We start from the raw sequence: 126,671 nt of genomic DNA, 5'->3' as shown, positions 1-126,671 counted from the left end.
AAAGAATCCACTGATTGTGTCATTTGTTCCCATATGAAGGGCAGCTAGATTCTCGCTGGAACGTATCAAGGGGGACTGTGCCAGGCTAGGGACGACGCTTAAAGAAATGGAGGCTCAGGTGACTTTGACTCGGATTCTACCTGTCCTTAGAGGAGGAGGAGAAAAGCGAGACAAGATTGTGATTCTCAAGAGAGGGCTCAGGCAGTGGTGCTATAAGAGGGCTTGGGCTGTTTGACCGCTGGTCAGAGGACAGTTCTCATGGGATGGACTCCACCGGAGTAGGGGGGGAAATAGACTTCTGCGATGGAGGTTGAGACAACTCATTAAAAGAGCTTTAAACTAGGAACTCAGGAGACAGTTGGGCGATGCTCATATTATCTCCACACCCGATCTTAACATTGGGAGGCAGGAAAATCAAGTAAGAACGGACACAGCACTGGAGAAAGGAACAGCAGTGGGTAGGAGAATGGACGGTAAGAGGAAGGACCGTGCTGATACCAGTCAGGTGACGCCGGCAGTAGCATGACCGTACCCAACCGGGCGAGGAATGTCAGTGGAGCCAAGCAGCAACGGTTAAGATGTTTGTTCGCCAATGCAAGGAGCCTGGGTAATAAAATGGAGGAACCGGAGCTACTGGTGCAGGAAGTGAAACCGGATGTTCTAAGGATAACAGGAAGCTGGTGGAATTGTCGTCCTGCCTGGAGTACAGGGATTGAGGGGTATGTGCTCTTCAGGAAAGACACAGGTTAGGTGGTGGCTTAGTACTGTATCTTAATGATGAGCAAGGCTATGTTTTAGTCACGGCTATTTTTAGTAGAAGTCAGGGACAGGTCATGGGCAGTAAACACATTCACCGCCTGTGACCTGTCCATGAGTTTTACTATATACCCCTGACTAAAATGGGGGGGGGGGGGGTTGTTTGCTGTGGGTGCTCATGGGGGGGCATGGCTGGGGGGGGGCAGTGCTGCAGGTGCTTGGGGGCAATTGGGGGGGGGCTGGGGCAGGCTCCCTACCTGGCTCCTGGGAAGCAGCAACCCCAGCAACAGGTGCTGCTCCGCCCCAAGCCCTGGTTCTGCAGCTCCCATTGGCTGGGAACCACGGCCAATGGGAGCTGTGGGGGCGGTGCTGCGGGCACAGGCAGCATGAGCAGCTAGGAGCTGAAAGAAGGGAGTTGCTGTCACCCTTTCGGGGAGCCCCCTCTTCAGGTAAGCACTGCACCCCAGTCCTGAGCCCCCCACACCCAAACTCCTGCTGCTGGGGGGGGCGGAGGGGGCCAAGACTGCCCCAGCAGTGGTGGGTGTGCCTGGCCGGGGGGCCACCTGAGCCACTCAGGTAGCCCCCGGGCCAGGTGCACCGACCGTTGCAGAAGTCACTGAGATCACGGAATCTGTGACTTTTGTGACCTCGGTGACAAACAGAGCCTTAACGCTGAGGTAGACTGTAAAGAAATTAGAAGTGATGGAATAGAGGAGAGAGTTTGTTTGGGCCAAAATCACATTAGGGAAGAAAATTACTGGAGGGTCCCCTAATACAGTGTTGGGGTGTTCCTGACCACCAGGATCTGATTTAAATATGGATCGAGACCTCTGTTTTTAATGAAATAAATACTCCTGGGAATTGTGATTATGGGAGACTAACTTCCCAGCTATAGCTTGCAGGACAAGTGCTACTGATGATAGGAGGGCCCAGGTTTTCTGGGATGTGATGGCTGACAGATTTCTTCACCAAATAGTTGCTGAACCAACAAGATGTGATGCCATTTTAGATTTGGTATGGGTGAGGAGCGAGGACCTCATCGAAGAACTGGTCGTAGGGGACAACCTTGGTTCGGGTGACCATGAGCTAATTCAATTTAGACTAAATGGAAGGATAAACAAAAACAAGTCTGCAACAAAGGTCCTGGATTTCAAAAGAGGTAACTTAAAAAAATTAAGGAACTGAGTCAGGGAAGTGGACTGGACTGAAAAACTGATCTGAAAGTGTAGGAGGCTTGGAATTACTTTGTCAAAGTTTCAGAAGCTCTCTGAAGCAAGGGGGAAAAAATCGTAGATAAGGCTGCATGTCAGTCACAGAGTCCATGACTTCTACAGGGGCTAGTGTGGCTGGCTCAGCAGCAGCAGTTTGGGTTTGTGGGAGGGGGCTCAGGGCTAGGGCAAGGAGTTGAGGGGCAGGGTGGCGCTTACCTGGGGCGTCCCTGGCTCCCACAGGCATGCCCCTGCAGCTCCTAGGCAGAGGAGCCAGGAGGCTCCGTGCACTGCCTGTGACTGCAGGCGCCGCCCCTGCAGCTCCCATTGGCTGTGATGGGAGCTGTGGAACAGGCACTTGTGGCAGGAGCAGCGCGTGGAGTCCCCTGGCCACCCCTCCCCTTAGGAGCTGCAGGGACATGCCAGTTGGAGCCAGGTAGGGAGCCTGCCACCCCCACCCCCTGCTGTGCTCCTGGCCCAAGTTTTAATCGGGTATATAGTAAAAATCATGGACAGGTCAGGGGCGGTGAATTTTTGTGTACAGCCTGTGACCTGTCCATGACTTTTATTAAAAATGCCAGTGACCAGAACGTAGCCTTACTCCTAGGGAATGTTTGCAGACCAAGCTGGATGAGCAAACACATCAAACAGGTGATTGAGAGAAAGCCGAAAGCCTACAAGGAATAGAAGCTGGGATGGATCAGCAAGGAAAGCTACTTCTTGGAGGTTGGAAAGTGTAGGGATAAAGGGCACAGCCAAAAGCCAAGCAGAGCTGGACCTTGCAAAGGGCATTAAAGCCAATAATAAAAGATTCTGGAGCCCTCTCAAGAAGAAGGAAAGAAGTGGGGGGACTGATCGGCACTGAGGATGGGATAGAGATTAAAGATTACCTAGGCATGGCCCGACACCTAAACAAATACTTTGCCTCAGGTTTTAATGAGGCTAGTGGAGAGTTCAGGGGTAGTGGCACAGTGCCTAATGGAAACGAGGATACGGAGGCAGAAATTACCACAGCCGCGGTGGCAGTCAAACTCAAACAGCTTAACGGTACTGCGGAGGGCAGATAATCGCTAAGAATATTAAAGGAACTGGCCCATGAAATTACAAGTCTAAGAGCAAGGATTTTTAATGAATCTGTAATTTCAGGGGTTGTACCCTATGACTGGAGAATCACTAAAATAGTTCCTATTTTTAAGAAAGGGGGAAAATCTGGGAAGAAAAGCTGGGAAACTACAGGCCTGTTAATTTGACCTTAATTGTATGGAAGGTCTTGGAACAAATTGTGAAAGAGAAAGTAGTTAAGGACATAGAGGTGAACAGTGAGCGGGATAAAATACGTGGTTTTACAAAAGATAGAGTGTGAGAAGAGAACTGATTTTGTAGACGAGGGAAACGCAGATCTAATCTACCTGTATTTCAGTAAGACGTCTGAGACAGTTTTCACTTGGAGTTAAATTGGAGAAGATGGGGATTAATATGAGAACTGAAAGATGGATAAGGAACTGGTTAAAGGGGAGACTACAATGGGCCATACTGAAAGGTGAACTGTCAGGCTGGAGGGAGGTTTCTAGTGGAATTCCTCAGGGACTAGTTTTGGGACCAACCTTTCACATTTTTATTACTGCCCTTGGCACAAAGTGAGAATGTGCTAATAAAATTTGTGATGGGACAAAGCTGGGAGGTCATACAGGAGGATTTGGATGACCTTGTAAACTGGAGTAATAAGAAATGGGATGATATTTAATAATGCAAGGTCAGGCATTTAGGGACTAACAAAAGGATTTTTGCTATAAGCTGGGGATGTATCAGTTGGAAGTGACAGAGGAGGAGAAAGAGCTGGGTGTATTAGTTGATCACAGAATGACTATGAGCTGCTGATGTGATATGGCTGTAAAAAAGTCTTAGGTGAGGTATTTCCAGTAGAGACAAGGCAGTGTTGAGACCTCACCTGGCATACTGGGTGCAGATCTGGTCTCCATGTGTAAGAAAGATGAATTCAAACTGGAACAGGTGCAGAGAAGGGCTGGATGATCTGAGGAAAAAACCTACCTTGAGAGCTTGCAGGCTGAGGGGAGAGATGATTGCTCTCTATGAATACACCAGAGGGATAAATACCAGGGGAGGGAGAGGAGTTATTTAAGTTAGCACCAATGTGGTCCCCAGAACAAATGGATATAAACAGGTATCTACAAGTTCTGGCTTGAAATTAGGTGAAGGTTTTTAAGGAGTGAAACTGCCTTCCAAGGGGAGCAGTGGGGGGCAAAAAATGTAACTGGCTTCAAGACTGAGCTGGATAAGTTGATGGAGCGTATGGTGTGATGGGACTGCCTACAATGGCATGTGGCTCACTGGTGACTGCCAGTAGCAAAAATCCATCAATGGCCAGAGACAGGACACGCGATGGAGGGGGCTCTGAGTTCCTCCAGAGAATTCTCTCTCAAGTGTCTGCCTGGTGGGTCTTGCACACCTCCTCAGGGTCTAACTGATTGCAATGTTTGGGGTCTGGAAGGAATTTCCCCCTGGGTCAGATTGGCAGAAACCCTGGGTGGGGGGTTTGCCTCCTCTGCAGCATGGGGCACGGAGCACTTGCAGGTTTAAACCAGTGTCAATGGTGGATTCTCTAAGTTGAAGTCTTTAAATCAAGATTTGAGGACTTCAGTAGCTCAGCCAGAGGTTATGGGTCTATTTCAGGAATGGGCAGGTGAAGTTCTCTGGCCCCTTCTGACCTTAAAGTCTATGAGTAATGTGTGGCTTTTAGAGCACCTGAATAGTTGCGCTTTAAACAGAAAGTGACACTCAACCTGAAGTAAAGCAGAGCAGTGACTCTGCTACATGGGAAATTGAGGCATAACTAGTAAGAGAACTTAAAGTATTTAAGTCTCACCTACTGGACCATGCTGCACTTCCCAGAAAGGGCCTGCTAGGAAAAGGCCCTCATCCATGTCTAGAAAGAGGCGTACATCCCTATCATAGCACAAAGCCAGCTTGCGCTCTTCCTTGCTGATTATAACTAGAGTAGTTCTCTATTCTTGTCCTACCATCTTTCCTTCACTCTTATTCCCACCATTTTAGCCAATTTTTTCATCTGGTCTTGAATTTCATTTCTTGGGAGGTCACAACTGTGCTACAGTAGCAGAAGACTGTTGTGGGAAATAGGGAAGATACTGACCCAGGGCCCATGGACACCAGTCAAGAGTAACCAAATACAGGAAGCGCCTGATACAGTTCAGCAGGAAGGAATGCTTTTTGAAGCAGCCAAGTTGTGGTCAACCCCTACCTAACAGTAGGCTTCTCCATCTTTCACTGGAGCAGGATTTAGATTCTCAGGTCAGAAGAGACCATTGTGATCATCTAGTCTCACCGTCAGTACAACACAGGCCACAGAACATCCCCAAAATAACTCCTACAGCAGAGCTTTGAGAAAACCATCCGGTCTTGATTTTCAAATGGTCAGTGGTAAATTGTTCCAGTGGTTAATTACTCATTCTTAAAAAATTACCCCTTATTTCCAATCTGACTTTGTCTAGTTTGAATTTCCAGCCACTGGATTGTTATACCTTTCTCTGCCAGATTGAAGAACTCATTATATAGTATTTTCCCCTGTAGGTTCTTATAGACTACAGTATGGGCTGGATGAATGGATTATAAGGTGGATAGAAAGCTGGCTAGATTGTCAGGCTCAACGGGTAGTGATCAGTAGCTCCATGTCTGGTTGGCAGCCGGTATCAATTAGAGTGCCCCAAGGGTTGGTCCTCGGGCCGGTTTTGTTCAATATCTTCATTTAATGATCTGGAGGATGGTGTGGATTGCACCCTCAGCATGTTTGCAGATGACACTAAACTGGGAGGAGAGGTAGATACGCTAGAGGGTAGGGATAGGATACAGAGGGCCCTAGACAAATTAGAGGATTGGGCCAAAAGAAATGTGATGAGATTCACCAAGGACAAGTGCAGAGTCCTGCACTTAGGACGGAAGAATCCCATGCACTGCTCAGACTAGGGACCGAATGGCTCAGCAGCAGTTCTGCAGAAAAGGACCTAGGGGATACAGTGGACAAGAAGCTGGATATGAGTCAACAGTGTGCCCTTGTTGCCAAGAAGGCCAATGGCATTTTGGGATGTATATGTAAGGGCATTGACAGCAGATCAAGGGATGTGATCATTCCCCTCTATTCGACATTGGTGAGGCCTCATCTGGAGTACTGCGTCCAGTTTTGGGCCCCACACTACAAGAAGAATGTGGAAAAAGTCCAGGGGAGGGCAACAAAAATGATTAGGGGACTGGAACACATGACTTATGAGGAGAGGCTGAGGGAACTGGGATTGTTTAGTCTGTGGAAGAGAAGAATGAGGGGGGATTTGATAGCTACTTTCAACTACCTGAAAGGGGGTTCCAAAGAGGATGGATTTAGATTGTTCTCAGTGGTAGCGGTTTAGGTTGGATATTAGGAAAAACTTTTTCACTAGGAGGGTGGTGAAACACTAGAATGCGTTACCTAGGGAGGTGGTGGAATCTCCTTCCATAGATATTTTTAATAAAGTGATAAAGCTCTGGCTGGGATGATTTAGTTGGGGATTGGTCCTGCTTTGAGCAGGGGGTTGGACTAGATGACCTCCTGAGGTCCCCTTCCAACCCTGATATTCTAGGACTCTGATCAAAGCAACCATCAACCTTTCCTTGGTTAGTCTCAAAGAGCTTACTCTATTTAGCTTATCACCGTAAGGCAGGTTTTCTAATCCTTTAATCATTCTTGTGGGTCTTCTCTGACCCCTCTCCAGTTTATCATTCTTCTTGAATTGTAGACACTAGACCTGTGTACACAATTCCAGCAGTGGTTACACTGGTGCCAAATACAGAGGTTAAATAACTCTCTACTCCTACTCAAAGTTCCCATTTATGCATCTGAGGATCACATCAGCTCTTTGTTCACAGCATCTCACTGGGAGCTCGTGTTCAGCTGATTATCCATCCCCAAATCAGAATCACTGCTTCCCAAGAGAGAATCCCCCAGCCTGTAACATTTAGCCATATTAAAATGCATATTGTTTGCTTCCACTCAGCTTACCAAACAATCCAGATCACACTGTGTAAAGTGACCTGTCCTGTTATTTACCGCCTCCTGCCCGTTTTTGTGTCGTTTGCAAACTTTGTGATAATTTTGTTTTCTTTAATAAAAATATGACCTAGCATGAGGCCAAAAACTGATCACTGCAGGAACCCAAGAGAAACACACCTATTTGATTTACAATTCCATTTTGAGACCTATCAGCCAGCTTTTAGCCTACTGAATGCATGCTGTATCATGTTACGTGGTACCAAATCAAATACCTTACAATACTGTGAGTGTATTAAAACACTATTAGCTGCCAAGGCGTCTAGCCCAGGGGTTCTCTCAACAAATGTTCTGGTGGCCTAAGTGTGGCCACCAACTCTTGCTGGTGGCTGCTCTGACAATTTTTCCTAAAATATTTAAAACTTTAGGAAAAACTAACAAATATGCCCATAGACGTGTCCAATCCATTGTAATCTATTTAAGCAGGGTGTTTTTGCAGACTCAAAAATAATGTGCAGTTGTCCCTATTCTTTACTGGACCTAAATAGAAGCACAAATAAGGTGCTTGACATGGTTTGCTGTTTTGGGTTGATGATTTTTTATTTTGGAGACTTGCTAGCTAGTAAATCTGCTATTGTGAAAAGTGGTATTTGTTAATATCACATTTCACAGCCGATTTACTCAGCCCTGGCAAGCTGGGGGACAAATTAAGCCCTAGATGGGGAGGTGGATAAGGAGGCAGAGAGCCAGCTGCAATGGAGGGCAGGGGTGTGTGGCTGGAAATGGAGCTCTCTGTTCGAAGCACTGTGGCTGGGAATGGAGCCCTCCATCACATGGCCAGAGCCTGCCGCCCACCACTGAAGCCCAAGCCTCACTGCCCCGGGAAGGTGGGAAACTCACACTGGTTGCCTGCTGCTACAGTGTTTGTGGTTCCAGAAGGGGCCCGGGATTTGCCCTGCTGGTGACCCTGGCGGAGGGAGGGGTGGCTGCTTTGCCCCCCACCAAGGCAGCTGTGGCCACTAGAAAAGCTCCTGGTGGCCACATGCAAGAACCGCTGGTCTAGCCCATCTCCAGATTATGCCTGTGCCTATACAAAGCTTTAGGACAGAGCCATGCCTTGTCCACTTCAGTGCTGAAATGGCTCAAAGCCCTGGTGCTTCCACCACTTCCCTTGGGACGTATGTATTTATAAAGGCTAAAACAGCAACTAAGTGATCACAACCCCACGTGTCCATACACAAAACACCTACCACCGTGAGCATCCCTCACCTGGCTTTACTGCAGTCTAGGTGTCTTATTTCTATTGTAGATAAGTTCTTCAGGGGTATTTAAGCATCTAACTCTCTCTGAAATCAATGGGAGTTAAGTGCCTTTGAGGAGATGAACCAGCTCTCACTGAAATCAATGGGAGTTAGATGCTTTTAAATACCTTTGAGGATCTAGGCCCTTGTCTCATTTCATCTCTCTACAGTACCATACATGCTCCTGGTTTTCTGTCCTTTGGCAACACCATCGCTGTCTGCCAAAGAACAAGGTAGGCTGCTAATGCTGTGGGGCAGTCCATTTCCAGGTGCTGAGCAGCATAAGACACTTCGGGAAGAGACAATGGATAAGTAACCTGGACGCCAACATTGCCCTACGTAGGATGCACGTGGGAGGCTGTTTTTTTTTCTGGTACCACTGCATGTAACTCAGCACTTTACAAATAAAGGCGCTATATGAAACCAAATTTGTATTTCATACCTAGGAACTGTGAACACTTTAATGAGCTTATAGGATAGTCAGTTTTTCCACTTTTGTCCTCTTGACCACAAGAATCATGGTTTTCTTTTATTTTTTATTTTGAAAGCAAGTTGGGAAACAGTTTACAAAAACTGACCAAGAAAAAAAATTATGAAAATATTTAACTAGATTCATCTTTGGTTACTTCTTATTGCAGTTCCAATAAAACATACACCATTTCCATAGTTCAAAAAACATCAAAAGTCAGAAGATCAATCAACATAAAAACAAGATTTGCTTTCTTTACATATTCATAAATATCCCCAATATTAGAAAAAACTTGTTTTGCAAAGATTTTTTTCTGGCAGTGTTAACTTACTATTGTACACAGGCTACAAACTTCTTCCTAAGCCTTTAATTACAAGTTTAGCTATTTACAGACTGCAAAATATTAAGACATAAAACTCCTTCATAAATATGAAAATAGATCATTTTGCAAAGATCTTTAAACTTATTTAATCAAATATCCACCTGCCCAAAAAGGTTATTCGTTTTTGCATAGAAATGTAGTGACATGCGGTATAACAATAGCATTAAGTGCAAACAGGAATTATTCAAGTGTCTTTAGTTGTACTGGCAAGAAACGTTCTGTACAGCAACACCTTTCAACAAAGCAGAATAAACCTATTGTAGCCCTTTGCCCTGCATCTGCTTCTTGTCAGGGGCAGCAATTTACCACGTGCTCTCTTTCTTGTATGTCACCAATCAACAACAACAAAATAGCTTATAACAGACATTTAAATGAATCCAACATAGAAACAGCTAAAGTGAATTTAAGTTAGATTTCTTAAGGAGACGTAGCAGTGTCTAGAAATAGTTTAAAAAGCCAGAATTGCATCTATTAGAAAAGTCAAAAACATGATAAAATTCAATCGGAACAAAACAACTTTTAATCGCATTACTGTAAAAAGAGGGGTTTGCCTGAATTCATTTTTAGCAGTTTGTATTCATGGTCATCAGGAGCTGGGAGAAGCTGCCTCACAGTATGGGCTACTAGTTATTCCATGTAGGACAACAGCATCTGTGGAGGGACGAGCGACCAAGCTCCATCTAACCAATCTAGTCTGGCTCTGCCTGGCCAGATGGACAGTTAACGATTAGCGTTAACCAAATCGGACCGCAGAAAGACTTGGTTTTCTGAGAGACTTACCAATTGAAAAACCAGATTTACATTCACGTGCCACTCCCACACATAACCTGGTACTTGGGAAAGACGGCATGCTAACAGTCCAGCACCATTCCTTGGCATTTCCATCTCTGTGACCTATCTCCAACTCGGCACTGCGGGCTGGAAGCGACAGGGCCGTGCCCTACACAACGCAGCTGGCTTTCTGTTTAAAAAGTGGAATACTTTTCCCCCCAACTAAAATTATTTTAACCATGGTGTTTATACAACAGCTGGAGAATACAGATTTTAAAAGATACTGAAGCAAGGAAGCAATTCACCCAGGGCAGGAGAAGTCAGTCTGACTGGAGCCATGGATGTATCCCATGCCTGTCAACACAAGAGCTTCACAGTCAAGTTTAACAGAAGAGCTGAAAGCAGAGCTTCCGGTGCAACAGGCATCCCCAGCGAGATGCTGTTGCAACAGCATCATTGTTTTAAGATCTAACAAACACAAAAGCAAACGAGGCGTGATTTCTGTACTCAGTCTCTCCAGTGGGACTGAAGGCAGAAGTAGGATGCTGGTTAGATTCCCTGCAATCAAGTGAAGCTTCCAAATATAAACACTTCTTGTTATTGCTCATTTGCCTGAAGTCACAAACCTAACCCTGCCTTGTGACAATAGCAGCTGGTGAGGATGGTTTCCTTTGCGAATGGCTACAATTGTGAAACAAGCATCAGCTGGATGATTGTTATTTTGATTAGCTAGATAGTTTCTCAGCCTTGAACAGAAACTGCATGTATGTGGGTAGCACCTGCCAGCCAAGAAGCTCCATACTCTGTCGCCTCCCAAACCCCCCCACCCCCCCGAGAGGATGCACAAGGACAGAAAACCTGCCGAAGAAGAAGGGAAAAGGACTGCTCTAGAAATCAGCACCTTTTTGATGGAGGGGGAGTACAGGAGCAAAGAAGGGTTAAAAGACCTTATTAGGGATACACATTTTTTCTTTCATGCTACCAAGACCTGTCCCACTGGCAAGGGCTGTGCTAAGGAATTCAAGGAGGCCCAGGGATTCCTATTTAATTCTTCACAGCCAATGGGAAGGGGCAATGCTGCTGGCCACTTTCACACAAGCACTGAGAGAGAGGAAATCTTAAGTAATTCATGGGCCAGGAGACAATTTACCACCCCACAAACCCAGGATTCATCCCTCATTCTCAAACAACTTTCCTAGCTGGTCTCTAAAACCCCTTCTTCCTCATCCTCTATTTCTTTGGGGTGAGACAAGCAGAGGAATAACCTAATTTCCATCAAGGGTCACTGTGCTTTATATTTCCTCTCCCACCATCAGTGCTGAGTTCTCCCAAGGCTGCTGCATGGAAACAAGAGTTTCCACGTTAGTACTTGGGGTGAAATTCCCAAGTACCAGAGGCCATCAAGTGATACAGAGGGGCTGTTGTAAATCTCAGTCTTACAGATAAGCTGATATGTGGCCCTGTGAGAGCCAGGAATGATAATGCAGGCAAAACCCCACACGTTCTAATCTCAGGAAGTGCAGGTGAAAGGACCATACAGGAAGCTGTGTAAATAGAACCACAGGACAAGCTTCCTATGTATATCTACCACAGGGCTAGCACCTGACTCTCAGACACACACAAGTGTGCCCACAGTGGCTGGCTTTAAACACACTATTGTTTCTTTCAAATTTACATTCTGGTGGAAAAATAAAACTGCACTCAGACGGTTGCTGAAGGCAGAAGCAAATGGAGATACACTTGCCTGTTACTTTCTCTTTGCCAAAGCAATACAGAACATTGAATTTATGGGGAGAAACTGATTTTCTTCAGTGTCTCTAACAAGCCGAAAGCCTTTATCGTGAGTCTGTCCTAATCCCCTTCTCAGTGAAAAGCTTCTTTAGATTTGCATGAACATCGCTGAAAGCTTTGCTGTCGACATCCACCGCACTACAGGGTTTTATTCTTTGACAAATTTACTAATCGAGCTGCTTGGTGTGAATAGGGACAGATGGTTATCGCAGTGGCACCAGCACCACACGGGGAGGAATGGGATGGCTGACAGGACCGGAAAAGGGTAACAGGACCCTTTTGTCTCTGGGTCACTGATTCAAGCCTGGCCAAGTCAGTAGTGAGTGCCGAGTTGTTCCCAGAGTGCTGTTTGGGGGGTGTATGTGGAAAGAGTTGATGGTGTCAATTCAGTTCCTCATGGACAAGTGTCCACAACACAAAGCTTTTATTTGCAGTTTCATGAGAGGCCAGTGGATGAATGTGCCTGGTGTCTGAGCTCCCCTTTCAACCCTACAGTAATCTCCCTCTGTGGCAGGTTAAGATACACAGACAGCTGCGTGTATGGGGAGAACCTAAAGTGTTGTGGCCTGTGCTGTATCTGTTCTAGGGATGCACACGGGTCTGCAGTCTCCAAGGCTGTTGAGCCAGCGTGTTTCACTGGGACTAACAGATCACTGTATCAGAAACTGAACCCCAGGGCACAAGAAGCATACAAGAGAATAGTTTCCTCCTGTTAATCAGCAGGTACTTGGCGTGCTGCTAAGTTTTCAGACTGCTACCAGAAGAAGATTTGTGTTTTCCTTGCTTTTGAGATCAGTTTGTTCAAGAGTGTGCTGTGAGCCTGCAGATCCTGTTAGAGCTCTGAAGGCATTTATATCTGCCTAGCACTGTCCAAGAGAGAGCCTTTCTTCCAATATTAGACAAGGCTCCCAACTGAATTCACACGCACCAGCTAGACAGAGTGCTAAAGTGAAAGATGCAGGGCTGGTGTTCAAATCACTTACACACTACCAAGCTCCTGCTGCATACAGCCCTGCAATGATTATGGGACCTTGTGGGCATCCTGCCCGATGCTGGTTGCAGCAGTTGCCTCTTGTAGTGAACTAAGGGATGATGGACACATTTAAAAAAAAAAAAAAAACTGTTTCTTCAGATGCGCTTTGCAGCCTCCTGTTTGATGGCCGGTTTCTATGATCCACTGAAATATCCAAGACTTAGCACTACAGGAAAAAGTTAAAAAGTGAATGGGGACAGTGTGTCCCCACAAGAATGTATCTGGGTTTTAAGCCCTCTCCTTAAATGTCACATTTTGACTGTGTGCCGCCAGATGCTGACATATTAGGAGGTGCCAGTGAAAGTGGGGCAGAGCTGTCCATATCCAGCACTTCAAATGACAACGTCTCTCTGCCCAGCTCCACAGAGGGGTTAACACTGAATGGAGATTTGGAAGCCTCTGGCAGTAAGTTCTTCCGGATCTCATCTTCCACCTCCATGTCTTCAGAGCTCACAAACACTCTCAAGGAGCTGCCTTCCTCAGAGTTGACTGAATTCTGGGCTGAGTGCCCCTTGTATCTTAGGGACTCGGACTGAGCCTGCACTAGCGGTTGGTTATATCCTGGATCCTCACTTGTGTTTTTAACAGGACAGAATCCATTTTCCTCCTGGGACTCTGGCCAGTCGGAGTAGTCCATGTCCTCCTCTTGCTCTGGCACCGAAGGAGAATCCTGCCTGTGAGATCTGGCCTGAAAGGGAGGGATTTCTGATACTCCATACTTACTGCTGCTCAGGAGTTTTTGCCGCATCTCAGCCCCTAGCTGGGTCGAGTCACACCTACTGACAGTTGAACACAGACCTCCAAAAGGGACATAATCTTTATGCAGAAGTTCGGGAGAGACTGGGAGAGATCTGCACCGCCTCCCAGGGGGGAAAGAGAATTCCTGCCAGTCCGTGCTATAAACCTGCCTGGACAGGGACTGGCTAGTCTTCAGGCAGTCCTCTGCCTCTGGGGAGTGCAAGTCAAACACAAGGGAGATCACAGACTTGCTTGGCATGTCAAAAAATTTGATCTTCCCCCCCTTCAGGTCTTCCCTGGCATTGAAGGGGTTGACTTTCCGCGCTGCCCCCTTGCTTGGTGTGTAGTAGGGGTCCTGTACATTGATCTTCCGGGAGGGCTTGCGGGAGAAGATATCTGACTGACTGCGTGACAGCAAGATGTTGCGGCGTGGGCGGGGTGACTTGGGCGGGATCTTGTCATCCAGTGAACTCAATCGCTTTATTCCTTGTCCTTTTTCACTCAGCCCTGAATAGGAGAAGAGAAACACCTTTAGCTTTGTGGCCAGACATGCTGCTGGCCTGGCTCACTCTGTCTGAATCACAACGTTACAAGGAAGGGGGAAGGCTCCTGACTTATAAGTGATGCTCTCTTACAGGGAGCATCCTCCACAAACACACGCTCTTGGGTTACCTGCACGTTCCTGTATGGAATCCCTGCGAACAAGGAAGGTTGGGAAATTTTGTTCCCCTCATTCCCAAGTGCAGGCGTATGCTCTGAACACGGAGTGATACACATCTAGCATCCTAAAATGGAGCCATATCCTTTTGCGACTTTTTTTTTTAATTTAAAAAGGACAATTGAAATAATCATTTAAAAGTATTGCTTCCTTGTGCTACTAACCTCTTAAATTATTTAAACTGAAATAATTCTGAAGGTTGAATTTGCTTTTCACCATTGGTGCTGTTTTACTTTCTGCACTTAACTCAGATTGGTTGGTTTAACTATTATTTATGGTCAAATCTGTCCACGCTAGAGGTAATGCTGAGGCAATACAGCAGGGAAGTGAAAACCCAAAGGAGATGGTGGTTCTACAAACTTTGATATGAATGAAAATTTGTTCATCTGTTTTAAAATTTTTATACAAACCCTCCATTTTGAGTGGCCCTTCAAGTCCTATGTCAGTAAACTGACAGGCCAATGAACAGGTCTTTTGAAGGGGGGAGTTAGTAGGTGTTCTCTTTTTCTAGCCTCTTTTGTGTTCCCTATACTAGCAGAACTAACTCAAGTGCAGGATCTGTTGAGGAAACTTACCATTAAAAAAAGTTAGAGCACAAAATACTAACACAAAAACGCTATGAGTGAGGTTTTCACAAAAGTTTAAGACACCCCCGTGCTGTGAAAGGTGAAGGCAAAAAAAAATTCAGTACTTCCCTCTGGAAGTGGAGAGATTAAATTCCATATGAGCCTTCACACAGTACATTATCCATTTCAGACACTAGAGAGAGTAGTTTGACTTCGTAACAAGAGATTATAAACACTGTTTAAATATGTGTAATAAAAGCTGCATCATTAAAACAGGGTGGAAAGAGATATTCACAATTATTCAGGAGGAAATTTTTAAAAAGGCTCTCCTGAGAGTTAGCACCTAACTGCTATTGACTTTCAATTGGAGTTGGGAGCCTCTCTGCTTGGGGCCTCTGAAAGTCCCCCTCAGCTACCACAGGGCCATGCTGACTGATAAGGTGGGAAGTGGAATATTTTCTTCTTGGGATTTTTGTTTGCGGGATAGACACATATAGATACCTCCTTTTCCTTCAGACCCTGCTACAGTTTAGATTGTGCTCTGAAGGACATCACTGGTCCAGAGTGAAAGAGGTCAGTTAAAGAATACTGACAGGTTTCAGAGTAGCAGCTGTGTTAGTCTGTATTCGCAAAAAGAAAGGGAGGACTTGTGGCACCTCAGAGACTAACGAATTTATTTGAGCATAAGCTTTCGTGAGCTACAGCTCACTTCATCGGATGCATGCAGTAGAAAATACAGTGGGGAAATTTATATACATAGAGAACATGAAGCAATGGGTGTTACCATACACACTGTAATGAGAGTGATCACTTAAGGTGAGCTATTACCAGCAGGAGAGCGGGGGTGGTGGTGGGGAACCTTTTGTAGTGATAATCAAGGTGGGCCGTTTCCAGCAGTTGACAAGAACGCCTGAGAAACAGTGGGGGGTAGAGGGGGGGAATAAACATGGGGAAATAGTTTTACTTTGTGTAATGACCCATCCACTCCCAGTCTCTATTCAAGCCTAAGTAAATTGTATCCAGTTTGCAAATTAATTCCAATTCAGCAGGCTCTCGTTGGAGTCTGTTTTTGAAGATTTTTTTGTTGAAGAATTGCCACTTTTAGGTCTGTAATCGAGTGACGAAAGAGACTGAAGTGTTCTCCGACTGGTTTTTGAATGTTATAATTCTTGACATCTGATTTGTGTCCATTTATTCTTTTACGCAGAGACTGTCCAGTTTGACCAATGTACATGCCATCATGTGCCAGCAATGCCCCCCTGCCATGTACATTGGTCAAACTGGACAGTCTCTACATAAAAGAATAAATGGACACAAATCAGATGTCAAGAATTATAACATTCAAAAACCAGTCGGAGAACACTTCAATCTCTTTCGTCACTTGATTACAGACCTAAAAGTGGCAATTCTTCAGCAAAAAAATCTTCAAAAACAGACTCCAACGAGAGCCTGCTGAATTGGAATTAATTTGCAAACTGGATACAATTAACTTAGGCTTGAATAGAGACTGGGAGTGGATGGGTCATTACACAAAGTAAAACTATTTCCCCTTGTTTATTCCCCCCCACCCCACCCCCAGACGTTCTTGTCAACTGCTGGAAATGGCCCACCTTGATCATCACTACAAAAGGTCCCCCCCCACCACTCTCCTGCTGGTAATAGCTCACCTTAAGTGATCACTCTCGTTACAGTGTATATGGTAACACCCATTGTTTCATGTTCTCTATGTATATAAATCTCCCCACTGTATTTTCCACTGAATGCATTCGATGAAGTGAGCTGTAGCTCACGAAAGCTTATGCTCAAATAAATTGGTTAGTCTCTAAGGTGCCACAAGTCCTCCTTTTCTTTTTTTTTTTTTTTTTTTTTTTTAAAGAACACTGTGTAACATCTCCCCATCACTATGGGAACCTGAGAGCTGCTGGGGAAAGAGGGAGGAAGAAAGAGTCAGCGTAAGAAGGGGAGCTTCCCATGGCACAGGCTTTTCCCCTCGCCAGCACCCCACTGGTGTACACCCTCTTGTTTCTCACTGTTTGCAGTGTAGAACTTCTTGCTTTTTAGAAGTGGACTGCTGGGTTTCGACCCCAAAAGCCAACTCTTTATAAAAGCAGCAAACTAGTCAGACTTCTCATTATCCTGCAGCAAGCGGTCCTATCCCTCCACACACACTAGGTGGCACTATGACACTGCACAGGAAGGCACTCCAGGCCACCAAACATTCCCCACTGGGTTTCAGTTACAGTCTTTTCTCCAGAGCTCACAGCATTTCTGGGCAAGGGATACAAATCTTGTATCTACTGTGCCCTTTATCCTGAAGGATCCTAAAGCACTGCACAAATGCTACGTGTACATACACCAGAGTACTCTGTTTACACCAGGGTGTGGTGGGGATAAGCCATGTGTCACACTGACAAGACATGAAAAATTGCATTTATCACGCACCGCTGTCTACCTCCAAATTCAATTCTGCCAGGATTAATTCTGCCATCCGACACCCTTCAGCAACTTGAGAGTCCCTGGAACCCCGTCACTGCTTTACCAGGGGAGGCAACAATTATTTGTAGCTCTGGCTACTTGCAAGATTTGAGAGCTTAAAACTGCAATAGCAGGAGTTACAGCTTTTTGATTGGTTATAGAGGTATCTAAAAAATGCCCTTTCCCTCAGAGGCCTGTGCACAGTTTGATCCGTGGTACTAAGGCATCCGGCTTTACAGAAGGAAGGAAATGTACAAGAAGGGCCAATAACTTTTGTCTGAAGTCGTTCTCTATGGAACATGGTCTGTAAGGAATGTGTGGTACTGTGGCAGGAGATATAGAGGTCACTGTGATTAAGAATGCCTGTCAGGGGTAGCATCTTCCTCTATATGGGCCATACCAGCACTTTCTTGTCAGGTGCTTGAAATACCTGAGCGACAGACAGACATTGTTGGATAGACTATCAGTCCGTCTCAGAGCAGGAGCTTCTATATTCCCTTTATGATCAGATACAGCAGCAAGTGTTTTCCAGCACACTGCTCAAGATGGAGCTCATTAAAGGAACTGGGAGAAAATAAAAAAAAGTCTTAAATCTTACTTCTCTGTTTTTACATTTTTTGCAGGAAGTGGGTAGAAGGAACTGTCCCTTGTGACATGAAGCACTTTATCTTCACTACAGTCATCTCTAACAGCCTTTGCAGAAATGTACCCCCCTCGCTCACACCTTTGGAAATAGAGATAGGTTTTCTCTCTGGGCCGTCCAGATTCAGCAACTTCCTTTCTCTTTCAGACTCCTCATTTCTCAGGCGGTTTAAAATCTCCTCCAGCGTTTTGACGATGTCGGCAAATGAAGGACGTAATTTTGGGTCCATCTGTGAATGTATGCAAAAGCCAAATAAATCAAGTAGTCTCCTCCAAGCCATCCTATCTACAGAGCTGTGTAGATGAAGAGACAGTTTTCAGGAATTTAGTAAATTCAGATTATTGGGGGGTGGGGGGGGTTAGAAAATGGAACATAATTCCATGCCCAGTGCAAACTTTGTGACCGTAAGTGGGGGGGAAAACAGCAAGTCCGTATCACAGCCTATGTCCATTAGTAAATCTTAGCCGAGCTGATTTACAATTACAAAGAAGACTTCACAATTAACTGTCAAGCCGCAGGCTTCCGATGTAGTGGACATGATCTGGAGCCTAATTAAACTCCCTAAGGGGGAGTGCAACGTTCCTATTTGTATTGGGGAGTTCATAGTGCAAGGATCTCATTTCTGGATCGCAGTAACTTCTGAAGGATTACATAGCCATCCAGTTTCAAAGGATGCCTGGATCAGTGCAAATTATACTCAGAGCTGTTTGTTCCTACATAGGCATGTCACTATTTAAAAAGTTTTTAAAATTTTCCTTGAACTACTAGTGGCTGTTATGAAAAGCTGCCCAGACAGCCTAGCTCATTAGACAAGAATCTGACACCTTTAAATATTATTGCTTTCCACTTTGCCCTTGTTCTTTCCACATAATGCCCAGTGTGTTGGTCCTGGATCTCTACTACAGAATTCCTGCAGCAGACAAGAAGCGAGACTGTATATAGGTAGATAAAGCCAATACGCTGTGAACAGCATCTTACAGGACCACCACTGAGCCAGCGAAAATCTGTTACCAAGTAGAAATAGGTCTCTAGGTAAAGGTTAAAACGAACTGTATGGGAAACCATGGTGACCCTTTCAATGGCTACTCAAGACAGGGGTTGCCTACTAGATACAGGGCCTTAGCACAGGTTGTACGTTAAGCTGCTCTATGTAAAAAGGTTTAATTCCGCAGATAAAAATTAACTTAAATACAAAGCTAGAAACACAAGGAAGACCATCAGCTAGAAGCAAACAGAGAAGAAATTCCTGACTCCGAAATCAGAGTCCTTGCAGTACAGATAGCCTCAGACAGATCCCACCCACAACGCAATGCTCAGGAGGTAGCAATGCTTTGTAAAAGGCTTTCAGAGGCTTCCCTGAAGCTGCCCTGCAGTTCCTAGGAGATGGAACCGACTGAGGAAAACTAAAATCACTGGCCAGGGATACAACATTATGGCTGAGAATTCAGACAGACAACAATAAAGAATATATGACCAAATCCTCAGCCCCATTCTGGTTGCTTTAAATGGCACAAAAGGGCAGATGGGTATTTCTGACATAGGAGAATATCTGGGTGGCGTGAAGCCAGCATAGCCAGCTCTGTGCTCTCCCCATGCCACAGAGAGTGGGAAGGGGTGGCGCCAGAGCATACTGCTTTGGCAATCCTTATCCAGGTAATGGACCCTGGGGCCCACCGCAAGCTGTAAGAAATCAGAACAGCTCTTAGGCCAGGATCTGTGAGGTGTAGAGGCAGCAGAAAGGTAACTTAGAGCCACCTTTGCCTCTTCCCTCCTCAGCTGCTCTAAATCTGCTCTGGTGCAGCTGAGGATTCAGCCCTCAAGCCTGTAGATCCCACACCTTATACCCATGGAACTTTTTGAATGAACACACATGGTTTCATTTGTAAGTCTGCATGCAGTGTGACTTATAGCTGCAGTGGGGACTTTGATTTTGGATTTCCTGGCTTGGCCATGTTTAAATTCAACCATAATAGTGAATTACAGAAGTTTTTTTATACACTAAAGTTGTATTTCTGTGTTTACTGCTCTCCCTAGAGCCTTAAATGTTGTCACTTGCTGCAGGAAACACCATGTCTCTGCATATTTATGGTGCAGCTAATTACGCTGAGCCATACAGTTTCCATTACTGTTTGCTGACTTTTGAAATAATAAGAACATGACATATGATTGCTTCCACCCTCAGTGCAGACCTTGAGATACAGCTCACATACTAGCAAGATCGCTTACTAGCAAAGCACAAAGAGTGTGTAAAGATACAAGGAAACCTTATCGGGGTTCCTTTTCACCAAGTATATTTGTTGAATGTATTACAACATGCCCTACAGTGAAAGGAATTTTGTTAATGTTTAAATCCATGGGCCAATTGTTTCAATGTATTTCCTGGTGCTGCTTTTGGGCCCACAGTCACACTCAGGGAAGGAATGTTTAATTGGGGAGCGCATTTGGTGGTAGCTGATAAGTAACAATTCTCCCTCCGTAAATAAAGCTAATTCTTATATGAGAATATAAAAGTAATTTCCCCTCTCAGAGAAAAGCTTCACCCACTAAGAATTCCATCTAGTGCTGGGAAGCTGATTTTAATCATGCCCCATGGTCTAACTGACTAAGCCTGGCCCTGGGAACTCTCACATTTTAACCCTAGCTCTAATAAAGCTATTTAGCACTCACTATATAGAATACTTCAAATGTTCAAAGCACTTAAACATTAATCGATCCTCACAACACCCCATGAAGTGTTCTCTTCACTGAATTAATGGAGAAACCAAGGCAAAGAGGTGTAGTGCCTTGCCCGTGGTCATAGGGCAAAGTCACTAGCGGCATCAAGAACAGAACCTGGGTGTTCCCGACTCCCTTCCCCCATGCCAATTCCTCTAGACCAGGGTGCTTTTGGCTCTGGCACTAACTTGCTCTTTGTCCTAAAATAGCTTGCTGAAGACCAACATTTCCAGAAGCGGCCTCTAAGTTTGGGTGTGCAGCTTGACGCTGTTGGATCTGATTATCAAAGCAGCAGAGGGCCCACATCCAACTGAGCTCATTGGGAGCACCCACATTTCCAACTGAATTTATTCAGGTGCTCAGGTACCTCAAAATCGTGCCTAAAAGATATTGTAAGCTGGCCACCTAGTAAGAGAGACAGCCACAAGGGCAGGTTACTTACCTTGTACAGTAACTGGAGTTCAAGATGTGTCCCCCTAGGCGTGCTCCATGTCAGAACGTAGGCACGCCTGGGCACTCTCAATCAGAGATATTCATCAGCAGTCTGTGGGTCTGCACCTGCTTCCTAGACACCTTGTGTAGCCTTATGTATGTAGGGAAGGGCCAGACCTGCTGCCACTCTAGATCCTTCTCAGTGAAAATCCAATGAAAGACTCCAAGGCAGAGGGTGGGTAGTGCAGCACCCATAAGGATGCACATCTCAAAGCACTCCAGTTACTGTACAAGATAAGTAACTTCTTCTTCGAGTAGTGTCCCTATGCATGCTCCGCATCAGGAGATTCCTGAGCAGTACCTCAGTGACAAAGGAGGGTGCCAAGGAGATGGATTCAGTAGGGACTGTGTAGCAGCGTCCCCAAAAGCTGTGTCAGCTCTGGAAGAAGGCACAAGAGCATAGAGGTGGGAACACATGTGCACCAAATACCAGGTAGCTGCCCTGCAGATGTGTGAGACAGATATGTTTTTCAGTAGGGCTACAGATGTAGATTGAGTCCTGGTAGAACAAGTATGGGGCTGGGGACACAAACCCACCCCACCCCCCGGCTTCATAACTAAGATGCATCCTGCAGCCCATTTGGACAGTCTTTGGGTGAAAATCGCCTGTCCTTTCATTCCTTCTAGGACTGAGATGGAAGCCTAGGTGAATCTCTAAAGGGCCTAGTTCTGTCTAGATAAAAGCCAAGAGCTCTGTTTTCGTCCAGTGTATGGAGACACATTTCTTAAAAAGGCCAGTATGTGAATCTCCTGATTAACGTGGAATTCGGAAGAACTTTTAGGTAAGAAGTGAAGGTGTGGGTGAAGGGTCACCTTACCACAAGAGACCACTAGTGGGTCACCCATTAAGGCTCCAAGCTCCCCTCTCTCCTGGCTAAAGGGATAGAATCATAGAATATCAGGGTTGGAAGGGACCTCAGGAGGTCATCTAGTCCAACCCTCTGCTCAAAGCAGGACCAATCCCCAATTTTTGCTCCAGATCCCTAAATGGCCCCCTCAAGGATTGAACTCTCAACCCTGGGTTTAGCAGGCCAAAGCTCATACCACTGAGCTATCCCTCCCCTGTGAAGAACGAGGTTTTAAGGGACAAATGAAGGAGGGAACAGTTCCCGCACAGGTTCAAATGGGGGTTTCATCAGTGCATGGAGGACTAAGTTGACAGGACAGAAGAGGTTGAACAGGCCTTTGATAAACCTTGCAGCGATCAGCTGCGTGAAGACTGAAAACCCCTTGATGGGGGAAGTGGTGAAAAGTTGTGATGGCAGCTAGGTGAACCTTAATGGAGCTCAGCAATAAGCCTTGGTTTTTAAATTCAGCAGGTAATCCAGAATGAGTTTCAGGACTTGAGCAGAGATATAAACTGCTGGCTGCACCAAGTCTGGAAGCGTTTCCACTTCTGGAGGTAAGTTTGTCTTGTCAAAGGTTTTCTATCATTAAGCAACACTGTCTGTGGCTCTGGGGAGAAGACTTGTTCTATAGCACAGAGTCATCTAGTAGCCACGGCTTGAGGTGAAGTGCTGAGAGGTGGGGGTGGGTCCCGACTCCTGGACGAGGAGATTTGCTGTCGGGGAAGGTGGAGAAGGGATTACAGACAGACATATACGAATCAGCTCTGGGAACCACACCATCCTCTTAGCACTGTCATAGTGGAGACAGGTTACTCATTTTTCTGGTTTAATTTGTTTAGGGCCTTGAGCAGGAAAGGCATCATGGGATAAGCATATAGCAATATGCCAGGCCAAGGGATGACTAGAGTCAAGTTGTGGAAACACTCCCCTTGTTTGCACTTTGCACTGGATGGCGACACGAAAAGAGATTCTCTCTGGATGACCCTAGGTAAGACATCTCTGAGAATACCTTGTTGTTCAGCTCCCACTCATGGTCAATAAGGAAACCCCCCATTGTGTTCTTTGCTCCTGGTATATAAACTGTTGAGATCCATATGTGGTGTGCTAGGCACCAGTTCCATAGTTTTATTGATTTAGTGCATAAAGACTGGAACCATGATTCTCCTTGTCAATTGATATAATACATTGCTGCTCTATTGTCCAGCAATATTCTGATCAGGTGGCCCCAGATGTGGGTTAGGAAGTGCTGGCAAGTGTAACAAACAGCTCTGAGCTCTAATATGTCGATATGAAGTATCGCCACCTGAGGGGTCCATTTGCTCTGAGCTGTGAAGTTTTGCGAGTGTGCACCCCAGTCTATCAAGGAGGAGTCTGTAGTGATGATCCTTGTGGGCAGAAGCTGAAAAAATGGGAACTCCCACAAACACCTTTTTTGGGTCTTTCCACCAATTTAGAGAATCAAGGCCCCTCTGAAGTACAGGCACCCACTTGGCTAGACTGTGCTTGTTGGGGCAGTGATGCTTCTCAGCCAGGCTTGAAGACATCGAGAGCGTAGTCTTGTTAAGGGTATCCCAAACATACAGGCTGCTATGTGGCCCAGGACTTGCAGGCTAGTCCTTGCTGTAGTTTGCAGGCTCTGTGGTATTGTTGAAACAAGGTTGGACGTTGTGGCAAATCTTGTCTTTGGGCAAGTATGCTCTGGTAGTGGTGGAAGATCAGAGTGGCCCTGATGAAGTCTATTTGATGAGTGGGTGTAAGGGTAGACTCTTCTGTGTCGAGAAGGAAGCCCAGTAAGTGGAACAGAAACAGGGCCATACTGCTGTTGGCTGTACCTTGAGAAATGAGCAACCTTTCCGGAGCCAGTCATCCAGGTAGGGAAAGATTATTATTCTCATGTGGAGAAGATGGGCTGCAGCAGCCAAGAACAAAGATCCCTGGGGCAGTGGAAAGGCCAAAGAGCAGGATACTGTACTGGTAGTGGTCCCTACCAACCATGAAAAGTCACACACGTCTGGGCGAGAAGTGTGTGACAATATGACAATAAGTATTCTGAAGATCAAAGGAGACAAACCAATCTCCTAGGTCCAGAGAGGGAATTATCACTGCTGGGGTTACCAATCTGAATCACTGAGAGCAGACAAGGGGGTTCCAAGTCCTGGGGTCCAGAATTGGTTTCCACCCTCCATTTTACCTTGGGACCAGGAAGTACAGAGATTAGAACTCTCTTCTGATGAAGCCTAGTGGAAAAGTTTTGATTGCCCTTAGCATTGGGAGGGATTGTACCTCCTGCCTCAAGAGACCCTTGTGAGAAGGGTCCCTGAAGAGGTCCTGGGGGGTGAGGAGGGAGGTCAGAAAGAAGCTGAACTGGATGAAGTAACCAGTAGAACTCACCTCCAGGATCCATCTGTCTAAGGTGATGCGCTTCCAGAAAGAGAGAAAATGGGAAAGACGATCCCCGTAAAGGTGGAGGGGGGATAGGTGCAGCACAGGATCTGCAGTGGGAGAGTTTGTGACCCTTGACCAATGGTCAAAGCAGTTGTTTTCAGGGTGTTGCTGACTGTGAGGTCGCTCCAAAAGACAGCCCTTTCTTAGTGAACCTGGGTTTCTTCCAGGGGGGTTCAGCTGGTCCTATGGGCCGGTACTGGATTTGGTGAGACCATTGAGTTGTCTGCAATCCATGGTATTTTCTGCTTGTCACAGGTGTTCAGGTGCCCAAAAAAGAACAAAGGGACCAGTCTGTGATGTCACTAAACAACCTGAGGCCCTTGAATGGAAGAGACCTGTAGCAGGTCTGGCAGGGTTTGAAGCTTCGGGTCTTAGCATCACCTGTACTCAAGCCCACAGATCAAGGCCCGAGAGGGGCGGGAAAAAAAACCAGGCCCAGATTAGGCAAGTGAAGAGGGGAAGGGGAACACACCCCTGTCATAAAAGCACAAACTGTTAAATAACTATAAACAAAGAAAATACCAAAGGAAAGACAAAGTTCACTGAGAGCAGTAGCATGCTGCATAGCTAGCTAAGAACACCGCAAGGCTCTGTCTCAAGATGCAGGTGATTGAAAAGGAACTGGAGTGGTGGCAGGTCCACTCCCTTCCTATACACCCTCAGATCAGATCACAAAGGTCTCTGGAGTGCAGGCATGGACCTGCAGACATTGCTGACAAAATCTCCAATTAAGAGCGCATGGGCGTGCACATCCTGACACAGAACACTCATAGGGACATTAAAGAAGTATTAAACGGTCACTTTTGAAAATTTGGCCCTTCATCTCTCTGTGCTTTAGTTTTGCTAGCTGTAAAAACGAGAGTGGAACCTAAGCATCAGTCAGTGTCTCTTCGGTGCTTTGAAAATGTAAAGTGCTACCTCACAGCTAAGTGTCGTTACAGTTTTACGCCAATGGCTGCTGAAAGCTTATTGCACATTGCTCCACTCCACACAGTCCTCCTAAATTCATTCATTCAGAGAATTGCTCTAATCAGGATTTTGTCATCTACTCTCTTCCCACAAGAGGCTACAAAGAAATATTAGGAGATTTCAGTGATTCTTCAAGCTTCTTTCCTGCCTTCTTTATAGAAAGACAACAGAGAATTATTTCTAATAAATCAGTGTGTCTACGCACTATGGGGGCTGGATTCTAAGGGGTCCACTACCCTAGTAATGCTAGTAAAACAATTGGTTTTGACCAGAGCACACAGGGGCAGTCTGCTAGAGGTTGCTCTCCATGCCAGTCCCACTGGCTCAGGAAGCTGGGTAAGCACTAGTTTGTTTGTTTGTTTGTTTAAAACAAACTGTAGTTCTGCATTTTGGAGGGCACTGGTTTTGGCTCTTCCCCTTTGAGCAGAGTACTCACATTACAGCAGTTGAAGGTCATCTGGAGGAAGTCAGGTGGACAATCTCCCACCATGTGCTGAAAGGCATCATAATCTAATCCGAAATTCTGCACAAACAGAACAAAGAGTGGTCCTGATGTATATTTCCCCTCTATTTCCCCAACCATCTTCATTTCAAAGATTGCTACATACAGTTATCAGGAATAACCATTAACACCACCTCTGCAAGCAGCCACAGGGAAATGAGTATGTGTGAGAAAACTTCGTGCACTGCAATGGGCAGACTGAATTTCCCATGGGAATTATCTGCTAGAAGAGGCTTTCAGGAGAATGATTTGACTTCAAAGCGATCACTCTTCCTGAACCAGGTCATAATTCATTACCTTCTAGTTCCAGATTTCTGCACAATTCCAATGTGTATCTATTATTTTAGTTTACAGCTATTCAAAGCAGGACGCAATTATGAAGGGACCCATGTGTGACAGACTGTGCATGTATGATCACCACTTTTACAAGACTACAATAAATTTTGTACAAAGTATGCTTTGTGAGGTATCATTTGAAAACTCATAACCTACTGAACATTATTGTTATTGTAAAATTAGTATAGCAGCATTGTATGTAAAGTTATAAGATTTTACTGTATATCATTGTTGTGATATGTTCCAAGGTTTGAAAAGCAGCTCAAAGCAGTTCCTTGGAGACAAAAGGCTAGTCAGCACCTCAGCCAGGTGTCAGAATAATCAAATAGTCTATTACCTGGGAAAATGGCCATTCTTTGGCAGGAAGAAGGGTATGAATGAGAAATTTACATTTTGGCAATGAAACAGCTGGGGGCTCCTGTGTGACAGACTGGCTGTCGCCTGTACTCCAGCTGGAGGTATTCCTCAAAGAGGAGAGAAAGATATAAGAATAGAGGACACACAACACCTCTCTTCTCCATTCCTCTCTCTCTGCTCATGGAAGCAACAACGACCGAAGAAACAGAACCGGGGGAGGGGTCCTGGCTGGGAAGCTTTCAGTCAGTGAAGACTGCAAAAAGCATGAGGTGAGAAAAGCCTTTGCTTTGAATACAGTTAGATAGCTAAATTACAGGTTTCAGAGTAACAGCCGTGTTAGTCTGTATTTGCAAAAAGAAAAGGAGTACTTGTGGCACCTTAGAGACTAACCAATTTATTTCAGCATAAGCTTTCGTGAGCTACAGCTCACTTCATCCGATGAAGTGAGCTGTAGCTCACGAAAGCTTATGCTGAAATAAATTGGTTAGTCTCTAAGGTGCCACAAGTACTCCTTTTCTTATAGCTAAATTAGTTATTAGTTTGCATATTATCTTTTATTTTCTTTGTAACCAATACTAACTTTTATGCCTCATTACTTGTAATGACTTAAAATCTCTCTTTCTGTAGTTAGTAAACTTCTTTTATCTAAACCAATGTTTGGATTGAAGTGTTTGGGAACCTCCATTTGGGATAACAAGATTTTGCATATCTTCTATTATTGAAATGGACTTTCTATGAGCTTGTACTGCACAGAAGAAAAGAGCTAGCCAGTACAACACGCACATTTCTGGGGACAAGTCTGGGACTGGGAATTTACTGGTGTCACCCTGTAATGTAATTCATGAGTGGTTAGCTTGAACACTCATACAATTCAGCTGGGAGTGATTTTGCATGCTAGATGCTGTGTGAGAGCAGGACCAGAAGTGGTTGTTCTCACAGTAAAGCCATGTAAAAGACACCCCAGACTGGAGATTAGAGGGGACACAGCTGTCCAGATTGTACCCTCGGGAATATCACACCATGTTTCGTTTGTTTCATTTGGGACTGGTTGAATGGTTTCAATCAATATTAAAATGAGACTTAACGGATCCTTCAACATCCAGTGAAAACTCTAGGGATCCAGAAGACTGCCCTTTGACAGTGATCTGAACACATGCCACTGACTAATCAGCGTCTGTTACTGGCAAGAAAAATAAGACAGGAAGAAAGGGGGAGCGGGAGAATGAAAGTTGTGGGCAGAGGATGGAGAGATAAAAGGAAATAAACTGAAAGGTAAGAAGGGATATAGAAGGAGAAAAAAAACAGCAGCTGCAAGAGCAATAAAGACAATAGGACATGGAAACCAGATATGAGACCAAAAAGGGACGAAAATGAACAGTAAAACTTAACAGGCCACGAATCAAAGTGCAGAAAAGGAAGAACAGGAAGCCTCTAGAGACAGGGAAAGTCTGGAGGGGGAACACCTTGCAGGTAGAGTGAATGAGAGATAGAAACAACTGCCAAAACCTGAAAGCTGATCAGGGAAGGGAATTCACCATGTTTAAAATGTTTTGAATCATGTCTATGGGTTTAAAAAGTTAAGGTTATTGGCTTGGTCCAGCTCCAGTGAGGCAATATATAAAATTAAAAGCACTACTTTTCAGATTTGGTCCTACCTTTGAGAGCTTTGTAGTACATTTTATTATTCAAGGTGATTTTATGGCACATGCTGCTATGCCACTGATCACATCAGTGGAGAGAACATTACACAGTTTGTAGACTAATTAATACAAAGGAGATTTTCACATACAACGTTGTTCATGTGGTTCTGGGAGCTCTATCCTGTATTATTACGTTTGCCCATCATTAGTTCAAACTGTGTAAATGAACTGCATAGTTAGTCTGTGACGAAACCGGAAACTTTACATTTTCATCACAGCCAACTGATGAAATGGTCAACTTTGCAATATTTTGCATTGGGACTAGTTGCAAAATCATCAGGTCCCTCAAGGTGTTCCCTTCTGAAGGGAGATGGAAGAAAGGAAAACACCTGCTTCACAACAGCTTAAATCCTGAGCAGTTGTAAATTTTTTGAACTGGAGAAGGGGGAGGGGATTTCACATCAGCCCAAAGAAGACCAAAACCTACTCAACAGATGGGGCCTGACCTAGAATCATAACTATTAAGGTCAGAAGGGACCATTATGATCATTTAGTCTGACCTCCTGCACAAGGCAGGCCACAGAATCTCACCCACCCACTCCTGCGAAAAACCTCTCACCTATGTCTGAGCTATTGAAGTCCTCAAATCGTGGTTTAAAGACTTCAAGGAGCAGAGAATCCTCCAGCAAGTGACCCGTGCCCCATGCTACAGAGGAAGGCGAAAAACCTCCAGGGCCTTTTCCAATCTGCCCTGGAGGAACTGAAGTCAATGGGAGCATTTGCACTGACTTCAAAAGATTCTGGATCAGGTTCATGGTGCTTAATACAGTATAAACTAAAATAGGGCTGGGTCAAAATGTGTCCCATGGCCACTTACTTGTTTAATAAAGAGGAGTGGCCCACAGAGAATGCTGGTCCCAGCATGCAGCATTCCATCTTGATCCATAATGGAGCGCTGCTTGCTGAAACTAGCAGCCTCTTCAAGCTGCCCCTCTTTATGAAACAGGAAGGTGGCTGCAATCTGTTCCATGTTATGCCAATTAGGTGCAGCTCTTGGCCTCCTGGCAAGTTTCCAATGTAATCTTCAGTTGGAGGAAGGTTGAGTAACCCTGTGCTAAAAATGTGGTCTCAGTGTCATTCTCTGCAAGAAGCTCTGCCAAAGGACAGATGCTTTGTTAGAGGCCCCCTTAACGGTAACAGCCATTCGTCATATCTTTGGCAGCCGTGCTGCAATTATTAATGACCAAGCATCACTCATGAGCACTCCCCACCTCCCACAGCCCTTATACATGCTCACCACTTACCTCTGTGCGAGGGAGATAGTCAGGATCTGCCTGTATCCTGGCTATAATCTCACAGAGAATTATACCGTAGGAGAACACATCCGCCTGAGAGAGGAAAAAATAACCACATAGCTTATTTATGAACACTCAGCCTTCTTATCTGCCACTGGGTTTCTCCTGACCACAGGGTGATTTTCAAAGGCTGTCCAGAGCAGCCATCCACCCCCAGAGCCCCATGACGAACACCTGACAGTAACATTTCCCACATTTTCATTGAGTGGAAACATGCTCACAGTGCGGTTAGAATAAAATTCCTGCAATGGAGTGTTAAATTTTACTTCAGACACTGCTGCGCTGGCAGCGTAAAGACAAATGAAATCCTGCTCCTCTTTCCCGACGCAGTGTTCAGTCACAAGACAGACTCATTTATCACTTGCTCTCAAGGAGTCAGGAGTTTCACAGATTCTTGCCATCTGGCATTTGCCCAAGTTATTAAACTTGAGCAAACATGGAAGCCAGGTCTACAGAGCAGTAGCAGGGTGTCCCCCTCAGGGATCAAGGCATACTTACGTGACACTTAGCCCTGCCCTGGTCTACACTACAAATGTATGTCGGTATAACTACATCGCTCAGGGGTGTGGCAATCCACATCCCTGAGTGACGTAACTATGCCAACCTAACCCCCGGTGTAGACTGTGCTATGTCAACAGGAGGGCTTCTGCTCTCGACACAGCTACCACCTCTCAGGGAGGTGGAGTACCTCTGCCAATGGAGCAGGTCTCCTGTTTGTGTAGGTAGCCTCTTCTCCAAGGGCTTCAGAAGCGCAGCTGCATTGGTGGGAAAGGTAACTTACAGTTGCTTCTCCTTTAGACCTTTATGCCCCAAGGAGATTGGGTAAAGTGGCATTCTCGGGCTATGTTGACACTACCGCTTATGTCAGCAAAACTCATGTCACTCAGCGGTGTGAATATTCCACCCCCGAGTGACGCAAGTTACAGTGACAAACGCGCTCATGTGCACAGGTTCTATGTCAGTGGGAGAACCTCTCCCACCAACACATAGCTTCAGCTGCTCACTGAGGTGGTTTTTTAGGACGACGGGAGAGCTCTTTCCTGTTGGCATAGAGCATCTTCACCAGACGTGCTGCAGCTCTATCAGTACAGCTGCACCGCTGTATGTATAGACATGACCTAAATTAGAAATAAAACACCCAAACACAAGTTAAATAGATGGAACTTTGATAATGCTTTGATGTGCTAATGTCTGTGCAGCTGCTTCAGTTCTGCAAACTAAAGGTGGAGGACACAAGGCACACTGGCGTTGAATGCTAGCAGAGTGTGGACTTTACCCCAGAGAGTGGCGCTCACAGGAGGGAAATCAGCTAACAGCTAGCAAGCTTCTCTGGGATGCCAAGTGGACAAAGCTGTGTTAAGCAGAGCTTGACTGAAAATATTGTTTTCTAGGTCCCAGTCACCTCCCTCTTCTCCACTGCTCTCCTTTGACAGAGCTATTTCCCAATGCCTCAGAAGAAAGGAACTTACAAGCATTTTCCCTAGCAGCTTTTATCTGGGCATGTCAAATGTAGAATTTCTACCCTAAAATGTGGATCTTTTATTTTTCAATTCAAAAATAATTGTATAAGTCCACAAGGACCACTTAATTCTATCTAGGTTTCTACTGAGCTGTAGTCAGAATTGGTACCCTCGCTTCAAGTGTAGAAAACATTCTTTTTTCAGAATCCTTTACGACAAACTCTTCTAAGGAAACACTAAGTCACAGTGGCAAGACAACTTTAAAGCTCTTGATATTCCCAAACCTCCAAGGCTGCACTGAAAAGAAATATCCGATAACCACGCTCCATTTAAAAACATACCCACCTTTTCATTATAAGGCTCATCTCTGAGAACTTCAGGTGCCATCCAGAAGGGCGAGCCTACCACTGGAAGCTTCTCACTTTCCACATTCAAGGAGGATGGGGGAGAGAGAGAAAAAGGTTAAAACATTTCATGAGCAGCTTTTCAGCATAGAAAAGACAGTATGAGTGGTTTCCATATAATTCATGTTGGATTCTACTCTTTTGTACATAGAAAGGTCCTGAGAGTCCCGGGACAGTATAAGGAGCAGGCTGTTACAATTTGCTGAAACAACATTTATTTCATTTCATTTTCTGTAAGCCCCCTCAATAGCTCTAGACTCTATAGCCATCAGTCTTTGGACCCTCAGCATCCAAGCTGTTAGCAGAGTAGGTCCCCTGATCTGTGCAGGGGCTGACAGAGATCTTTATTTTCAAGTACATTTTCAAGGAGGGAAAGACTTTTTTCTTGTGTTATGTGACTGGAGGGCTCTCTGTGAGCAGTTCTGAAAGTTATTCCACCCAGGAAGTCTTATCCCTGACAATGTGATGACAGGCTGTAAAGATTTAGAAAGATTCTGCTCACCATTTTGAAAGAAGTCAGTCTGGTCTGAGGCCCACACAATAAATAGAAACAAAAACCTTGAAAAGTGACTTGCAAATTTTATTTAAAATTTTCAAAAATTCACTAAGTAGGGTTATCTGGTGAATTCCACTGAGCAAAACCTAAGAGAAGCAGTCAATCAGAGGTGATTTTAATTTGTATTAATCTGATCTACAATATCTCCATACATTCAGAAACTGCAGTCTTGTTCATGAACACATACAGCAGCAGTGCAAGCTTGCTGCAACACTGATTTTGAAGGACCACCTCTAAAAACTCAGTCTCTGAGGTTAGTGGTATCTACATTCTGTGGCACACTCCCTTAAGCCCTAGGGCACAGCGGTCAGCAAATGGGACATTACATGGCTGCACTGTTCAAATTTGAAAACTAAAAGTTTTAATTAAAAATGAATAATGCAATCAGTACAGTAGCTCTTGTGTTTTTTGTTTTGATACTAAGTTACACTTAGTTTAGGCTATTCCTACATTCTTGGTTTCCAATGTATCTTAAAAAACGTGTGCTGAAAATGCATCACTGCACCACCAACTTTGTAAGAGAAAGGGAAGCTGGAAGTTTTGGTGACTTGGTAATAGACTGCTCAGGCTTCTGGCATCTGAAGGAATCAGAGGTAGTGAAGGATTGAGAAATAAATTCAGGATTTATTGCTGAATTTATCAATAGTAGAAAAAGTTAACAGTGTTGACATTTAAAACTGTTTGAGTCAGCATCCCATTGAGATGAATGGGGAGTTTCACAACTCCCTGAACTATTGTTTTAGACTGTTTGCAGTCTCAGTAAGACAATACTATATTGTTCATGTTCCTGATGTTTTCCTTACAGCCATATAGGCTAGAAGCTATTTTAATTAGAGCTTAAATTCTGAGGCATAATTTTTTGACAAATTCCATGGTCCCAGAATCCTGAACACACAGGACTATATACAGATGGGGCGATAGCTTAATCAAATCCTTGGCCTCTATACTGGATGGTTAAAAAAAAAAAAAAAAGGCCAGCTGCCAATTGTGATCGTGTTTTGTGACATTCAGTCACCTGTTCATTCCTCAAATGGACGGAGATCATCATCTCATTCCACAATGGGTCAAACAGCCATCAGATAGTTACAACCCTGAATTTCAACTACTAGACCAGAGGTGAAAGAGGCCTCTACTTTAATGTTTTTGGACACTGGCTGTGAAACCAAGAAGCAGTGAAGTGAGCATTCAGTATAAATCACCCAGAGTTCTTTACAAAAAAATAAAAGTAAATCTATCTTGCTTTGGAGACCTATTGAAATGCCTGGGCGAGCTCTCTGATCATTGGAACATTGAAAGAAAAAGTGCCACTATCCAAGTCTCCATCTAGCTTGTAGCTTCAGACTCAAATCAGTGGTTGTTTTCTGTGAGTTCTAGCAAAACGTAACAACCCTCAGGCATTCAGTTCCATAGATCACAGAACTGCAGCACACTGACTCTTCATTTGGATTAGTACTGAAGAATCCACATACCTGCAATCAGGGATTTTCTCAGCTAAACCAAAGTCTCCCACCACTGCCGAGTAACCATTCTCATCATGCTTTATTAAACAGTTCTGAATTTAAAGAGAAAGGAGGAAAGTTTAAAATATTGTCTGGGTTTGAAATTCCACACTGTTTTCAAATTTGGAGCAAGATTTTTAAACCTTGTTTTAAAGATACTCATTTATGGAAGACTTTTGTTTGTACCCAACTACACACAAATTCTGCACCGAAGTCAGGCATGTGCCCATCAGAGATTCAGATGATGCAACCAGTTTTATATTTTGTTAATAATCCACTCAAATTTGCTGAGGCAACAGACAACCAGAGGCAGCAAGTATCTGGGCTTCAGCAAGAGCTAAAATGGTTTAGTCCCTGTACTGGTAAAATCTGAAACAAACACTGCTTAACAAGACTCTTTGGGATTCTCTATAGGATATGCCAGGCAGGACTAGAACACAATACACCAATTAGTATGGTTTACAGTATGTGAGGAAAAACATGACTTAAATATTTTCATATTGTAATTTTGCTAAATTAACCATTTACAAACTTGTATTTTAAAGGCACTTGTTGATTTACACCAACAGTTTCCGGTAGAAAATAAGCTACAGGAAATTGAATGTGCTGCTAAGTCTCAAATCAAGTCAAATACATAGTCCCACTGCAAATTGAAAGGATGTAGTTGGCAGGAAATAGCTAATCAGAGACTTAGCATCTTTTCCTTTCAAAGGCCTCCATTCAGCAAAACATTTAAGCACATGCTTCGCTGACTCAGGACCCGTAGCATCGGAGCGCAGGCACTGTTTTGGGGGAGAAAATGAATGAAAGGATCACTGCAAGATATCTTCCTCCTCACTGAAAGAGCTGGCAGCTGATTTCTGTTTTTCCTGAGTTTCTTTGAACTCCTCATTTTGCCCTGCTCCCTGCAGAAGAATTCATTCCACTTCTGCATTCCTTGCTCCATGCGCCCACAGAAAGATACACTGGGCAGTGATAGCTAGCAATGCCTCTGCAGACTTCTCCAGGGTGACACTCTGCAGTATCAGCCAGCGTCAGGAAACTCAGTTTGCTAGCTTTATAGTGCTTGGATGCACAAAAACTCCTCACCAATCCCCACCATGTTAGCTTGTCTGAGTGAAGCAACTGCTGAGGATAGTGATTCTCTTGTCTGAAAGATCAAGTCCAGGTCACCATTGATTACCTATCCAGAGCTGACACTACTCCAGTCCATAAAGTAAATACATTTCTCCTCCTTCTCATTAAAAGGTTAAGTATGCTGCTCTCATGAACATGCAGCGAAAACGCTGAATGGTGCTTTAGATTCCTAGTTCCAAAGTCCTATTTGTTTAATGTGACTGAACTATAATAAATAAAGTTCACTTTGGGATTCACAAATTTTTACAAGGGTAAGTGAACCACACTGACCCAAAGTGCACTTTAGTGTCTCAGTTATGGCCTTTGTTATCTCTTATCAAAGAACACATTCATTCACTCTGCCAATGTTTAAGCATTTGTTCATTGTAAAATTCATTTAAATCCTAGAGGGATAAAACATTTCTCAACTCTTACTGTAAAGGTTCAAACTGAGGTGGAATTTCATTGTATTCTGTACAGAAATAAGCATGAGCCGACACTAGAAAATTCACCAGTACAATTCTTTCCCATGGTAGATGCAGTGAAATGGCATGTTTGGATTTTAATAAATATTCAAAGATCAAATTTCAAAAAGAATATGTCAGGTTTAAAAAAAAAATCATTCTATAAATTCCAACAAGTCTTCTAACCTCTTCAATTATTCATATTAAAGGAATTTTTAAAATCTAGTTTTTACTTCTTGCCATTAATACGTTGGTTTTTTTTCCCTTTTTGTATTTCACTCAATTTGGTCAGCGAGAATGGATTAATTTGTTTCACCTGGTTTTCATGCACTAGCACAAAGCTCCAAAGTTTGGTTTAGAAACATTGCAGGGGAACAACTAATCCAAATAAAAAATGTTTTCATTGGAATTAGAGATCTATGGAAACATTTCTACAGGGTTTAGGTTTTGCAAAACCTCTGCCAACAGGACAGAGTGCCCTGGTCACAACTTGTCCCTATACCAGCAATATGTACCAACTCTCAGTCTAAAGAAATTCCTTAATGAAGACAGGTTTCAGAGTAACAGCCGTGTTAGTCTGTATTCGCAAAAAGAAAAGGAGTCCTTGTGGCACCTTAGAGACTAACCAATGTATTTGAGCATAAGCTTTCGTGAGCTACAGCATCCGATGAAGTGAGCTGTAGCTCACGAAAGCTTATGCTCAAATAAATTGGTTAGTCTCTAAGGTGCCACAAGTACTCCTTTTCTTAATGAAGATGTACGGCATTTTTATCAACCTCAACTCCCAAGTGCAACATTAAACTATTACCAATTATCAGAGGGGTGGCCGTATTAGTCTGGATCTGTAAAAGTGGCAAAGAGTCCTGTGGCACCTTATAGACTAACAGACGTATTGGAGCATAAGCTTTCATGGGTGAATACCCACTTCGTCGGATGCATGTAGTGGAAATTTCCAGAGGCAGGGATATTAATGCCTGCCTCTGGAAATTTCCACTACATGCATCCGACGAAGTGGGTATTCACTAGTCTGTTAGTCTATATTACCAGTTAATAACCCACCCGTGTAATACATAATTTGATTCACGTAACACAGCACTGCTCCCAGCTGATGTTTTCCTATCGCTGTAAACTCACTGATATGTAGGAGAATCTGCGAAACTTGCAAACTGGGTTCTCTGAGGCAAAGGGTGGCTTGAGAGGTGGCATTTTAAGAAGGGAAGCCAAGCAGGCACTGCGCCACGCTAGCAGCGCCTCTCAGCTCTAGGTTTGACAGTTTTGCCAGTGAGCTCTTCCATAATTCCAGGAGGCAGTGGGAGCAGCCTGAGGCCTCAGATTTTACCTACAAAGAATTTATCAACTGTGCTGCCACACTGTGCTGCTCAGAGTTAAATCCAGGAAGACATCTGGACTCCTAAATTTCCTTGCTTTTGTCGGTAGACGTCTGAGACCTTGTCTATCTGGGAAAGCTGCCCTGGTAGAACATGAGGTGTGAATTTAAACAGAGAGAGGGTATAACTACACTGCACAAAGGTGTGTTCTTACCTTGGATTAAAATACCAGTGAAGGGGAGAGAACTCAACTTTTAACTTGGGTTAGCAGCCCAACTTCAAGCATATAGGACTGCCAGGGTTGTACTCAAACTGCTTACCCAAGTTAAAAGCTGAGTTGCTGTATCTTCAACTGTTATTTTAACCCAAGTTTTCTCAGCTCGGGTTAGTCCACACCTTTTTTTTGCAGTGTAGACATACTATAGTTAAGCCCATAGGGAGACACGTATTTCTGTACAAAAGTGGCTTTTTTAGTTTTGCTTAAGTCAATTGGGAACAGGTGAAATACGACACTCAGCCCAAAATAAGGGTGTCCATTCAGAGGTTTACATTAGTTTAATTAAAGTGATTAATTAAATCTGTGCAAGTTTGTATGTATGCAAGCAAGCCCTGAGAGTCTTCAAACCCCACCTATGGTGAAATCCTAGACCCAATGGGAATTTTGCAATTGATTTCAATGGGACCAGGATTTCATCCTTAGAGTTTCCTGGATTCATGTCAAACAATAGAACAATTTTCTGGAAAAAAAAAAAAAAAAACAGCATTCCACACTGATGTGCTTCACTCTATGATGTGATACTTGGGTCCAGACCTCAAATAAGGTTTTAGGAATATTCTCAGCACCACTGAATTAATTTTCATCCTCCAAGCTTCACTGCAGTCCACAAGTTAATGGACCTTTGATGCAATTATTGAAAAGTCTCCTGCCGGTCCCACAATAAGAAATAAGGATGATAGGAGCTGCATTCAGAGTGCATATCGCTATGCATGCACTCTAAACTTCCAAATTAATTTAAGATAAACACAAAATATAGGTATCGAAAGGGAAAAGTCTGTATTACGGGCTAAAACGTGGAAAAGCGACTTTAAATTAAAAGAGAGAAACTATTTAGTAAAGAGTGCAACACACAGAGAACGGTTACTCTAACACCTGACCAAGGTGATATTGTTCAGGTTCTGGAGAAGGCAAAGAAAAGCAATTACATCAGTGAGAAGAACTTTTATGCCAAGTTCCACTAATAACATAGAATTCAAACCTCTGTCTGATGGAAAGGCTGACAGCAGGAATGGCCGATGAAATAAAATGCCAGGCTGCTTTACAATATGGCCTTTAAGAAAGCTCTTCCAACCTACCACTAGACTATTTGTGTAAGATGCAATGCAATAAAACATGAATTCTCTATGCTTTCTTGTGGGACTCCTCCATAAAGAGACTCATTGTTTCTTTTGGAGGTTTACACAACCCAACACCACCAGATTTGATTTTGATTTTTTTTTTTTTTTAAATGGAGAGACTTCTGTCCTTGCTGAGACAGTCACTTCAATAAAAGAAAGGAACTCTGTACAACAGCCCTAAAGGGTTAACATAGCTGTTTATGCAGAGACAGATGTGAGAGAACACAAAGGCCCTTTTGTATGTTATGGGAGCTTAATATCTGCTTTGCACAGCATAATCCTACTAGGGAAAATGCAACCTTCTATTTTGCATAAACACTGATGAAAATAAATAGATTCACAAACTTCAGTGTTAAAAATAAGTTGTTCAGACCAAGCATCTCCGCCATTTTATTTTTCACTATGATACAGAGCGAGTCTATGACATACAGAAAAATTCAGGAATGTTACTCATTTACAATCCTATGACAACTGCTACTTAGTTAAAATACTTAAAAGTCAACTGGGATGTGTCAGCTGGTTTTAAAGAGCCACCCTATCAGTATCAAAAGCAATGCTGACAATGAAATGTAAACAGCAACTTCATAGTCCCAGTAGGCAAAGTTTAAAATTACATCATGTTTTCCAAAGGACAATTTCATTTAAGACAAAAATTATGTTTTGCATTTAAATAAGACTGTACTCCAAAGCTGCATTAGAATTATTCACACTGAAAGACAACTCTGTGCATGTGAACATTCCCCTGCAGCGCTGGGATCCAAATACCATCATTTTGCTAGTACAAGAGAGCCAGACAGTAGTGAGGGCAAAAAATGACTATAAAACAAAATTTGAAACTGAACTGCCTAGTTTCTTTTTAAAAAAGAAACAAGCAATACAGGGTGAAAAGTATGATTCCTCCCCCCACAGCTTATTATAGGTGAGGCTGGAAGTGCTACCTGTTAAGACTGCCTGACACTTCCCATTCTAAGACCCTGTTTTCAGTTGTTTGTAACTCTGTCAAAATAACTGTTTGGGCTGAAATTTTCCACACCAGGTATCTGCTTCAGGCTGAATTTTTTTGAAAAATTTCAGATAAAACTGTTCAGCTGTTTCCAAGAAAGAGACATAGGGAAAATATGTTGTTTTGCCTGTGTTAAATACTGGTAACTTTTTCGTCGAGAAACTCTGGCATCCCCATGCTTTGGAGCAGGGAGTTGAAGCTTGGCAGGCAGTGACCTGCATGTCAGGGATGTCTCTTTTGCTTTCCCCATGATAATCCAACCAAATCTGACAAAGTTGTAAGCCTTTGAAAAATTGCAGTTTGCACATGCTCACTTGAGACTTCCTAGAGCTTTGCAGCTAAATTCCCTGAAAACTCTGTCTGCTCTGAGCATGCTCCAGCCTCAGTCCAAACAGGACTTTCCCTGTGACTGAAGTCAAGCCCAGGTACTGAAATTGAGGGCAGAGTGCCTCTCTTTCCCTTGTGCTATCAATGACCCCTGCCAGTGTGCAAAGAACAGTAACTGGTTAAAAGAAAGGAAACCAAGGGTAGAAATAGTCAGTTTTCACAATGGAGAGAGGTAAATAGCGGGGTCCCCCAAGGATCTGTACTGGGACCGATGCTGTTCAACATATTCATAAATGATCTGGAAAAGGAAGTGAACTGCAGGGTCGCAAATTTTGCAGACGATAAAAATATTACTCAAGACAGTTAAGTCCAAAGCTGCCTGTGAAGAGTTACAAAGGGAATCTCACAAAACTGGGTGTCTGGGTGACAAAATGGCAGATGAAATTCAATGTTGATAAGTGCAAAATAATGCACATTGGAAAAAATAATCCCAACTACACATATAAAATGATGGGGTCTAAATTAGCTGTTACCACTCAAGAAAGATCTTGGAGTCATTTGATAATCCTCTGAAAACATCTGCTCAATGTGTTGCAGCTGTCAAAAAAGCTAAAAGAATGTTAGGGACCATTAGGAAAGGGACAGGAAATAAAACAAAATATCCTAATGCCATGATATAAATCCATGATATGCCCACACCTTGAATACTGTGTGCAGTTCTGGTCATCCCATCTCAAAAAATACATTAGAACTGGAAAAGGTACAGAAAAGGGCAACAAAAATTATTAGAATTATGGAACAGCTTTCATATGAGGAGAGATTAAAAAGACGGGGACTGTTTGGCTTGGAAAAGAGACAACTAAGGAGGGACATGACAGAGGAATATAAAATAATGACTGGTGTGGAGAAAGTGAATAAGGAAATGCTATTTACCCCTTCACATAACACAAGAACCAGGGCTCACCCAATGAAATTAATAGGCAGCAGGTTTAAAACAAACAAAAGGAAAGACTTCTTCACCCAACGCACAGTCCACCTGTAGAACTCGTTGCCAGATGTTGTGAAGGCCAAAAGTATAACAGGGTTAAAAAAAAAGAATGAGAAGTTCATGGAGGATTGGTCCATCAATGGCTATTAGCCTCAGTGGTCAGGGATGCAACCTCATGCTCCAGCTTTCCCTAACCCTTCAACTGCCAGAAGCTGGGACTGGATGACAGGGGATGAATCACTCAAAATTCCCCTGTTCTCTTCATTCCTTCTGAAGCACCTGGCACTGGCCACTGTCAGAGACTGGACACTGAGCAAAATGGATCACTGGTCTGACCGAGCATGGCTGTTCTTATGGAGGAGGAAGCTTCTTTATTTGATTGCTAAGGAGACAAGAGCCAGACTGGAGGGGGTTGGGGGAAGTAGTCTGGGACAAGGAGCTTGTGGAGGAGAGGGGAAACTGGAACAAGGAGCCTGGGACTGGAGGCTGGCTGAGGGAAACTGGGACCCAGGAGCGCAGACATTGGGACTGGCTAGGCACTGAGACCAGAAGTGAGTAGCACTCTAGGACAATGAGTCTGGGGTGGCGAGATGGAGACTGAGAAACAGGGGAGGGGCAGGGACTAGGACTGGCTGGGCGAGAAGCCTGAGGAGTGAGAGTGGCCACAGTTCAGACGCATAATCTGACCTACTTCAGAAATGTTAGAATCTATTGGAGAAAAGCCTCATGAATTAGGGGGCCTCATCTTAAAATGTGTCCAAAGGGAGAACAAATTCACGGGTGCTGAGAGGTACAGCCTGCGGTGGTGTAGATTTGGGCGAGGGAGTGGCTTGCAATAGCCATGCATGGGGATTAGCCCTGTAGTCTTTCCATGCGTCTATACCCTGCCTTAGCCTCTCTCATGTCCCCTCCTCTGATTTACAGCATTGACTAGGGTGACCATACGTCCCATTTTGGCCAGGACAGTCCCTTTTTTTTTTTTTTTAAGACCTGGCCGTCTAGACTTTTCTGGCAAAAGTGGGCATTTGTCCCGTTTGTTCTTGTCAACTTGATCAGTTGGCAAGAGGAAACTGGACAAATGCCCACCTTTGTCAAGGAAGTGGAGTGAGGAGGAACATGCGGTGGGGGAGCAGCGATGCCATGTGGGAGAGAGGGAGGGTTCAGGAGGCACACAGGGAGGGCTTGAGCAAGCAGCGACACCAGCCCCAGCCTCGCATGGGGGGTAGACAGATCTTGGGTGAGCAGCTTGGGCCGGCTCCGCACATGGGGCTTGGGGAGCGGCTCAGGCAAGTGGCTCGGGCCAGCTCCACACTGGGGGTGGGCTCTCAGCCGAGTGGCTTGGGCCAGCCCCACACGGCATCCAGTTTTCCCTTTGGGAAATATGGTCACCCTAGCATTGACTCTTGTTCACACACACCAGTCATGGTCTAAAAATAACTTGGGAGGGAGGAAGGGACCTCAACTTCTGATGGAGTTCAAGTTAGGCTTTTGCCCTAAATCTGCCCCCTAATTGTACCTCCTCAACCATGCAGAGCTGAGCTTCCCACTCTGACCCTCCCTCCATGGGATTTGTGCGTTCTGTGGCTCTTCACACTGTGTGAATGAAAGGGAGCATATAATCCTACATTTTAAAATTTAATTTTAAAAAAATTCCACAGTTTCACTTCAGGATTTTTTTCTTGTAAAAAGTCTTCATTTTTGTGGGTCTTAACACCATTAATATACTGCCACGCACCACACTATTGCCAGAATAGTGCACATTCCTGCAACCATGCTCAATGGAGTAAACTGTATGTAGCTACGGTGATTTCTGCACTATGAAAGGAATAAGGAATCAAATAAGGTTTGCCAAAAGGGAAAAAAAGCAAAAAATCTGTAGGGGGATTCCATTCATGCCAAATTCCTATAGTAAAACAACCCCCTTATTAAAAGTAATTCTTGTAGTGGGATATTCTTGCCCCAGTTGAGCATAATAGGTAAAGAAAGACGAAACTGCTTCATTGTACAGTAACTGACTTTTAATCTCATTAATAGCAGACTCCAGCAGATTTCTGGAAACTACATTCCCTTATCCTCACTGCTTGCTTGGGTGTTTGCAAATATTCTGAATCCCTTGTTTTTGTCCTCATTTGATTTATAGGGATCATCATGCGCCGAAGAAAGAGGAGCAGTTGTTAAAACAGCATTCAATGGTGGTTCTGCTCACCCCATACCTGCACAATCCAAGCCATGCCACAGTCTTTCCATTCTAAGACTAAAACATGTCAAATCTTCCCTGAATTTGCAGTAAGTGTCCTGGCATCGATCCAAAGCCACTTGAATACCACAGGATGTTAGCCATGTCTTCAAAGCAGTAGCCAAAAGGCACTTGGCCTACATAGTTGACGTGTGTCTCCTGCAGTTACTGATTTATTTATGTTTTTCAATCTGACACCGGAACACCTTCCTCCTCCAAAGCAAAATTCACTCTTCCAGCAGGGTGCACATTCAAAACCAATAATTTTCACAGCATTTAGTTTCAATTTCAAGTATGTTTCACACAGTAATACAACATGAAAAACAAAAGTCACTGTCTTGAAATTCACAAATATCTGTCCATTTGAGAGCAGGAATTTTGTACATTTCTCATCCAAAGAACAGAGAAGGCAAGGACCCTATCTAGGTATTTGTGTGACCACCTACCCCCTTCACCACATAATTGGAAGAAAATGAGAGACCATACTGCTCGCCTGCTCACAATACAGCTGTTGGCTCAAGCTTTTAGCCTGCCAACCTCCACTGTGACCTATTAATGAACTTTACCTTTTGTGCTTTTTAAAAATAAAACCTACTGGTTTTGTGGATCAATTCTGATGGTTTACAGTAGCCCCTTCCATATCCCATCATCACAGACTGTTTTACTGCTGCACTACCACCAGGCACTCCTTAGAGTGGTGTATTTTCCAAACGAGGATTAGGGTGTGTCATCAGGCCTGAACAGGTGTGCTGCAGGATTTTTTGAAAAAAACTACATGCGAGAACAAAAAAACCCCTTCTCTCGTATTTTAATTAGTGTTGGAGCTGGATCATTCTGTACTTTTGCTTTCAGGGATGAGGCCCCTTTCAAATATTATGCATGCATCACATTCCATTCCCCAAAGCGACATTAAGATAGCAAATTTTAGTCTGCAGCACAGACAAGTGGGAGGGGAAAGGAAGGGGGGAAGCCACCTTCTGATTGGCCATCTGCAGAGAAACCAATCAGAGCTCAATCTCCCTCTCCTTCCCCCACCCATCCTGTGAGCAACAGGTCAGCTCCTCTGCCCCTCCCTACTTTTATAGGCCGGAGCCAGGGAAAAGAGCCCCTGGAGCCCCTCCCCAGCCTGAAAGGAGAGTGGGGACCCTGCTGCAGCCCCCCGTGTTAGGAGGAGGGAAGAACCCCAGAAGAAGCAGACGTGAGGTGGGGGGACTGAACTGAGGGCTCGGGGCTGGGTGTGAGGGGGGGCAGAACTGACGGGGACTGGACTGGTGGAGGGTGAGGACAGAACTGATGGGGGCTGGGAGCAGAACTGATTTGAAAACTAGGGGCACAAGATTGATTTGGAGGTTGGGGGGGGAACACAATTTATTGCTGGGCAGCGGACAGGAAGATGTGGGGGTGAGAACTCCTGCAGCAAGGGCCAAAATCCTCATAGCCAATACATTTGAGAGCATGCAGCATTAACATATTCTCTTGCTCTGGGGAGGGACAGGGGCAGTTCACCAATCATTAGACGGAAAAAAATAATATAATCTCTTTGTAAATAACCACATGTTTGGGAGGGCCAATCTCCTGATTTGTTGGGGTCTGTCTCATTCATTTTTTGATCTCTTGAAGTTGGCAGTACTCTGAGTTTTTTGTTGAAGTGATATGTCTAAAAAAGATCTAGCTCCAAGTTTTATTTTCACCTGGGAATTTATTTTATTTATTTTTTAAATCAGAGAGTTGTTCAGTGACAGGAGTCCCAACAGACCTGCAAGCCATACCATATAGACACTATTCCTTCCCAGGGCCTGCTGACTCCACATGTGACTTCCTCCCACTATTTCCCCATAGTTAAGCCCTTCTTCCCCATAGGACTATTTAGCTCATTCCAGAGCATGTGACGTTTTAGGTAGACTGGTCTGCTCTTGCTGAAGTTAGGTGGAGAGAAGGAAAAGTTTGAAAATGAGACGTAAAGAAGATAACTAAGGTTAAAGCTATGGAGAGACCAATACTGTTCTACACTTCCCTTTTTTAAAGCCCTGTCCTGGCCAGACCAACTCCCCCTCCCCACCCCCCAAAGGAGGCATTTGTCCCATTTGCTCTTGTTGAATTGATCAGTTGGCAAGAGCAAACATGACAAATGCCACTTTTGTCAAAAAGTGGGGTGTGGTACAGAGGAGGCGAGTGGAGATGCCAGCCCCCTGCAGGCGGGAGGTAGGGCTGGTGGGAGGGGAAAGCAGGGTTCCAGCAACCAGGCAACAATCTCGTGCGGAGAGGGGAGCCTTCGGGCAAGCAGCTGGGGGTGTGCCATTTTCTCTTTGGGAAATATGGTCACCCTACCTCAACTCCTTATAGGATTTTAATCCAATTCCAATTGTTAGATTTTTATGCTTAAATGCCCAGGGTTTTAAATAAATTACTGAACGTAATTAGGAATTAAAAACTTAGCTCTGCAGCCACGTTCTCAGAAACCCTAATCCAAACTCATTTACAAGTGACCTCACTTCTAAGGCTTCTGGACAAACTGTTCTCAACATCATTTGTTCTGTACAATAATTTTAATCCTATAAACTGTTTCAACTTTCTCTCACAATCCCTTAAATGACATTTTATGTAACAGAGCTTCATTGTTGGAAGGGGATGAAGAACTGAGTATATTAGCCAGCAAAGTGGTGCTTTTAGAGCACAATATATCCCTTAAATTAGTTCCATTCGTTATATACTTGGTACCTTTGATGTAAGATCCCGGTGGAAAATGCCTTTATAGTGAAGATAACTGAGTCCCAGAGCAATGTCATATGCCAATTTCACCCTCACCATCCAGGGCAGATGCTGGTTACTGTCTAACAGCTGTTCCAGATTACCACAGTTGATATACTGAAGAAACAAAACAAGAGTTGCCATTAATTTTTTTTTTAAACAGATAACCTAAATGTTAACAGTTCAGTTTAGAGTTTTATGGTGCTTGTTTTTTTAAGAGACAACACATCTACCTGTCCTTGGAGCCAAAAGATGGACTCACAATGGCATATGGCAGTTGAAATTCTACTGCTAGGCTGGGATGCGAACCCCCACAGAAACAGTGTCAATTAATTTCACTGCACTTGCTGAGCCCTGAGAGTCAGAAGTCCACCTGCACCTGGCATGAGTACACACACGCAATAGTCTCTCCCTAGCATTTGCTTTCTCCTTGTAATATGCTCTGGCCAAAGGTTCATATTTTCATGCCAATGCATCATCATGTATTGACCTTGCAATTAATTCGGTTTTACTCTTATGCAACAATCAGGATGAAGCATGAACACAGAGGTTATTTTCTAGCTTTCCAATCTAGTTAAAAGATCTGAAAAGAATTAAAGAAAAAAAAAAGTTCTTTGGCTTGGTGCTCAACATCTTGGGCCCCCACACTGATTTCCCATCTTCTCATGTCAGGACGGGCCGTCTCATGAAAGCGGACCAGTTTGCCATTTATGGGATTGGTCTAGGACACAGATTTTTGCCAGTTTAGGTCATCTCATCACCTGAGAAAGGTGATATTATTTACCTTGTATTATAATATCCAATGCTGCCAACAGAGAATGACTGCTAATGTACACAGGAAAGGAACAAAAAGGGACTTAAAAGTTGTGGGTAGGGACAGAAATATAAAGGCAAGGGAGAATGCTTTGCAGGAACGTTGGCCTTTTCCAGACCAAACAGACAAAGAGTACCTGTGCTTTAATATCCGGACATCATCAAAAAGGAAAGAAAGTGTTGAGAAGGGAGAAGTGTCACTAAAATTGTATTTAAAAATTCACTATCTGGTTGCTCATTTGTATAAACCCGTTTGGTGGAAGAATGCATCCTACATTGCTGGAAGTGTAACAACTGAAATTCTCAGCACCTTTGCCCTTGTGTTAATCAGGACTTAAAAACCCATCCACATAGTTTACTGGCATGTTTACCAGTTTGCAGAACAAAATGTCTATCCCATTTCAAGCTCAAGTCAGACAGGTCTTAACATGCTGATAAAAAAATAAATCAGAAGGGGAAAATGCTTGGTCCAATGGCTAGAGGAGCAAACTGAGTAAGGGCTGCTGGGTTCTATTCACAGTCCAGACATTAGTTTTCTGTATAACCTTAGAACATTGGAATTGCCAGGCTGGATCAGACCCACAGTCCAACTAGTTCAGTTTCGTATCTCCAACACTGGCCAGCACCAGATGCTTCAACGGAAGGGTTAAGAACCCTTCAGGAAGCAGACATGAGGTTATTTGCCCCCCACATCTTTGTGATCTCTGAGTTAGAGATTGACTTAAGACCTGAAGCATGAGATTTTATATCCCTTCCACAAAATCATTAATTATAGCAACTCTGAACAGTCTTTATGCCCATATAAATATCTAGTCCCTTTTTGAATCTTGTTAAGTTCCTGGCTTCAACTTTTCCCTGTGGCAGGGAGTTCCACAGTTCAATTATATGTGAGAAAAAGTATTTCCTTTTAATCGGTGTTGAGTTCCCCTCCGTTAACAACACTGAATGTCCTTTTGTTCTATTGTTATGAGACAGGGAGAAAAGAAGTTCCCAATCTACCTTCTCTAGACCACACATTTTATATAGTTTTATCATGTTCTTTCTTATTAGTCTCCTTTCTAAGGTCAGGAATACAAATTTTTCCACTCTCTTCATAGGACAGTTTTTCCAGGCCCTTGATCATTCTCACTCTTCTTTGAATCCCATCTAGTTCTGCAATTTTATTTTGAGATATTCCAGATAAGGCTAAATCACTGATTTATATGAAGACATTAGAATATTCTCTTTATTATTCACCATCCCATTCCTTATGCAGCCTAATATCTTATTAGGCTTTTTTTTTTTTTTAAATATCACAGCAGCACATTGAGCAGAGGTCTTCACTTAGTTGTTTACAGTGTCACCCAGGTTCCTTTCTGGAATTGATATAGTTGATTTAGAACCCAGTGAGGTGTATGAGTAGTTTAAATTTTCCCTTCCAATGTGCATTATTTTGCATTTATTGATAGTGAATTGTTTGCCATCCTGTTACTCATTCTCTCAAGTTCCTCACAGTTCCCTCTGGTTCTGAGAAACCTAAATCACTGTCTGCAAATTTCGCTATCTCACTAATCACCCCCCTTTTTAGATCACTAAAATACATTAAACACTGGACTTAAGAGTTCATGGTGCCTTGTGGCAAAGATGAAAACTGATCATTTAATCCTACTCTGCGGTGTGTCCTAGCCACTTCAGCCTCTGTGCCTCAGTTTCCCTACATGGAAACTGGAGTAATGCTCCTTACCTACCTCACAAGGGGGATGTGAGGCAGAGTTCACCAGTGTCTTTGAGGCACTTTGAGATCCTGGGGTGGAAGGTGCTAAAGGAGGACAAAGTTTAATTATCTTGATTGTCTAATGCAGTGACTCTCAACCTTTCCAGACTACTGAACCCCTTTCAGGAGTCTGATTTGTCCTGTGTACCCTGCCTCCCCCAAGTTTCACCTCAATTAAAAACTACTCGTTTACAAAATCAGACACAAAAGCATCACAGCACACGCTTACTGAAAAATTGCTGCCATCCTCATTTTTACCATATAATTATAAATATAAACATTGTACTTACATTTCAGTGTATAGTCTATAGAGCAGTATAAACAAGTCAGTGTATGTATTTTAGTTTGTACTGACTTCACTAGTGCTTTTTATGTAGCCTGCTGTAAAACTAGGCAAATCTCTAGATGAGTTCACGTACCCCCAGAAGACCTTTGTGTATCCCCAGGGGTACACAGACCAGTGGTTCTCAACCAGAGTACAATGTGTAAATCGGCACTGATCAAATAGAGCACAGCCTATCACACCCTCCTGACTGGACAAAAGTATCTCCATCATACCCCAAACATATCTGGGTAAAGTGGTGAGGTGGGGACTAGGAGGGGCCAAAATTAATTAGAGGGAGGAAGACAGAGCTGCTGTCCTCTTGGTTAGGGTTGACCAGGCTGGAAATGCAGCAGGGCCAGCTTGACGGCCTAGTTTCCAAAGCCTTCCAACAATTCTAGAGGCAACATGAAGGAGTGTGAGGGGGGCACATGACCGTGCCTCCCCCAAGATTTCTGCCTTCCAATTAGCACAAAGGTTTTCAAACTGTGGGGTGCACCTGTTGCCTTCTGCCAGGAGCAGGCAAATCAGAAGCTGGTGGGAGCCACCCAGCCCGCTCTGGCCCTTGGCTCTCCACGCTGTGGGAGCCATAGCGATGGCTGGCTGGCTGCCTAGCAGCCTTCCCTGCCCTGCTCCCTGAGCTGGGCCGCCTCTGCATGGCTGGTGCTCCGCAGGCAGGGCGGGCGGGCAGCACAGCTCCGAGCTGCGCCCCGACACACTCTTGTCTCTTCCCCAAAGGAGCCCGGTGCCAGCCAGCGACTCCCCCTGCATGTGGAGCACAGTTGCCATGAGATGCTCCCTGAGGCACTTGTTTGCCACTGCCTTGGCGTTCTTGGCTCTGCTGTTGCTCCTCAGCCCAGAGGCGGTGTGGGGGTCACATGCTCCCCCCCCCTCCCCCGCCCCCAATCAAGAGTTACCGGTCATTTCTGAACAATGCTGTTTAGCCTTTAGTGTTTATCTCCTGGTCTGTTGTATACACAAAGAATTACAAACATTACATCCGATTTGCTAGTGCGACCAAAGAAAAGGAAGCTTTGTCCCAGAGACTTGCTGTTTACCCTGTGTGGCAGAGCTTGGTCCTTGTCCCCGTGGGTCCCACACTTCTAGGAAGTTTATGCTAGCCTCAGAGGCTCACTGTGACCCTCCACGTAGCCCTTCTCTCTCTAGGGCCAGGATTACAGTCTACTGAGCCTTTATCATAAGCCAGCAATGGAGGTTGATGAGAGAACTCCCACAGTCTCTGTTGTCCCTATGGACTTATTCCCAAACAGTTTAGCCTCCTGTCCTGACAGGGGCCTGTCTTCCCCTCCCAGGAGGTGTTTCTGCAGTGGCAGGTTGGGGGAACCCGGGCCCGCCCTCTACCCCGGGTTCCAGCCCAGGGGCCCTAATGGTAGCAGCTGTTGGCAGCAGACCTTTCACTGCCAGAGTTGCTACATTTCCCTGGGCCACTTCCCCACAGCTCTCCCGCTCCTCTCTTCTTCACCCTTACCTTAGGGCTCCCTTACCAATGGCTTGAGGGTGTCTCCATTAACCAGCCCTTCAGCCGCACTTCCTCTCCTCTGGCTCTCCTCTGCCTGACTGGAGTGAGCCCTTTTATAGTATCAGAGGGCCTTAATTAGAGTCAGGTGGTCACATTAGCTTAATGGCCTCACCTGACTCTTTGCAGGTTAATTGGAGTCAGGTGTTCTCATTAGCCTGGAGCAGCCCCTGCTCTGGTCAGTCAGGGAACAGAAAACTGTTAAGCCAGTGGCCGGTATATCTGCCTTCTGCTACTCTGCTGTACCCCCGGTGGGCCAGCCTATACTCCACCTTAGTCCCGAGGCCCGCCGGGGATATCAGTTGGCGGCTTCTTCACGGGGCCGTGAGCACGGGCGTGTTCTTGGCGCAGTTCACCCCAATCCTGGACACCTGCCCCTTTTGCGGCATGAGGGAAACCCTGGTGCACGTCTACCTGGAGTGTGCCAGGTTGCAGCCCCTATTCCGGCTCCTCACGAATATTTTGTTAAGATTTTGGTTGCACTTCTCCCCTCACCTCCTTATCTATGCACTCCCTATCCATGGCCCCACTAAGTCGCGGGACCTCCTGGTCAACCTCCTACTGGCCCTGGCTAAAGTGGACATCTATAAAACCAGGGTGAGGAGGTTGGCCGATGGAGTCTCCTGCGACTGTGGGGCCTATTTCCGATCCTCTGTCCGTTCACGCCTCCGGGCAGAGTTCCTCTGGGCGGCATCCACTGACTCCCTTGACACCTTTGAGGAGCGGTGGGCGCTGTCCGGGGTTCTCTGCTCGGTGTCCCTGTCAGGTTCCCTTCGTTTAACCCTTTGACCGCACTCCTGTCCCTGTTGTTCATTATTTGTCCCCCGTAATTAATTGGTTTTCCAGGTCCTGTGGAGCCCCCGCCCTTAGGCTGGGGGGGGGGATCCTTTAGCAGTGGGCGGGCTTCGCCTGCCCACTTCCTGGATCCCAATAAGGCTACTCTGCTGTACCCAACTGGCCTGGGTCTATCACACCTGCTGCAACCACAAACAAGCTCTGTGTGATAAGAATATGCTGAAGGAGGAAAAGTCCTTCTTACTTGAGGAACATTGGACTTCATTATGTCCCCGAAACATTTTGGTGCCAGTACTTCCCAACACAAAATGAGTGTGGCTGCAGCACAGCGGTTGTCTCAAAGCAACACTGCAGGGGAACAACCGCAGTACATATGGGTATGTATGTCTATGCTGCAATTAGACTGACTCGGGCTGCAGGATTGTTTAATTGCATAGGCTTCCAGCTCAGGATGCAGCCCAAGCCCTGGGACCCTCCCACCTCACAGGGTCCTAGAGCCAGGGCTCCAGCCAGAGCCCAGATGTCTACACTACAATTAAATAGCCTTGCAGCCTAAGCCCAAGTCAGCTGGCCTGGGCCAGTCACAGGAGTCTAATTGTAGTGTAGATATATCCTATGTGTGTACATGCAAGCGGGGGATAGATCACGTCAGGCTGTAAGAGAGCATGAAAGGAAAGGATGTTGCTGGGAGAAGTTTTTATAAAGAGACCTCACAGCAAAACTAAGAAATATCATGACAGATATACAAATTCTGTATCATTAACCTGCAGCGCAACAGATACTGATCATAATTAGATTACAAAACTAACAGTAACAAGAGAGCAGGGTTCTGTTAAATTCATTTGCTAGATATCCAAAGAAGTTATTTAGTTTCATATGTTTTCCCTTCATTATGACTCAATGCAACAAGATTAGCATTGGCATGAAACAGACCCTAGTATTGCAGTTAAGGTAAAAATATCCTGTTCCCACACATTTATTCACAGTGAAATCTAGCCATGGTCTTGTTGCCAAAGTGACAGCTAAGCATGATGGTTCAACAGAACCAAGTTTATATTACACCTCTTTTTAGTGTTCTTCCCTCATCCCAGTCCCAAGAGGGTAGGCTCCTCGAAATATCAATTGCGCAGGAGCATGATCAAGCCTGTACCCGCTGTGGCTCAAACTCAGATTCCTGGTCAGACTTGCAATAGCAAAGGTTCATGTTACACGACAGAGCAAGCAAAATAATCCTTTACTGCACTGCAGCAAGGGATAATGTGAACACAATTTAAGTCGTTCTGCTTCCCTACAGGTTATCTATAGCTGTACTGTCAACCCTAAGCATTCAAAAGTCATGAGTCGGGCCCTAAAATACCATGAGATTTTGAAAAATAGTAAGTGCTGGCAAATAAACAGAACCTTTCTGGTTGTTAGCCTTTAGGATTCATGTTTTCAAGGTTTTCCCCTGTGAACAACAAATTAAAAAAAAATGTAATTGAGAACAGAGCACCTGGCAATCACATGACCCCTGCTGGGCCTTTATTAAAGACACCAATATTGCTAGATTTGGATAAAATCATAAAGAGTTGGCAACACTTGACAGAACAGCATGAGTGTCTGATTCAGACACAATCAGGGTGCACACAGGAAAGCAAAAATGAACATACCGGATCATCCCACTAAAATACACTTAAAGTGCAGGTCTAGCAGCTATAACAGCAGCACAGTCAGTTTCAACACTGTTCTCTGCTGCACTGTTGATTCCCTCCACAGTCATACAAATGTGGTCCAAGTCTGAATTCAGGGTCTCTGTCCACAGTTAAGTCACCTTCAGCAAGGCCATCCCAGACACACTTATCTGTTACACTACTCACCTATGCTATGATCTTATGTTACTCCTCAGGGCGGGTCTACACTACCGCAGGGATGCACTGAGATCGATCCACCGGCGGTTGATTTAGCGGGTCTAGTAAAGACCCACCAAATCAACTGCAGATCGCTGTCCAGTCGACCCCTGTACTCTACCCCCGACAAGAAGACTAAAGTGACTCAACGTGAGTTCTCTTCCGGGTGACTCCAGCTACGTTATTCACATAGCCCTGGTCTACACTAGGAGTTTAGGTCGAATTTAGCAGCGTTAAATCGATGTAAACCTGCACCCGTCCACACGATGAAGCCCTTTTTACGACTTAAAGGGCTCTTAAAATCGATTTCCTTAATCCACCTCTGACAAGTGGATTAGTGCTTAAATCGGCCTTGCCGGGTCGAATTTGGGGTACTGTGGATGCAATTAGACAGTATTGGCCTCCGGGAGCTATCCCAGAGAGCTCTATTGTGACCGCTCTGGACAGCACTCTCAACTCAGATGCACTGGCCAGGTAGACAGGAAAAGGCCCGCGAACTTTTGAATTTCAATTCCCTGTTTGCATGGTCACCTGCAGCTTGCCATGCTGGCCAGAGCTCATCAGCAGAGGTGACCATGATGGAGTCCCAGAATCGCAAAAGAGCTCCAGCATGGACCGAATGGGAGGTACGGGATCTGATCACTGTATGGGGAGAGGAATCCTTGCTATCAGAACTCGGTTCCAGTTTTCGAAATGCCAAAACATTTGTCAAAATCTCCCAGGGCATGAAGGACAGAGGCCATAACGGGGACCCGAAGCAATGCCGCGTGAAACTTAAGGAGCTGAGGCAAGCCTACCAGAAAACCAGAGAGGCGAACGGCCGCTCTGGGTCAGAGCCCCAAACATGCCGCTTCTATGATGAGCTGCATGCCATTTTAGGGGGTTCAGCCACCACGACCCCAGCTGTGTTATTTGACTCCTTCAATGGAGATGGAGGCAACACAGAAGCAGGTTTTGGGGATGAGGAAGATGATGATGATGAAGTTGTAGATAGCTCACAGCAAGCAAGCGGAGAAACCGGTTTTTTCCGACAGCCAGGAACTATTTCTCACCCTGGAGCTGGAGGCAGTCCCCCCCACACCCACCCAAGGCTGCCTCCCGGACCCGCCAGGCAGAGAAGGGACCTCTGGTGAGTGTACCTTTTAAAATACTATACATGGTTTAAAAGCAAGCATGTTTAATGATTAATTTGCCCTGGCATTTGCAGCTCTCCTGGATGTACTCCCAAAGCCTTTGCAAAAGGTTTCTGGGGAGGGCAGCCTTATTCCACCCACCATAGTAGGACACTTTACCACACCAGGCCAGTAGCACATACTCGGGAATCATTGTAGAACAAAGCATTGCAGTGTATGTTTGCTGGCATTCAAACAACATCCATTCTTTATCTCTCTGTGTTATCCTCAGGAGAGCGATATCATTCATGGTCACCTGGTTGAAATAGGGTGCTTTTCTTAAGGAGACATTCACAGGTGCCCGTTCCTGCTGGGCTATTTGCCTGTGGCTGAACAGAAATGTTCCCCGCTGTTAGCCATGGGGGGAAGAGGGGGGAGGGGCTAGCCACATGGTGGGGGGGGAGGCAAAATGCGACCTTGGAACGAAAGCATATGTGCTGTGTATGTAATGTTAACAGCAAGGTTTACCATGAAAGAGTGTAGCCATTGTTCTAGAAAATGTGTCTTTTTAAATACCACTGCCTCTTTTTTTTTTTTTCCTTAACCAGCTGCATGTGTTTCAACGATCACAGGATCTTCTTCTTCCCAGAGGCTAGTGAAGATTAGAAGGTGAAAAAAACACACTCGTGATTAAATGTTCTCTGAGCTCATGCTGTCCTCCCACACTGACATAGCACAGACGAATGCGTGGAGGCAGACAATGTCAGAGTGCAGGAAAGCACAAAATGACCGTGAGGAGAGGTGGTGGGCTGAAGAGAGGGCTGAAGCTGAAAGGTGGCGGCAGCGTGATGAGAGGAGGCAGGATTCAATGCTGAGGCTGCTGGAGGATCAAACCAATATGCTCCAGCGTATGGTTGAACTACAGGAAAGGCAGCAGGAGCACAGACCGCCGCTACAGCCCCTGTGTAACCAACTGCCCTCCTCCCCAAGTTCCATAGCCTCCTCACCCAGTCGCCCAAGAACGTGGGGGGGGGGCCTCCGGCCACCCGGCCACTCCACCCCAGAGGACTGCCCAAGCAACAGAAGGCTGGCATTCAATAAGTTTTAACGTTTTAAACTTTTAAAGTGCTGTGTGGCCTTGTCCTTCCCTCCTCCACCACCCCTCCTGGTGCTTCTCTCCACCACCACCCCTCCTGGGCTACCTTGGTAGTTATCCCCCAATTTGTGTGATGAATGAATAAAGAATGCATGAATGTGAAGCAACAATGACTTTATTGCCTCTGCAAGCGGTGATCGAAGGGAGGAGGGGAGGGTGTTTAGCTTACAGGGAAGTAGAGTGAACCAAGGGGCGGGGGGTTTCATCAAGGAGAAACAAATAGAACTTTCACACCGTAGCCTATCCAGTCATGAAACTGGTTTTCAAAGCTTCTCTGATGCACGCCGCACCCTCCTGTGCTCTAACCGCCCTGGTGTCTGGCTGTGCGAAACCAGCAGCCAGGCGATTTGCCTCAACCTCCCACCCTGCCATAAACGTCTCCCTCTTACTCTCACAGATATTGTGGAGAGCACAGCAAGCAGTAACAACAGTGGGAATATTGGTTTCGCTGAGGTCTAACCGAGTCAGTAAACTGCGCCAGCGTGCTTTTAAACATCCAAATGCACATTCTACCACCATTCTGCACTTGCTCAGCCTGTAGTTGAACAGCTCCTGACTACTGTCCAGGCTGCCTGTCTATGGCTTCACGAGCCATGGCATTAAGGGGTAGGCTGGGTCCCCAAGGATAACTATAGGCATTTCAACATCCCCAGCGGTTATTTTCTGGTCTGGGAATAAAGTCCCTTCCTGCAGCTTTTGAAACAGACCAGAGTTCCTGAAGATGCGAGCATCATGTACCTTTCCCGGCCATCCCATGTTGATGTTGGTGAAACGCCCCTTGTGATCCACCAGTGCTTGCAGCACTATTGAAAAGTACCCTTGCGGTTTATGTACTTGCCGGCTTGGTGCTCCGGTGCCAAGATAGGGATATGGGTTCCGTCTGTGGCCCCACCACAGTTAGGGAATCCCATTGCAGCAAAGTCATCCACTATGACCTGCACATTTCCCAGGGTCACTACCCTTGATATCAGCAGATCTTTGATTGCGTTGGCTACTTGCATCACAGCAGCCCCTACAGTAGATTTGCCCACTCCAAATTGATTCCCGACTGACCGGTAGCTGTCTGGCGTTGCAAGCTTCCACAGGGCTATCGCCATTCGCTTCTCAACTGTGAGGGCTGCTCTCATCTTGGTATTCTTGCGCCTCAGGGCAGGGGAAAGCAAGTCACAAAGTTCCATGAAAGTGCCCTTACGCATGCGAAAGTTTCGCAGCCACTGGGAATCGTCCCAGACCTGCAACACTATGCGGTCCCACCAGTCTGTGCTTGTTTCCCGAGCCCAGAATCGGGGTTCCACCGCATGAACCTGCCCCATTAACACCATGATGCCCACATTGCCAGGGCCCGTGCTTTGAGAGAAGTCTGTGTCCATGTCCTCATCACTCACGTCACTGCGCTGACGTCGCTTACTCGCCCAGTATCGCTTTGCCAGGTTCTGGTGCTGCATATACTGCTGGATAATGCGCGTGGTGCTTAATGTGCTCCTAATTGCCAAAGTGATCTGAGCGGGCTCCATGCTTGCCGTGGTATGGTGTCTGCACAGAAGAGAGGCGCGGAACAATTGTCTGCCGTTGCCCTAACGGAGGAAGGGGCGACCGACGACATGGCTTACAGGGAATTAAAATCAATACAGGGGGTGGCTTTGCGAGAAACTGAATGGCCCCTCAAGGATAGAACTCAAACTGGGTTTAGCAGGATGTTGATTTCACAGAGGGAAGGAGGGAGGGAGGAGAAAATGAATACAAAACAAATCTGGTCTATTTCTTGTTTTGAGCCACTTCATCTATCTTTATAATCTTGCTGGCAGCAGACTGTGCAGTACGACCGCTAGCCATCATCTCCTCCTGGGTGCTCGGCAGAAGACGGTGCAGTATGATGACTAGCCATCATCTTCTGCTGGCTGGAGGTTAAAAGACAGCACACTGCCAGTAGGACTGAATCGCCACGAGACGAAACAATGGAAATGACCTGGCTGAATTACTGCCATGTTTGCCCAGGCGCCCGGTTAAAAGAGCATCCAGGACTAGGTCGATGACGGCTACCAGTCATACTGCACTGTCTGCTGCCAAAAGGCAATTAACTGCTGCTGTGTAGCAATGCAGTACCACGTCTGTCAGCACCCAGGAGACATACGGTGATGGTTAGCTGAGCGGGCTCCATGCTTGCCGTGGTATGGCGTCTGCACAGGTAACTCAAGAAAAAAGGTGCAAAACGATTGTCTGCCCTTGCTTTCACGGAGGGAGGGAGGGAATGGGGGCCTGACGATATGTACCCAGAACCACCCGCGACAATGTTTTAGCCCCATCAGGCACTGGGATTTCTACCCAGAATTCAAATGGGTGCCGGAGACTGCGGGAACTATGGGATAGCCACCCACAGTACAACGCTCCGGAAGTCGACGGTTGCCTCGGTACTGTGGACTCACTCTGCCGACTACATGCACTTAGAGCATTTGTGTGGGGGGACACACAATCAACTGTACAAAACCGCTTTCTACAAAACCGACTTCTATAAATTCGACCTGATTTCGTAGTGTAGACACACCTTGTGTCTAATGTAACTTAGGGTAAGTGAAGTAATATCTTTTACTGGACCATCTGGTGGAAGGGACAAGCATTCGAGCTACACAGAGCTCTTCCTCAGGTATGGGGAAGTTAACCAAAGTGTCTGAACTAAATACACAGTGAGACTGATTGTTAAACATAAGGGGTTCACACTCACTGGGCAGTTAAGGGATAGCAGGCAGTAGGGTGCGTTACAAATTGTTGTAATGAGCCATAAAACCAGTGTCTCTGAGAAGTCCACATTTTTAGTTTCCAGCAGAGTTATGAATTTAAATTCTCAGGCTCATCTTTTGAAGGTATTATGCAGGTTTCATTTGAACATGAGAACTGGGAGATCAGATATGGAGTGATTGCCTTGTGAAAAGCGTTTGCTCACCGGTGATATGGTGTTTGTGTCTTATTTTTCTGTGCAAGTTCATTCAAGAGCATAGCGATTGTCTGGTTTCACCCATATAGCTGTTACTGAGGCACCTGATGCACAGAAGTTGGTCCAATAAAAGGTATTACCTCACCCACCGTTGTCTCGCTCAGATCCTGGGAACAGCATGGCTACACAACACTGCCAACAAACCTTATTTATATAACACCTTAAATACGAAATTATTGGGTGAGGATTACCGTGGAAACAGAGCAGCAAGTCAAGCAATGGTACAAACACAGTATTTCCCATTTGGTAGCAAAAATGTCAATGCAGTACAGCACTAGCATTAAGGAGGTGGGGAAAAGGACAATACGTTTTGAAAGGACATTTAAAATGATGAACTGGGTGAGAAGTGAAGAATGAGAACTGAAGGAAAAAAAAACATTTAGCAATAGCAATGAGCAATGTGACCTAGTGGTTGAGCATAGGACCAAAATACAGAACATCCAGAGGTATATCTGTAGCTCTGCCAGCAATTCACCTGTGGCCTTGGTCAGGTCACAAATTCTGTCTTTTGCCCATCTCTAAAAGAGGCAGTTGTGTGTGCACACGTGTGGAGGGTATCTACTTTACAAGGGGGTCACACAAATCAGTTTGCACTGCTCTGTGAAGGGTTACATAATGGCAACATTAGTCAGCACCCAGATTTAAAAAGTGTGTGGGAAGGTGGGGAATGGAAAGGAAAAAGAAAAGTGTCTTCCTACACCTTGCTCAATAGCTCCAATATCTTCTCTGGTCAAGATTTGTCCAATTACATCCTTTCCCCTTTTTCCATGATGTTCCAGCTAACTAAAATGTGTTTATTCATTTACTGGCCTGATAGCCAGAAACAATTTACTATAGACTAGGTTTCAGCTGCTGGTGTATGGTAATAACAATGTGCTACTGCAATGTACGTTTTTGAAGAAAGGCTTGAGGAAGCTCACTACATATTCAGATCCATGCTTAAAATATTCCAGGAAATGAGATTATTTTGCTGGAGCCGGAAAACACTCCCAGTGTATTTATGCAACTGACCTTGATAACCATTTTTCCTGTCATTATAGTAATAGAAAAACAGAAAGAAAAAACAGTCTAACCAACAGAAACAAACTTTATAAACTGCATGCACCATCCATCTGCACCAACAACCCAGATTTAGGCACAATGAAAATAAGAACTTTAGATACTGCAAACTAATACTGGAATGGAGTGATTGCATATGCATGGAGGAAACAAAGCACCTTATTGCTGTCACAGCCAATAGCAAGAGCAACTCTAAAGTGAGACTTCAATCAATTCAGCAGAAGCAGAGTCCAACGTCTACACCCAGAGCGTATTAACTCCCACTAGGCAGTATCAATTCTTGAGCAGTAATTGTGCCCTGCACTATACAAATAGAGGAAGATTTAATTTCTGCCCCAGAATCTTATTGGTAATTTCTACCAGGGTGGCTAAAAATTGGACTTTTTAAAATTTTTGTTACTTAAAAGTAACCAAGGAGACGGTCTCATTTTCAAGAAACTTCAGCAAGTAGGAACTTAAAATCCAGTCACCTTCACTTAGGCATATTTGACCATTTTCTAAGGCTGACCTGAAATAATCAGTTTAATTGTCCTAAACATGGACTTGGGAGCCTAAAGTTAGGCTCCTATTTTTGAAAACCGTGGCTTCTGTCTTCAAGTCAGTGTTATTTTAGTGTGTCCAATTATAATGCTTTCATTCCATGCTGTTTTCGATTTAAAGCAGTTTTTCTTCTTTACTATAATCTACTTCCTTCTCCCCACTCCCAGCCAGGTCTTGCAAGTTTGTCTGAGCCTTGCTAATTCCTTGTTTCTTCCACTCCAGCATTATACTCAGCCTGCTTGATAGTTTGCATCCTTTTGGTGCAAGGAGATTGGATACAACAACTCTTCTCAGTCCATTTATGCCACCCAAACAGCTGGTCACTACTGACTGACAGTATGAATTCCTCTTTCCCCACTAGCTTTCTGAATTGACAGTGCTCCCATTCCCTATGGGGCTCAGGGAGCAGATGGCAACTAGACATCAAATTGGAGTCCCTTGTAGGCCAACGCAGAGCATTCCACCTTTAGGAGAATGGGACAATGCAAAGTTTGTGTTTTGGGGTTTGTTAAATTTGCAGGCTATTAGTTCATAGTGTCCCGCTTTCTGAGGAAGAATGAATTAGTAATGAAGTCATGTCAAGTGAGAGAAGGAGAAACTGAAGGGATAGAAAATACAGATGGAATTTACAACTTTCTTCCCCTAAACACAGCTTTGGTGCTTTACTCGAAAGAAACCTCAAACCATTTGTATTTAAGAGAACCATGATTTGGACCTAATCCTGCAAAACACTTATACACGTGTTTAATTTTAAGCATCCGCATCCATAGAAGTTAATGTGACTACCTGCAAGCTTAAATAGGACCAGGCCTTAAACTGTCAAAACAGATATACACACAACGAACCAATGGCTTCATAAGAATAGTCTCAATTAATTCTGCAATGTGCATTGTAATCAATCTTGTGCACTTCTGTATAATTTTGTTTAAATCAGCATCACTACAAGGAAACACTAACATATGTGGGATGTGAAAAACACCACTGAGAATCTGACTGATGTTAAATAGAAGGAAACTCAGAATTCTGACTAAGCCCTGGTCTATACTACAAACCTATGTCGCTATAACTACATCACTCAGGGGTGTGGCACCCTGAGCGACACATTTATGTTGACCAAACTCCCACTGTAGGCAGCGCTATGTCAACATAGCTACTGCCTCTCGGGGAGGTGGAGTGCCTATGCCAACAGGAGAACTTCTCCCACCAGTGCCAGTAGCATCTTCACTAACACTGCAGCGACGCAGCTCCACACTGCACCACTAAGTATAGACAAGCCCTAAAACGCCTTTCTAGCCTCAAAATCACGGTATTGAGACCAGGCACAGCAGCTCTCCTATAACTACATCAGGGGAGCTTTGAGCAACAAGTGATTCTGCATACCAGGGGTCCAATCCAGTGTGACCAACTCATGCAATATTTGGTGTTTTTCTTCAAGTCCCAGCTCCTCAAGGCCTGGAATTGAGATTCTTAACTTTCATTTTTAGGAAAAATTATGTTTAAGCCTCACAGTTGTGGAAAAAACTGGAAAAATGTGATTCAAATGTAAAGGGCTCAAACCCAGAAGTCAAATAAAACAACCTGTTTTTGTTTTTAAATCATGAATTTTTTTTAAAAAAACCAACCACATGCTTTTTTGTGGGGAGGAGGGTCTGACTTGTCATGCTTAAACACTTGGTGATAGTAATGCTGCAGAGACTTTACTTAGTCAAAACTCCCAGACACCTTTGTCAATTTTGCTTGCGTGAGAACTGCAGGGTCAGGGATTACGCGCATGCTGCAACATCAGGGTGCAAGGGGATGAACTGAAGACAGAGTTTCAGCCAGAACTCTGAATTTCCTGCCTTTTGTTAGTGAAAGCCTGGACACTTCACATACCAAAAACATCAATTTAAAACCACATGAAGCGTATCAAGCTGTGTTTGGGGACTGAAGTCTTTTTTCCCCCTTCTTTTAAATAGTTCACAAAATATTTGGTTTCCAAGGAAAATAATATAAACGAAGTAGAGAATAAGTACTTTGTCTTAACTACTGTGAAAAAACACTTCATTGTATTAGACACGCTGTGGTTGTTCTGTGTTGCAAAACGAGTCAAAGATTTAAAGATTTTCCACTGAATGCATCTGATGAAGTGAGCTATAGCTCACGAAAGCTTATGCTCAAATAAATTTGTTAGTTTCTAAGGTGCCACAAGTCCTCCTTTTCTTTTTGCGAATACAAACTAACACGGCTGCTACTCTGAAAGATTTAAAGGTATACTGTTCAGTTTTAAAAAGTCATGTTTTATAAATAAGCGTTCTTACCTGTGGACTACCAATACCCCTTCTTGGCGGGTGGGACAATGCACTCTAGCTACCTGTGGGGGAATTCTACAAACACCAGGGAACTGCTCCTATCCTGGTGTGTCCCCCACCCCAGATCCTCTCAGTGGTGGAGTCCAGGCACATTCTTCCCCCATCCCTGGCAGGGTGGGACAACACATTCCAGTTATGTGAGGGGCAGCTCCCATAAGCATGACCTTAAGTTTATTTATTTATTTTATAACCTTGTCCATCTGACCTCTGACCCACAGCTCACCACATTCCTCTTTTGCACGGCAGTGTCTGTCCACCTCCTTCCTCTTGCTATTTGCTCCACTTCCCCATCCTAGTCATCCTCATCCTGCTAAATTTCCCACCAGCTCTACCTGCATCTTCTCTCTCCATCCCAATTTCCCCCTTCCTCCCAACACAAATCCAGGTCTCTCATCCACACCATCCTCTGCCTCCTCAGGTCTGGTGACATTTGCCCAAAATGCAGTCCTCCTTCCGTCCCCGTTCTCTTCATATCTCTCTCACCAGTCCCGACCACCACTTCTGCCCCTCTCACTTCAGCCCCTTTTTGCTATCTTTGAGTCACTCTTAAAACCCTTCCCCCCTTCTACTACTACCACCTCTCTCCACACAGAAATTTTTTACAGATTTCCTCCAAGAGAAAACTGACAAAATACAACATGGCCATCCCATTCCTCCTTCTCTCTCCTCCTGTGTCTAACAGGAAAGGAAGTTTCTTGCCTGCTCTCTTCTAACCTCTCCACTTGCCCTAGTGACCCCATCTCATCTCCTGATGTCCCTCGTGCCAACTCTCATCCCCTCCCTCTTAACCTTCTTCTCCTTAACTTCTCATTCTCTTCTGGCTCTTTCCCTTCACTATACAGACATGCTATAATCCCTCCTATCTTAAAAAAGCTTGCTCAACCTCACTTGCTTTGCCATCTACCACCCCATCTCCCTTTCATGTCTAAGCTCATTGAACACACTGATTACAATCACTGTCTGGCATTCCTCTCCTCCAACTCCATCCTAGACCCTCTCCAATCTGGCTTCCACCCCCTTGTATTCCACTGAAACTGCTCTTTCCGAAGTTCTCTAATGAACTCTTCCTAGCCAAATATCAGAACCAGTACTCCATCCTCATCAACCTGTCAGCTGGCTTTGACAGTTGAACATATTCTTCTTGAAATCTTGTCCACCCTTGGCTTCCGTGACTGTCCTCTCCTGGTTCTCCTCTCTCTCTAGCTTTGGCGTATCCTTTAGACAACCCGCTTTGTCCCTATTGCAGTTTTCTGTGGGAATTGCCCAGGGCTCTGTCCTTGGTCCGAGTCTCTTCTCCCTCTACACCTTCTCTCTGGGTAATCTCATCTGTAAACCCAAATTTAACTATCAGCTTATCCTGACAACTCACAGATCTACCAATCTACTCCAGAATTGTCTCCTTCTGTCCAAACTACAATCCTAGCCACGACATCCTCTTGTGAATGTCTAGCCGTCAACATGGCTAAAACAGAGCTCCTAACGTTCCTTAAATCCTCCCCACCAACTACTTCCTTTCTCAACCACTGTGACGAACACCACCATCCTGCCGGTCACTTAGGCCTGTAACCTGGGCACCATCTTCAACTCTGACCTCTCTTTAGGTCCTCACATCCAGGATGTGCCTAAATTTTGCATAACAGATTCTTTCTGCATAACATCTCTAAGATACAGCCCTTCCCATCCATCCACACAACTCTCACTGTGACAAAAGCAATCTTGCCTTGTTTATATCCATTCAGAATGCCACTGCAAAGATCATTTTTCTATCTAACCCATCACTTTGACTGTGTCACCCCTCTTTGCATCTCTCCACTGGCTTCCCCTTCTCCATCACATCAAACATACGCTACTTGTGTGCACTTTCAAGATCCTTCACAGCCTACCCTGACCCTACCCATCATTCTCACTCAGTATCAAGATGTCAGCTCCCACATGCGATCAGCTCATGGGGCCAGATTTTCAAACAATCACCTGTGTGTTTTTCCCCTATGTTGTCGCACAAGTTTGGGAGTCTCTCCCCAAAAACCATCAGCGACACTACTTCATTGTTCTCCTTCAAATCTCTCCTTTGCCATGATGCCTTCACACACACAAAAACTTGACACCAGTTAGGCCATGGGTGCCCTGAGACCACTGCCTACCATGCTGACCAATATTTTCCTCACTGTTTCTTTGTACTTTCTGGTAGGTCTGTCTATATCCGTTTTCCTCTTGTTTTATTCTTAGATTGACAGCTCCTTCAGGCAGAGCTTTTTGTCCAATTTGTACAGTGCCCAGTACAATGGGGTCCTGGATCCATGACTAGGGCTCCTAGGTGGTAGAATACAAATTCATCATCAATAATTTAATGGAGTAGATGTTTTCAAATCTAATTTACATATATCACGTTTAGATTTAATGTTTGCATTTCTCAGTGAACACAGATTAGTCACCTTCACTTTTGTCTTTTGTCAATTTCACTCAAGTTCTCATGTACTAGTACAATGCTTCAATACTTATCTAAAAAACAGGGGAATACATATTGTTAATTATCACATTTTTAGTAAGAACCTCCACTTCCCCCTTGCCCTCCCTAAAAAAATCCAGCATGGCTTAGATCCCCGAATAGCTACACTAACTTCACTTGGGGCCACTCAAACACTGCTCAGTTAATGGTGAGAGGAAATGAGGGACAAGGATACTGTCCATCCCTCTGAAGAAAAAACGTGGCAAGTAGTTAAGTCAGCCAAAGTGTTCTTTTTCAGGCTTTTTTGTAACAAACTTCCCCAAACACTGTCTCATGCCAGTACCTCTTGTGAGATAAATAATGAAGCGATGGTAACTCACCTCCTTGATATTTACAAGTGCTGTTAAGGGGAACAAGAGTAATTATATAATTCACACCCTGCACTGATTTTCCAAATGGACAAAAACATGCAGATTACACATGCTTTCTCAAAACAAAAATTTAATAGGGTGTTCTTGTTTTAAAAGAAGCTTTTGGTATCTGAAAATAACTTCAGAGTCCATAGGTCTAGTACCTTTTTTTGAGTACATAATGAGTATCCCAGTGCAGGTGGCTGGCAAGCAGCATCCCCTCTGAATGACGGGAATGAGGAATTTCAGCTGTATTCACCGAATCACTATTTGACTGTCTGGATACGGCCAAAAGAGGTGGGGAAAACAGCCTTAAAGGCTTACCCCTGCTAAGGTAATAAAGCAGAGCTCTTGAAACATTCAAGGTACATAGCTCCTTTTCTCCCACTGTCGAGTGCAGTTTCAGGAAGATGACTGGCAAGTTAATTAATTATGAGACTATCTAAGGTATGAACTTGGGGTGTAGTCCACTACTTGGAGAGGAAACCAAGGGAGCTAATAATGGATGTTATCAAGAAGGTTGAGGTGTTTAAAATACCTGTTTTGCTTCAGTCTCTCCTAAAAACATTAATGGTGAGCAGACATGCAACACAATTAATATTAAGAACAAGGTGAAGGAAAGCAAGGCAAAACAGGGAAAGAACAGGTTAAAATATTTAGTTGAATTAGATATATACAAGTCAACAAGGCCTGATGAAATTCATCCTAGGTACTTAAAAGCCTAGGTGAAGCAATTTCGTAACCACTGGCAATTATTTCTGAGAATTCATGGAGAAGGGGGAGAGGTCCACAGGACTGGAGAAGGGCAAACATAGTGCCTCTCTTTAAACAGGGGAACAAAGAGGACCTGGGGAATTATAGACCAAGCAGCCTAACCTCGATACCTCGAAAAATACTAGAACAAATTATTAAACAATGCATTTATAAGCGCCTGGCGGATATTAGGGTCATAAGGAAAAGCCAGCATGGATTTGTCAAGAACAAATCATGCCAAACCATCCTAATCTCCTTCTTTGACAGGATTACTAGCTCAGTGGATAGGAGGGAAGCATTAAATGTGATAGATCTTGATTTAAGAAAGGATTTGACACAGTCTCCCATGACAGTCTCATAAGCAAATTAGGGAAATGTGGTTTAGATGAAAATTACTATAAGGTGGTGCACAACTGGTTCAAAGATTGTACTCAAGGAGTAGTTATCAGTGGTGTGCTGTCAAATTGGGAGTGAGTATCTAGTGGGGCTCACAGGGGTCTGTCCTGGGTTGGTATATTCAACATTTTCATTAATGACTTGAATAATGTAGTGGAGAGCATGCTTATAAAATATGCAGATGGTACCAAGCAGGGAGGGGTTGCAAGCTTTCGGAGGACAGGATTAGAATTCAAAAGGACCTAGACAAACAGGAGAATTGGTCTGATTTCAACAAGATGAAATTCAATAAAGACAAATGCAGAATACTTCACTTAGGAAGGAAAAAATCAAACAACTACAAAATGGTGAGTACGTGTCTAGGCCATAATACTGCTGAAAAGGATCTGGGGGGTTATAGTGAATCACAAACTGAATATGAGTAAACAGGGTGATGCAGCTGTGAAAAAGGCTAATATTCTGGGATGTATTAACAGGAGTGTCATATGTGAAACAGGAGTTATTTGTCCTCCTCTCCTTGGTACTGGTAGGGCCTCAGCTGGAGTACTGTGTCCAGTTCCAAAAGCCACAAATTTCAGAAAGATGTGTACAAATTAGAGAGTCCAGAGGAGAGCAACAAAAACCTGACCTATGAGGAAAGGTTAAAAAAACTGGGCATAGTTAGTCTTGAGTAAAGATGACTGAGGGGGGACCTGCTAACAGACTTCAACTATGCTAAGTGCTCTGATAAAGAAGAAGGTTGTCAATTGTTCTCCAGATTCTGTCCACTGAAAGTAGGACAAGAGGTAATGGGATTCATTGGTTGAAAGGGAGATTTAGGTTTGATATTAGGAAAAACTAACTATAAGGATAGTTAAGTACTGGATTAGGTTACATCAAGGGAGGTTGTGGAATTCCAGTCTCTGGGGGTTTTTAAGAATACGTTAGACAAATACCTGTCAGGGATGGTCTAGGCATACTTGGCCCTGCCTGACTCTGTGTGTGGGGGGGGGGTGGAGGGGGGGGGTAATTGATCAATATGACCTCTCGAGATCCCTTCTAGCTCTACATTTCTATGATTCTATAAGTAAATATTAGAATAGAAGGCTCTTCCCCAGAATTCTGGTGGTACTTCCCCTATGGTACCTAGACGAAGCACCAAAGCCACTTCTTTTTGTAAGAGAGGGAAGGAGGGTGGGTACGGGGGTCAAGAGGCAAACTGGATCGGTTGCCATTGGCGACGATCTCTGTAGGACCCGTGGCAGACTACGCCTGGTGGACAGGGCAGAGAGGCTTCCAAAAGTCATGCTGTGTCAACTGGGTCTAACGTGGCTCCCGACAGTCCCCTCGGTGTTGACTTGCTGCAAGAACAGGGTGTGTTAGTAAGGAGAAAGACAGCTGGGGAGTCCTGCTGTACTGAGGGTTTTTCTCTTGGTATGAAAATCAGGCTCTCGTGTGATGGCAACAGTTTTCTTTGTCTCAAGTGGGTCAAGGACGCCGACAACCAGGGAGTGTGTGTCAGGGTGGGAGCAGGAGTACTAGAACCCTTTCTGAGGAACTCAGTACCTCTTCTCTACTTTCTTTAAGGTTGGTGGTATTGTGGTTGGCTTTTGACACAGGGCCCCAGCAGTCCGTCATTTACTGGGAGTCCGATCCTGCCCAGGCCAAATGTTGTCAATATGTGTAACAACCTATGAGAGTTTCTTGCATGACAGAGATACAGATATAGATCTCTCTCTCTCTCTCATAAGTAGCGTGGAGTCATCTGGCACCGGTACCAATGCCAAGGGGACGTCTTCATCAGGCAACGAGGATGAAAAGTATTTAGGTGGTGAAACAGGATGATGTTGCTGCTCTGGCATTAGGTCTGGCTGTTCTTGGTATTCTACCCTGTCAGTGGCAGGGGCCTGACCAGGGATGCCACTGGGGAGTGCAATCTTTTCCTCTTTCTAAAGTGCAGTATATATCCATTCCTGCAAGCGTATGAGGGAGGACTCCAGGATATAGAAAGTGCATCACTCTACCCCAGGTCAGAAAGTGATGCACTGCAATTGAAAAGTCACTCCTCTCACACGCAGGAACACTTACAGTGGGACCCACACTGCCACATACTCAAAAAGGAATTTTCAGATAAGCTTTGGTTTGAAAACCAAGTTAACAGCATTTTTTATGCAAAAATGAAATTAAAAGAAACTTCAGATTGATTGGTTTCACAGTAGCAGCCGTGTTAGTCTGTATCTGCAAAAAGAAAAGGAGTACTTGTGGCACCTTAGAGACTAACAAATTTATTTGAGCATAAGCTGTCGTGAGCGAAGTGAACTGTAGCTCACAAAAGCTTATGCTCAAATAAATTTGTTAGTCTCTAAGGTGCCACAAGTACTCCTTTTCTTTTTTCAGATTGATTGGCTCAAGAAAAATCTCAAGAGTCACATCTACCTTTTTAAAAGTGTCAAAAAAAGCTATTATTAAAGACTCTTTTCTTCGTTAGCCAAAACTTAATCAGATTAATCTTAAATATTGTGCACCGATACTGGCTCTTAGTCAGGAAGTGGAGAACACAGATGGCAGATGTAAATACATTCTGTATATTTTTATAGCAACATTGTACAACCGTTCACACAGGACAGACTTAGCAAGTACTTAGTGAAAGACGCATTATGACTTGTAGGTTCATTTTCCCTTTACTACTACTCCTGCAGTAAAATTAAATAACTTCAGGTTTGTAAATAAAACAAGACTAGACTAGACTAAAGAACTAAAGATGTCCTAACATTTACGTCCATTTATTGTAACATAAAAAAATTGCTCCTTTAAAAAAAATTACTGCAATAATCATAATACTGAAATTCTCTGATGGAAAGTGCTATCAGAAGTGCAAAGCCCTTTGCAAAACAATGAAATAACTCTTCCAGTACCACTGGAAGAGGCATTAATCCTATTTTACAGCAGGGAAGACAGTCAGAGAGAGATTAAATGACTCAGCTACTCTTTTGAACATTAGAAATGTGTATTACCCTCAGAATTTGTAAGCGAGCATATTTCTTGCCCTTCTCTCCCACACCTTTTTTGTGTTGTCATCTCCTCATTTGCTCGTTTCTTCACTTAAGACCAGATTGCGACAGGCCCATACGTGGATGTAGAGGAAGGCCCAGTGCGGCTTGCAGAAGAGTCTCTCAACTGCAGTCTCCGGATTCCATCCTAATGCTGTCATGAGATACATTAACTATTCTGCTTCATGCAAAGTTATCATTAATCTCGCCATAGGGCCAAACCCTGGGGTCTAGCTAAACCGCCCATCTGATCTTGGAGCCATTATGTGCAAGTGTGAACCCTCTGTACTGAGGTAGAGCAGCCTGAGAGCTGCTCTCTCTTACACAAGCTCCTAATGACCCCAGAGGAACCAAACAGCAGTGGAGGATTGACACAACATAAGAGTAATCTTGCCACAACCCTCTTTCCTCCAGCCCTATGCTGGAAGCAGAAGGAAGAAGTGGCAGAATAGGAGCAGCTACTCCCACTTTGTGCCACCAGAAGATCTCCAATGCACAGGCATGATCCTCCTGGAACTAGATACACTTGCCCTATGGCCGGAATCCACCTGAGGCCCAATACAAGATGGCTATACTGCACTAGAGAATATTTTAGCAAATACCTGCCTCTCTCAGATCACACCTATCACCCTGGTGTCAAAGTTCACAGGCTTTTCAGTTTCATATCTGGAGAGACCTAGTTTTCTTATAGATACTGATCTATGCCACACACACCCAACCACCAGTGCCATTGCTACTGTACCAGATGCAGGGATTATCTGTTTTCCTTTATGTGAAAAACAGAAATAAAAACACAAACAGTAACTGCAACTGTAACAGGAAACCTAGAAAGAACTGAATCAAAGAAAAAATAGGGTATGCAAATAAAGATTGACACTATTAATCCAAAACTCACACTGTTCATTGGCTTGTAGATCATAGGGATCATTTTAATCCCAAATTTAATCAACAGAATTTTACACATACTTAAGAACTCTTCACAGAACTTGTACAGCAGTTCCTCTGAGGCACCATAGAACTGGGTGGCATTTAAAAAAAAGAAGGAGACAAACTGCCCTCTGGCAGCAGCATTGTATGCTATTCCTAGCCTTTTTAAGGGAATTTGTCTTTTAGAACACTGTAATCCAAAATTCACTCCCTTAATCCTAAACAGTCTCGATTTAGTTTAACAGGTAAATTCTCATAGTTTAGTCAGCAAAGAGTTCCAAGAGAAAGTTTCCATAGCCAATCTTCCCTTTCCTCCTGGAGGGGAGAGCTTGGATTAGTTAAATCCACAACAACTGCAAAAATCCATGACACCCCAAGGTAGACATCCTGCCACACTGGTCAAATCTCTAAAACCACCACAGTTTATAAAACTATATATATGCACACACAATAAAAATGTTCATTTAAAAACTCAGCTCATAAGAACAAATAAAGCAGGGCACCAAAACTGGTGGGGAAAATGTACAAGAAAATGGAAGAACATTTCCCTGTGAACCAGTGCTCAGACACTGTACTGAGGAATACATGGTAAAAATACCTAGATAGAAAACAAGGTATCAACTCCCTCAACCCAGTATATTCAAACTAAAGATTCCAAGTCATTTGGCTAATTAAAAGTACAAGACAGTAAGATACACAAACTGAGTCTTAATTCTAGTTTGCAAGCTTTATATCAGTACAGACTGACTGTAGGCAAGCACAGCCAGGAGGAAAAGAATCAATGCCATGTATAAAAGTTACAAAAACTCATCCTTTACTTGTGGAGAGTGACTGCCAAACACTAGATTCCTGTTTCTCAAAAGGCTTTGGCAGTTACTAAAACTAGCTGCATGAAATATGTGCTAAAATATCTCAAGAGATTTCACTACTAAGCACTTGGATCACTGGAAAAAGATGATTTGCACAAGCCAAAGAGAAAATTCACGCCAAAGGAGGAATGTGTGTTTACTGCAGTAACATGGTAGCTTTTTGATGTGATTATTTTATGAGTCAGGGTTCTGTTCAAAAATGTGTCAGAGTAGCATATTACTTCACCAGGGAAGGGGGAAAAAAAAGACAAAGTTTTAAAAGGGTAACGTTTAGATGTTTAATCTTACTGAAGGGTCAAGTGAAGGGCCCTCCCCTTCTGTCATTTTGGTTTTGCTGGAAATGGAGCTTTTAGTGCATTATGGACAAGTACCATATTTCTAATAGGGTAAATGTGGGTGTCTCTACTTCCATTTTAATCTCCCTTTTTTTGTCTCCACCCTTTGCATCACCACCTTTCTTTTTTTATTATTATTGCAATACTGTGGGCTAACCTCACTGAAGTAGGGAACTACTGCTACTCTCTTCTGTTGGAGAAACACCACTGCCACCCTTTTGAAGAACTAATACTAACCTGAAGGAGAGGCTCCTTCGGTACTGCAGAGGAAATACTCCACAACACAAACCTCGACTGTTTGGTGAATAGTTGGCTATCAGAACATGGAGGGAAGGGTGCTGGAGATCCAGTGATGCTAAGTTGCCTCCAGAACTGAGCAAGAGTGATGGCCCTTGTGGATTCTACTTCTTTTCTACGAACTGACTGTAACCAACAGGGGAATCTGTTTGTATGATCTATGAATTCTGTGTGAGATTATGAACTCTGTATGTATCTCTGCCAAGCAGCAAACTCCATTTTGTATGTGCAACTTTTTACCTTCTCTACTGTTTGCCTCCACATTGGGCTGAAATAGTAAAAGCAGAACAGAAGAGAGAGTAATTGATTTGAAATACTCCACCACAGAAATGAAACTGCTCTAGAGAATAAGATAGTTCTCCTGGGTAGGAGCTGGGTTTGTCTGAGAAGAGGTTGCCTTGGCAACAAAATCGCCTGGCAGGGGTCTCTGGTCACCTGGGGAAGCTGGAAAGAGAGTCACCTGATAGAGAAGACTTGAAGGGAGGAACAGATCTATAAGGGATCTTTGGCCACTTTCATCAGTTCAAGCTGATAGGCGCTGATGCAGCCTTGAGGCAGGCAGGGGAAACTCTTCTTGCCTGCCTGAGCCCAGATGGTCCCCAAGGACTCCCAAGGGAAGGGTGTGCTTGAGAGGGATATTACAGTTAGGATGCATATTGTTTTCTAAATTATCACTACTGTCTTTTGCTTTATATGACTAAGTATAATACAGCAATGGTATTAGAATCTGTGCAAAGTGTCTCTGTGTGAGTTATATGCTTCACAATTGCCACGTGCCTCCTGAAGAGAGTTAAACAGCAAACCAGAAAGCACTCACCTTGGGGTGGAGTTCTAGGAGAGGGTATGTTTAAGTGATGAGGGAGTCTGAAAGGTCACCACTGCGCCTGGGGGCCAGTCAGCAAGTTCCAGTTCTCAGGAGGGGGTGCCAGACAAAGGATCTGTGCCCTGAGAGTGTGCCTAGTGAGCTCAAGATTGGGGCAGTGACCAGGCACTGATCAGGCCCCAGGGGCTTAAAACACTCAAGAACACAGTGGATAGGTCCTTTCACAGTAGTGATGTGGGTGGCCAGCAGAGAAAGCCTGAGACAGTGTCACAGATCCAGTCAATCTGGACATCCAAATATGTATGCCAATCTCCCTGGTCACTGGGCAAATTAAGGATGTTGATGTGCTCTAGAACACCTCACATAGAATGGCCCCAGAACTAGTGCAGACCCACAGGGGTTTTCATACTTGTAGATCTTTCTTGGAATCCTTGTGTATTAGGAAACGAAAAAATTTTGAGAGTCTCAGGCCTTCAAAGCCACCCGAGATGCATAATGATTGCTAAGAATTGCATTACCTGTCATGACTCCGCTGTATCCTGTGGATTTGGAGTGAAGGAGAAGGAATTGGTGCCTAGCTGTCTCCCCAAACCAGAGCCAAAACCCCATTCAACATTTTTTCAAGGGGAAGTGGAAGTACGCCTGAGGAGGATAATCAATTGCAGGTTCATCTTTGCTCGTGGAAGCAGAAAACAGCATGGAAGCCTTGGCTATTAGATGTTTAGTTTTTAAGTTAACAACAATTCTGGGAACTAGGAGCTTTTTACATTCTCTCCTCACAATCAGGGCCTGGCTCCAGCAGTAAATTATAAGTACTATAAATAAAACTACCCCCCCGAGACCTCAAATCCCACTGATTGCATTTAAAATTTCCCTACAGTGAGCATGGGGTAGGGAAAGTAATTCCCAGTCAATGCAAACAGACACACTGGAGACAAAGAATTCCCTACCAAAGCAATAGAAACTTCCATTAGCACTAGCTGGAATTATGAGCACAAAATATAAAATAAGGAGCCACAGAGCAAAGGGGGGGGGGAGGGGGGAGATTCTGAACTGCTACATAACAGCATCCTTCTCAAGACAATGACAGAAGATGATTGATGGGAGTAAAAGTAGCAGTGTCTTGTTCAATAAGCTATTCAAATATAATGTGTCAGAACAATCCAATAGGAATCCCCTTGTCTGAGTTGAAAATTAACATGTCTGGAAGTATTTGCATTGTAAACTGTTTTTCCTGAAGTTTAGTACCCAGTTGTAAAAAACACCTCCTTAAGTTGAAACTCTGCACAGGTTCAGTCAATCCCTTTAGGTTTTTGTTTTTGTTTTTTTTTTAAAACAAAAGAAATGTCCATAGCAGCACTTAATATATTTTCCATGTAATGCTTTTTGGCACACCTACACGCATTAACACCCCATCTTCCCATACTACAGGCTGCCAGCACATACTGCAGCAGAGAGCAGTGCGGCAGCATGTGGAGGACTCAGGAAGCATTTCACACTTCAACACTCTTCCAGGAACCTGAGTGTGCAACATCTGTAAAGCATACTACACAAAGTGATTGGTGTGACGAACTGCTGAGCAGAGGTAGAATCTACACTCAGCCAGGGAACCACTGAAGGGACATCAACTGCACTAGAAGGGTTATTTCCCTACTTTTCCTGTTCAGCATCTCCCACAGTTTTTCCCTCAGGACTGTAAGCAGATACACACACAGCATCTTACAGCCACGGTTGCCTCAGTGGATCTGGGACTCCTGAAACACCTAACGCATAGGGCCTAGTACGGATGCTAACAGTACGGGCTTCCAGGGAATTTCCCCAGACATTGGAGGATGGAATTACAAGGACTGGCTGAATGAGTGTAGCAACACCACAATGGAGAGAAATTTCGGTACACTGGGCTGGTGGTAACAAGCCCAGTGTTGCTACCATCCAGCACGATCAACACTTATAAAATATCTGGGGATGGCATTTGCGTGTTGTTTGCATGGCACTGTGCGGACACTGCAAGCTCAGGACGTCCCAACCAAGTTTATAGCAATATTTTTTCAGCTGACGTACACAAGGCTGCTGGGGCTTTGGTTTCCCTTCAACAGTTCTGCACCACGAATATATAAAACTCAGACTGTGTGTAAAATGGTTTCATATATCTTCAGCATGAAAAGCATTTTATAAAAATCTTACTGGTCCCTTACTCAGAGCCTCCTCAGAGGGACTTGGAGGAAAAAGTTGTACAAGGACGGTGAACACTTAATGAGTGGCTGCTATCTACTGAATGAAGCAAATTCAGATGTCCCCCTTTGCACACTACAGCCCTGTTGTATTAAAGCATCAGTTCCACTTTCCAAATGTTTTTAATGGTGTGTTTGCAAGGGTACATACTGTACTACTGCTCAAAAGAGAGAGATGCCGCAGCTTCCAGTCTGAATAGCACACTGAACACATTCAATATTGATTATGCTGTGGAATTATAACATATCCAGAGTCCCAGTCCAGTCCAATTAATTCCACTTTTATATTTTGGAAACCCCATGCATTAAGCTGTTTCTTGGCCAGACAGTTTTCAAACAAAACCCATTTCTGAGGGGGACAATTAAAAACGAGTACAAATGCTGCCAAAAGGAAAAGAAACAAAACAAAACCAAGCACCAGAATATCAACACTTTCCAGAAGCAGACAACTTATGTTCTGCAGATCTCAGCATGCTCAGATTCTTGTATGCTCAGACATGTGGAAAAAGTTTTGTCACCTGCCAGGAGTAAAGTGCTAGATACCGGTAACACAAATCCTGAACAGCCAGATGACGACCTCTAAAATTCTCAGAGCTAGTCGAATGGATTTTATGGCTACTTTCCTCCCTCTTGATGGTATTTGCATGCCTCAAGAATATTCCAGAAGAGGGATATTCCACAATATTCCACAATATTCCAGAAGAGGGAATGACAGTATAACTGGCAAAACTTGGACTCAGAATTTATATACTTATATTACTCAGAACTTATATAGCACTTTACATTTTCAGAGCACTGTACAAGTATGAACTAATAAACCACAAAAGAGCTACTGTATTAAATGAATGCCTGCACATGCTCACTGCTTCCATGACCAAATGCCCATATGTAGCAATTTTATTATTTCGGCTGTAAGTTAAATTTGCCTTAGTTCTCACTTGGGCTGTAGCAAACACTATAATTAAAGTTAGATAAAACATTTCATCATAGCTCCCCTATTCTGTCTGGTCATAACTCTAAAACATTCTGCTTGGGTCTGAAATATCATTTTTTGCCTCAATCCAAAGGTAAAGTTTTGTGAAAGACTGAGGATTCTCTCTTCTATTATTTTGAATTACTGGTGACCAAAAACAGAGGAAACAAAGGTTGTCTATTTCGCTTGCCAAGAATTCAGAAATTGCTGAAGAAAACAAGCATCTGCAAACTTAGCTACTACTCCATAGGAAGTTTCTCTTGAGTTTTTGTTCGCTTGTTTGCTTTTTGAAGAGGTGTTTAAAACGATAAGCATCTGGGAGGAAAATGTCATTTCTGAGCATGCTCAGTAGTATCTGCTAAGATTTTAGTAGAGCATAATGAAGTCCGATTACTTTTTGGACATGTTTAGGGGCAGGGAGGGGGCATTCTCCCTGCTTAGCCTGATCAAAGACCCCAAAAGAGATGAGCACTAATGATTAGGTAATGGGCACGAAGGCGTTTTACTTAAGCGCACAGAGAAAAAATTCTTAAAACAACTTTGCTGGGTACTGGAGAATATCACAAAGATTGAGAAAACTGTCCATCTCACATTTTGAAGGTCTTCTCATAAATCTGCTGCATCCTGCAATTTTCTGAAAAGTCTAAGTTTTCATTTTAAAAACATCTCTTTTCCATTGTGAAAATACAGCTGTTAAAGTCTGCTAATGTGCTTCAGCCAAACAGCAACAAAGGTGTGAACTCATCCTGTCCCTCCTTTACCCCATTCACCCCCAATGAATTCTGACTTTCAAAGCCAATGTGTATATCCATTCAAGTCTGGGACTGCACATGCAAACTGGGCAGGTAGCAAACTGTGGGCATGCCTTTGACTGGCCCTGTTATGTTCTCTATTTGTTACTATTGTTTTACACACGATTACCCGATCTTCCCTTTCTACAGAGACTCCAAGGCATGCATGCCAAGTCTCTTTGGATAAAGGGCAATCATAGAATCATAGGACAGAAAGGGATCTTGAGAGGTCATCTAGTCCAGTCCCCTGCACTCATGACAGGACAAAGTATTATTAGATATTCCTCCCCATTTTAATCATTAATGGAATCATGCGTATTAACCTCTTGAAATGTTTTTTTTCTCTCTAATAACTGGCTGCATTCTATAAAAAATATTTCACAAATGGTTATGGTGGGCAGATTCCTTTTGGTAAATAATAATTAAAGGTGATCTCACTCATAACTTTTTTAAAAAGCAACATACATTTTTAAGCAAAACAAAGTTACAAATAAAGTTACATTGACAGTATTGTGGCTTTTTGCACGTTTTCATATTAGGCAGTTTTAAATACTTTTTGTCCTGTAAAAAAATATTCTAAAAGCACTGAAGTTCATGCAAGATTGCTAAGCAGAAAACTTTTGTTCTATTATTCATATTAAAAAACCTAGTTATTTGTGGGAGTTTATCAAGACACTCAACAAAATGTCATAATGAAACAATATCCTCTGAAAATTCTGTCACTGGGGAAAAAAAGTCACGTGCATTTCTTGTATACATCATACACACAGCACAACAAAATCAGCGTGTGAAAGAAGCAAAACTGAATTATGAGGATTGCTATGTCTCCCCCACCACATGAAATGTGGTACCAGTTTCTTTTTTAAAACACAGTATCATGTAAAGAAAAAACTGCAACATCTCATGTAGAAACTTATCCTCCAAACATGACTTCATGTCTAGTTTTATTACAGTACCTAGTTTAGTAGAAGATATTTTATCATACAAGTTAATCAACTCCCAACTCTCCCAGGGCGAGTGTTCTGTGCTCCAATTTATGTGAACAGAACAGGTAATTATCAAGTGATCTATTTCATTCCCTGTCCCCCATTCCCAGCTTCTGGCAAACAGAGGCTAGGGACACCATCCCTGCCCATCCTGGCTAATAGTCATTGATGGACCTATCCTCCATGAACTTATCTAGTTATTTTTTGAACCCTATTATAGTCTTGGCCTAGATACTCTTTTGGATACTCTGTTAATGGCCATTTTACATACCTAGATGTTGATTTTTCATCCAATTAAGGGTCAGTGTTTGAAAGCTGGGTGTTAGGAGTCTATTACTGAAACATAATTAAGAAGCCTGATTCTGTAACATTTACAGTAAGTGATCCTATCAAAGCCAGTGGAACTACTTGCATAAGTAACTGCTATTCAACAAAATGTAGAATCTGGCCCCAGGGGAGTACACAAAACAAACAGTTCAGTACTGAACATAAACAGTCTTACCTCAGTCAGTGCATGCAGTTGTCCTTGATGTACACAGACACCCATAAACCTACAAAACACAGAACAAAGGTTTTTTAAAATATATAAATAAAAACAACAGAAGTAAAAAGAGAAGGTGGTTCAATGTTCAAGCATTAGAAACAAGCAAGGATCAGTGTGGTGAAAACTGTACATCTCAGGTCGGAACATTTAAAATCCTAGCTTAACAGAAGGGTGAGGGGCTATGGTACAATATTTTGAATGCTCAGTTCAATAGAGCTCAGGAGACAAGAGACTCAGACTCAGTGAAAAATTACTCACTAAGGGGTAAATTGTCTCATTTTCTCCAAGCCTTGAGGAAAGGACAACATATAGCTATGTCACCAAGGGAAAGGAAAGAGGTCAAAGTCACAATTAATTATCTTGCTTCATACTTACTCAGGGAGGGACAGCCAAGCTGAGTAATCAGCTACAAGCCAATACAAATCATAGAATCATAGAATATCAGGGTTGGAAGGGACCCCAGAAGGTCATCTAGTCCAATCCCCTGCTCGAAGCAGGACCAATTCCCAGTTAAATCATCCCAGCCAGGGCTTTGTCAAGCCTGACCTTAAAAACCTCTAAGGAAGGAGATTCTACCACCTCCCTAGGTAACGCATTCCAGTGTTTCACCACCCTCTTAGTGAAAAAGTTTTTCCTAATATCCAATCTAAACCTCTCCCATTGCAACTTGAGACCGTTACTCCTCGTTCTGTCATCTGCTACCATTGAGAACAGTCTAGAGCCATCCTCTTTGGAACCCCCTTTCAGGTAGTTGAAAGCAGCTATCAAATCCCCCCTCATTCTTCTCTTCTGCAGACTAAACAATCCCAGCTCCCTCAGCCTCTCCTCATAAGTCATGTGCTCTAGACCCCTAATCATTTTTGTTGCCCTTCGCTGGACTCTCTCCAATTTATCCACATCCTTCTTGTAGTGTGGGGCCCAAAACTGGACACAGTACTCCAGATGAGGCCTCACCAGTGTCGAATAGAGGGGAACGATCACATCCCTCGATCTGCTCACTATGCCCCTACTTATACATCCCAAAATGCCATTGGCCTTCTTGGCAACAAGGGCACACTGCTGACTCATATCCAGCTTCTCGTCCACTGTAACCCCTAGGTCCTTTTCCGCAGAACTGCTGCCTAGCCATTCGGTCCCTAGTCTGTAGCGGTGCATTGGATTCTTCCATCCTAAGTGTAGGACCCTGCACTTATCCTTATTGAACCTCATCAGATTTCTTTTGGCCCAATCCTCCAATTTGTCTAGGTCCTTCTGTATCCTATCCCTCCCCTCCAGCGTATCTACCACTCCTCCCAGTTTAGTATCATCCGCAAATTTGCTGAGAGTGCAATCCACACCATCCTCCAGATCATTTATGAAGATATTGAACAAAACCGGCCCCAGGACCGACCCCTGGGGCACTCCACTTGACACCGGCTGCCAACTAGACATGGAGCCATTGATCACTACCCGTTGAGCCCGACAATCTAGCCCGCTTTCTACCCACCTTATAGTGCATTCATCCAGCCCATACTTCCTTAACTTGCTGACAAGAATACTGTGGGAGACCGTGTCAAAAGCTTTGCTAAAGTCAAGAAACAATACATCCACTGCTTTCCCTTCATCCACAGAACCAGTAATCTCATCATAAAAGGCGATTAGATTAGTCAGGCATGACCTTCCCTTGGTGAATCCATGCTGACTGTTCCTGATCACTTTCCTCTCATGTAAGTGCTTCAGGATTGATTCTTTGAGGACCTGCTCCATGATTTTTCCGGGGACTGAGGGGAGGCTGACTGGCCTGTAGTTCCCAGGATCCTCCTCCTTCCCTTTTTTAAAGATTGGCACTACATTAGCCTTTTTCCAGTCATCCGGGACTTCCCCCGTTCGCCACGAGTTTTCAAAGATAATGGCCAAGGGCTCTGCAATCACAGCCGCCAATTCCTTCAGCACTCTCGGATGCAACTCGTCCGGCCCCATGGACTTGTGCACGTCCAGCTTTTCTAAATAGTCCCTAACCACCTCTATCTCCACAGAGGGCTGGCCATCTCTTCCCCATTTTGTGATGCCCAGAGCAGCAGTCTGGGAGCTGACCTTGTTAGTGAAAACAGAGGCAAAAAAAGCATTGAGTACATTAGCTTTTTCCACATCCTCTGTCACTAGGTTGCCTCCCTCATTCAGTAAGGGGCCCACACTTTCCTTCAAATAGCAAATTACTTCCCCTTCTGGACTGGCTACTTTGTGCTAGCTGCTATTGAAAGGTGTGGGGAGAAGAGAAGCATCTTATGCTCCCACATTCTCTTGCACCGTCACATAGGGCAAGTGAACATTTTACCCTGAATGACTATTTCATCATTTGATTTCAAAACACTCAGACTGTAATCAACTACTTAGACGGTAAGCTCTTTGGGGCTGGGACCATCTCTCTGTGGTGCGTTTGTATAGCACCTACCACACTGGGGCCCTTGTCCATGACTGGAGCTCCTAGTATTGGTACTACAAAAGCACCTATCGTTCTCAGTTTTTAAGCACAATGAAGAGAATAGCATGCTAAACATTCAGCCTTAGGTTACAGGAGTGCAATCAGAATCTCATTTCCACACCTCACCTCCCCCATCCCTCCAGGTTAAACTCCTTGTGTTCACCACAAACGGGCAATTTGTGTAGTAGTGGTCACCCTGGGTGTGGCAAAATGTGAATGAAGACTAGTAAAGCAGAATGTAATACGGTCTCCCATTAGAAAGTTAAATTAAAGCCTGACTTTTTACAACTATATAGACTCCAGAAGTGTACAGTTGATTCCATATCATTGTCATACGAGGTGTGTGCTTCATAATACAACCATTTGCAGTTGTATCATTTACAATTTGATCACTTAGAGGGCAAAAACATGTTGACTATTAAGTTGTGTTAATGGCTGATAGAGGAATTCTTCCACACACTCTCGACATTCCCCCCCCCCCCCAAAAAAAAGTGTGTGAGCAGAAATGCATGATTTCAGTAAATGTGACCATTCTGGATGTGACAGAGGAATCTCGTGAAGGTTGATTTGTAGAAATAATGACCTTTTATATCCTAAAACACTTCTGTATTTAAAAGCAAAATGATGCAAGGGACACGTAGTACTAGTTAAGCTAAGCTGCTTTTGAAGAAATGAATGATCCTTACTGTTCTTTTGTCTAACAGCTGACTGGTAAATTACAGGCAACCCAAGAAAAACAATATAGATAAGGGACTTTGCATAAGCTGAGCTGTGAAAATCTGTTTTCTGTAACTGGGAGGAAAAAAATGGAACTTGCACCATAAAATCTGCTGTTCCACCGCTCTTGCCCCATATGATATCTATCTTTACCATGGGAAAAAAAGTGAAAATGTGAATACTCTCTGGTTCATATAATGCAAAACTATGGTGAGATCAGAAATAGAGATTTTTGGATATCCAGTCTATAAAGCTACCGCCTCTTCTCTCCTAAGGGCAACTACTTAAAAGAAAATCTGTAAATAGGTCATTCATATTTAAAAAACGTTAAAAGGTCAGAAATACATCTGTGCAAGAAGTGACTGACATTATGCAGGCGAACTCTGAAATACACTTGATTAAACTAAGGCTATTGAGCTGCACCACACAGAGTTACAGCTTCATTCACAAAACAATGAAGACTGATATGCGATTCTGGTCTTCCAGGACATTTAGATCCTTGACTCCAGCGGCTACTCCTGCACAGGTTCTGAGAGCTTGAAAATTTATTTTGTCCTTTGTGAAACAAAGAAGATTGATGATATATTGCTGGTAATAACATTTATTATTGCAACATTTTTGCTCAGTTAAAAAAGTTGACCTTTGTGGCAAATACATACACTAACATTTCAATCAACCCAGATATCTAAAACAGGCTATGAAGAATCTATACTCCCTTTTCTTTCAAGACAAGAATCAAATGGTGTGTACTAGAAACACAAGTCTCATGGCTTATGCAATATATCTGACAAAAGAAGCTGGTCTCAGATTATCCATGTTAGCCACTTGTATAGTGCGGAAGATAATACAGTACATCTAGGCAGTAGGAATTCTATAGTTAAATTTGTAAAACAGCTTCCAACAGAAGCTCACACACTAACTCACTCAGACACACAAAATCCAGACAACTATTTTTTTTTTAAAATGTGGAACCTCCATCTAAGAATCTTCAAACATTTCACAAAAAAAAGAATGAATTAACCCTACACATCCATGACAGACGAAGGTCTTTTGGAAAAGAACAGGTTTTTTAAGTGTGTGTAAATGAAGTCTGATGTTAATCCAACGACATGTTTGTGAGACAAGGTTGTTCTTTGTGGAAGGCAATGGTGAGGGTCACAGAAGAAAAATAACTGGCAAAAAAGCAGGTAGAATTCAGAAGTTTCAATGATGTTAGCCAGTTCTGATGGAATTTGTAAATTTTTTCAGCTAAACTGCTTGGGTCACAGGAGGTCTCAGTATCAAACAAGCAAATTATTTTATTCCAATTGTCTTATTTAATATATCTTTCCAGATCTATTATAGTAAAAAATATCGTCTATATCAAAAGTAACCTACAGCAGGTTTTCACAAAGGTCTTTTGTTTTTTAAATACTAAAACCATTAGTAAAATTGAAACAGCCATTTAGTGGGTGTTCACACACCCACATTTAGGCTGAAGAGGAATAGAAAGCAGTAAATGTGAAAAACTAAGATACTGATGTGACAGGTTTATTAAAAATAAGAAAAGTTTGAGACAAAAAAATAGCTCATTTCATCTGTTCATTTGGAAGGTATAAAAGCTAAAGTAAGGTAAGGCCAATAAGATTTGACAGTGTCTCCATCAGAGAGAAACAAACGGAAAAAGATGCCATGTTCTGCAGCCTACTACTGTGAGCACTCAGATACTGCAGGAATATGCAGCAGTTCAAAACCCTAAGGCAGCTGTTCAAAATCCTAGAAACAAGAACAAAATTAAAAACAAACAATGAGAAACACTGGCTTTCTGTTTGGGAAATAAAGATGTTTCTACCCCTTAAATAGAACTGAAACAAGGCTTAGTAGCTATGAGCTCGTATAAACAGGCTAGATTTCTAAAACCCCACACTATTAGAAACTGCCATGCAAGCAAAAAGAAACCAAGACAGTGTTGTTAATATATTTATAAGCAACATAAATTGTATCATTTAATCATTACCAAAGAATGCAACTCTTTTTGAAAATCTGGAAAACAGGTTTAATGGACATAGCTCCGCCAATCCAAATTCCTGGATAACATGCTCCTGTGGGTGCTGTATCAGGCAACAGTGAGCCTCCGAGCTAACCCAAATACTGCTGAAAAATAATTGTGCTGAAGGTAATATAGGCAGCTGCTATTTAGAAGATACAACTACTTAGTTAGATTTAGAAATTCTTTGCCCCAAGTGAGATTCCATTTATCTGGATAGGCAGTAGACCTGCTTGCTGATCCATTAAGGATTATTCCTCTTGGTGAGATGCACTGTCTTCAGTGCTGAGAAAATGAGGGCTTATATAAATATACTTGTACTATGGCACTGAATATCTGTGGAGGGCAGGGTATGGATATGACCCTAAGCACTCTGTAGTCAAACCCTACTCACACTACTTCAAAGATATTTGTACAAATCTCATGAGGTATCGTCTGAAAACTAAACACCACATTGGTCATTAGTATCATTGTGGAATATATATTATATATAACAATGCCACATGTGAAGTTATTATTGTCCTCTGAGTCTCTGGCTGGCTGGCAGGCAGGCGGTTTTGGGGGAAGTTCAGGACTGAGGCTATGTTGGGGTCACTTGGCTAGTAGTAACCAAGACTGGCAGAGACCAGTGTAACAAGCAAGCTGCTGGAGTCAGAATTACTGAACCAGGGCTGTTTACAACACAGACTCAGTGCATGTTTGTTTGCTGGTTGCAGGGCCAGCTCCAGGCACCAGCAAAACAAGCAGGTGCTTGGGACGGCACATTTCTAGGGGCGTCATTCCGGCGCCAGCCATGCTGCCCCTAGAAATGTGCCCCTGCCGCCCCAGCTCGCCTCCGCCTGCTCCCCTGAGCGCACTGCCACCGCTCTGCTTCTCCCCCCTCACCCCCAGGCTTGCCATGCACGAAACAGCTGTTTCAGGCAGCAAGCCTGGGAGGGAGGGAGGGAGAAGCCAAGTGGCAGCGCGCTCGGGGGAGGCAGCGGTGGTGGAGCAGAGGTGAGCTGGGGTGGGGAGCGGTTCCTCTACCCCCTCCCCATTACTTCCTGCACTCCCCCCACCCTTGCTCACCTCCGCTCCGCCTGCTCCCCTGAACGCACTGCCTCTCCCTCACCTGAGAGGGAGAGGGGAGAAGCGGAGTGGCGGCGTGTTCAGGGGAGCAGACGGAAAGGAGGTGAGCTAGGGTTGGGGGTTGTGGGGGGGAGCCGCAGGAAGCAATGGGGTGGGGGGGGAATGCAGCACACCCAGGGGAGGAGGCAGGGCCGGGGATTTGGGGAAGGGGTTGGGAAGGAGCCGAGTTGTGGCAGAGCCAGGGGGCACGAAAAAAAAGCGGGGGCAGCCAAAAAATTTTTTGCTTGGGGCAGCAAAAATCCTAGAGCCGTCTCTGGCTGGTTGGGAGTGTCCAGACAAGGGAGCTACAGCAGCAGGGCATTTTAAGGTACCCAGGGTAACTGGGCAGGAGATGACAACCTTTAACTGGTCTGGACTGCACCCCAAAAATGTGACAACGAACACAGGGAATGACTTCAGTAAATCTGCACTAAAACCTTCCATAGTTGTACTAGAGGCTACTAAATAAAAATGCATTTTAACAACTTTTTACCGTTGACACTGTAATCCATATCACATTTTAGTCCAAAGGTAAGTCATCTCAACTAGCCCTTTTTCAGCTTCATAAATTTTTATTTATATTTATATATGTTACATCAGTATGTGCAAACCATTTCTAAAAGAATTCTTTTGAGGATCCAGGTAATAGGGGAAAACAAACCTGTTAAATCTTTTTCCAACTCCCATCTGTTAATTACAAATCATTGTTCAGCATAAACATATTGAGTGTGCTAAAAACAATGCCAGCAGTCAGCCTATTATAACATACTCAAATCATAAGTTATTCCACTGATGGGAGGGCTTGACAGGGACCAACTGAAGCAAAAGAAAATAGATTGGCATTATATTTCAAGGATGCTGAATTTATATGTGCGAGCAGATGAACGAAATTCTCCTTCAAGAAAGCTCAAACGACACACATACGCAGACTTTATTTTAGTTTTATTACATTTGCAGACGGTGGGGTTTAATCAATGAGTCAATCTTCCTGCATGTTCGCTGCCAAACACACAGCAATACTTTAAAGTGCTCCCATGAGGACATTTAAGACATGAGCTAAGACTTTGTGTCTAGAACATTTTTATATATAAAGGTCCCTAAAGTACTTATTAAATAAAGAAGCATTTTTCATGCAAACAGTAGTGATATTAAAGCCTAAAATTCAATCACATACTGAAAATGCACTAATCTAAAAGACAGCACAGGAGAGGAAGGACTTGGGTTAACAGACTGCTCCATTAGTGAGCACTGTAGAACAGAGCAGGACAAAAGAGCATTGATCTCACAAGGATCAGAGTCCTGTAGATTGCCTTGGGTAGGAACTCCTGGATATGATGCATGTCAATATCAGCAACCAAGACTTCTCTCCTACATTTCTCTTTAAGGGTTAACTTGAAACCATCTATTGAATGATGTAAGTTAGGGCCCAGAAAATGATTATGCAAAAATGGCACCTTCTTACTCAAGAGATCTATTCCCAGTGTGTGTTCAGAGTCATGCCTAATGACTTTAATGACAGAACTAAGTTTATACTGCTTTTTATTTCTGTTAGCTCCACCGTGCCAATACAGCTACAAGAGAAGGTGACAAAATATATTCAAAAATATCCCCTGGAGAGATGAACAAAGTGGCTCCATTTTTGTTTTATGTTTGTGTGTGTGCAGAGATAATCCATAGGGTAGCACGGGCAATTTCTCATTTTCCTCAAGGGTACGTTTGTGTTGGAGACCCAAAGATTCTATTTTTATAGATTCTCATGTTCAACATATACATGAGGTCACCGGGGTGACAGCAAGGCAGCTTGGGCTGCATTGTCTCCAACAGGTGGAGACCCAGTTTTAACTTTGCCCTGAGCCAGCAAGCTACCACAGCTGGGTCAGATGAAGTGGAGAGTTTGGGCAGTGGAATCTTTTAATATTGGTGACAATATGCAAGACACAAAGAACACAGCTAGACTACTTATTGCATGCCCAGAGCCAGGGGCAACAAATGATTCTATAGCCAGGAATTTCCAGCAATAAGGATGGGGCAATACAGCCAGCAGACAAGCAAAAGCAGAATTTCAACCAAATGAAATTAATTAATATTAGTGATGACAGTGATTTTATCAGTAAAGAAAAAACAAGTAACTTTATATTAGAATATTTAAGCTAAAGTGTGAGTTAACAGGAATGCTTGTGAAAAGAAGCCACCTAATTTAGTGTCAGACAAAGGGTAGAACAATTAACATCAATGAGATAAAGAGGTTCCTGGCTACTAACTACACCAGGAAGACAAGTTAATGTGGAGAGGACAGAGATAATTTTGCAAACCACTTCCTAAGAAAAAGATCCTCCCAACCACACAAAAAACCCCCACAGCATGGCTCTCAAAAGGTTTCAGTCTGCAGAACACAAGGAAGAGGGCCATCTGGTGATGTACAGATCATAGTTTGAAAACCACTGCCATAAAACAATTGCTTTTTACAGCACATCAGAGCTTATAAGAGATGAGGTGACTTATATTTACCTATTAGAGATGAGGTGACTTATAATTACCTATTACATAAGACCAAAGTTCACCTGAGAGTCAAGTGAAGAAGCTGCATTAGTTAAACATTGACCACAGCACAATTAGGTTTGATATCGTGAGAGAGAAAACCTTCCCTAGCAATAACAAAGGAAGAGAATTTGAGGGGACAGATTTAAAAAGTGATGAAGAAAAGAGTGTTAAAAGCAAGCTGAAGCACAGAATAGTCTTCAAATCCCTGGAATGGAAAAGTTACATATTCAAAAGACTTAAAATTTACTAAGAAAGAACGGTTCTCTTTCAACCCAAATAAGAATCTCAGAAAGTCAGCCCAGAAAACCTTTCAACATAAACATACTATTGTAGAATATCCTCCTAATGACAGAATCTACATCTGATAGTGCTCCAGGCTACTGTTAGATGAGACTTACATGTGTGGGTTTTCCCCTCAGCACTAAATATTGCAAAAGCAAATGCATGTTGGATATGAATACATACATGAACAAAAAAAGTTTTAACAAACAGGATTAACAGCCTGTAGGCTCATTTCTTACAACAATGAATTAGAGGCACAGATGGAGTATAGACATCTGTACAAAAATATATAAATGAAAAGGAGTAAAGTAAAATACACATGGTTAAACAGAGTAGCACTTCATGTTATTAGTTGGGGGACAGAGAGTAACAACTTTTTAAAAGGTGGAAATCCTGCTACAATCATCCTTAGGAGACTGGAAAATACACTGTGCCAGGTAGGGCTCAATTCTGAACTAAAATTGAAGAGGACAAACACAAAATATCAATTACCTAAAATAGAAAGAGAAAACAAACTATCGGCATGGAGTAAGTGTGAGAGAGATGAAGAACTGACAAAGTGAAATACAATTTTTATATTGGAATTTACTGTAGACAATGAAGAAATTCCTATTTCAAAGGCACTTTCCAGTAGGGAAGATAAAGTCAGCAATTTTAATAGACAGTGACTTTTCCCTAAGGAGGAAGCCTCAAATCAAGCAATTTGAAAAACTTCAGTGAATTCTACTCTGAAAAAGTGAACACACACCAGGACAGGTGAGCTGAATAAGAAGGGGTCATTTTTACATAATCAGAGTTGTATGTCCTACCTAAGGTGAGTGGGAGGGAATAAAGATTTATTACTGTCAGCTCTGCAGACCCACTGGCAGAGCAAACTGGAATATATTATTGTTCCATTTCAGAGCAATCTGTGCAACACCACTGTTTTCAAATTATTCATAAATTAATATGCCAGAAGGCAACATCAGATCATCTAGCCAGATCTTCTACGTCACAGGACATTTCATCCAGTTACCCCTGTATTAGACCCAATTTACTTGTGCTCTCACTGACACCTGTGCAACCCCACCAAAAGCAGCAGGACTACTTAGATGTAACTGAACGCAGCATTTGGCCAACAGATTCTCTATTACTGGTGATGACAAAGCACAAGCCAGAAAAGAAACAGGTTGACTTTCAGAGCAAGTTTGTAGGACTGTGTAGCCGGGTGGTTACCCGCTCCTGCCCTGTGGGGCTTAAAAGCCAGCCCTGGGAGAGAGCCAGGGCTGAGAGCAAGAAAAGCTAGGCTGATTGGGGAAATGGCCACAACTGGGCCTATAAAGGGGCTGCTAGGCTGAAGCTTAGCCAGTCTCTCTCTGCATTCAGAAAGGGAAGTGCCTGGCTGCAGGGACCTGAGGGAGTACCTAGATTGGAGCAGGGATGAGGGGGAAAGGCCTTGGGAGCAGGGGAGCTCTGGCCTGGAAACCCCCAGGCTGCGAGGCCTAGATTAGGGCCTATTAGGTACTGGGGTTGCAAGGGGGCAGCCCACAGGTAGACAGAGGCAGCAAGTCCAAATCCCCTCACCTGTGATGAGTGGCTGATACACTGCAGTCTGCCCCAGGGAGCAGGGCTAAGCGATGACTGGCAGTAGCCAAGACTGAGGCTGGGTGGGGGTTCCCCAGGGAAGGGAGACCCTCAGGGATTGTTGGGGTTTACTGCCAGAGGGCAGCACCCCAGTGGGAGGCGGCACCGGGTCCTGGGAGGGACTGGGGCCAGCAGTAAGGCGGATCACCAGACAGCAGAGGACACTCCAGAGGCAGATGAGCTAATTCCCAAGGACAACCAGCAGGAGGCGCCGCCAGGTGAGTCCGGCTCTATTACAGACTAGCAATTAGAACATTCATCTGTTTTGCAAACTTGATATGGAAAGCACTGAGATACACTGATTGTAAAACAAAGTCTCTTCCAAATTGTATTCCAGTGCAACTCTATCAGCTGCCAGGAGAACCACACAACTGAGTATTCAGAATGAAATGAAGTGAGGAATATTCTTTATAAAAGTTATTGTTCCCGAAGAACTGAAAGTTGCCCACATGATGCCACTAAAAAATATAAATAAAAAAGAGAACACCAACAGAAATGCTGGGAATTAGGCCAGTGAGCCCTACCTTGGTAAAGAAAAAGAAGGACTGAGAGTCTGATTAAGGGTAGATTAGTACAGCACTTGGATAAGTATAATCTAATAAGGTCAAATCAGCACGGCTACTGTAAGAAAAAATTGTGCCTCTCTAAACTGTTGTTTGGAAAAAAATAATAAAATAGATTGACGTGAACTGGAGGGGTACTTCATGGGGATTTTCAAACACTTCTGATAAGTGTTCCTCATGAGTGATTATTAAGGGGGGAAAATGAGGTAAAGGGGTAAGGTGTATATTGCCTTGCATTAATAATTGGTTAAGAGTTGTTCCAAAGAACAGTAAAGTTAATAGTGAGTATATTCCAGGGTTTGATACTGGGACCAGAGTTATTTAAAAATATGGAAGAGGAAACTGTCATTTCAATTTAATAAGTATTACAGGTTTAGACATTCTGGGGGTATTTTGCAGAGTAATGGTTCAATAAATTAACCATGTGTAAACGTAAAGGAATGCACATTGGCAAAATGAGCCTACACTGCTTACAAACACTGACAGGCTCTGAGCTTGATGGACTCCCCAAGGAAAAACTTCAGTCATCATCATAGCTCAGTCAGGATGTCTGCCAGGACGTTATTATGATCATCATCTGTACAGTATACCTATGTTACTTGGGTACACTGTGCAGATGATAATCATCATCATATTAGATTCTAACAATGTTACAGCCTCAGCTGAAGCAGGTTTTAGAGTAGCATCCGTGTTAGTCTGTATTCGCAAAAAGAAAAGGAGTACTTGTGGCACCTTAGAGACTAAAAATTTATTTGAGCATAAGCTTTCGTGAGCTACAGCTCACTTCATCGGATGCATACAGTGCCTCTTGCTGGTCACCTAACCTTCAGGAAAGTATGTCTGAGACTGAAAAGGAACAAAGGGTGCAACAATAATAGCTGTTTAGAAGTATCTGGAAATGACATATGACAAGCTATTGCAAAATTTGGATGATTTACCCTTGAAAGGAGAAGTATTAATCAGAGCAGACTAATTTAATTCTACTTTCTATTCTTCAGTCCTGAAGCTTGATTATTATGTGACCCTTCACAATAGTTTTAACCTATGCACATTAAGACAGTAAGTAGACATCAAATCTCTTCCTTCATATCAGTTGATTGATTGTAGGGACAATTACATTATGAAGACCTTAATGTTTGTCTGAGGAAACAGTTATTGCTTATTACTGGATGCAAAATGCCAATCTAGGTAATATGCTCTAGTATGAAAAATCCTATTTTAAAATTAGAGACTCTCTATCTTGGGGATCCATAAAGTTCCAGTTATACAAAAAATCCTTTAAAAAAAGGTTCTTAGGAACCCTCTCTCACCCTCTTACTACCCAACAGAAAAAAACTCAGCACCTTAAGATGTTTGGATGAGAGAGCCTGTTCATGAGCTGGATCTCTTTCAGCATATTTGCTCGGTTACTGCTCAGCATGTTCATCTTCAAAGCCATCACCTGGTCTGAAGTTTTATGTCTCACCTACAGAATAAAAGCAAAATGAGCAGATGACATTTTGATGGCAGGAAATGTAAGGTCAATGAGCCATTAACAGAGTAGCATATGACAAGCAGCAGGACATATGGTCTTCATGTCTGAAACAAGTTGATAACTATGCCATCTCTAGCCTATAACATGACTTTCCATTACCAGAGTGCTTGAGTACCTCCCAAGTATTTAAAAACCATCATTTCTCCCCCTTCTGTCACTATTTGTAGGAGAAAAAGCTTGTTAAGTTTAGAGGGTTTGCTTGCTTGTTCATATTTGTATGAGCAAGCGTAAAGAAACTGAAGAAAAAGTACACTGAAGAAATGCATTTTTTTATTTAGCTCCAAACGTAGTTATTTCCATGGTCACTCAGTCTCTTTTTAAATATGGAACGCTTCCCGAATTTGCGTGTCATCCTTGCGCAAGAACCATGCTAATCTTCTCTGTATCGTTCCAATTCTCTTGAGAGAGGGAGTTCCACACTCTAAATCCCGTGAAAGCTGTCTCCAATGCACAATAGCCCCTCCTCTCCTCCTCCACCAGTGATGACAATTTCATTGTTCCTGTGGAAGGCTGCTGTCATGAGAAATCATGGTGACTGATGATCTTCCAGAGGTGATCTGGAAGCTAGCTAGAGCCAACCCTACAGAGGTCTTTGGATATCAGGACAGAGACAGAGAGAGGAACTCTTCATCTATATTGCAAAGCAGCTCCATTTTGTTACACAAGTTCTTTCCACACACACCCCTGCACGAGATTTTGGCTCCATTCCCACTTCTAATTACTAGAAGTTTTGAAAAAGGTTAAGCTTTTACTTTTTTTGAGCAAGAAAACACACACAAAAAAAACCTTAGCCAAACTGATGAATGGGAGTAGAAAAGCAAGATCAGCCATGTATTCCTGCCTGACGCCCCCCCAAAACGGCTATTAGCAAGCAATAAACAAATTCTCCTTTACATTATCAAATTCCACAACCATTCCTCTTACGCTGCTAATAGCACACTGTCAAGGTAAAAAACTTGAGTTGTAACAAGTGTTTACCTGCGTCACTACACAACAGATATTAAGAGCAAATGCTAGCAATCCAATTCATTTGTCATCATTTATGCTTTCTACTTTTCACATCTGTCTCAGGTTGGGAAATGAAAATCAGTTTCACCTTCAGATAATCAGTCTGTGTGGTACTGGAGCAGGGGTGGGCAGCCCGCGGGTCGCACGCTGCCCGTCAGCGTAATCTGCTGGCGGGCCGCGACAGTTTGTTTACATTGACTGTCCGCAGCTTCCAGTGGCCCGATTCCCTGTTCCCGGCCACTGGGAGCTGCGGGTGGCCATGCCTGCGGATAGTTAATGTAAACAAACTGTCTCGTGGCCCGCCAGCAGATTACCTTGACGGGCAGTATGCGACCCGCGGGCTGCCCACCACTGCTCCAGTACCACACAGGCTGGTTATTAGGAACTAAGCCAAAAGCCATGTCTGACAACTTGAATGTTACTTCATATAGCTGGTTCTGCAAAGCAGTGAGTTTACAATTACTGTGATATATTCTACACCTAAGGACAAATAAGTTTTACCCAATATTTCTTTGGCAAACCAAATTAAATTTTACAACTAATGAAAAAGAAATAAAATTTCTATTACTTTGTAAATCTATTCATTATATGCTTTTAAAAAAAAAAAGACTTCATTTTTCTGTTAGTGTTACATTTGTCTCCACCAGGCACTGTAAATTTAGAACCAAGAGCCCACAATACAGTAGGTATGGGGTTGGGTTTTTTTTACAATTAATTTATTGATACAGAACTGTGCATATTTCCCCTTCATTAACTTGTTCTTGGTCAAATGAAGAAAGCAAAAAGGGACTAGTGTCTTATTTTGAGAGAAAAGACACAGTTCGATCAGAGGGCTATTATTCCAGACTTTGGCATTAGATATAAGCAGGCACAGCCTGGGGGTGGGGGTAGGAGTTAATCTTATACCTAATTCAGCAGAATGTTCTACATAAAACTGCCCTGAAAGACTTATGAGCAAACTCAGATTCAGACTCAGTAGTGGCAATTGGGAGGGATGTGGGAGTAGAAAAGAAACCCAGGGAGTTAGTTTAATTTTTCATTGTGGTATAAAAGTCATGACAAAGCCAAGATAAGGAAAGCAACAAGGTGTGCTGAGACAGCATAGGGCTGAGAGTCAATTCCCAAATTCTAATGTCAGCTCTGTCACTAACTCATTGAATAGTTCTGGGCAAGTCACTTCACCTCTACACTTCAGTCTCCCCATCTATAAAACAAGATGATTAAACTTACCTACCTGCCCGGGGTGTTGAGAACTTTAAATTTGTGGAGCACTCTGAAGATGTCCATGTACTACTCAGTATCATCTCACCACCCAGGTTAAAGCATCTGCTAAATATTCCCTTGATTGCTCTGGTTTTATAACGTATAACCAAAATGTTTATAATATTATTACAGTATTTACATAAGCTACAGAAATTTTCTAAGATTAATAAAAGTTAAAACAGCTGAGTTTTTGCACCAGTACTTTGATAAGAGAACACACAAGCTATCCCTTCTCTAATAGGTCACAGCACAAGATTTGGCCTCAAATGCACACCATCATCTCTCTCCGTTGCATACAAAACTTGTTAGTCATGAGGTGCCCCCAAAATAGTTTATTTGTTGATCTCTGTCATAAATAGAAAGGGAAGGGTAAACCCCTTTAAAATCCCTCCTGGCCAGAGGAAATCTCCTCTCACCTGTAAAGGGTTAAGAAGCTAAAGGTAACCTCGCTGGCACCTAACCAAAATGACCAATGAGGAGACAAGATACTTTCAAAAGCTGGTAGGAGGGAGAGAAACAAAGGGTTTGTGTGTCTGTCTACATTTTGTCTTTGCCGGGGATAGACCAGGAATGAAGCCTTAGAACTTTTAGTAAGTAATCTAGCTAGGTATGTGTTAGATTATGATTTCTTTAAATGGCTGAGAAAAGAATTGTGCTGAATAGAATAACTATTTCTGTCTGTGTATCTTTTTTGTAACTTAAGGTTTTTGCCTAGAGGGGTTCTCTATGTTTTGAATCTAATTACCCTGTAAGGTATTTACCATCCTGATTTTACAGGGGGGATTGCTTATTTCTAATTCTATTTTTATTAAAAGTCTTCTTGTAAGAAAACTGAATGCTTTTTCATTGTTCTCAGATCCAGGGGTTTGGGTCTGTGGTCACCTATGCAAATTGGTGAGGCTTTTTATCCAACATTTCCCAGGAAAGGGAGGGTGCAAGTGTTGGGAGGATTGTTCATTGTTCTTAAGATCCAAGGGTCTGGGTCTGTAGTCACCTAGGCAAATTGGTGAGGCTTTTACCAAACCTTGTCCAGGAAGTAGGGTGCAAGGTTTTTGGGAAGTATTTTGGGGGGAAAGACGTGTCCAAACAGCTCTTCCCCAGTAACCAGTATTTGTTTGGTGGTGGTAGCGGCCAATCCAAGGACAAAAGGGTGGAATATTTTGTACCTTGGGGAAGTTTTGACCTAAGCTGGTAAAGATAAGCTTAGGAGGTTTTTCATGCAGGTCCCCACATCTGTACCCTAGAGTTCAGAGTGGGGGAGGAACCTTGACAATCTCCTTTTCAGAATCTGCATGGGGAATGTAAAGAGGAAACATTTCTATCAAAAAAAGTTTTGCTTTGAAAGCATTTCCCCTGCATTCCTTTTTAATCATTGAAAACATTTGTGTGTTTTTTTTAAGAAGCTTCTCCTTCCTCTTTGAGCCTGCAGTGAAATCATGATCCTGTGTTTAGGATACCAGTCCATTGCTACAGAAGTGACTGATATCACAAATACAGATTTAGGATTTCGCCAGAGCCTCAGATGAGAGAAGAAGATTGCCATTCCTTTGTACCCAATTTTGTTATAAAAATCATGTAACTGATAGTAGAACTGATGCATCTAAATTTGCATCTTCCTGAAGACCTTTCTATAGTGCCACAATGACATTTTAATTTTAAGAAGTTATAAATAAATTTCTTAACACAATTTTATGTTAAGTATTTTTATGATACAGCCTCCAAGTTAGTTTTTGTGGTGGAGCGCCACAATTTAGCCACACAACTCCCAATGTTATAAACATCTGGAGTTACAGTACATCCCATGAAACATCTTGGGACATTATCTTCCAGTGCACTGTACTGCACACTGGGAACGGATGGGAAAAAGTGTATTACCACCACCACACTGACGCAGACAGTCTACATGAGCTCAGATCAATGTCCCTGTAACATTCATCTTTCCAACACACATGTGTGCCCACCGACACAATCAGCTGTCTCGAGATGATCAAACATACCGAGACCAGTTTCTATCAGTCCTCTCACTAACCTTTACCATTTCTTCAAACACTCACCCGCCCACAACGGTCCAACAAATAGAAGGCCTAATCAAGCAATTCAGAAAAGAGAAAAAGAACTACTCATCTGCTGACGACAGAAAGCTGGACCTGACTGACAGAAGATGGCTAGAGTTTTAAATAGAAGCAATTTGGAATTCTCTCCTCGCCTCCCAGCTTCTTCACATCCACTGTCAAGGTCAAAGTATATCCTAAGCATTTGGGATGGAAAAGGAGAGGGTTTCAATTTACTACATCCACAATAGTTTTTGAACTTTTCTTTTCTATACTTGATATATTCATCAATCGCACAAACATGCTCCATCACTTTTGCACACAGACAGGCACTAGCCACAAACCATTAAAATCCACCATCTGAGAGGCATCCTATTTCCCTGTTCTATTGTCACTACAAGAAACAAACTAAAAATTCCCACATAATAGGTCCATCACAGCGATCCTCCCATGCTACGTACTCTCGTCCATAAGGTCACTCACATTAATATTGGAAGTATGCCAGCGTATCCCACTTATATGAATAACAGGAACCCTGCACCTTTCCCTCAGTACCCTGCTGTGAAAGGGCTTACATAAACATGGATGTTTTGCCAGCTGGCAAAAATCAGAAAATCCCAGTGCAACCAGCCCAGCATATCTTCATCCAGAACAGAAAGCTCACAGCTCATTTTAAATGTGCTTGAAAAGTTGTGAGGTCTAAGACGAAAGAGACATTTTCATGCCAGTGTAGTCTTGCCACCTGCTTTTCTACTGGAAAACCACATAATGATAATGACTCACGTTGACATAGCCCTTTCATCCAGAAGGAAAGCAAGGCCCGACACTTCACAAATGACCAAAAAAAAAAAAGAAGAAGAAGAAATCACTGCAATCAACCAGAAGTGCAGTCACTATCTAGTTTATTCCGTCTTGGCTGTTAGCCTACGGGCACGTCTTCACTTTAACGTGGCTTGTGTAGTTGCAGCTTAAAAAACCCACCTCCACAAGGGGAAGAGCTCCCAGCACTGATGCACTGTCTACACTGGCACTGTACAGCACTGAAACTTGCAGCGCTCAGAGGGGTGTTTTTTCACACCCCAAGCGAGAAAGTTGCAGTGCTGTAAAGTGCCAATGTAGACAAGCCCGTAGTCTCTGAACACCTTTATTATCTTGTAATTAAGTACCCTATTTAACTGCAATACACCAACAATTTAGCATAGGAAGTTTTAAAAGGTCAAACAATTAGAGAAGTTTCCATTTGGCTAATAACGTTAATATTTATGTAATTAATTGAAGCTTCTTTAAAAAAAAGTTTCTCTCTAAACATTTTTTAAATAGCATGGCCCTAAATTTAAGACTGAAATAGCTGTTCTGCTCCCTTCTTGTTGCTGAGGAAGGTCTTTTCAGCCAGGAAGAAGCTGACTGACTAAACAGGGGAAAAACTCAAAAAATAATGTTTTTTGCTAATTTCTCTCAGTCACAGTAATATTAAGTCTTACTTGTAACAGCAGCAGGTACAAAGTTTTCTAGACAGAAATGTGACGTTCAAGTTGATATTTTAAAGTTTTTTCAAGACTACCACAAACCAGAGATTTTACTAATCAGATAAAGTTGTTGGATTCTCTCTTTCTGCTGTGTGGTGGCTGCTTAAGAGAAACATTCAAGCGATGTCCAAACTGTCCCTAGCTTCGGTTTGCCAGAAGCTGGGAATGGGCAACAGGGGATGGATCACTTGATGATTCCCTGTTCTGTTCATTCCCTCTGGGGCACCTGACATTGGTCACTGTCAGAAGACAGGATACTGGGCTAGATGGACTTTTGGTCTGACCCAATATGACCGTTTTTATGTTCTTATGATGGTACAAGTAGACCACTAAATACACATCTCAGTAACCTCTCTCTAAGCTTTCATGGCCCACATAATAATCAAACAATTGATTTTGGATACCAGTCTCAAAAAGTTTGTGCCACCACTGTTCTCTTCCCCTCCGCCTGTAACATTCTGGGGGTGCAATCCAGACCAGTGAGCGGTTGTGTCACTGCCTGCCCCATAACCCTAACGTGCCTTAAAAAGCTGTACTACTATGCCTGCCTGGGACATTCAGAGTCAGCAACAAGCAAGCCTAAGTCTCTGTGTGCTGTGCATCCCTGGACTGGCTACTGACTCCAGCAGCCCGCCTACAGTACAACAGCCCTAACCTGGCTTCCATGCACCGAGTGTCTTATCGCTGCAGCAACTCTGACCCCAGCACCATATACCCATAACTTTTAACACACACTGCATACATAGATTATGCAAGAATATTAATGATCTGTGAGTTATTAGCTTTCCAACAACATATTACTTGACACCTTTTAGATACAGATTGTAATCATAGAGAGTTGGGGTTCACTAATTGGTCAGGCCTGCTGAAACCTGATGTCAGTGAGCCTCTGGCCCTGGAATGCTCTTAGGGTCACACACCCCATTCCACTTGGCCTACAGTTTCTCCTATGCCTTAGCAGCTCAATTCTGGAGCACTGCTCCTTCCTATCTGTCAGAGGTATGTACATATGGTACAGAGTGCAAGAAAACATCCCTCCCAAACAAAACAGGCACTGAGAGTGCCCATCACTGAGTGGCACTGAACTGTCAGATCAGGGGCGGGTTCTTAATCCCAGAGATTTTGCCTCTGCCATTTTGATAGAGCCTCGGTATCAGGGGAGAGAGGGGTTGGGGTTCCTAGCCTAAAAACCAGAACCTGACTAAAATAAGAAATTTGGTGAGTGGGTGTCAGTGTTACCAACGAGCAACAAGACCAGTAAACCAGCACAGCATGCAAAGCAGCAGGAGGACACAGCAAGGATTCTGTCTCACTGCCATGGGCAGCAAGGAGGAACTGAGGGAAAGTCAGACTCACTCAGCACCTCATGCTCTTGGGTGGGGGGTGCAAGGACATCTAGGCCATAGGCACAGCCCTAATGGACACTGCGGGCCAAAAGACTCCAATCTCACACGCATGAGCCTCAAATGTGGAATCCATGTGGACAGTAACTTGAAGAACCACCCATGTTCCTATTCATTTGCAATCTGTAAGCAACAGGACCGGTAAGGATCCTAATGGAATTCTTCAGCTGCCGAAGCTGTTGACTCATGAATGTCATTGTAAAGGAGAAAAATGCCTTGGATGGGAGATCTCCATTGAACATCTGGATGCTACAGAAAATAGCCCTGGCAGTTTACAGTAGTAGATAGAATTCTTCCCTCAAGCTCGATAATGAATATTGTCCCAGGATGATATTAAGGGGATCATAATTTTACTCAATGAGCTGAGTAAAACTGAGGTTATCACTACCTGTGGTCATTAAAGAGCCCATATGCATATTTTATATTTAGTATTTGTTTTGCATCTCAGTGTCCTGGCCAAATCCCCCTGAATTCCCACTACAGTTCCATCTGGATACAGTAATATATTTCACTGCCTGCCCTAAGTGTTTGCATAGTGTTGCTGTGTACTGTTAACAGTGGCTGCATTTCAGTGATAGGTCAAGGGATCCCTCTATATCCTTCACCTGTCTCAAAGAGGTTATGGAACTATCTGAATGTTGAAAGTCATTAAAGAAATGCAAAACCATTATCAGTTCAAGGGGCATCCAGATCAGGCAGACAGACTGGTTCCTTTCCTCAAATATCACTTCACGTCAACATGCAAAAGCCCTTTGCTTATTTTGTAGTACTCTTTCTACACATCTTCCTTAACGCTTACATTTTTAAACATTCTAGTTATTAGTTATATCCTAACCCTTCCACTACTTCTGTGAGTGAGGGACAACGCACAATAAAAGATACTCTGTGAGCTACTGGGTGTGTGTAGGTCTTGATGGGCAAAAAGGGTGTGTTTTTTCCCATCATGATATTTCCGTCGGGTTAGCATAAAGCAACTGAAAAGCCTGAATTTTAACAGGGTTTTTCACTTATGTTAAGCTAACTCAACTGAGCTAATATGATGGCAAACGTACTCTATTTTTCCCCTTAAAACAAAGCCAAAGAAGATAATTCAGTATAGCTAGTGAGACAGATGAGCAAGGCTACAATTCAAATTACACAGAAAACAGCAAAGTAGTCAAATGCAGATTCTGCTTTCAGCCCGAACCAGATCACCTTGCACCACTCCCCCAACTTAATCTGAAATAATCCAGTCACCTTCCGGCCACATTGCAAAGCTCCCCTTTTTTCCACAAGCATCTGAAAATGGGAGTGCAGTGGACTGGAAATTGTAAGGGAGGAGAATTGTTGGAGGGAGAGGAGATTAAGTCGCATGGCGTGCTGGTGGTGATGGTTATTATACTGAATTCTACTGCTACAATTAACTTATTCATAGACTTTAAGGCCTGAAAGGATCATTCGATCATCCACTGACCTCTTGTGTATCACAGGCCATTCAATTTCACCCAGTAACCCCTATACTGAGCCCAATAAAACTTGTATTTGACTGAAGTACGTCTTCCAGAAAAGCATCCAGTGTTGATTTGAAGACATCACCACTTCTCTCCAGTTTGTTCCAATGGCTTATCATCCTCTTAAACATTTGTGACTCATTTCCAATTTGAATTTGTTTGACTTCAGCTTCCAGTCATTGGTTCCTGTGCTCCTTTTCTCTGCTAGACTGAGGAGCCCTTTAGTACTCAGTATTTTCTCCCTGTGAAGGTACCTATGCACTGTGAATCACTCTCACTCATTTTTGATAAACTAAACAAATTGAGCTTTATGTCCCTCATTGTAAGGCATTTCTTCAGCCCTCAATTCATTTTTGTGGCTGTTTTCTGCTCCCTCTCCCATTTTTCAACATCATTTTTAAAATGTGGACACTAGAAATCTACACAGTATTCCAGTACTTATATACATCACAAATAATACGCTATGTCAAGGGTATTAACAGTATGTGAACAGGTGCCTTCTTAACATTTATAATAATCTATATAAAATAAAGTCTTTTACCCTAGTTAAACGGATTTATGCAGGACCCACAAATACCAAGGGTATTGTACATCCTCACCTCTACATTTTAAGCTGTGTTTGGAGACTGCCTACTCCATCAGTTACACTAATTCAGGCTAACTCAAAGAACATTCCTCAATGCAACTAATTCATCTTCCTAGTACAGGCCTAGTGATAGTGCTGCTCAGAAGGACATGTCAGAAAATGATAGCGAGAACCTTTAGATTAAGTAGTGACAAGCAGAAAATGCAGATGTGGGTTTGAGGTTTCCTGTGTGATTTAGCTGACTTAGCTGATATCAGCTGACTTCTACTGCAGTTCTGCCTTTATTTTTACCCACTATTAGAAGTGCTTCCTTGTAAGTTATTAGTTTGCTTGAAAAGAAACCTAGAGAAGTTACACCTGTATGTCTGGATGAAAGCAAAACAGAATCTGTCCTGTTGTAGATCTGCATGACCAGTCCTTCACACATTTTGACAGAATTGCCAAGTCTTGCACAAATAGGACAAAGCATGGACAGGTCACCAAACAGAGAAAATATGCAGGGTCCCTTTACATATAGATATACCAGAAAGCAACATATCAGCGTGCTTCATATAGCATCTCAGAAATGCCTCCTTAGCATTTGTATGTGACTATGTTAATTGCTGCAGATTTAGAGTTTCGCAAAGTTAGGTGCACGCATATGAAGCGGTAGAATATAATGTACAAACGTGACTCTGCTCAGTAACTGCAAATGGGGAAAGAAAAAATGTCTGAGATATGAGTCTAGGCAAGGGTTTTTCACTGCTTGCCTCCCATTTTGCAGTCTTATTTCTAAGCATAATCAAATAATTTCTGAGGTTTTTGTTGGGGATGGGGACTTTAACAAACCTTTACTGCTGCTGATGTAGAAGACTGCTCATTTGCATCACTAGTTCCACTCGTGATTAATTATTAGAGTCAGCTCCCTAGGTGAGTGGCTGAAATCAATACTTTTCTACAAGAAAATCTTCCCTCAATATCTGAGCTCCACTGCCTCACCTGTGTTTGACGGCTACAGCAGCAGCTAAGAACCAACTTTAAGGAGAGAGCAACAAAGAAGAGTTTAGATGATATAAATGATAGAAATTGGTTACGGAGCCACTCTCTGCCCAATGGCTCCCCTTACAAGGTTTTATTTTACTTTGGAAGGGCGATATGAAGCAAGGGAGGTACAAGAAAGATACATCATCTGCGGCATTTATAAGGACCATGCTAGGTGGAAAAGAAAGCATTTATTATTAAGTCTGTACAAGCAAAAACATAGTAAAGGTAAAACTGAAAAGAGCGGTTATATCTAGTGGCCAATACAAAGACTAGTTCTTAGGAGAAACTAAATGCAGTAGTGTCCAATGTACAAAAAAGGACAAGAAAAAAAAAAACTGTCCGCTTTAGTATGCCGCAAGCCCAGAAAGCCAAAACTATGAACTTGCATAAGCAGCATGAAACAAGCTGTGGTTACAAGTCGTTAGCATCAGTAAACCTCATATCCCAACAGCTAATATGCTCAAAACCAGCATTTTTCCTGCCTTTATCTATAAAGTGAAAATTATACATAAGTACTCTTCTTACTTAATGATTGTGCGTGAATATTAATTATCACCACCTTCAAGAATGTACCCATGGCTTCAAATGTGGACACAAAACAGGGGGTGGGGGGAGAAAAGTGTGGTAGAGGTTATTAAAACACATACAACCGTACAACTCAGTATTATACGCTGGGTCAAATTCATCCTATAATAATTTAAATCCGTTACAATTGCACTAGTTCTGGATTTGTCTCATTACACTTTAGCTTTTGCAATAACTTGTTTTCAAATGCTGTAATAATCCTAACATCTAAGATTTTATTTTTCACATTTTATTTAAACTTTAAATATATTCTAAAAATCACAAAATGATACATTTACTCTGAACTCCCAGAATCTCCTTTTTAGTAGGTTGGGTTTTTTGGGGTTTTTTTTTTTTTTAAAGCCTTTAAATTAATTCAGTGCAACTTAAAGGTGCTGGCTTGACCACCCTGGAGACTGAAGTCCTATTTATGCAGAGAACAGGTGTCACACAGACAGCAGCCATGAAAGCTTTATCACCCCGCCAATGTGACCACCTCCAGTGATGACAGTGCAGTTCAGTCTCCATGTCAATTCCATCTTTGGCCTTTCTGATGAGACTGTCAACAATGTGCAGACTTATATTTATATTTAAAACATGCTGAAGGTTCAAATGGTTTATTGTTTACTTACATGCCAACAGGCAAGGTTAATGAAAGATTCCAAGTTTGAAGCATGCTCCCTGAAATGAACCACGTCAGTAGTTTCCAAACTCTTTCCCCTTTGAATAGATTGGGTCTAGATAGCCTCTCACTCCTCCCACCCATGTCTTCTTGTACTGTACCCCTAGTTCACATGTTGCTGTCGCTGCCTCTCCTTTCTGTCCATTTTCTCTCCCCCTTTGTCCTTTTTGGTCTGTATGTGTTTGTTTTTGTTTTGTTTCTCTCACACACACACTCTGCACTTCTATTCCCCCCGGCCCCCGATATTTGTTCACAGTTCTGCTCACTTGGTGACTCCTCCTTTATTTCCCACCAGGCAAACATGAAGGTCACATTATTGCTTTTGGAAGGGGACATCTGTTGAGGACATCCACCGGCATCTTGCACAGTTGATCTGAACATCTCAGGAAAAGAGAAGCTTGGGCTGGAGGCAGCCTGCTGTTTGAGCCGAACACATGTAGCTAGCCCCGGAAGTAGCTCTAACTGGGTCCCACTGCAGTCTTATACATATCTTAACCCTGATTTTGAAGGGCCATGCTAAGTTAGCAGGGCCATCAGAGGAGAGGGAAAGAAGGGTTAGAATGGACGGAAGTTTGCAATGAGTTCTATGAATAGAGGACTCCATAACTGTCAATCCAGCACCTTAAATGAACATTAAATTCAGTTAATGGTTTGAGGCTTTTACTAGATGAGCATTGAAAGGTTTTTCTAAAAAAGCATGTTTTTAAAACAGATGTACTTTATAGCAAGATGTAAGACTCCTGACAGATAAGTAATATTTAGTACTTATGCTATGCATTTATAACAAAGAAAGATGGTGTAAATACAGACACCAGGAGCATGAACATCTATTAAACCCAGAACCTCCAGCACCAAAAATACAGGAGTCTACTACCTGATCTAAAGAAAATTCTCACTTCTGTTAAGACTCTGGGTCACGGTATGGCTTACAGTTAAGAGCGCCAAACTCAGGTCAGACTCTCAAAAAAGGTAGACACCCCAAACTGGTGGTATATCCTATAATTAGATTTCATAGAATCATAGAATAACAGAGTTGGAAGGGACCTCTGGAGGCCATCTAGTCCAATCCCCTGCCCAGAGCAGGACCAATCCCAACTAAATCATCCCAGCCAGGGCTTTGTCAAGCCTGACCTTAAAAACTTCTAAGGAAGGGGATTTCACCGAGCCCATAACAAATGTGCACTCCTGGACTACTATGTTAGTCTTACCTTGGAGCCACGGACAGTCCCCTTCAATTCTCCAGCCCCTCTTTACCATTCAGACAAAATGAACTTTATGATGAAAGGTTACTAAAACCAAAATTCACCACACATTCGGTTCTTCCAACCCCAAAGGGTCAGTCACTCACTCCAGGTCAATGGATACGCCAGATCTCACACCAAAAACAATGCTGACAGCCAATTTCTTTAGTAAAATAAACTAAAGATTTATTAGCTAAGAAAAGAGATGAGATGTATTGAGAGGTTAAAGCAAGTAAAATATATAACAGGTGGGTTAGAGTTTGTAAGTTCAATTGATAACAGAGATGTAATGTCTGCCAGTACTTGTAAGTCTCTGAGGGTTGCCCAAAAACCTAATAGCTTTCTTTGACATGGTAACACTTGTGGATGGGGGGTGCGGAGGGGAGGGGAGTGGTAGATGTGTTGTATCTTGAATTTATTCAGGCTTTTGATACGGTCTCACATGACCTTCTCATAAACAAACTAGGAAAATACAACCTCGATGGAGCTACTATAAGGTGGGTGCATAACTGGTTGGAAAACCGTTCCCAGAGAGTAGATATTAGTGGTTCATAGGCAAGCTGGAAGGACATTCAGTGCAGTCCCGCAGGGATCGGTTGTGCATCCAGTTCAGGAGTGGCAGAAGCCCCCTAAAAGTGGGGAGGCCACAGGCTCCCTAACTGAGCCCCACCCCCTATGTTACCCCCCCAAGACGCCATTCCCGCGCTGCCTCTTCTCCCCAAGCTCCTGCCCTCACACTGGCCCTTTTCCCCAAGGCACCACTCCCATGCCACCTCTTCCCCCAAAGACCCCATTTCCCACTCACTTCTCTCTGCCCCCTCCCCGCATTGCTCACCCTTCCAGCTGTTAAAAAGTGGGGGGGCAGTGGCCCCCGGGTCCCCTGTTCCAGTACTTCTGGTTCTGTTTAATATCTTCATTAATAATTTAGATAATGTCATAGAGAGTACACGTATATAGTTTGTGGACAATACCAAGCTGGGAGGAGTTGCAAGTACTTTGGAGGAGAGGATTAAATTTCAAAATGATCTGGATAAACTGGAGAAATGGTCTGAAGTAAATAAAGACGATATTCAATAAGTACTCCATTGAGGAAGGAACAATCAGTTGCATACATACAAAATGGGAAATGACTGCCTAAGAAGGAGTACTGCTGAAAGAAGTCTGGGGGGTCATGCTTGATCACAAGCTAAATATGAGTCAACAGTATAACACTGTTGCTAAATAAATAAATAAATAAATAAATTTAAAAAGCAAACATCATTCTGAGATATATTAGCAGGAGTGTTGTAAGCAAGACACAAGTAGTAATTCCTCTGCTCTATTCTGCGTTGATTAGGCCTCAGCTGGAGTATTGTGTCCAGTTCTGGGTGCCACATTTCAGGAAAGATCGGGACAAACTGAAGAAAGTCCAGAGAAGAACAACAAAAATTATTAAAGGTCGAGAAAATGACTTATGAGGGAAGACTGAAAAAACTGGATTTGTTTAGTCTGCAAAAGAGATGACAGAGGGGACAAGATAGCAGTTTTAAAGTACAAAAAAGGTTGTTACAAAGAGGAGGGAGGTAAATTGTTCTAATTAATCTCTCAGGATAGTACAAGAAGCAATGAGCTTAAATTGCAGCAAGGGCGGTTTAGATTGGACACTAGGAAAAACTTCCTAACTGTCAGGGTGGTTAAGCACTGGAATAAATTGCCTGGAGAGGTTGTGGAATCTCTGGCACTGGAGATTTTTAAGAGGAGGTTAGACAAACACCTGTCAGGCATGGTCTAGATAATCCTTAGTCCTGCCACGAATCCAGGGGATTGGAGTAGATGACCTCTCAAAGGTCCCTTACAGTCCTACGTTTCTATGAAAATGGCTTTGGGGACCCGTGTGTATTCGCTCAGAATTCATCAGTCCAGAGATACAGGATCATGCCCAGTGTTTATTCTGATAGCTGTCTTCCCTGGAAAGCAATCTGGCATATAATCCCACCACAGCATGGGTTTGTAGATTTCCCATTGCTGAATGTAAGGACCCATGCTTTGAAGTTAGCATGCTTATCATTTACTGTTCTAAGGCTTCTGTTCCAGTTATGGGCAATCCCATTGCAGACACATATATAATGCATTTAGATACACCCACCCAGACAAACTTTCTTAATTTACAGGAACAGAGATAGCCAGAAACAATCCTTCATTAGTTTTCATGCAGTATTACATATTAAATAAATTCTCTTCCTAATGCTAACACACCTTTTGATTTAGAGCTAACTAACTGCAATGTAAATCAACAAGTTTCAGATGAGTGAAGAGAATAACATTAGCATTTCACTAGTTTTCAAGTATTTAGGGCAAATGTAATTATCAGGCATATGCCATGGATATGTAATGCGATAACATCCTCATTTGTTCTATTCTAATAAGTGAATTGGCTTGAACACATTATGACCTTTTAACATTTCTTTTCTTTCTATTCGCATGTGAGTGAATTAGCCTGCTGCCTTGGCTTGAGTTGGCAGCCTGCTGGGGAGATTTTTCAGAGTAGCAGCCGTGTTAGTCGGTATCCGTAAAAAGAAAAGGAGTACTTGTGGCACCTTAGAGACTAACAAATTTATTAGAGCATAAGCTTTCATGAACTACACTCTGATGAAGTGAGCTGTAGCTCACGAAAGCTGGAGAGAGTGACACACTGAATAATGGAACAGGTATTAGAGGCCTCTCATTTTTGACAGGTTTCAGAGTAACAGCCGTGTTAGTCTGTATTCACAAAAAGAAAAGGAGTACTTGTGGCACCTTAGAGACTAACCAATTTATTTGAGCATAAGCTTTCGTGAGCTACAGCTCACTTCATCGGATGCATACTGATGAAGCTCACGAAAGCTTATGGTTAGTCTCTAAGGTGCCACAAGTACTCCTTTTCTTTTTGCTCTCATTTTTGATGCTACAAGTCCCATGTTTGGCCGCATCAATAACCATGGCATCTGAGAGGATTCAGCCACCAGATCATATGGCCACTTTACTTTCAAAATAAAAGAACATTACGAACTCATGAGATCATGGAATTAGAAAGCGAAACTGATTAGTCCTTTGCTTTAGTCAAAGAACGTACACTGTTATTCATGGATTCAGCAAGAGGTGCAAGAATGTGCCTATATACATATATATACAAAAATAAAGCATGAACAAAATAAATTACAAAATTTACTTTCTTTTTAGTTCTACGTATAAGAGAACTATCAAAGATTGACAAACTTTCTGTATAAATTATAAGGAAGTCACATAGCCAGACTGCACTGTGTGTGTGTGTGTATGTGTATCTAGTATGTATTAGCTTAGACCTAAAGGAAGTCCTTGTGAATGCTCTTCTTTAAGTGACATTTAGGGCTTGTCTACACTTACATTTTATAGCGCTCTAACTTGCTGGCTCGGGGGAGGGCAGGGGGGTAAAAAATCACCCCCCTGAGTGCAGCAAGTCTGAGAGCTTTAAAGAGCGAGTGTGGACAGGCTCCCATCGCTCAGAGCTATTCCCCTCGAGGGAGTAGATTACCAGGAGCGCTGTAATAAGGATTACCAGGAAAAACTAATATGTCTGAAGATTATATCTTTTAAATTAATCTAGAAGGGTATAAAATGCCAGTATGACATAGAATATACTGAAACCTCAGCAGATTGCTCAAGAGCAACATTTTAAGCTAAATATACAGGATTCAACTGATAAAGACTTAAAGGATAGGAATGTAATTAATGCCAGTCAATCTGGTTTTATGGAAAATAGGTCTTGTCAAACAAACCTGATCTCATTCTTTGAAGAGATTACAAGTTTGATTGATAAAAGTAACTGCATACATGTAATGTAGACATTTGTAAGGTGTTTAACTGTCAACATTAACTGTTTCACTGAAGATCATTTTAGCAAGGAAACCCAGCTAGTGTGCTTATCCCACAATCCCAATCTACTTCTCATTCCTTCCTGGCTTCCAAAACCCTCTATTGTCCCTTCATAGCTCCCAAAACTCCAGAATCCCTAGTAACAGGTTCCACAAGACAGTTCGTTATGTTGTCAATACAAAAATCTTCCGTACATTGGGAACTGAAAATTCATGGGCAGAGTGAATTACATAGAATCAATATTAAAATAAACGCCCCAGGGCATTCTGGGCTGGTTGTATTACCCATACTGTATTTTGGTCAGAAAAAAGCCTGATTTTAAAATTCACCCAAAGCGGCTGAAGAATTTCCAGTCTGTCACAGAATTCAGGAGCCTTACCACAGAGTTTAGGTACAGCTTGCTGCAGAGTACAAAAGGCCCTGTATAAAGCTAATAGCACAAAACACTTTTTGCAGAAGGAGCTCTGAACAGAAGACAAATTAATTGTTCACTTCAGTCTTACTGTATTATATAATGAACAGTGTGTGTTTCATAGTGTAGGATTTAGTTTCAGTGTCTGACGCACATCTCCCCCACATTAAATTAGAGCTGTATCAGTACTTGAAGGTCTTGCTGTACACTTGCCTCCTAGTTGGAAACTTAAAACTTGTTTTATTAATAAAAGATTTTTCATGTCTAGCCCAATTTGAGAACAGTCCTTCATGCTCTGCACAGGCCTGTGGAGTCTAAGCCAGAAGCCAATTATTAGCCAACTACTTCTAACTATACCAGCTATTTCAGTATGACAGCTCAGAAAAATATTAAGCTCTAATTTCATATTATATGATGTTAAGGATGCAAGAATTGCTACACTGCTGGCTAGTAATATGCCAGATTAATACTCCATGCTGTGTAAACCCCAAAACACATCCATCTGGATTTAAGCAACTTGTCACTATTGAGTATCAGAGGGGTAGCCATGTTTGTTTGTATCCACAAAAACAACGAGGAGTCCGATGGCACTTTAAAGACTAACAGATTTATTTGGGCATAAGCTTTTGTGGGTAAAAAAACCCACTTCTTCAGATGCATTGGTCACTTAAAAGCCCTTAAAGTTCCACTAGAAATTTTTTCTGCAATTATAGGAAGTGCGTAAAACAAGAATTCAACAGTGCATTAAGATTTGCCCGGGCACACAACCATTAATAGAAAACAAAACCAACATGTGTTGTACTTGCTGCTAGTTATGTTTTTCTCATGATTTTGCATTAATAGGTGTTATACATAAAGGTACTTTCTTTTAAACTAGTATTTATTACAACCCCCAATTTAACAGCAAGCAATTGCATCCACTGTGATGGATTGTACTTGGAAAAGAATTTTTTCAACTAATCACAGAAATTAGACATATAAAATGAACTGACCATATTGCAACCAGTTAGCCTTTCAAAGTATCCCTGGTTGTGTTACAGATACAAAGCCTACTTAAAAAACAAACAAAAGGAAGTATTTTTTCACACAAAGCACAGTCAACCTGTGGAACTCCTTGCCAAAGGATGTTGTGAAGGCCAAGACTATAACAGGGTTCAAAAAAGAACTAGATAAATTCATGGAGGATAGGTCCATCAATGGCTATTAGCCAGGATGGGCAGGGATGGTGTCCCTAGCCTCTGTTTGCCAGAACCTGGGAATGGGTGACAGGGAATGAATGGATCACTTGATAATTACCTGTTCTGTTCATTCCCTCTGGCGCACCTGGCATTGGCCACTGTTGGAAGACAGCATACTGGGCTAAATGGACCTTTGGTCTGACCCAGTATGGCCGTTCTTATGTTCTTAATCCAATGTTTGATGAATACTTCAGAATGGTGTCACCAAAGCTCTTATTTCATACAATTTCATTAAGCTAGAAAGTTGTATTTTCTACCCACTCACAAAGCTGCCTCAGAAAAAAAGACTAGAATTATCTTGGATTTTTCTTGACTTTGATTTTCCACCTTAGAGACTGCATACCAAGATGAACTTCTAGTCCTTTGAACCATGAAATTGTCTCCATACTGGACATACATCAAAAAACTTAATATGAAATCAGAGCACCAGTGAACTTAGGTTAATCACATAGGTGGCCCTACTGACTTCATAGCAGAGCACAAACTTACCACCCAAGTAAGCACTAAAACTGCATCACACGATATCATCTTAAAACATTTCTCATCCCTTTTGCTCCACAGTAATTTTGGGGGGGGGAGGAGGGAGAGAAGAGAAGAGAATGTGAACCAGACTCCACCATTTTGGCATCCTTTACTCCCTGCAGATGATCTGCCGTCACTTCTGGAGGAACAGATCCCAGAGATATTACATTTTAAATCCAAATCACCACCATAGGTCAAATGCGTGCCTAATGTAACATGCTCATTCAAGAGACTGACTCTGCAGTGGAGTTACAAGTTAAATACCTTTGACAACGGACTAGAGAATGTCAAGCACATTGATTGTCAAAAACCAAGCTCAGTGGCAGCCACTATTTGCCTTCACTAAACTGTATATGGAAGCAAAGATCTTCCGTGTGGCCTGTCATGATAAGATCATCTCTTGTAGAAAACTAAAGCAGCAGATCAACTAGCACATATGCTGGTAATGTATCCTTCCTCTGCCCACACCTTGCTCCTAACTGCTCCCACTAAATCCCTCACCCACTTTTGTTTCCTGACATTCTTCCATACTGCCTCTTCCACCTGGAACATCTGCCTTCTCCGCCTCGTGAAACTTTTCCCATTAAATCCATCAGTATTGGCTGGTAGATTAAGAACAATCAATTTAATCTAAAAAGCCTGTTTGCACAGCACGCACAGGGCCTGCAGGAGATTACAGTAGCTCCTAGAAATGCAAACAAGAAACAGCATCATTCTGTGTACCGTTACAACATGAATTCACTTTCTCCAGTTACTGAGAGGCTACTCCATGCAGTGCTATGCCTTAGCACCAGAAGCAGATAGCTACATATGGAGTGTTGAACATTTCTGGGCAAAGAGGTGTAAACAAAATTTAAAAATCATAATTTATGTAACATAACCTTTATTTTAAATTTGTAATTTAAGCACTTAACCACAGAATTAGGAGCTTTTACAATTTTAAAATATACAGTACAAAAGAAATGTTACATCACTAATGTAACATCTGGAAATGCTATATCTCATGTCACAGAGATGTAAATACAATTTGGACTATGACTTTATTCAAAGCCATAAAATCGAGGAAGGAAGCCAATAATCTCTGCAACACCTTAAAGTCTAAAAGTCAATGCATTTATCAATTCCCCTATAGCAAAGTTAAGAGCTTTAAAAATATTTTACTTGGTCTAATACCTAGCAAAAATCAAAATGGCTATAAACCTTACTAGAAGAGCCAGAACGGCAGAACACTGCTGACACAAACTTGAGATTGCACAATCTCATCTTGGCTTTACAGTTTGGAAAGTCAGTAGATGCTGTAAACACTGAGAAGAAGCAGGTGACTGCCACAACCGCAGATCTGCTCAAAGAATAAGAGATTCTTTTTATTGAAAAATTGAATAAGAAAAAGAAAGCAGGGAATGAAGAGATGGAAACAGAAAAGAGGAGGAGGGTACAAAGGCATTGTGCAATAAACTACAGCATGTTGTTTCAAATTCCACAATTATGTGCCAACATCACATGTCTACTTCTCCTGTTAGGAAGCAAAGAAGATCAGCAACCTGTACTAAAGAAACAAATGCAGTTCTGCAGGCCCAATTAGAAAGCCAAATGGAAAACATCCAGACCACAGGTTCCCCAGTGTATAAGAGATAAATATTTAATGTGTGCATGCATTGAATAAAACATAGATAAGAAACAAAAAGCCAATCCAAAAATTTTCCACCATTTCCCACATCCTCCTCTGCAACTTTCCTAAAATAAATGACACCATATTGTAAGTGGTTGGGGAAAACGTTTATGCTACTTGCGAAGATCCCCACCACTCACCCACCCCTTGGCAAAGCACATACAAAAACTTCAGATGATTAACAGACCAGGAGAGGCCCCCATTCAGAAACGAGAAAACAGCCTCTGTACAAAATACTGCATCATCGACTTGAAAGAGGAGAATCAGTAAGGTTAGCCACCCACCTTGAACACCTCAGAGAAGAAACCGGAGCCTATTTTCTCACAGGTGAAGTCATCAAGACGTGTAAGTCTGGAAAAGGCACTTATCAGGGCTCTGTATGAAGAGGTCCAAACTCTCCCCACCTGGGACACAGTTCCGTCACCTCCGCCACCCCCATCAAAGTCTTCAATGCGCTCCAAGCGTGGTGGAAATCCTGCTATTGAATTCCGCTTACTTCGATCCATTATGGAAAATAAAAGGTTCCTTTTGAAAAAGGAAGGATCTTCTCACATCTTAGGTGCTTAAGTAGTTTTTCTTCTGCTTTGGTGGGATGCTAGAAAACAAGAAGAAAAACACTTCAATCAGGGACATACCCAAAAAGAGTACAACTCTTCAGTCACACATCTTTAGCCTGACAAATTTAACTGTCATTAGGAAAAATAATCAGAATCCTAGTAAGCGTACAAAAGGGAACAACATAGAGATGGACTGGACCACCTAAAATGGCCTTTTCTGTCTTTAGATTCCAGAAATACCTTATATTTCTGGCTATAAGATTAAAGAGACACATACTGAAAGTATTGGGCCCCAAACACAGTAAAAAAAATCCTTCTATTCCTACACAAGGTTTTTTTAATTAATTAATTAGTCAAATAAAATATATTCTCTATTTCACTAAGATTTTTTTTAATACTGCAGTAACTCCTCGCTTAACGTTGTAGTTATGTTCCTGAAAAATTTGACTTTAAGCGGAACGATGTTAAGCGAATCCAAGTTCCCCATAAGAATTAATGTAAATGGGGGGGGGTTACGTTCCAAGGACAATTTTTTTCACCAGACAAAAAGTTATATATATGTACAGTATACATATATATACACACACTATATATATGTACAGTATACCTTTTTTCACAATTTAATACAGTACACAGCAATGACGATTGTGAAGCTTGGTTAAGATGGTGGAGTCAGAGGGTGGGATATTTCCCGGATAATGCCTTAGTGCTAAATGATGAACTAGCACTCAACTGAGCCCTCAAGGGTTAACACACTGTTAATGTATCCTCAGACTCTTCAAGGCATCACAAATGGAGGGAGGGGAGACAGCATGGCAGACAGAGGCACAGAGAGAGAGAGAGAGTGTGTGTGTGTCCCCTTTAAGTATGCTGACTGCACTCTAAGTATACTGCCTTTTTAACTAGATCAGGAAGCTGAGCCAGACATTACTACCAGCAGCTCCCTCCGTCCTGAGCCCTGTCATGTTTCCCCCTCCCCCCACCCCCGTTCTATGGAGATGGGGTAAGCAGGGTGCAGGAGCAGGGGGGAGGGACACCCTGACATTAGCCCTGCACTTCCCTCCTCCCCAGCAAGCAGGAGGCCCCCAGGAGCAGCTCCAAGGCAGAGGGCAGGAGCAGCACATGGCCATAGGGGGAGGGGCAGCTCAACTGCCAGCAACTGATAGCCTGCTGGGCAGCTGCCGCACAGGGAACATAGGGGAGCGGGGAGCTGATGTGGGGGCCGACGGTCCACCCAGGTTCCAAGGCCCCACCGGCTAGCGCCAACAGGCTGCTCTTTCTGCAAGCAGTGACAAAGCAGATGGCTGCCAAACAACATTATAAGGCAGCACTGCACAACTTTAAATGAGCATGTTCTCTAATTGATCAGCAATGAAACAGCGTTAACCAGGACAACTTTAAGTGAAGAGTTACTAGACTAGTTTTAGGGACCCGGCGAGAAAAATAATGTTTTATGCTTCACCATACTAGAGTAACAGTTAATGAACACTTCCCATAATCCTGCTGCCATCACAAAAAAACCACTCTGTGCTAATACTTGACTGAGGATCCCTGGACCAAAAACAGCATGTCAAGATTCCTTCCCCACTCTGAACTCTAGGGTACAGATGTGGGGACCTGCATGAAAGACCCCCTAAGCCTATTCTTACCAGCTTAGGTTAAACACTGCCACCACCAAAGTGTTACACAAAGAACAGGGGAAGTGCCCACTTAGAAACGTCGCGCCCCCCCCAAATTTCCCCCCAAGCACTACACCCCCTTTCCTGGGGAAGGCTTGATAAAAATCCTCACCAACTTGCATAGGTGAACACAGACCCAAACTCTTGGATCTTAAGAGCAATGAAAAGCAATCAGGTTCTTAAAAGAAGAATTTTAATTAAAGAAAGTAAAAGAATCACCTCTGTAAAATCCGGATGGTAAATACCTTACAGGGTAATCAGATTCAAAACACAGAGACTCCTTCTAGGCAAAACCTTAAGTTACAAAAAGACACAAAAACAGGAATATACATTCCATTCAGCACCACTTATTTTATCAGCCATTTAAACAAAACAGGTTTCAGAGTAGCAGCCGTGTTAGTCTGTATTCGCAAAAAGAAAAGGAGGACTTGTGGCACCTTAGAGACTAACCAATTTATTTGAGCATAAGCTTTCGTAAGCTACAGCTCACTTCATCGGAGCTGTAGCTTTTGAAAGCTTATGCTCAAATAAAGTGGTTAGTCTCTAAGGTGCCACAAGTCCTCCTTTTCTTTAAGCAAAACAGAATCTAACTAGATTGCTTACTGACTTTTTACAGGAGTTCTGACCTGCATTCCTGCTCTGGTCCCGGCAAAGGCATCACACAGTCAGAGAGAACCCTTTGTTCCCCCCCCTCCAGCTTTTAAAGTATCTTGTCTCCTCATTGGAGATTTTGGTCAAGTGCCAGAGAGGTTATCTTAGCTTCTTAACCCTTTACAGGTGAAAGGGTTTTTCCTCTGGCCAGGAAGGATTTAAAGGTGGTTACCCTTCCCTTTATATTTATGACACAGCACAACGTCAACATTAGATAAAGGACGATCTTCATTAGCTGTCAGTAGCAGCACCTACATCCTTTATTCAGGTTTCCATACACTACAACTTCAGAGCCAACACCCTTAACCTGTAAAAAGAATGAGGAGTACTTGTGGAATCTTAGAGACTAAAATTTATTTGGGCATAAGCTTTCATGGGCTAAAACCCACTTCATCAGATGCATGGAGTAGAAAATACAGTAGGAAGATATATATATATATATCACACACACACACACACACACAGAACATGAAAAGATGGGGGTTGCCTTACCAACTCTAATGAGACAAATCAATTAAAGTGTGCTATCAGCAGCAGGAGGAAAAATCATTTTTGTAGTGGTAATCAGGGTGGCCCATTTCAAACAGTTGACAAGAAGGTGAGTAACAGCAGGGGGGGAAATCAGCATGGGGAAACAGTTTTTAGTTTGTGTAATTTAGTTTGTAAATTGTGTTCTTTACATGGATGGGTCATTACACAAACTAAAATCTATTTCCCCATGCTAATTTTTCCTCCTACTGTTACTCACACCTTCTTGTCAACGGTTTGAAATGGGCCACCCTGATTACCACTACAAAAGTGATTTTTCCTCCTGCTAATACTAGCACACTAATTGATTTGTCTCATTAAAGTTGGTAAGGCAACCCCCATCTTTTCATGTTCTCTCTCTCTCTGTGTATCTTCCTACTTTATTTTCCACTCCATGCATCTGATGGAGTGAGTTTTAGCCCACGAAAGCTTATGCCCAAATAAAGTTGTTAGTCTCTAAGGTGCCACAAGTCCTCCTCGTTCTTTTTGCTGATACAGACTAACACAGCTACCACTCTGAATCCCTCAACCTGTGTAAGTTATCACAGGCTATGTCTACACTACCGCGATAAGTCGACCTACACTACACAACTCCAGCTATGTGAATAACATAGCTGGAGTCGACATGCCTTAGATCGAGTTACCATGGGGACTACACCGCAGGGGGTCGACAGGAGAAAATCTCCCGTCAACTTACCTTACTCTTCTCGTTGGGGGTAGAGTACAGGGGTTGACTGGAGAGTGATCTGCAGTCGATTTGGCGGGTCTTTACTAGACCTGCTAAATCGACTGCTGGTGGATCGATCTCAGAGCTTCGATTCCTGCCATAGTGTATACCTGCCCACAGTTCCACTGAAGTCAACAGAGCAATGACAGTTGAAGATTTAGCCCCAAGTCTATTATAACATCAATGATGTTCCCACTCAAGGTAAAGTTCCAGAGTGGTTTTGGGGTTTTTTTCTTTGTTTATTTAAAGCTACATTAATTTACATTCAATTCAAAATACAGAAAATAAATTACTGTATGTTTGCCAAGTAGAAAAGGAAAAAACACCAGTAAGGGATTTTTTTTTTTTTTTTTTTTTTTTTTTTTTTTAAGAGGACAATGAAATAATCAGGATGACTCTGGAGACTACCAAACCAAACTTGCACTGGCAAACTTGACAGGTGGCCTACTTTTTTGTTTAAACCTTTAGGCTCACTAGGTTGTTCATCTTTTCATATTTAACTGCTTATTTACAGCAATTCAGTGTGTCCTTGGAGAATCTGAGTGTATCACAGAGTGAATAGATTTTTAAGGGTAAAGAGAAGGAAAAAAGGGGAGCCTGAAGCAGAAAAAACAGTGATCTATATTGAAAAGTGGACAAGTGAAGTCACTAATGAGACAAGGAACAGATGAGGCAGTTGTACTTCTATTTACACAGATGAAGGAGCCCTAAACCTGAAACAGTTACAAATGCCAATTTAAAAATAGTCTATTGAGTTTTAAAGAGCATTTCAAAAAAACAGAGGCTCACCAGCTGTCCCTTGGACACACAGCAATATTGTTTATAAGCATGTTTTGTATGCAATGCATGTCTTAGTTCATAGATGTTACTTCAGTGCCAAAATGCCAACAAAACAGATGGTAACCCCTTTTCTGTTCAATAGTGAACTTTACTTTGCAATGCCAAACAACATTCAGGTTACACTCTCAAGAAAAAGGAAAGAAGCAGTTACAGAATAAAAAAATATGTTGCATTGCTCAGGTACCTACCACTTATTTGACTAAGTCCTTGAAAATCAGGAAGAAAGTATTAACAACATTGGCTAGGGATTGCTTGATCTCCACAATGCAGGATACGGTGGTGGTCCTATAGAACTCTATAAACACTTTCCTAAGCTGAATTTACCATGCAAATTCCCACAGCATATGCAAGCTGACCACACTTGGGTTCTGTGCTCATTGACTATCATGCTGTGGTGGCCCACTGATATGCAGGAGATCAAGGCTCAATTTCTAACCTCATATTCTTGCTCTGAGAGCTATTAGGGTCTGGAAGTGCTACAGAAGCAGCAGCATGGGCATGACGTCTGGCATCACTGCAAATGATAAAGAACAGCACCGATGCCTCTGAAAACCATCCCCTCCTGAGCCATAATAAGGATGATGCCCCGACACAATTTCTGAGATAGGTTAAAAATAAATAATAACTCTTAGTGCTCCAACTGAGATCTGAACAAACATTTTGTTGATTATTTAAAGAAGCACTAGGAAAGTAGATGAAGAGGAAGGTGCTCAAGAATAGTGAACAAGGTGCAGAGGAAATGCAACAGCAACTCATTTATATTTCCTATTCAGAGTCCATCTTTGGAGAAGGACTAGGTAAAATAGAACTAGTGGAAGGCACAAAGTTGGGGTATGACTTATTTATGCTGCAGTCACATCCATAACGTGGTAGGTGCTTTCTCAACAGAGGATTGTCACAGTTCCTGCCCCAAAGGGCTTACAATCAAAGCCCTGCTCCTCCAGTGGATTTCACATGAAGTAAGCCCCTGAATTTGCACAAGTTATGTCTACACTGCAAATAGACACCTGCGTCTGGCCCAGTCCAGCTGACACGGGCTCACAGGGCTTGAGCTAAGATGCAATTGTGGTGTAGATGTTGACCTCGAGCTCTGGGGCCCCTGCAGAGTCCTAGAGCCTGAGCTGCAGTCCAAGCCCAAATGTCTACACCAATTAAACAGGCCCTTAGCCCAAGTCAACTCGCATGGGCGTCTAATTGCAGTGCAGACATACCCACAGAGCTCTTCAGACTTCAGTCAGGCACCACTTGGGCACAGGGGTCCATCCACTGGAGTTCCTCGCAGGCTCAGGGACATGGTTTGTTAAGTTCATAGGTGAAACTGTGTGTGTGTGTAAAAATAAAAGATACAGGAGAGTACTGTTGTCCCCTATGCTAGCAATCATCAAGCACAACAGATGTGATGTTTGATCAAGCAGGAGAGAAACAGGAAAAAACCCACAAGCAACTGGGTACAAAAAAAAAAAACCTGAAAATTCTGTGAACAAAATCCAACCAGAGGTAAAAGAAAAAAAAAAAAAAATCAGTCTCTCACTATGCTTTCCCTATTAGTTTGTTCTTTTAAAAAAAGAACTACACATGCACCATCCTTTATTACTTGAAATCACATGACGAACTTAGAGAAGGTCTATATAAGTCCCACACTGAAAAATTAAAACCTCAAAGGTTTTACCACCTGGATTCTCAAGTAACCCATTCCTTCATCTTGGCCAGCTAAAGCTAGTCTAATTTCCAGACAGTTACTCAGTGCAAAAAATACCCATGGAAATTGCTAGGGTAGGAATTGAATTAGTTTCATTTTCTCACTAGGTTTGTAGATGCAGCATTAGAAAGAGGAAAAATTTAAGCAGGAAGCATTCCAAACAGGCCTAGTGTCATTTTCGCCAATTACACTAATGATCACATTCTCAATTAAATCATCCAGGGTTTAACTAACTGTCTAGTAAGTCTGACGTACTTTAATTAACCATAGCAAGTAGTAAATTAAAGTGCACTGAACAGAATCCAAAACAATCCCGTTGCAAAACCAGAGCATTTTTAATATTAACGTTCAGCCTGGAAAACTGTTCAACTGTGCTCAATAGCCTATTAAAACACTGAACATGCTAGAAGTGTTTTCTGCTTAACTGCTGGCTTTCAAACTCCTGTCTTTGACATTCTTATACATTTGGTGAGGGTAGAAATACCCAAACCCAAGTCAGTGTCTTTAGGTACAGAAATATCTAAAATATGTGTCTTCCAGAATGCTTCCTTGCCTTGCCCAACCATCTATCATTTTGCTAAAAAAGACACTGTCTAGGTATCTTAAAATTATTTTTTTTTAAATTATGTATCAGTTCAAAGTCTTTTGGAAGCCTGAACTGAATTTTTTTTAAATAACTACAACATTTGCCTCCACTGCATGAATTCACCAGTTTATTACTGTAGGGTTGCTTACAAAAGATTGTAGAATTTGTCTGTATTTATTTCACTTGAGGTTTGAGTTTACAGACATAAGCTTTTGTTTCAAAAACATCGACAGAAAAGCCCATTATGTCACATCGAGTTACCTCCCAGGGCACTTGCAAGGCAGTTCAAAAGACTATATAACCCAGTGCTTTGCATTTTATTTCTTTTCAAAGAGATAAAAATAGGTCAAGTTTCAGGCCTCCCACCTTGACAGTGTCCCTTTAATGCCTCAAGACACAAAACAAAGTCTCTCCCAAATAAACGGGTTCAGGCCTGTCTCTACTACAAGATTCAGGCAAGTTTAAGCATGTGCACATTTACACACGTCAATCTTAAAAAGACACAATTTCTACTAGAAAATTGCCTGCTCTCTCTAACTACACAACAGCAACCATTAACTACATGTCTATATATTACACACATAGAGGACTTGTCGCTCGGCATCTAGCCTGGAAAGGAGAAGATCTGGTAAGGTGCATGTTATTAATTTTAAAAGGTTTTCCAAAGAATGAGATGCCCAAGCTTTGACACAAGACATCTGCCAAATGTTAATCATTCAAGCTCCCAATTCTAAAACTGTGTTCCTGATCCAACTTCAATCCACAGTGCTATCAGAACATACAAGAAGCAGGTAGCCAAGGGTCACTTAGCAATATTATCTATAAGGGAAAAAAGCGATCTCTGTACAGAGGGTCAAAATTCACACATCAACTAAGTCAAAAGAAGTGCATTTTGAAGATCTTGATTCCCTAAATCTATGAGAAGCGGAAGGAGGTAAAGCATAAGAGACCAAAAGAGCTCAGAACCTGGAACTCCAGAATTCTGTTCCCAATGACTCCCTGTGTGACAGTCATTCTCTATGCCTGATTTTCCCAGTATGTAAAAGGAAAATAATATTGGCCATCTCACCAGGGGCAGGGGGAAATCAGGCAAAGTTCGTACAGCACTAAGGCCTTACCCAACTCCCACTGAAGTCAATGGGAATCTGTAATGGGAAACAGATTGCGCTCTGTGGAACTTTTCTACACTAGGAAATTACACTGGGTTGGCTGACATGACTTAAAATACATAATGTGGACAAGAGCTGTCACATTTAACCCAAGAGCACTTGTCTACACTGAATGTTATACATCATGTTAGTTAATGCGTTCTAATACAATATAAATTTCCTAGATCAGACAGCCCAAGGATATTTCCTCTCTCGTCACCTCAGCTGCCTCCATAGATGACATGGGGATGCACGTCATTCCCATCCACTTCTTGTTTTGCAGCAGAGTCCTTAGCTATGGGAACACAGACACAACTACCTTTGCAAAGATTTAGCAGTGACTTCTTCCCTATGCATCACCACACGTAGCCCAAACATTGGTCCACAATATTAGTGGTCCACATCTGTTAGTAAAGCATAATTAATTGCATGTCAAACCTGGAAATATGGTAGACTTAACATCAAGAACTGAGAAGGTTGCTCCAGTGTCAATGAATTTCCATAGGCTGCCCCTGACTGTACAGATACAGAAGCTTGTATAGTGTAGTGGATTCAGCATGAAACTAGAAGCTGGGAGTTCAAGAGTGCTAATCCTTGCATGGCCACTGACTTGATGTGCCATTTCAGCAAGTAACTTAACTGCTGTCTCTTTTCCCCCACCCCCAAATCAGTAAAATGATGATAATATCTACCTTACTCCTTCACACGGGGCTGTGAGAATTAGTTCTATTTTCAAAACACTGTAAAACCACTAAAGTGCAAATATACACAAGTGCCACCATTAGCTCTATAGGACATCAGACATTTGGCCCCGATGAACTCAGGATATTGAGCTTCGAACAAATGCTAAATCCTGAATTTTTAATTTTACATTCATATTATATTTCTCTGATCTTCGTTGTTCCTGAAAGAGCCACTTTCTGACTCTAGCCAATGCTATTATAATGTATGCTTTCCACAAAAAGACCACAAGTTCCTCAGAAGTGACCTGCATTACCCCTGCTCCAGAGACTGTCAGTTGGCTAAACTGCGTGGTAGTTTGTGATGCCAATACACCTCCAAAAGAGGCTGAACTGAAACAAACCTCTCACCTAATTTGTGAATCCAGCCAAGTCTGAATTCAGTAAACGGGATTGACTGGTCCTTAACCCCTTACACAGAACCTGGGATTCAAGCCCAAGTACAATGGTCACAAACATTTTTAAGGTTTCAGAGTAACAGCCGTGTTAGTCTGTATTCGCAAAAAGAAAAGGAGTACTTGTGGCACCTGAGAGACTAACCAATTTATTTGAGCATGAGCTTTCGTGAGCTACAGCTCACTTCATCATATGCATACTGTGGAAACTGTATGCATCCGATGAAGTGAGCTGTAGCTCACGAAAGCTCATGCTCAAATAAATTGGTTAGTCTCTAAGGTACCACAAGTACTCCTTTTCTTTTTGCAAACATTTTTAAGCATCTAACACTCATTCAGGAAATGTAAATACAACAACCACCCTGAAATACTAAATGCTTTGTCCTTAGTGTTCCTGCCAATAACTTCTAAGGTCCATTTAATTTAAAGGTAACCCCATTAAGGGACCTGGTAACCACCTGCAGTCCCCTGGTTGTAACAGTTCCACTTTGTAGCATACACAAGACCTTATGCTAAGCAGACTAAAGACAAGTATATGATTTGCTTTAGCTTGGTTACAACACATGGTTGCTGTATTTAAATAATCCATTTCAGGCAAGGTACATATCCCTTTTGAGAGGCAGGAAACGTGAGCTGTCTAGAAGGCATAATGACCCGTTTGTCCCTCCCTACACAAAGCAGCATAGATAGTGCAGAGCCCAGAGCAGTACTGAGAGGAAGTGGCTTTTGCCTCCTGGATTCTGGAGTTGCTGGGGCTTCCTTCGGCACAACACAGGTTAGGGTAGCCCTAAATAATGCCCTGGAGGCCAAGACCCCTAATAGTCAAGGCCTAGGAATGCATTGGCCATATCCCTTCCCACCCCTTCACTAGGGGCTATCCCCCTCTGCATTTGGAGTATTCTCAGGAAATAGGAAGCAAGTTTCAGATACTTTGCAGCCCCTTCGCATCAGCCAATGCAAATGATCCATAAGGCATTAAAGAATCCAGCACAAGAAAGGCAGGAACAAAAGATAAAGAAACGCTGGGAAATAAAAAATGAAGAGATGTACCGGTATGTATCCCCGAGTGTAAAAAGGGCAGAAACACAAGGTCTTTTAGGTTATTCCCATTCATGAGGGATAATCATTTTAACTTTTATTTTTCAATGTACAGAACAGAAACATAAGATTAAAATCTCTCCTAACATTTCAGCCACAGAGAAAATAAGAAGCTGGCTGAAACAGATGATTTTACTTAATGTCACAATAATCATAGAATATCAGGGTTGGAAGGAACCTCAGGAGGTCATCTTGTCCAACCCCCTGCTCAAAGCAGGACCAATCCCCAACTAAATCATCCCAGCCACGCCTTTGTCAAGCCTGACCTTAAAAACTTCTAAGGAAGGAGATTCCACCACCTCCCTAGGTAACGCATTCCAGTGTTTCACCACCCTCCTAGTGAAAAAGTTTTTCCTAATATCCAACCTAAACTTCCCCCACTGCAACTTGAGACCATTACTCCTTGTTCTGTCATCTGCTACCACTGAGAACAGTCTAGATCCATCTTCTTTGGAACCCCCTTCCAGGTAGTTGAAAGCAGCTATCAAATCCCCCCTCATTCTTCTCTTCCGCAGACTAAACAATCCCAGCTCCCTCAGCCTCTCCTCATGTGTTCCAGTCCCCTAATCATTTTTGTTGCCTCCCCTGGACTCTTTCCAATTTTTCCACATCCTTCTTGTAGCGTGGGGCCCAAAACTGGACACAGTACTCCAGATGAGGCCTCACCAATGTCGAATAGAGGGGAACGATCACGTCCCTCAATCTGCTGGCAATGCCCCTACTTATACATCCCAAAATGTCATTGGCCTTCTTGGTAACAAGGGCACACTGTTGACTCATATCCAGCTTCTCGTCCACTGTAACCCCTAGGTCCTTTTCTGCAGAACTGCTGCCGAGCCATTCGGTCCCTAGTCTGAGCGGTGCATTGGATTCTTCCGTCCTAAGTGCAGGACTCTGCACTTGTCCTTGGTGAACCTCATCACATTTCTTTTGGCCCAATCCTCTAATTTGTCTAGGGCCCTCTGTATCCTATCCCTACCCTCCAGCATATCTACCTCTCCTCCCAGTTTAGAGTCATCTGCAAACTTGCTGATCCTCCAGATCATTAATGAAGATCTGGAACAAAACTGGCCCCAGGACCAACCCTTGGGGCACTCCACTTGATACTGGCTGCCAACTAGACATGGAGCCATTGATCACTACCCGTTGAGCCCGACCATCTAGCCAGCTTTCTATCCACCTTTTAGTCCATTCATCCAGCCCACACTTCTTTAACTTGCTGGCAAGAATACTATGGGAGACCGTGTCAAAAGCTTTGCTAAAGTCAAGGAATAACACGTCCACTGCTTTCCCCTCATCCACAGAACCAGTTATCTCATCATAGAAGGCAATTAGACTAGTCAGGCATGACTTGCCCTTGGTGAATCCATGCTGACTGTTCCTGATCACTTTCCTCTCCTCTAAGTGCTTCAGAATTGATTCCTTGAGGACCTGTTCCATGATTTTGCCAGGGACTGAGGTGAGGATGACTGGCCTGTAGTTCCCTGGATCCTCCTCCTTCCCTTTTTTAAAGATGGGCACTACATTAGCCTTTTTCCAGTCGTCCAGGATCTCCCCCAATCACCATGAGTTTTCAAAGATAATGGCCAATGGCTCTGCAATCACATCCGCCAACTCCTTTAGCACTCTCGGATGCAGCGCATCCGGCCCCATTGACTTGTGCTCTTCCAGCTTTTCTAAATAGTCCCGAACCACTTCTTTCTCCACAGAGAGCTGGTCACCTGCTCCCCATGCTGTGCTCCCCAGTGCAGTAGTCTGGGAGCTGACCTTGTTTGTGAAGACAGAGGCAAAAAAAAGCATTAAGTACATTAGCTTTTTCCACATCCTCTGTCACTAGGTTGCCTCCCTCATTCAGTAAGGGGCCCACACTTTCCTTGACTTTCTTCTTGTTGCCAACATACCTGAAGAAACCCTTCTGGTTACTCTTAACGTCTCTTGCTAGCTGCAACTCCAAGTGTGATTTGGCCTTCCTGATTTCACTCCTAATGCAGACTTGGCTTTTATATGTCATTTATAAACTCACATAGCTGAAACACATAAAGCATGCCTTCAAAAGCACGCCTTCAAAAGCACAGGCAGTTTAGTTATTTAGCTTGTGGCTACAGGGATCACAGAAATTCTGCATATCAACTATTTACAACAACTATAACAACAATAAAGAACATTGTTTATTTAGCATGGTAGGTATGCAATAAAAAAGTCACAGATCCCCATGACAAGAAGCTTACAATCTAAATCAGACATAACACAGGGAGGCTAGACAACAGATGGGGATAGTGGGAGGGATACAAGTGACCAATCATGAGATATACTTATTGCTACATATGCAGTTTGGTTAGTTCCTTTTTTATAATATATTAAAATCTGGAGAGAGAATGAAGGCCAGAGCAGAGGTCAGCTTACATAATTTACATTTTCAGAGCTCTACACAAATATTACTGGTTTTCCCCCCTAAAAGAGTGTCATTTTTGCATTCATTGCAAAACAGTGACCTGTAATAATCAGTTGCATAAAGAGCCACAATTATAAACATACATGTTTCAATGCAGTGGATCTTGTAATAGTAAAACCTTTTCATTATTATTATAAAGGATAATGTTTTAAGTTACAGGCACTGCATACTTTCAATGTTGGTTAATTTCATTTTTTCCATGTGCCTCCCTATATTATACACTGAAGCAAGAAATAGGGATCCTCATTTCTCCCCCATCCCATCCCTCAACCCTTCAGAGTAGAAACAGGTGATCCACTGGCACAAGAATGGCTTAGCACAATGAATTTAAAAAGACAGCATACACTTTCCATCAAGTGTTGGACAATGCCACAAAGATCAGCAGTACAAACTAAACGTGTTTTATATGCAGCTGTTTACATGAAGCCAGAACTAGTGCAGGTGGAATTATACAGCAGATGTCTGTGGCCAGGCAGTAAGGGCCAGACAGCAGTCACACACCTTCTATTGATTTAGCAGATTATACAACAATACACATATTTTCAAGCCAAAAAGACTTAGTAGAAATGTCTACGGAACATTCACTGGCATGCCAGACCTTCCCATAAAACACTTCTGGAAATGGCCCAACTTGATTATCATACACATTGTAAGGAGAGTGATCACTTTAGATAAGCTATTACCAGCAGGAGAGTGGGATGGGAGGAGGTATTGTTTCATGGTCTCTGGGTATATAATGTCTTCTGCAGTTTCCACAGTATGCATCCGATGAAGTGAGCTGTAGCTCACGAAAGCTTATGCTCAGATAAATTGGTTAGTCTCTAAGGTGCCACAAGGACTCCTTTTCTTTTTGCGAATACAGACTAACACGGCTGTTACTCTGAAACTTTTCTAAAGTTATAAATTCCAGTGCATCATTCCATGTGCAGATTATAAATTTACTGATCCGCAGATTGAGATGCTAGAAATCTGATCTCTGATTATGAAAAATGATTACTACTTCAGAGAATATGTAAAGTTCATTTTTAAAGAATAGTTCATATATTATCCTAAATAATGGTTATAAGTTTCAACCTATTACCATACAAAAAATACAAATAAAAGTCTCAGAGAACTCAGGATAAGATACAAAAACAATTCCATCAAACAACAACTGCAATTGTTTCAACTCGCAAGACTCAGTATTCAGCTGAGCACTTAAAAGTTCCATACTAGCTGGAATGGCATATACTAAGAATTATCATTTAAATTTAAAAAGCATCTTTTATCTGAAAACCATAAAACAAATATATAAACATACACCTGCATGGCCGACTCTGTCATTAACAGAAGTTTGGAGACTAACCAATTTATCTGAGCATAAGCTTTCCTGAGCTACAGCTGTAGGGAAAGAACAACAGAAAGGAATACTAACAGCGAAACCCGCACCAAGGACGGCTCCGACGAACCCTCCCCCTACCAGAATGACTGGATTTGTGTTCGTACCTTAGTTAGCTCCTTAAGGAGCTTCCACTATAATGCTATGGATTTTAATAGCACCTTTCATCGAAATATCTTGGCGCAAACAGATCCACGTGCACCTGGTTAACCAAAGCCAGTATTATGGCTTTCGGCAGCAGACTGCAAAATAACCCGTGGGGACAAGCTGCTCCCCAGGGCCCACTAATCCTCACCCGCCCCCCGCGACAAGCTGCGCTCCCCCATGACATGCTGCCCCCCCGACAAGCTGCCCCCCCCCAAGCTGCCCCCATGACATGCTGCCCCCCAAGCTGCCCCCATGACATGCTGCCCTTCCCCCTGCTCCCCCCCCAATCTGCCCCAACCTCCTGCTCCCACGCCGCGTGACGAGCTGCTCCCTCCGGCTGCAAGATCACCCCCCAGCCCACCCCCGCGCCCCCTCCAGCCCGCCCCGCGGCTCCCCCGGCAGCAGCAGGGACACGAGCGGCAGCTCCCCGCCCTCACCTGCAGCGAGGCCCGGGCGGCAGCGGGGCCCGCGCGCCGGGAGGTCTCTCATCGCCGCGTCCCGCGCCGGCACCCCCGGCCCCTCAGCGCCCAGGGGAGGGTCTGTGGCCCCCGCCGCACGCGAGGGGGGGCCATGTGGGGCGAGCCCCCCCACTAGCAGGGCCCAAGGGGAGGGGCCGCTGCGCTCACGCCTTGACCCCCAGCCTCCACCCCGCCAGCGCCTCGCGTCGGCCCAGCCCCCCTCGCCCCAACGCCACTGCGGGCCCGCCTGCGCCCGAGCCAGCCAGGCCCCGACTCAGGGGGCGGCCCCGATCGAGGAACGCCCCGACCACGGCGTCCAATCGGCACCGCTGGATGCTTGATGGACAGGCCCGGCTGGACCAATCAAAGAGTTCCCCCTGATGGTTGGACAAAATTATTTGATTGACAGCCATCTCGGCCGTCCACAATGAAACGCAAAAAAAGCTTTGGCAACAGCCGGACCCACTGGGAAGTAAGGGAAGGAGAAGAAAATGGGAGGGAATGGAGGGGGCGTTGCTAGGGGCGCCTCAAACCGATTGGCCAGCAATTGAAGGCGGGGTGTAAATAAAAGACTGTCCAATGAGAGTGAGACTGACGGTGATTGACAAGTATGAGAGCCAATTAGAAATTATTTCTGAGGTAAGTGGCGTGAAGCTGTCAACAGGGCCCGTGCATCGATGGCGCGGGAGGGAGAGTGGGAGGGGTGATGAGCGAGAGCCTGGTCCGGAGCCTGGTGCGAACGGGACCCAGCATGCACTGCGCCGCCCCGTTCTGAGGGCGCGGGGAGGCAGCCAGGCTGTGTCCGGGGGGGCACAGGGGGAGAGAGGGCCTGACCTGCGGGGGGGGGCACAGGGGGAGACAGGGTCTGACCTGCGGGGGGACACAGGGTCTGTGCGGGGAGGGGGCACAGGGGGAGACAGGGTCTGACCTGCGGGGGGGGGGCACAGGGGGAGACAGGGTCTGACCTGCGGGGGGA

At 43.3% G+C, this 126,671-nt stretch overlaps 1 protein-coding gene, 2 long non-coding RNA genes and 1 other non-coding gene across 5 annotated transcripts; 2 read left to right on the top strand and 2 right to left on the bottom strand.

Annotated features, from left to right (window-relative positions):
• Window positions 1-8,856: 8,856 nt before the first annotated feature.
• Window positions 8,857-111,200, bottom strand: TESK2 (testis associated actin remodelling kinase 2). The gene is made up of 10 exons (XM_074961858.1): window positions 110,897-111,200; window positions 89,874-89,995; window positions 77,169-77,217; window positions 45,058-45,204; window positions 33,453-33,535; window positions 31,369-31,444; window positions 29,513-29,596; window positions 25,810-25,896; window positions 17,986-18,133; window positions 8,857-14,009 (listed from the first exon to the last, which is right to left on the bottom strand). Exons 1-10 carry the CDS (start codon window positions 111,116-111,118, stop codon window positions 13,006-13,008), a joined length of 2,022 nt encoding a protein of 673 aa, XP_074817959.1. The 5' UTR covers window positions 111,119-111,200; the 3' UTR covers window positions 8,857-13,005.
• LOC141992588 (uncharacterized) lies at window positions 20,803-25,143 on the top strand. The gene is made up of 5 exons (XR_012640620.1): window positions 20,803-20,982; window positions 21,739-21,893; window positions 22,428-22,513; window positions 22,799-22,947; window positions 24,660-25,143. It is a non-coding gene; the product is annotated as an uncharacterized LOC141992588 (long non-coding RNA).
• Window positions 43,477-54,363, top strand: LOC141992587 (uncharacterized). 2 transcript variants are annotated; one of them, XR_012640618.1, is made up of 3 exons: window positions 43,477-43,542; window positions 52,916-53,322; window positions 53,914-54,363. It is a non-coding gene; the product is annotated as an uncharacterized LOC141992587 (long non-coding RNA). The 2 variants fall into 2 exon arrangements; XR_012640619.1 differs by having other exon boundaries at window positions 43,518-43,537.
• LOC141993070 (U6 spliceosomal RNA) lies at window positions 90,382-90,486 on the bottom strand. Its single transcript, XR_012640762.1, has one exon. It is a non-coding gene; the product is annotated as a U6 spliceosomal RNA (small nuclear RNA).
• Window positions 111,201-126,671: the final 15,471 nt, after the last annotated feature.

The sequence above is a fragment of the Natator depressus genome, chromosome 8 (assembly GCF_965152275.1).
Source record: "Natator depressus isolate rNatDep1 chromosome 8, rNatDep2.hap1, whole genome shotgun sequence".
Lineage (NCBI taxonomy): Eukaryota > Metazoa > Chordata > Testudines > Cheloniidae > Natator > Natator depressus.
This window is presented reverse-complemented; position numbering and strand designations above follow the sequence as displayed.

Excerpts from the sequence above, each read along its gene's own strand:
- TESK2 (XM_074961858.1), bottom strand. The coding sequence starts at position 111,118 with ATGGATCGAAGTAAGCGGAATTCAATAGCAGGATTTCCACCACGCTTG. Across the intron at positions 31,445-33,452 it reads GAGAAAATCCCTGATTGCAG|TGAGAAGCTTCCAGTGGTAG; the intron begins GTATGTGGATTC and ends GAATGTGGAAAG. Across the intron at positions 18,134-25,809 it reads TGACCTTCAACTGCTGTAAT|ATGGACCCAAAATTACGTCC; the intron begins GTGAGTACTCTG and ends ATACATTCACAG.